At 41.5% G+C, this 144,179-nt stretch overlaps 1 protein-coding gene across 14 annotated transcripts; it reads right to left on the bottom strand.

The window, feature by feature from the left end:
- Positions 1-44,332: 44,332 nt before the first annotated feature.
- Positions 44,333-126,132, bottom strand: DPY19L3 (dpy-19 like C-mannosyltransferase 3). Of its 14 annotated transcripts, XR_012427405.1 has the most exons (21): positions 125,605-125,789; positions 123,517-123,656; positions 120,543-120,676; positions 98,724-98,814; positions 95,068-95,189; positions 94,316-94,461; positions 92,126-92,249; positions 91,449-91,583; positions 77,542-77,673; positions 75,756-75,857; positions 72,626-72,699; positions 72,290-72,448; positions 66,991-67,113; positions 66,499-66,610; positions 65,693-65,749; positions 62,850-63,001; positions 61,678-61,760; positions 52,572-52,704; positions 49,748-49,906; positions 47,913-48,149; positions 44,333-46,094 (listed from the first exon to the last, which is right to left on the bottom strand). XR_012427405.1 is itself a non-coding variant. In XM_005588733.4 (19 exons), the coding sequence occupies exons 2-19, from the start codon at positions 123,617-123,619 to the stop codon at positions 47,988-47,990; spliced, it is 2,151 nt and encodes a 716-aa protein (XP_005588790.2). In that variant the 5' UTR covers positions 123,620-123,656; positions 125,972-126,132; the 3' UTR covers positions 44,333-47,987. The 14 variants fall into 14 exon arrangements, 8 of the variants coding, with proteins under 8 accessions (XP_005588790.2, XP_073879151.1, XP_005588789.2 ...); XR_012427401.1 differs by lacking the exons at positions 62,850-63,001; positions 125,605-125,789 and adding an exon at positions 125,972-126,132; XR_012427404.1 differs by having other exon boundaries at positions 44,333-48,149.
- Between the last annotated feature and the right edge of the window lie 18,047 nt (positions 126,133-144,179).

Below are 144,179 nucleotides of genomic sequence, written 5' to 3'. Positions count from 1 at the left end.
TCTTAATTTTAAGTAGTCTTACCAAGTCAGTTTGTCTTTTTTTTTTTTTTTTTTTTTTGAAAAGAGGTCTTGCTCTGTGGCCCAGGCTGGAGTGCAGTGGTGCAATCATGACTCACTTTAACTTCAAACTCCTGTGTTCAAGCGATCCTCCCACCTCAGCCTCCCAAGTAGCTGAGACTACAGGCATGCGTCACCACACTCAGCTAGTTTTAAAAATTTTTAAATTTTATTTGAGACAGGGTATCACTCTGTGGCCCACACTGGAGGGCAGTGGCATAATCACAACTCACTGTGTCCTTGACCTCCCAGGCTCAAGCAGTCCTCCCATATCAGCTTCCTGAGTAGCTGGGACTACAGGTGCATGCCACCACACCCAGCTAATTCTTTTTTTTTTTTTAGAAATGTGGTCTCACTATGTTGCCCAGGCTGGTCTCAAACTCCTGGCCTCAAGTGATCCTCCCATCTCTCTAAGTGTTGGCATTACAGGTGTGAGCCACCATACCTGGCCCAGTTTTCATCTTAAAGTGTAGTTTTACCTATTTGGTGAATATGAAGTTATAAATCATTTTATAAACCAGGAATTCAATGTTGACACATAAAAGTAACCATCATGGTACTTTGCTTTGTTCTGCTTATGGTTTCATTGTCATATGTTTTGCTTCTTTTTTTTTTTTTTTTTTGAGGTAAAGTCTGGCTCTGTCACCCAGGCTGGAGTGCAGTGGCGTGATCTCGGCTCACTGCAACCTCCGCCTCCTGGTTCAAGGGATTCTCCTCCCTTAGCCTGGTGCTTGCCACCACACCCGGCTAATTTTTTTGTATTTTTAGTAGAGACGGGATTTCACCATGTTGGCTAGGCTGGTCTCGGATTCCTGAGCTCAAGTGATCCACCTGGCTTGGTCTCCAAAGTGCTGGGATTACAGGCATGAACCACTGCACCCAGCATGTTCTGGTTTTAAACATTTTGTTGTATGTTTTAAAAATCATGATTTGATAAAGAGAAAATGGTCCTGTGCCATTAAGTATCAGGAGAGAGCTTTGTGAAAGGCTCTTCAGGGTGCATGGGTATTTCTATATGCAATATTGGAGGTGGCTGAGGCAGGACAATGCTGAAGTTGACTCTCTGCTGAGTAAGAGGATTCTAGCACGAACCTGGTCCAGACAACACAGAAGGCATGGTACTAATAATAATTACCTTGAATAGCTTTGGATACAACAGAACTCACCTAAGTACAGGGATGTGCATGTGATATGGTTTGGCTGTGTCCCTACGCAAATCTCATCTTGAATCATAGTTCCCATAATCCCCATATGTTGTGGGAGGTACCCGGCAGAAGGTAATTGAATCATGGGGGCGGTTACCCCCATGCTGCTGTTCTTGTGATAGTGAATTCTCATGAGATCTAATGGTTTTATAAGGAGCATTTCCCCCCTTTGCTCTGCACTTCTCCTGGCTGCCGCCATGTGAAGAAGGACGTGTTTGCTTCCCCTTCTGCCATGGTTGTAAATTTTCTGAGGCTTTCCCAGCCCTGCAGAACTGTGAGTCTATTAAACCTCTTTCCTTTATAAATTACCCAGTCTCTGGTATGTCTTTACTGGCAGCATGAGAACAGACTAATACAGCATGCCTTTAGTTTAATTTTCAAAAGAAGGTTTTGTGCCATGTACAGTAGTTTCCTCTTATCTTCAAGGGAGATGTTCCAAGACCCCCAATGGATGCTTGAAATTGTGGATATTATAGAACCCTATAGATAGTATGCTTTTTCCTATACATACATGCGTATGGTAACGTTTAATTTATAAATTAGTTGCAGTAATATATTAATAACAATAACTCATAATAAAATAGAATAATTATAACAATATGCCAGCATCACCCCTCTTGCACTTTGGGGCCATTATTTAGTAAAATAAGGGCTACCTGAACACAAACACTGCAATACTGAGATAGCTGATTTGAGAACCCAGACAGCGCCTAGGTGAGTAACTGGCAGGTAGGGTAGGCAGTGTGGTTACACTGAACTAAGGGCTATTTTGTGTCCAGGCAAGATGAAGCAGGACAATGTGAGATTTTATCATGTTACTCAGAAGAGTACACATTTTAAAACTTATGAATTCTTTATTTCTGGAATTTTCCATGTAATTTTTTTTTTTTTTTTTTTTTTTTTTTTTTTTTTTGAGACGGAGTCTCGCTCTGCCGCGCAGGCTGGAGTGCAGTGGCCGGATCTCAGCTCACTGCAAGCTCCGCCTCCCGGGTTCACGCCATTCTCCTGCCTCAGCCTCCCGAGTACCTGGGACTACAGGCGCCCGCCACTGCGCCCGGCTAGTTTTTTGTATTTTTTGGTAGAGACGGGGCTTCACCGTGTTAGCCAGGATGGTCTCGATCTCCTGACCTCGTGATCCGCCCGTCTCGGCCTCCCAAAGTGCTGGGATTACAGGCTTGAGCCACCGCGCCCGGCCTATGTAATATTTTCAAACTGCAGTTGACTGTGGGTAACTGAAACCCCAGAGAGTGAAACTGTGGATAAGAGGAAACTGCTGTACTGGTTCCTCCATAACACTTTGAGTTTTCAGTGGTCTGGAAAGCACAACTGTTGAAGTCTCTTCAGCAGACTACATCACATCTGCATCTTACCTTTCCAGATGGGGCAGACAACCTCTTACTGCAGGGAGGAGAGTGGCCCAAGTAAATGGTGATCTGGGTTTCCTTGGGAGCAATGATTCAATTGAGTTGGACCAATCATCCAATAGAATGGTGAAATTCTCTGAGACTTAGAGTTCATCAATTTCCATGTTGCTCCCTCCTGCAAGGTAAAACCCTTAGCAGCAATTCCTTCCTCTCATGTCCCAGCTAAGGCCATTAGGGATATAATCTGTTTATTGAGACCAACGTACTGATACATGCATTGGTGTCTTTCTTCACTAATGCAGTGTATTTACTGACTCCTTGAAATATACTGCGTCTGTCATCCCGCCCTTAATTTTGAAAGATAATCAGACTGGGAATAGTATTCCAGGTGAAGAATCATTTTCTACTAAAACCTTAAAAGACATTGCTCTGTAGTCATCATTATCTCCTTCTTCTTTTTCTTTCTTTCTTTCTTTCTTTTTTTTTTTTTTGAGACAGGGTCTCGCTCTGTTGCCCAGGCTGGAGTGCAGTGGCATGATCATAGCTTATTGCAGCCTCAACCTCCTGGGCTCAAGTGATCCTCCTACCTCAGCCTCCCAAGTAGCTGGGACCACAGTCATGCACCACCATGCCTTGCTAATTTTTTGTTGTTGTTTTTTTGAGATGGAGTCTCTCACTGTTGCCTAGGCTGGAGTGCAGTGGCTAAAACCCGGCTCACTGCAAGCTCTGCCTCCCGGGTTCACGCCGTTCTCCTGCCTCAGCCTCCCAAGTAGCTGGGACTACAGGCGCCCACCATCATGCCTGGCTAATTTTTTTTGTATTTTGTAGTAGAGACGGGGTTTCACCATGTTAGCCAGGATTGTCTCGATCTCCCGACCTCATGATCTGCCCGCCTTAGCCTCCCAAAGTGCTGGGATTACAGGTGTGAGCCACCATGCCTGGCTGCTAATTTTTACTTTTTTTGCAGAAACCGGGGTCTCACTATGTTGCCCAGGCTGGTCTCGAACTCCTGGGCTCAAGCGATCCTCCTGCCCAAATCTCTCAGATTACAGGCGTGAGCCACTGCACTCAGCCACCTGACCTGTTTTCTAACTGCTCCCCACGAGAACACTCAACTCTATTAACAAAAATCATCTTGTTTTATCCAATTCACCATTGCAAAGATATGGAACCAACCTAAGTGCCCATCAACCAATGAGTGGATAAAGAAAATGTGGTATACATACACTATGGAATACTATTCAGCCATAAAAAGGAATAAAATAATGTCTTTTATAGCAACTTAGATGGAGCTGGCAGCCATTATCCTACCTGTAGTAACTCAGGAACAGAAAACTGAATATCATATGTTCTCACTTATAAGTGGGAGCTAAGGCCTGGCACGGTGGCTCATGCCTGTAAACCCAGCACGCTGGGAGGCTGAGATGGGTGGATCACTTGAGGTCAGGAGTTCGAGACCAGCCTGGCCAACATGGTGAAACCCCTTCTCTGCTAAAAAAAAAAAAAAAAAAAAAAAAAATTAGTTGGGTGTGGTGGCACACGCCTGTAATCCCAGCTACTTGGGAGGCTGAGGCCAGAGAACTGCTTGAACCTGGGAGGCAGAGGTTTCAGTAAGCCAGAATTGCGCTGCTGCACTCCAGTCTGGGCAACAGAGCAAGACTTCGTCTCAAAAAAAAAAAAAAAAGAAAAAGAAAAAGGAGGAGCTAAGCTATAGATATGAAACAGCATACACAGGGGTAAAATGTACTTTGGAGGCTAAGAATGGGGAGGATAGGAGGGGGTGGGAGACTAAAAACTACATATTGGGTACAACGTACACTACTTGTGTGAGGAGTGGACTAAAATCTCACAATTCACCACTATACAATTCATCCATGTAACCAAAAACTACTTGTACCTCCAAAGTTTATTGAAATAAAAAACACTGAAAAAGAAAGAAATCATCTTGCTTTAAACACACAAACTTTTTTGATTTTTCTAAAGATTTAATCTATCCATTACTGACTATTGGAAGAAATTCAACAGAAAAATCGCTTGAGTAAAGCCAATTTTTTTTTTCTTTCAATTCACAGTTTTGTTTGCCTAGAGTTAAACTTGAGCTTTTGTGACTTTAGGATAAAAGAAAGCGATGACTCTAAACTTGTCCAACGATATATTTGTCCACCATTATTCACATATTATGTCTGTTTAAACAAATTGGATGTGACATCCATTTGATAGCCCTAGTGCTTTGAATAAGATGCTTTTGGTATGTAAACTGTCTGGAGCTTAAGGGTTTATTTCTGTTTAGTTTTCAGATTTGTCTTCATTGAATGTGCAGGCAGAGTAAGGAATTACAGCTGACAGAAGGGGCTCTGAGGGGTGCTTCAATCTCTCTCTCTTTTTTTTTTTTTTTAGATGGAGTCTCACTCTTGTCGCCCAGGCTGGAGTACAATGGTGCAATCTTAGCTCACTGCAACCTCCGTGTCCCAGGTTCAAGCGATTTTCCTGCCTCAGCCTCCCCAGTAGCTGGGATTACAGGCATCCACCACTGTGCCTGGCTAATTTTTGTATTTTTTGTAGAGACGGGTTTCGTCATGTTGGCCAGGCTGGTCTCGAACTCCTGACCTGAGGTGATCCACCCACCTCTGCCACCCAAAGTGCTGGAATTACAGGCATGAGCCACCATGCCCGGCCTCAATCTCTTGTTTCTTGCCTCTCTGGACAACAGCCGTGTGCACATATGTATCAATGACATGAATTTGGTGTGTAACAAAAAATTCATCACCAGATTCTAGGTCAAAGATATTTTCTTCCATGTCTTCTTCTAGAAGTTTTATTGTTTTACATTTAGGGCTATGATCCATTTAATTTTTGTGGGCCCGGTGAAGTGGCTCATGCCTGTAATCCCAGCACTTTGGGAAGCTGAGGCTGAAGAATCACTTGAACCCAGGAATTTGAGACCAGCCAGGGCAACATAGTGACACCCTCTACAAATAATTTAAAAATTAGCCAGGTATATGACACGTTGCTGTGGTCCCACATACTTGGGAGGCTAAGGTGGAAGGATTGCTTCAGCCCCGCAGCAGAGACTGCAGTGAGCCGTGATCAGGGTAATGTACTCCAGCCTGGGCAACAGAGCGAGACTCCATCTCAAAAACAATTAAATTAAAAGACGTTTTGTGAAAGGTATAAGATCTATTTCTAGGCCGGGCGCGGTGGCTCACGCCTGTAATCCCAGCACTTTGGGAGGCCGAGATGGGCGGATCACGAGGTCAGGAGATCGAGACCATCCTGGCTAACACGGTGAAACCCCGTCTCTACTAAAAAGAAGTACAAAAAACTAGCCGGGCGAGGTGGCGGGCACCTGTAGTCCCAGCTACTCGGGAGGCTGAGGCGGGAGAATGGCGTAAACCCGGGAGGCGGAGCTTGCAGTGAGCGGAGATCCGGCCACTGCACTCCAGCCTGGGCGACAGAGCGAGACTCCGTCTCAAAAAAAAAAAAAAAAAAAAAAAAAAGATCTATTTCTAGGTACATTTTTGTGCATGTGGATGTCCAGGAAAGACACAATCTACCAAAACTCACACAAGGAGAAAGAGATAACGTAATTAGCCCTATATATATAAATGAAATTGAATCAACAATAACCTTCAAGTAAAAAAGAAAAGAAAGCACCACACATAGATGATCTAAAATCTCACTGATGACTTCCACCAAACATTTAAGGAAAAAGTAATACCAGTTCCTCGCAATCTCTTCCAGAAAATAGAAGTGGAGGAAACACTTCACAATTTGTTCTTTGGGGCCAGCATTAATCTAATATCAACACCAAAGGCGCAATTCAAGTGATCCACCTACCTCAGCCTCCAAAAGTGCTAGGATTACAGGCGATCAAAAACATTTTTATAAGCCCGGGCTTGGTGGTTCACATCTGTAATCCCAGCACTTTGGGAGGCTGAGGTGGGCGGATCACTTGAGGTCAGGAGTTCAAGACCAGCCTGGCCAACATGGTGAAACCCTGTCTCTACTAAAAATACAAAAATTAGCTAGGTCTGGTGACGTTGCCCCTAATCCAGCTACTCAACAGGCTGAGGCAGGAGAATCACTTGAACCAGGGAAGCAGAGATCTCACCATTGCACTCCAGCCTGGGCGACAGAGTGAGACTCCATCTCAAAAAAAAAAAAAAAAAAAAAAAACCAACCAACCAACCAAACAAACAAAAACAACCATTTTTTTTTTTAATCAATAACCAATAACTAAAAAAAAAAAAAAAAAGAATATATACCTGAACAAGAATTGACTCGTATAATTGAAGAAACCTTTAGCTATGAATTGTATAATCCCTCAAAGAAATTAAAGAAGACATCTTTATGAAACATGAGTTCAAACAAGAGACTCAAGAGGCCAAAGACAAGAGCATTAAACAACAGAAAGGGGGGAAAAGTAGATCTTGGAGAATTCATTGAGGGAAAAATCTTTGTAAAATGAAAACCACCTGAGAAGCCTATTGGAATCAAATCTGTACCACTGCCATGGAGATGAGGTAGGGGGGGAAACGCATTAAGTACAAGGGGCAGAGGTTGGGGGGCGGCCGTGATCCGGTGCTGGAGATGGAAACCGACAGTAGTGATACCACATGCAGTGGGCTTTCCTGAGAAAAACAAAACAAACGTAACAAAACCAAGTTTGTAGATAAAAATGGAAGGACGACTGGAAATCATATACTAAAAGGATTCTCTTGCTATAATAAAACAAATCAGAAGAAAGCAATCAGGGCCAAGACAAATTCTATAAGGTCCGCTTACTATGGGAAATTTCAGGTTGTCTGTTTCTTTGCTTGAAAACTAAAGGTGATGGCCGGGCGTGGTGGCTCATGCCTGTTATCTCAGCATTTTGAGAGGCTGAGGTGGGTAGATCACTTGAGACCAGGAGTTTGAGACCAGCCTGGACAACAACATAGTGAGATGCCCATCCCTACCAAAAAAAAAAAAAAAAAAAATTGCCAGGTGTGGTGGCATGCACCTGTAGTCCCAGCTACTTACGAGGCTGAGGTGGGAGGATTGCTTGGGCCTGGGAGGTGGAGGCTACAGTGAGTTGCGTGATTCAGCCGCTGCACTCCAGTCTGGGTGACAGAGCGAGACCCTGTCTCAAAAATAATTAATTAATTAATTAAAACTAAACTAAAGATGTTAAAGATAGTGAAATGATTATTTGCAGATTGTTGCAGGAAAAACCTCAGAGTCGGGAACTCATGAGTGTGTCTTAAAATGCATGCTTGATGGAACACATATCCAAAGAAGAAAAAAATAAATTATGAATATAAGAAATAGGGTTTGTGGTGATCCTTGGGTCTAAATAGACAAAATTATTAGGTCTAAGTGGTGGGAAATTATGGCCATAAAATCAAAATGACTTATGAGGCAGTCTTCAAAACACAGCCTGTGTTGGATTCAGAAAGTCCATTTCCCTTTCCACCTCCCATGAGTGTGTACTTGTTCACAGGTGGTTTCCTTGGCTGGCAGTAGAGCAAAGCTGCAGTCTTTTCTACTTGGAAACTTTCTGACACAGCCACCTGGGAGCGTCCCACTTTTGAGTGGGACCCCAACTCCGAGAGGTGTGCCTGTCCCACAGGGTCCTCCTGAGTGCCCACAGCAACCCACTGGGGAGTTTGCAAATGCACACTGAGAGATGGGTGCTGGCAACTCCAGGAACCAATCTGTTCCCTTCAAGATTCAAATGTACTTCTCATAAGAAACATTTTTTTTCCACTTTGAAGTTGCAAGTCTAATTTGGAATTTTACTTGTAAATGAATCTCTAAAGACGAAGACATTCTGCAGAGGTAGTGTGGTGTAATGGTTAGCAGCAGACTCTGGAGCTTGGCTGCTTCAGGCAGAAGCCCAGCTGTAGCATGAACTAGCTGGGGGCCTTGCACAAATAAGTTGTTGGAGTTTTCTCATCTGAAAATGGGGTTTACAAGAGTATCTTTCCCATAGCGCTGTACGGCGAGGGTTAAATCAACTAATATATGTACTATGCTTACGGGCATTCTTGGCAGATAAATGACACTATGTAAATGTTCAATGCAATGAAAAGACAGAGAAGGGAAAATAGAGTCAGTGTCTGAGTGCCTTCCATCCTTCTCCTCTCTGAAGGTGTGTTGATGGCGGTAAGCCGACAACTGTTCCATTTTTATATATTGGGAGTGGGGCAATAGCTTGGGAGGTGGGGCAGATAACTTGACTTTTAGTTCTTAGGTCTCTGGATGGAGAGTGCCTTCTTGGACCTGCTGTAGAGTTGCTCATGCCCCACCCAGCACTCTGGGACTTCAAGTCTGATGCCCTCATTGGGTGGAACTTTTGGATTATTTCTCTTGGAGAGGGTGGTGAGTACATTTTGCTTGCTGGGAAGAAGGGTAGTCCAAATATTTAGTGACCAGAGGGCAGACTGTGGTCATCTTTAATGCTGTTTGCAAATATTTCCAGTGCTCTTTCTGAGAAGATCATAGAATGCATTGTTTGGGCCTCTTGTGGTTAAGTGGGGCCATATTCTGGCCAATGAGCTGACAGAGGAAGAGACGCATCTCACTTCCTGGTCAGGGCATTTAATTACGGGTGCAAGTCCTTCAAGAGCCATTTCTCTCTCCGCCATAGTGACGAGGCATGTCCCAACAGTGGCTGCTTCATCAGCTGGTCTAGGAGGGAAGACAGAATGATGGAAAGTCCCAACCAACCTGCTGGATAAGTAGCAAGAGTGGAAATAACCTTTTATTGTTTTAAGCTACCAAGGTTTTAGGACTGTTTATTACGGCAACAGAATCAAGCCTATCCTAAGAACAGAAATTGTGGAGGGAATATTTTACTCATGAAAATTATCTTGTGCTCCATCTCCCTGTTTCGGGTCCAAAACTCTTGCTAAAGGATAGTGCAATTGGCACAGTGCTGAATACATCATAGGTTCCCAGAGGGTGGTTTATGATTGATTGGTGAACATTCTATTTTTTATGCTAGAGATTTGCTTTCATCAGACCTATAAGGTCTCCACTTAGTTATTTTTAGAACGTAAATTGGAGGGGACTGCTTTGTAGTGACAGTAATATAAAAGTAGGTAACTTGGAGGCAGTTCATTTTAAAACCAATTGGACAGCTCACATTCAGGTACCACAGCAGAAGAGTTATAAGAAAAGATGAGGATGGGGAAAGCAGGCTTGTCAAGTTTGAATGCTGTTGGCAGAAATACTCTGAGGGGATCCCAGCCATCTCAAAATTCACTGCATGATGAGTGTTGAAGGGAGACAGATGCTTTTTAGCATCAATTCTCGGTGGCTTTGTTTTCTTATAGAGTAGAGAAGGAGCCTAGGAAGGTCACTATATTAAATTGTTGCAGGTCAAGTTCAAAGTCATCCATTCTTGTAGGGATTCTTCTTAACTTATTTTACCAAGTATGTCCCTGCCTGCTATATATTATCCATCCCCAAAGCCTCTCAGTTTCAAGCTTATCCTCATTTCATTTTGATTTTAATATAGACTGTTATACTTGTCTGTTTCCTAAGAACAGTGAACACGTGGAGATAAGGTGGAATGGGGCAGCATGATTAGATTTGTATTTTGAAACAAGTCTACAGAGCACAGAATGGACGGTAGGATGCAGGAGTGGCTGTGGCTAGACAGGAAGCTGTTACAGACTCTAGGTGAGAGGTGATGATAGCTTGAATAAGGTAGTGGTAACGAGGGAGAAGTGGACAGATACCTGAGATGTTGAGGAATTAAAATAACTTGTGGATGCTTTGGATACTGGAAACAAGTGAAAAGATAGCACGAACACAGTTATGAGGTTCCTGTGTTCGTGCTGTCTTTTCACTTGTTTCCAGTATTGAGCCTGAACAACTCGATAAAGGTGCCATTCATGGAGCTGGGTTGAATGGTGGCCTCCCAAGAGATATGTCCGTCCAGAACCTGTGAGTATGGCTTTATTTTAGAAAGGGGTCTTTGCAGATGTAATTAAGGATTTTGAGGTGAGCTCATCCTGGGTTATTCTGGGTCCTTCTAAGAGAAACACAAAGGGAGATTTGGAACACACGAGAAGAGAAAACCACATGAAGATGGAGAAAGAGATTGAAGTTATGTGGCTGCCAGACAAGAACCAGTGGAGCCACCAGAAGCTGGAAGAACCAAGGAAGGATTCTCCCTTCGATCTGGCCTTTGGAAGGAGGTCAACTCTTGAAACTTTGTTTCAGACTTCTTGTCTCTAGAACTGTGAGAGAATATATTTCTGTGGTTTTAAGCACCGATTTTGTGGTAATTTGTTACAGTAAGCCCTAGGAAACAAACATACTAGAGAACACAAGAAAAAAAAAAACCGGTTTTGGGTGAAAATAATGAGTTCAGTTTTGAACATATTGAGTTTGAAGTATCTTTGAGACATCAAGAAGAAATGTCAAATGGGTCAATATGTACACAAGTCTGGGCTAGAGAAGTCAGTTGGTGAGTCATATGCATTGAGATGGTAGTTGAAAGGTAAAGTCACCAAAAAAGAGGAAATCAGAGTGAGAAGGGAAATCTTAGGACCAAGCCCCCAGGAGCTCCAACATCAAAGGGATGAGTAGGAGAAGGTAATCCCGCACAAGCAGTAGAGAAGGGGAAGCTACAGAAACAGGAATTGAACCAGGAGAGCATTGTCTTAGAAAGTAAGGGAAGAGGGGGTTTCTGGAAGGATGCAGTGGTCACCAGCATTCAAAATTAAGAGAACACAGGGACTAAAAAATATTCATTGAGTTTCAGAAAGTCACTGGTAACACCAGCAACAGTCAGTCAAGTAATTCTGCCAAAAGCGATCTTGGAGTGGACTGACAAGTGACAACAGACAGCTTTTTTTTCTTTTGAGGAGGGAGAGTATTTGGAAAAACAAAGGAGAGAAATAAAATTATATATATCGGAAAGAGAAGGGAAGTGGAGGTTTTGTTTTGTTTTGTTTTGTTTGTGTTTTTGTTGGTTTGCTTCTGTGGGAAGAGTCTTGAGTCCACTGAAAAGCTGTTGGGAATGATGTAGTTGAGTTGAGAGGTTGACTGTGCAACAAAGGGGTAACAATCAATTTACCCCTCTCACACTGGCTCTCAATAATCTGAGAAAAAGGATCGAAATGGGAACCAAAGCACAGGTGGAAATATCGCATCTCCACTGCTACAGCAGAAAAGGAAGACAGGGTGGTGCAGATGAATGAGTAGAAGATGAGAACGTTCTAATGCCATGGCCTCTATTTTCTCCATGAAATTGGAAATGGGGTGCACTAGGCAGACTCTAAGATATCACAAGACTCCCTGTCTCCTGGTGTTCATTCCCTGTGGAATCCTCTCCTTTAAGTGTGGTCTGGCCTTAGTGACTGGCTTCTAACAAATACAACATGGTGGAGTGATGAGATGCCACTTCTGTTATTAGAGAACCTAAGGACAGTGGCCTCTGGCTTGGACTTTCTTGTGTGCATGTGCACCTGGAGGAAAGCCAGCTTTCAAGTGATGTGCAATCCTACATAAAGGCTCACAAGGCAAGAAACTGAGGGAAGCCTCTAACTGACCACTTACAAGGAACTGAACACTACCAACAACCATGTGAGTAAGCTTGGAAGAGGATCCTACCCCGGTTGAGCCTTCAGATGAGACCACAGACTTCACTGACAGCTTGACTGAAACCTGATGAGAAATCTTGAGCCAAAGGCATCCAGCTAATTTATGCCTGGATTCCTGAGCAATAGAAACTATGAGATAATAAATGCTTTTAATGTTTTAAGTCAGTAAGTTTTGGAGTACTTTGTTATACAGAAATAGACTACTGATACATGGATTTATCTACTGGGAGTGTAGGAAGAGGAGGGGCTGGATGAAGAGGAGAGATTTGGAATAATTGTCATGAAAAATGAAAACATAAGTTGACAGCTCAGTAGAATTTCTGAGCTGTTGAGGACCTATATAAACTTAGCAATCATGGCTTTATAATAGAACTAATTTGCCTTGTGTAAGATATAATGGAATTTTTTAAAATAAAAATTTTATTATGTTTTGATTGACCATGGGAAATATAGCCTTCCTTTAGTCTTTCTATTACATCTTCTGGAAAATGTATTCACTTGGGATATTTGCTGAGGGCCTATTTATACCAGATACTCTTTATTCATTAAAATATTTATTAATACAAGGAAATGACAAATGCTTGAGGTGACGGATGCTCTACTTACTCTGATGTGATTATTATACACTGCATGCCTGTATCAAAATATCTCATGTACCCCCATAAATATACACACCTACTATGTACACATAAAAATAAAAAATAAAAAAATTAATAATATAAAAATAGACAAAAAATAAAATATTTATTAAGTGTCTAATTGATGCCAGGTCTTTTAGGTACTGGAGACATGAGGTTTATGTTTTAGGGACATGAAAAACAAATAATTAAACAAAATGCATACTGTAAAGAAAATCAAAGCAAACTAAGGGAGACCAAGAAGGGGGTGCTCTTTTCCATAGGGAGGCCAAGGAAGTCTAGTTACAGTAGGTTCTGGAAGCAGAAGAGAGAGAGTGAATGAGATACAGTCCTTGCCCTTTGGAAACTTACATTCTAGTGAAGAAACTAGAACAAGCAAAAATATAATCATAGGTGCTGATTGATAGTATAAAAGAGAATTGGGGGATTAGGACAGGTCACTCTTAGAAGACAATATTTGAGCAGAGAGTTGAGTGGAGGGAGGGAGGAAGTTGTGTGGAAAGAAGAGGCAAGAGACTGGGCGTGGTGGCTCAATCCAGTAATCCCAGCATTTTGGGAGGCCGAGGCAGGTGGATCACATGAGGTCAGGAGTTTGAGACCAACCTGGCCAACGTGGTGAAACCCTGCCTCTACTAAAAATGCAAAAATTAGCCAGGCATGGTGGCGGGTGCCTGTAATCTCAGCTCCTCGGGAGGCTGAGGCAGGAGAATTGCTTGAACCCAGGAGGTGGAGGTTGCAGTGAAACAAGATCGTGCCACTGTACTCCAGCCTGGGTGACAGAGTGAGGTTCTGCCTGAAAAAAACAAAACAAAACAAAAAACACAAAAGAAAAGAAAGGGGAGGGAAGGGAATCCTGGGCTGGGGGACCACATGTGCCAGTGCTTTCAGCTGGGACCACGCCTGGAATGTTCAAGTAGCTGCTAATGCTCTGTGAAGTTATTTCCTTTATTGCTGATGGCACAATGTGTTTCAAAATAGGCAGAGAGTAGACAAAGAGAAGGTGAGGTATCTATTCACATAGGGGTCAGCCACATTGGGGTAAACATTTTATACCAGAGGGTAAAAAGAATTATTACACAAGCCAAACTCGCTTTTAAGAAGTGTCAAAATTGTGTTAATAACATCAATAAATATTAATAGGTGTTTACTCTGTGCCCAACACTGTTCTAAGGGCTTTGAATTATTAATTAATTTAATCATTTTTCAAAAACCCTATGGGATAAGACTGTTGATTTAATCTATTTACAGTTCAGGAAACTGAGACAGAAAAAGTGCCCAAGGTCACGCTGCTGGCAAGTGGGTGCCGGGGCAGAACCCTTGGTCACTCTGATACCTTCCTCCAGATCTCTTGGACCTTCCTCCAGATCTCTTGGAAGGGTATTAGAAAATATTGTGCCTCACAGCTTAGGTTTCATGAAGTAGATTATACATGTGAAGGGAGAATTAATTACAAATATCTTACTGCAAAAAGTACCAGAGTAGATTTTTGGTAGTCACATAGAAAGCAGCTTAGATTTACAGATGGCTCACTAATTATTTTGCATTAGAATTCTTAAAATATTACACACCGAGTTTGCATATTAACCTAAAATAGCATAGAAATATTAATAAGCTAAAGATTTATGTTGAACTATTTCCTTTAAAACATTGTCATTTTGAAAAAACCCAAACATTCTCATGGATAGTAGTAATTCTTTCCTTTTCATAGTGTTTCTGTTAGACGTCAGACTCAAATACTCTGCATTGCAGTTTCTTTCTTGGTTTTGAAGTCATTCTGTTACTGACTGATTTTGCATTCAATTAATTTGAAAAAAAGTAACTCAATTAACTTAAAAAAAACTACTTCATTTTTTACAGTAGTTTTAGGTTTACACACAGCAAAATTAAGAGGAAGGCACAGAGGCCGGGAGCGGTGGCTCACGCCTGTAATCCCAGCACTTTGGGAGGCTGAGGCCGCCCGAGGTCAGGAGTTTGAAACCAGCCTGGCCAACATGGCGAAACCCAGTCTCTGCTACAAATGCAAAAATTAGCCAGGCATGGTGGCAGAATCCCGTAATCCCAGCGACTCTGGAAGCTGAGGCAGGAGAATCACTTGAACCTGGGAGACGGAGGTTGCAGTGAGCCGAGATAGCGCCATTGCACTCCAGCCTGGGCAACAAGAGCAAAACTCTGTCTCAAAAAAAAAAAAAAAAAGAACGAAAGAAAAAAGAGGAAGGCACCGAGATTTCCCATGTACCCTGTGCTACCCTCACACTTGCATGGCCCCCCCTATTATTCACATCCCCCACTGGAGTGGTAAAATTAATACCATTGATTAACCTACACATCTTAATCAACCAGAATTTACAGTTTGCATTAGGGTTCACTCTCAGCATTACATGTTCTACAGGTTTAGACAAGTGTATATTGACGTGGATCCATCATTACAGGATGCTACAGAGCAGTTTCACTGCCCTAAAAATCCTCTGTTCTCTGCCTATTCATCCCTCCCTCCCCACTAATCTTTGGCAACCCCTAATCTTTTTACTATCTCCATAGTTTTGCCTTTTCCAGAACGTCACAGAGTTGAAAACATACAGTACGTAGCCGTTACAAACTGGTTTCTTCCACTTAGTGATAGGCATTTGAGATTCTTCCATGCCTCTTCATGGCCCAATAGCACATTTCTTTTTAGGACTGAATAATATTCCATTGTCTGAATGTACCACTGTTTATTTGCCCATCGACCTACTGAAGGACATCTTGGTTGCTTCCAAGGTTTAACACTTACTTATGAATAAAGCAGCTGCAAACATCTGTGTACAGCTCTTAGTGTGGACATAAGTTTTCAACTACTTTGTGTAAATCCCAAGACACCTGATTGCTGGGCGATGTGGTAAGAATATAGCTTATAAGAAACTGCCAAATTGTCTTCCAGAGTGGCTGTACCATTTTGCATCACCACCAGCCATGAATGAGAGTTTCTGTTGTTCCACATCCTTTACAGACGTAATGTTATCGGTGTTTTGAATGTTTGCCTAATAGGTATGTAGTGATATCTCTTTGTTGTTTTAATTTGCAATTTCTGTAATTGTTGTTTTAATTTGCAAATAATGACACACAATTAAGTATTTTTGAAGTTTATGATCACCCACTTGAGTCGAAGGATAAGAGTGTCTGACACTAGTTCTTTATTAGGAACTTCTCATTTATTTGTAAATTCTATGACTTCCTAGATTCAATAGGGCAGGGATGTGGTTTAAGGATATGGGGACAAACAAACTTCAGTGGAGACAAACATATGTACTATGGTCTGTCTCCTTGATCTTAACATACTAATGCATCCAGGGACGGCTCAACTTGCCTCTATGACAGAAAGCATTCTGGCTATCTTATCAGTTTAACAAGAGATATAAATCACCAATTTGATCTAGTTACCAATATCCTTCATTTATGTATTCTTCAGTTTGGTCTCAGGAAGTTATCTTTCATGATAAAAAATGTCCAACAAACTAGGAACAGAAGAAAACTTCCTCAACCTGGTACCAGACATTTATGAAAAACCCACAGCTAACATCCTACTTAATATGAAAGACTGAATGTTTTCCCTCCCAAGATCAGGAAAAGAGAACGATGTCTGCTTTCGCCACTTCTGTTTAACACCATACTGGCGGTTCTGGCCAGAGAAATTAGAGAAGAAGAATTATAAGACATCCAGATTGGAAAGGAAGAAGTAAAACTATCTGTATTTACAAATGACATAAGCTTGTATGTATAAAGCACTAAGGAATCCACTAAAAAGCTATCAGAAGGAATACAAGAGTTCTTTAAGGTTGCAGGAGACAAATTCAATGTAAAAAATCATTTGCATGTCTATATACTAGCAATGAACACTCTGAAAATAAAATTAAGAAAAAATTCTTAAAAGTCGGGAAACAGATGCTGGAGAGGTTGTGGAAAAATAGGAATGCTTTTACAGTGTTGGTGGGAGTGTAAATTAGTTCAACCATTGTGGAAGACAGTGTGGCGATTCCTCAAGGATCTAGAACTAGACATAACATTTGACCCAGCAATCCCATTACTGGGCATATACCCACAGGATTATAAATCATTCTACTATAAAGACACATGTACATGTATGTTTACTGCGGCACTATTCACAATAGCAAAAACTTGGAGCCAACCTGAATGTCCATCAATGATAGACTGGATTAAGAAAATGCGAGCCGGGCACGGTGGCTCAAGCCTGTAATCCCAGCACTTTGGGAGGCTGAGACGGGCGGATCACAAGGTCAGGAGATCGAGACCATCCTGGCTAACACGGTGAAACCCCGTCTCTACTAAAAAATACAAAAAACTAGCCGGGCGAGGTGGCGGGCGCCTGTGGTCCCAGCTACTCCGGAGGCTGAGGCAGGAGAATGGCGTAAACCCGGGAGGCGGAGCTTGCAGTGAGCTGAGATCCAGCCACTGCACTCCAGCCTGGGCGACAGAGCCAGACTCAGTCTCAAAAAAAAAAAAAAAGAAAAAAAGAAAATGTGGCACATATACACCAGGGAATACTACGCAGCCACAAAAAAAGGATGAGTTCATGTCCTTTGCAGGGACATGGATGAAGCTGGAAACCATCATTCTCAGGAAACTATCACAAGATCAGGCAACCGAACACTGCATGTTCTCACTCATAAGTGGGAGTCAAACAATGAGAACACATGGACACAGGGATGGGAACATCCCACACTGGGGCCTGTTGGGGGGTGGGGAGCTAGGGGAGGGATAACATTAGGAGAAATACCTAATGTAGATGATGGGTTGATGGGTGCAGCAAACCATCATGGCACGTGTATACCTATGTAACAAAACTGCACATTCTGAACATGTAACTCAGAACTTAAAGTATAATTTAAAAAAAGAAAGAAAAAATGCATTTACAATAGTATTAAAAGGGATAAAACACATAGGTTTTAAATTATTCATTAATACAGTTGTCTTTTAAGTCAGGAGAAAAATGAGCAGCAAAGAATACTTTATACTGTATATATATCCATGTAATTATATTTTCCAGTGGTCTTTATTTCTTCAGGTGGATTTAAGTTATCTAGTGTCCATTCATTTCAGTCTGAATGACTCTCTTTAGTATTTCTTGTAGGGCATATCTGCTAGCAGTGAATTCTCTCAGTTTTTGCCTGGAAAAGTGTTAATTTATTTTTCATGTTTTGAAGGGTAGTTTTGCTGGATATAGAATTCCTGGTTGACTTGACCAGGCTTGGTGGCTCATGCCTATAATTCCAGCACTTTGGGAGGCCAAGGCAGGAGGATCGCTTGAGTCCAGGAGTTTGAGATGAGCCTGGGTAACATAACAAGACTCTGTCTCAGAAAAAAAAAAAAAAGTTAGCCAGGCATGATGGTGTGCTGGTAGTCTCAGCTACTTGGGAAGCTGGGGTGGGAGAAGGATCCCATGAGCCCAGGAGTTCAAGACTATAGTGAGCTATGATCATGCTACTCTACTCCAGCCTGGGCAGCAAAGTGAAACCCTGTCTCAAAAAAAAAAAAAAAAAGAAAAAAAAAAAAAGAGAGAAAAAAAAAGAAAAAGAATTCTTGGTTTCAGCACTTTGAATCTTTGAATATGTTGCCCCACTGACTTTGGCTACCACTGTTCCACTGTTTCTCAGGAGAAGTCAGTGGTAAATCCTGCTGTGGTTCCCTTATTCATGTCAAATTGTTGTTTTCTTGTTGTTTTTAAGATTTTTTTCTATATCTTCAGCATGTTTACTACAATGCATCTTTGTGTGTATCTCTTTGTGTTGATCCTCCTTTTTATTTGTTAAGCTCCTGAATGTGCAGATGAGTGTTTTTCATCAAATTTGGGATGATTTCAGCCATTATTTCTTAGAATTTTTTTCTCCTCTCTCTCTCTGTGTGTGTGTCCTTCTGATTCTACAGTATGCATATGTTTGTGTGCTTGATGACATCCCACAGGTCTCTAAGGCTCTATTCATTTTTCTTCTTTTCTCTCTGTTCTGCTGGTTGTATCATTTCTATTGATCTACTGTCACATTTGTTATTTTTTCTTCTGCCAGTCCAAATCTACTGTTTAAGCTCATTTAATTTTTTATTTCAGTTTTTGTACTTTTCAGCTCCAGATGGACATATTTGGTTTTTTAAAATAATTTTTATCTCTCCACTGATATTTTTGATAGAATGACGTATTTTCATCATACTTCAATCACCATGATTTCCATTCTTTGAATGTATTTAACATGGCTGTCTTGGAATCTTTGTGTATTAAATCTGACATCTGAGCTATCTCACAGATGGTTTTTGTTGCCTTTGTTGTTTTTTTCCTATGAGTTACGTTTTCCTGTTTCTTTTCATGTGTTGTAATTTTTTAAAAAACTGGACATTTTTAGGAATAGTTCGATAATATACACACTGACTCCCTCCCCCTGGGCTGATTTGTTTAGTATCAGATGAACTATTTTAGTGGAGTTGTTGCCCCTTGAAATGTGCAACCTTGGGCCTGTGCACAGCCACTCTGTCATGACAGTGGGTCCAGCGGGGCTTTCTTAGTCTCTTTCCCTGATCACACCCATCTTTAAGCTCTAATTATTGCTAGCTGACTGCTCCAATGTTTTCAACAATGCTCTGAGACAGAAATCGCTTCATAGTCTCATCCTGTTATACTGGGGCCCTTTTGTGAAAGTAGTTTATGTAGTTTATGAGTCTAGTGTTTAAGGTTAGTTTTTTTTAATCCCAGGAAGACTTCTTTTTTTTTTTTTTTTTGGTAGAGACGGAGTCTCACTCTGTAGCCCAGGCTGGAGTGCAGTGGTGTGATCTCGAATCTCTGCAACCTCTGCCTCCTGGGTTCAAGCAATTCTCCTGACTCAGGTTCCCAAGTAGGTGGGACCATAGGTACACGCTGCCACACCTGGCTAATTTCTTTTGTATTTTAGTAGAGATGGGTTTTCACCGTGTTGCCCAGGCTGGTCTCGAACTCCTGAGCTCAGGCAAACCACCCACCTCGGCCTCCCAAAGTGCTACGATTACAGGCGTGAGCACGAAGGCTCCTTTTAACATCTTTTTTCTTCGGTTCTGTCTGGTAAACTAGCTGATCTATAGTTTAGCTTGCGGTTCACATGAAGCTACTAATATCCTTAATTGCTTACCACCAAAACCTCCATGGTTTGTGACTTAGTCATGGACTTCCCTATAGTTTGTTTAAAATAAAGTCAGTTCCTTTGGGGAGGGCTTCAGAGATCTGTGTTCTCATGGTTTGCCTATTACCCTGGCAAAATATCGGCCTGGGGGTAGAGACAGTAGCGCACTTCTGAGTGACCCCTCTGCTTTAGGAGCGGGATAGGGGATGAGATCAGTAGCCTCTGGTCTTCCCAGCTTGCTTCCCCTGACATTGAAACTGTGAACTGGCTGGAGCGAGGGTGATCAGGGCCTAGTCTTCGCAGTGTTTCATGCCTTAAGTTAAGCCTCTACTCTATTGTAGGGATCTGGGTGGAAGAATGGAGCCCCAAACCTCTTGACCACACTTGCCTGGAATTTAGCCTCTGCAATGTGTAGCTGGGCAATAAATGCTGTGGCCTGCCAGTCTGAAAGGTTCTGTAGCCATTGACTGTCAGCTGGAGGAGAAGGAGCCCTGCGCTCTTGGCTGCTCATGCCTGGAGTGGAGTTTCCATCATGCTGAGCTGGGAGGGTTGAGGGTAGGAAAAAGTTGTGGTTCAAATGCCACAGACTTTTACTGTTCTTACAAAGTTTTCATTGACTTTCCTGAACAAATATTTCTTCATTTGCCACAGCCTCTTAGAACAATTTCCAGAAACTTTAAATGGTTGATTTTTAAAAATAATTTTCCCAGTTGCATTTCTTTCTTTGGGGAACAGGCATACAGAGAGGAAACCCTTGTACACTGTCGGTGGGACTGAAAATTGGTACAGCCATTATGAGCAACAGGCCGGGTGTGGTGGCTCACACCTGTAATCCCAGCACTTTGAGAGGCCAGGGCGGGTGGATTACCTGAGGTCGGGAGTTCGAGACCAGCCTGGCCAACGTGGTGAAATCCTGTCTCTACGAAAAAAGCAAAAATTAGCTGGGCGTGGTGGTGGGTGCCTGTAATCCCAGCTACTTGGGAGGCTGAGACAGGAGAATCACTTGAACTTGGGAGGCAGAGGTTGCAGTGAGCCGAGATCGTGCCATACTGCATTCCAGCCTGGGCAACAGAGTGAGATTCCGTCAAACAAACAAACACACACACACACACCAAATGTATTATGAACAACAGTATGGAGGTTCTTCAAAAAATTAAAAGTAGAACTGCCATATGATACAGCAATTCTACTACTATCCTCACTTCTGTATTTATTGCAGCACTATTCAGAATAGCCAACATGTAGAATAAACCTAATTGTCCATTGATTGGTGAATGGATAATGAAGATGTGGTATGTAGACAACATTTCCATGTATTCCATGCATACACAATGGCATATATTATTCAGCCTTTAAAAAGTAGGATATCTTGTTATTTGTGACAACATGAATGAACTTGGAGGACATTACGCTAGGTTAAATAAGAAAGGCACAGAAATACAGACACTGCATGATTTCCCTTATATGAAAAATCTAAAAAAGTCAAACTCATGGAAGCATAGAGTAGAATGGTGGTTGCCAGGGGCTAACAGAGATGTTGCTCAAAAAGTAATAAGTTTCAGTTATATAGGATGAACAAGTTTTGGTGACCTAATGTATGGCGTGTTGACTAAAGTTAATACTACTATATTATATGCTTGAAATTTGTTAAGAGAGTAAACTTTAAATGTTCTCACCATATACACACCATGGCATCTATGTGTGAAGTGATAGATATGATGATTAGCTTGATTGTAGCAATTATTTCACAATGTGTACATATGTCAAGACATCATGTTGTATGTATCGTCTTAAATATATACAATTTTTATTTGCCAATTATACCTCAACAAAGCTGGAAAAAAAAACCCTCAGAAACAATAAAAGTAAAAATACAAACATTAAATGAATAGGAAAAAAAGACACTAATTCACAAAATGTGGCAAATAAGCCAGCAGCATTAATATCATCTGGGAACTTATTAAAAACTTTTTTTTTCTTTTTTAAGACAAAGTCTCACGCTGTCGCCCAGGCTGGAGTGCATTGGCATGATCTTGGCTTACGGCAATCTATGCCTCCTGAGTACAAGTGATTCTCCTGCCTCAGCCTCCCAAGTAGCTGGGATTACAGGCAAGCCCCACTACGCCTGGCTAATTTTTGTACTTTTTTGTAGAGATAGGGTTTCACTATGTTGGCCAGGCTGGTCTCAAACTCCTGACTTCAGGTGATTCACCCACTTCGGCCTTCCAAAGTGCTAGGATTACAGGCGTGAGCCAAGGCATGCATCCAAAAACTTTTATGCCCTACCCTAGACTAACAAAATCAAACTCTGGAGCTGGGCAAACTCCAGATGATTCTGATACATACTAAAGAACCATTGCTTTAAGATGTATAAAGCTATTTAAATGTTATAATTTTTCTTAAGCCAGTTTGGCAATTTGTATTTTTCAAGAAACAACGTCTATTTAATCTAAGTTATTGGCATAAGGCTGTTCATAATATTGGCATAAGGCTGTTCATAATATTCTCTTTTTATTTTAGTGTCTATAGGATCAGTAGTGATGTCCTTCATACTGATAACTTGTGTCTTCTCTTTTTATTAATCAGTCAAGTTAGAATGTTGCCTGTAATTTGAGAATGACACCATCTAATTGAAAATCTTTTTCCCCCTCATCTTATTTGTACCAGTAGAGGATGATATCCTCGGGTAAAAAAGAAAAAAAAAAAAAAGGAAAATAATTTTATCAGTATTATTGATTTTTTCATAACTCTGGTTTAAATTTTATTGATTTTTCTCTATTGTTTTCCTGTCTTCTATTTTATTGATTTCTTCTTGGATCTTTATCATGTCCTTTTGTTACTTTGTTCTTTTTATCAAGTTTTTTAGGGTGTATGCTTAGGTCACTGATTTCTAACTTTTTTTCTTTTCTAAATAAGCCCTTAAAGCTATGCATTTTCCTCTGTATACTGCTTTAGCTTCATCTCACCTATTTTGATACGTTGTGTGCTCTTTTTTATTCAGCTCAAAATATGTTTTAATTTCTCTTTTGCTTTCTGTTTTTGGTCCATGGATTATCTGAAAGTGTGTTGTTTAATTTCCAAATATTTGAAGGGCTTTCCCGGTACCTGTCTGTTATTGATTTCCAATGTAATTCCACTGTTGTTAGAGGACATACTTTGCATGACTTCAATCCCTGTAAATTTACTGAAACATTTTATGGCTTCTTCTGAGGTGTATGCTGCTGAATGTTCTTCTGTAGTGTATGCTGTTGAATGTTGAATGTATGCACCTAAAAAAATTTGATTTCTGCACTTGTTGGGTAGAATAGTCTTAAATATTGTACATGTTTAATCAGTTAATGAGAATGGTATTGTCATCTTTACCTGTATTTGTGGGTTAATCTATCCTTTCAATTATGTTAAATTAGAACCAAAGTATTAAAGCTTTAATATAAATGAAACAAAAATTTGTTGGGGTCAACCAAATGTGGATTGTTGTTCTGATAAACTGACTCATTTATTATCGTGAAATATCCCTCTTTATCCCTGGTAATAATTATTATTGCTAAATCCACTCTGCTGACATTCATATAGCCACCACAGATTTTTGTGATTAGTGTTAGTGGGAGAGATTATGTTAGTGTTAGATGGGGAATGGATTAGTGTCTGTTTTCATCTATTTTCCCCCAATTTTTAAATTTTGGTAAAATACACATAACATTTGCCATTTTAACCATTTTTAAGTGTACAGGTCAGTGTAAATACACTCATAATGTTGTGCAACCATCACCAACATCCATCTCCATAACACTTTTCATCTTGCAGAACTGAAACTATATACCAAGTAAACAATCACTCCTGATCCCTCCACCCCCAACCCCTGCCAGCCCCTGGCAACCACCACTCTACTTCCTGTCTCTATGATTTACACTATTCTATGTTCTTCATATAAGTTGAATTATACAATATTTGTCTGAATGGTTTATTTCACTTAGCATAACGTCCTTAAGGTTCATCCATGTTGCAGTATACTGAGGAATTTCCTTCCTTCTTAAGCCTGAGTAATATTCCATTGTATCAATATATCACATTTTGCTTTTCCATTCATATGTTGATGGATACTATTGCTTCCACATTGGAGCTGCTATAAACAATACTGCTACAAACATGGGTGTATAAATATCTCTTTGCAATCTTGCTTTCTATTTTGGCGGGTGTTACCCAGAAGTACCCATTCATTGCTGAAATTAATTGCTTAATTTTTTTGAGGAACTGTCATACTGTTGTCTGTAGTAGTTGCACCATTTTACATTCCCACCAACATTGCAAAAGAGTTCCAATTTCTCCACAACCTCACCAACATTTGCTACTTTCTGTGTGTGTGTGTGTGTGTGTGTTTTGGAAGGAGCCATCCTAATGGGTGTAAGGCAGTATCTTATTGTAGTTTTGATTTGCATTTCCCTAAAGATTAGTGATGTAGAGTATCTTTTTACATGCTTGTAGGTCATTTGTAGATCTTTTTTGGAGAAATGTCTATTCAAGTCCTTTGCTCATTTTTGAATTTTTTTTCTTTGTTTTAGTTTTCTATATATTCTGGATATTAATCCCTTATCAGAAGTATGATTTGAAAACATTTCCTTCCATTCTGTGGGCTGCTTTTTTACTGTTGATGGTGTCTTTCAAAATTTTCTGTACAAAATTTTAAATTTCTGTGCAGTCCAATTTGTCGTTTTTTATTTTGTTGCCTGTGCTGTTAGTGTCATCACTTATTTATTTATTTATTTATTTATTTATTTATTTATTTATTTATTTTATTTAAGATGGAGTCTTGCTCTGTCGCCCAGCCTGGAGTGCAGTGGTGTGATCTTAGCTCACTGCAACCTCTCCCTCCCAGGTTCAAGCGATTCTCCTGCCTCAGCCTCCTGAGTAGCTGGGACTACATGCACGTGCTACCAGGCCCAGCTGATTTTTGTATTTTTAGTAGACATGGGATTTCACCATGTTGGTCAGGCTGGTCTCAAACTCCTACCTCAGGTCATCCACCCACCTTGGCCTCCCAAAGTGCTGGGATTACAGGCGTGAGCCACCGTGTCCAGCACCTACTTATTTTAAACCTGCCCATGCCTTCTTATTCAAAGTTTGCTTCTTTAAAGTTTTGCTTTGTATCCAGTGTGACAATATCTGCCTTTTAATTGTAGTTTTGACCACTGCATTTAATATAATTACTGATAAGGTAAATTTTAGATGTTCTATGTTCCTCTTTCTTTTCTATTTATTCCATATGTTTCTTTTTTCTTTCTTTTTAATTGTGCAGCTGTACTTTAATATATATTTCATGCACAAATATACCGAGAGAAAAAGGGAAAGGCCAGGAGAGGGACAGGGAGAGGCTGCGAGGGTGTAATAAAGATCCATCTTTAATACAAAGCACCTAGAAATAACACTCTATCACTTCAGGTAATTATGAGACCCTTACAACAGGTGGAGCCATGGTGGAGAAATAGTAATGCAAACAGAATATGCTCTGACGAAGTGGAAAGAATGCCACTAAAAACTGGAGCAGAATGGAGAAGGAGAAAAGTAGCCTATGACAATGACTGTTGAATAGATAACAGATGAGAATCAACAGATACCTTGAAAACGGAGACACCGGAGAGTAGAAGTTAAATGAGCTTTCTTGTTTATGCCGAATGAAGAACATCAAAGGTATGAATAAGGTAACCAGTGAAACAAAATACGAGGCTTCCAAAATATAAAAAATAATTGTAGAATGTGAGATACTGATACATCATAGAGAGAAACAGGGTAAATATTATACACGCTGTAATTAGAACAACGTGAGAGCATTGAGATCATATCAATGTTAATTGTTAACGGGCTTAACATCTGTAGAACAATGAAGATATTTATGGACCCACATGGAATGATTTCTAAGATATATTATAATAATTTAACTATACTATATTATATTACATATATGATAATATATAATGGTATATTATGACTATAATTATAGTATAATATATAATTATGTATAACATATATTATATATACATATATAACTTATATGTTATATATACTATATATAATATAGTATACATAATTATATGTTATATATAATATAGTATATATAATTATATGTTATATATAATATAGTATATATAATTATATGTTATATATAATATAGTATATATAATTATATGTTATATATAACGTATAATATAATTACATATATTATATATCATATATAATTATATATCATATATAATTATATGTTATGTTATAATTATGTTATATATTATATATTAATTATGTTATATGTTATATATTATATTATATAAGTTATATATTACATATGATATATGATAATCATAAATTATATATGACGTGATACATATTATATAAGTCATATATAATATATACTATATATTATGATATATAACATATATCCTAAATATTATGTATAATTTATATATAATATAATATATAATTTGAGACCAATGTGGCCAAGATGGTGAAACCCCGTCACTACTAAAAATACAAAAATTAGCCAGGCGTAATGGCAGGTGCCTGTAGTCCCAGCTTATTCAGGAGACTTGAGGCAGGAGAATCCTGGATCCAGGGGGCAGAGGTGGCAGTGAGCCAAGATCTCACCACTGCACTCTAGCCTGGGCAACAGAGTGAGACTCCGTCTCAAAAAAAAAAAAAAAAAAAAGGATTCTGTACAAGAGGAGCAGGACGAGATAGCAGGAATGAGGAAGGAGCAACATTTCTTTGAGTCTATCTTTCTGTTTTGTTTTGTTTTCACTGTTAGATGATGTTAATGTTCTAAATAGTAAAAATAAATAAATGAAATTAGATCAGTATACATGGGGGAAAACTCTAAATGCCAACTGAAACCAATAAACTCAACTCTCTCTTTTTTTTTTTTTCTTTTGAGACGGAGTCTCGCTCTGTGGCCCAGGCTGGAGTGCAGTGGCCGGATCTCAGCTCACTGCAAGCTCCGCCTCCCGGGTTTAAGGGCCATTCTCCTGCCTCAGCCTCCCGAGTAGCTGGGACTACAGGCGCCCGCCACCTCGCCCGGCTAGTTTTTTGTATTTTTTAGTAGAGACGGGGTTTCACCGGGTTAGCCAGGATGGTCTCGATCTGCTGACCTCGTGATCCGCCCATCTTGGCCTCCCAAAGTGCTGGGATTACAGGCTTGAGCCACCGCGCCCGGCCAACTCAACTCTCTTTCACAAGCGCAAAAACTACAGTGAAATGGAAGGGCAAAGAATTAGTTCAAATAACATTTGAGGCTGGGCTTGGTGGCTCATGCCTATAATCCCAGCACTTTGGGAGGCTGAGATGCATGGATCACTTGAGGCCAGGAGTTCAAGACCAGCCTGGCTAACATAGTGAAACCCAGTCTCTACTAAAAATAGAAAAATTAGCCAGGCGTGGTGGTGCATGCCTGCAATCCCAGCTACTTGGGAGGCTGAAGCAGGAGAATCGCTTGAACCCAGGAGGTGGAGGTTGCAGTGAGCTGAGATTGTGCCACTGCACTCCAGCCTGGGCGACAACAGCGAAACTCAGTCTCAAAAAAAAAAAAAAAAAAAAAAGAAAAAGAAAAAAAGAAAAAGAAAAAAGAAAAAAAATAGTATCATTGAATAAAGGAAAAAGAATATGATGGGCCTCCAGGTGTGATAACCTGAGGACACAATATCGTTTATGTAGCAATCCAGCCAGGAACATAGGAGATTCTATACCATAACTGGCCTGTATTCTTCAAATATATCAATTTCATGAAAGACAAAGAAAGGTTGAGGAACTGTTCCAGATTAAGGGAGACTTAAAAGACTTGTATTTTTAGTAGAGACCGGATTTCACCATGTTGGCCAGGCTGGTCTTGAACTCCTGACCTCAAGTGGTCAGCCTGCCTTGGCCTCCCAAAATGCTGGAATTACAGGTGTGAGCGGTGGTGCATGCCTGTTATCCCAGTTACTCAGGAGGCTAAGGCAGGAGAATTGCTTGAACTTGGGAAGAGGTTGTAGTTAGCCAAGATCGTGCCACTGCACTCCAGCCTGGGCGACAGAAGACACTGTCAAAAAAAAAACAAAAAACAAAACAAAAAAAAAAAGAGAGAGAGATTTGACAACCAAATGCAACGTATGATTCTGAAATGGATTCTCTACTGGAAAATAATTGCTATATTAAACATTTTGTGGGCAATTAACTACATCAGAACATATAAGTTAGATGTATATCATTACATTATATCATTAGATCTGTAGATTATCACATGTTGATGTTAAATTTCCTAAATTTGGTAATACAATTGTGGTTATATAAAGGAATACCCTTATTAGGAAATAATCACTGAAAAATTAAGGGGCATAATGGTATGATATATGCAGCATACACCTAAAGAATTCAGAAGGTAGGCCGGGCGTGGTGGCTCACGCCTGTAATCCCAGCACTTTGGGAGGCCGAGGCGGGCAGATCACAAGGTCAGGAGATCGAGACCACAGTGAAACCCCGTCTCTACTAAAAAAAAAAAAATACAAAAAATTAGCCGGGAGCGGTGGCGGGCGCCTGTAGTCCCAGCTACTCAGGAGGCTGAGGCAGGAGAATGGCGTGAACCCGGCAGGTGGAGCTTGCAGTGAGCCGAGATCACACCACTGCACTCCAGCCTGGACGACAGAGTGAGACTCTGTCTCAAAAAAAAAAAAAAAAAAAAAAAGAATTCAGAAGAAATAATAGTAAACATTTTCCTATAACTATCAATCTGCTGAGAGAATGATAAAGCCAATATGGTCATATGTTAAAAATCAGTGAATCTGGGTTTTTATAATTTGTGTAACTTTTCTATAGATTCGACGCAATTTCAACATAAAATCAGAAAAAATTATTTTCTTACAGGGGGTGAACTGAATATAAAACAGGTCAAATAGAAAACTAATAGTGAGATAGTGTACGTAGACTCCAATGTATCTCTCAGTGCTTACATTAAATTCTAAACAGACTAAAAACTTTTTTGTTGCTGTTAGAGACAGGATCTCTCTCTGTCACTCAGGCTGGAGTGCAGTGGTGGGATCATAGCTCACTGTAGCCTCGAACTCCTGGGTTCAAGTGATCCTCCCACCCCAGCCTCCCTAGTAGCTGGGACCATGGGCATGTGTGTGCCACCATGCCCAGCTAATTTTTTAATTTTTTTTTTTTTTGGTAGAGATGAGTCTCACTACATTGCTTAGCGGGGGGTCTCAAACTCCTGGTCTCAAGTGATCCTCTGGCCTTGGCCTCCCAAAGTGCTGGGATTATAGACATGAGCCACTGTGCCTGGCCTAAAGACTTTTATTAAAAAGAAAAATGGGCCGGGCACAGTGGCTTACTTTGGGAGGCCAATGTGGGCAGATCACCTGAGGTCAGGAGTTTGAGACCAGCCTGGCCAACATGGTGAAACCCTGTCTCTACTAAAAACACAAAAATTTGCCAGCCATGGTGATGCACACCTGTAATCCCAGCTACTTGGGAGGCTGAGGCATGAGAATTGCTTGAACCCAGGAGGCAGAGGTTGCAGTGAGCCAAGATCGTGCCACTGCACTCCAGCCTGGGCGCCAGAGTAAGACTGTCTCCAAAAAAAAAAAGAGTAAAAATGGAGGCAAAACCTCCCTAACTATATAAATATAGGAATACAGAAAGGTTCAAGGAAGAAGGTCACAAATATGTATACCAACTGGTAGACTACATTGGTACTGAACAAAATTAGCTCAGAATTACTGCTTAGAAATTAAGTGGGCATTTCATAGATGTTAAAGAGACCAGCCCACCTGCAAATGTTAACAATTCTAAATACTGATGCACTCAATTGCACAGTTTCAAAACATATAAAGCAAATTAACAGGACTAAACTGAGGCTGGGTGTAGTGGTTCACGCCTGTAGTCCCAGAACTTTGGGAGACCGAGGTGGGCAGATCACCGGAGGTCAGGAGTTCGAGATCAGCCTGGTCAACATGGCAAAACCCCATCTCTACTACAAATACAAAAAGATTAGCTGGGCATGGTGGTGTGTGCCTGTAATCCCAGCTACTCGGGAGGCTGAGGCAAGAGAATCGCTTGAACCCGAGAGGCGGAGGTTGCAGTAAGCCGAGATCGCGCCACTGCACTCCAGCCTGGGCGACAGAGTGGGACGCCATCTTGAAATAAAATAAACTGAGAAAGAGACAAATCCACAGTCACAGCGAGAGAGTCTAACGCCTCTCAACCCCTGACAGAAGAAAGAAACACAGAAATAATTCCATACCTATTGAAGATCTGAACAGCAAAATTAGATTTGATCTAACAATAAATATCAGCACTGCACCCAACACTGACATGGCAGACATTGTTTTGTAAGTGGGCACATATCCCCTACATTGTATTCTGTCACTACTTCCCCCTGCCTTGCTGTTGACTTGAATGCCTGGATATTTTTAGTGGAGTTTTCATATTCATACATTCTTTTGGGGATGTATAGGTAGGTCAGTTTCTTTGAAAGGCAGTAGGGAGGGAAGTTATCTTGCCAGGCATCACGGTCCACACTCTCATTCTGTTTCTCTCCTTGGAAGGAAGACACTAATTATAGTTCACTGAGTACCATGTCATCTGACCCTGACCTCACCTGCAGAATCCAAGGCAACAAACCCTTGATACACACTCACTCCAAGAATCCACTGGGGATTTAAAGATGGAAAAAAAAAAAAAAGTTTCTGCCTTCAAGAATTTCAAAGCACTGTGAGAAGGGCAGAAGCATATGTAATTAACCAGAATTCAGGATGAGAAGTACCATTTTTAACTGTTTGGAAATGGTGTTATGAAAGAGCATTACAGAAAAGGTGTCTGCCTCAAGAAAAACAGACTCATGAGAACTCTTTAGGGTCTTCATCAGGGATGACTTAGTTATAAGGAAGGTGTTCTTGCCCTAGCCCAAGTCAGAGAAGTCATTCGGCTGAAAGGTAACCAGAAGCTTCATGAAACCTGGGAAGAATGAGTGAGGCTGAGCCTTGGGAGGGACTTACACGTGGGCAATGGGAGTCCATAGACCAGGTTTTCTCTGCCCGCCTCCTTGGGGCCACCTGGCCGCTCGTGGCTGCTGTTCGTGTTTGCTTCGTGGCGGGCTGCAGGCTGGCTTTGTCTTCTTGGTGTGCACATAGCTGCTCTAGCCTCATGTCTTCACGATTCAAGTTGCCACTGGAGACCAATTAGAATCTCTGAATCCCATTTCCAAATACACAGAGAAGAATGATGGTTCACCCTGGGTAAGACAGCCGTGGGCAGCCGGCTGTGGGCAGGGGTCATGAATGTGGTCTCAGCCAGCTCTCTAATAACAGGATGTGGGCAAGGAAGGTGTCACCAAGCAGAAGGGCTGGCTGCTCCAAGCACTAGAAGCCAATATGATGACACCACTATTTCTGAGTGAAGAAAAGCTTTCTGTTATGGGTTGACCAACAAGGAGACAGGCGTTCAGCTCAAATCTGATTCTGTGCTGGCTTTTAGGCCGTACTTTTATTAGCAAACGTTTAGTGGCTGGGTTCTAGGATTAGCAGGAGATTGGTGGAAAGAAAGGGGAGGTCTGGAAAGTCCTTGCACATGTGCAGTTCCCTCTCCATGCCCCCTCATGGGTCCCACGTACGAGTTTGCGGCAAAGTAGTATGAAATCTACAGTGGAAATTTGAGCTGTGATGTCCACAAGCTCCTTCAGTGCAGACTCCAGTTGGCAATATTGGTTCAACTGGTTTCTGCCAGTTTTGTTATCTTACAAGTGGAGGGAGTTTCAGTGTTTCAGCAAATTGTTTCTCTTCTTATCCGCCATCTTGCAAGCTCAAGAATTTCTGTCAGTCATTGGCTTTAGTTAACTCTTTGGGGCATAGTTTCAAAGATAACATACCTGACACAAACGAGCTGACTGTTGGGTCTTCAGGCACCTCTCTACATGGCTAATTACTGCAGTTGAGGCAACTGGCAAAAAAAAAAAAAGTTACTTATTATTTTCATTGCTTATTTGGGAAAAATGTTTGTCAGAATAAATCTAACGGTGGCTAAAGGTTACATGGGAGACATTCGTGTCAATTCTAGCCAACATTATCAGTGTTTGCAATGGTTCCCTGAAGGATGGGAATATTGGTAAGTGTGTAGGTGCTGAGGCAAGAGACTGAAGGCACAAACTGTTTCAGTATAATAAATAAAATAGTTAGAATAAGAATAGTTATAATACAAATTAGATATAGAGATGATCATGGACATTATCAATCATTAGTATAAACATTATCAATCATTAGCTTTTAATATTACTCTTCGTTGTATTACTAATATAACCAAGGAATAACCAGCGGGTATAGGGTCAGGTGCTGAAGGGACATTGTGAGAAGTGACCTGGAAGGCAAGAGGTGAGCCCTCTGTCACGCCTGCGTAAGGGCCGCTTGAGGGCTCCTTGGTCAAGCGGTAACGCCAGTGCCTGGGAAGGCACCCGTTACTTAGCAGACAGTGAAAGAGAGTCTCCTTTCCTTGGAGGAGTCAGGGAACACTCTGCTCCACCAGCTTCTTGTGGGAGGCTGGATATTTTCCAGGCCTGCCTGCAGTCATCCGGAGGCCTAAACCCCTCCCTGTGGTGCTGTGCTTCAATGGTCATGCTCCTTGTTCGCTTTCATGTTCTTCCTGTACTCCTGGCTCCTCTTTGAAGTTCTTAGTAGACAGGGGTAGAAGAAATAGTGAAAGTCTTTCTTTCCCTTTTAGGCAGCCGAAGCAGACAGCATTTTCTGCTGATGTATGCTGCCTTCCCTCTCTGCTTCGGCTGCCTAAAAGGGAAGGGCCCCCTGTCCCAAGATCACGTGACTTGCTTGACCTTATCAATCACTTGGATGATTCACCCTTCTTACCCTGACCCCTTGTCTTGTATGCAATAAATATCAGCAAGCCCAGCCATTCAGGGCCACTACCGGTCTCTGCGTCTTGGTGGTAGTGGTCCCCAGGGCCCAGCTGTTTTCTCTTTAACCCTTTGTCTTGTGTCTTTATTTTTCTACAATCTCTTGTCTCCGCACATGGGGAGAACACCTGCTAAGCCCCACAGGGCTGGACCCTACAGGTAAGACCACACACAGTGCCAAGGACAGTGCCAGATCTACTGCAGGAACTTGAAGATGTCTTTTTCCTTGTACTGGACATGTATTCCCAGCATCTCTTCCCATCTTCTCCCTTCCCAATAGTACTCTGGCTTTCCTAGCCAGGTGATTTATGTGTGATTATTTCCACATTCCAACTCCAGAGATAGAAACTGACTGGTCCAAGTCATCTACTGAACCCATGCCCCTGGTCACAGTGGTTGGCTCTACGACGGGCACATGAACCAAGCCAGGTCCAAAAGGCTCCAGTACTGGCCCTTTGAGCTATATTGGAGGTACACTTTCCCCACTCTGAACTTGGACCAGGAAACATACAGACCTTGAGAGCAGTGGGCAGCTATTCTAGAACCAGGAGTGGGTCTGCAAGAATGGAGTGGAATATGTTTACACTCCTCACAGCACAGCAGTGGAGTGGGCAGAAAGGCCTGGGACCTGGACCACCACTGAAAAAGCACCTTAAACTCCACATGGCCAATTCACAATACTTTTTTCCTGCTCCTCCCCCAGTATGTCAGGTCAGAATGGGTGAGACTGTGGGGCAATAACAACCCACCCCCAAATCTCAGTGACTTAAAACAATACAGGTTTATTTCTTACAGTACAAGTTGAATGCCAGTTGGCAAGAAATCTCTGCTCCTCACCATCCTTATTCCAGGACCCAGGTGGACAGAGCAGCAGCCACCACTGGGGAGAGAGAGTTCTGGACGATTTTGCAAGGGGAGTTGAATGCTCTGACCCAGAAATGACGTATCTCATTGTGAAGAACAAGTCATAAGGACCCACATAGGTGAAAAGGGGTCAAGAAGAGGGGAGAACCAGAATATTTGTTGAACACCAATCATGACTAACACATAATCTTCTCCATCTCAAGAAAAGGCACCCTTTTATGTTCATAATATTAGGTTCATTTTTTAAAAAAAAGAGAAATCAAGAAGAGGCACCATTATACACCCAGTTATGCAAGCCAAGAAAAAAATTGGTTCCTCATAGTCTTTCCCCTATTCCTAATGTCTCATCTGCCAGCAAGTCTTTTTTTTTATTTTTAATTTTTGTGGGTATGTAGTAGATATATATATTTATGGGTTACATGAGATCTTTTGATTCAGCCATGCAATGCATAATAATTATATCAGAGTAAATGGCATATCTATCACCTCAAGAATTTATCCTTTTGATATGGTATAGCTGTGTCCCCACCCAAATCTTACCTTGAATTATAATAATCTCTATGTGCCAAAGGTGGGGCCAGGTGGAGATAACTGAATCCTGGGGGTGGTTCCTCCCATACTGTTCTTGTGGTAGTTAAGTCTCACGAGATCTGATGGTTTCATAAATGGAAATTCCCCTGCACAAGCTCTCTTCTCTGCTGCCATGGCAGACGTGCCTTTGCTCTTCTTTAATGTTCCGCCACGATTGTGAAGCCTCCCCAGCCACGTGGAACCATGAGCCCATTGAACCTTTTTCTTTATAAATTTCCCAGTCTCACGTATGTCTTTATTAGCAGCGTGAGAACAGAATAATACACCTTTGTCTTACAACATTCCAATTATACTCTTTTAGTATATACAATTAAATGCACAGTTAAAATGTACAATTATTTTTGACTACAGGTGCACTGTTGTGCTAGTAAACACTAGGTGTTACTCATACTTTTTGGTACTCGTTAACCATCCACTTCCCCTCCACTCCCCCACTACCCTTCCCAGCCTTGGGTAACCACCCTTCTACTCTCTATCTCCATGAGTTCAATTATTTTAATTTTTAGTTCTCACAAGTAAGTGAGAACATGTGATGTTTGTCTTTCTGTGCCTGGCTTATTTCACTTAACATAATGACCTCCGGTTCCATTTATGTTGTTATAATACCAGCAAGTCCTATCAGCCCTACTTCCTCTCTCTACCCCACCTACCATTCTGTTCCCAAACACCATAACGTTGCACTTGGACTACCGAAGTATCCTGATCACTGGTCTCCCTGCTTCCGATCGCACACCTCACCCACACATCTGATTTCCACCCAGCATCTGTGGTCGGCTGATCAATGCCGCCCCCCTGTGAAATATCCACTTCCTAATCTCTAGGACCCGTGAATATGTCATGCTCCTTGGCCAAAGGGCCTCTGCAGATGTGATGACAATTACGAACTTTGAGATGAGGGAGATTATCTTCTATTATCTGGTGGTTCCAATCTAACACACACCAGTCCTAAGAAGTGGAGACTCTTTCCCAGCTGAAGTCAAGAAGATGCAGCAAAGAGACAGAAGGAATGTGAAGCTTGACACCCTGCTGGTGGTCTTGAGATGTAGGAGGCTATGCAGCAAGAACCAAAGAGAGGCCTTGAGGAGCGAAGGGTGGTCCCTAGCTGAGAGCCAGCCAAGAAATGAGAACCCTGGTTCTTCAACTGAATGAGCCTGGAAACGGACTCATCCTTGGAGCTTCCAGAAGGGAGCCTAGGTTTCATCTTCCTGGACTCTATGTAGAGGAAACAGTCATGCCCTGCTCTACCTGGACTTCTGATTACAAAACTGGAGACCACATGTTTGTGATGTTTTAAGCCTGTACGTTTTTGATCACTTGATATGGCAGCAATAGAAAAATACAGTATCACAGAGATGCTGTTTGAAACACAAATGAGATAATGTCACTACCCTGCTCAAAATCTTCCACTATTTTTCAATCACATCTGGGAACAAATTCAACTTCCTTATGGTGGCATGTGTGGTCTGCCTTCTGCATCCTTCTACTCTCATCTCCCATGTGCTGCATCTGACAGGCGCACCAAGCTCCTTTCTGCCCGGGGCTTTGTGATACTGGCTTAGCGGCCTGGAGGCTTCTTCCCTCCAATCTTAGTATAGAGTGATTCTTCTGGGTGTAGTCATTGAAACCTTGGCCTAAATATCTCCTCCAAGAAGGCTTTCTGAGCGCCCAGACCCAAGGAGCCACCCACTCATCTCTACCACAGCACTTTCATTTCTCTTAAAACATTTGGAGTTTTCTGTAATTTTTCTTATCTGTTGTCGGTATCCTCTACTAAAATGTAAGCTCTATGAGAATATGGAATGTCTTAGACACTAATGTATTCCCAAGGCCTTTTAGGTATCAACAAATATTAACTGAATAAATCTAATTACTAGGATATCAGATTAAGCCTTACCTAAAGGCCTAAAAAAGTTAAATGTGCTAAAACAGTCCCTTTATGTAAGACAACCTGGGTTAGGTTTTCTGAAACTTGTGTAAATCAAACATAAAATTCTAAGGCCCCCCAACCACCTGAATGGACCCCTCCTTTCAGCCAAGGGCATTCTGAAGTTAACCTGAAAAACTAGTTCAGGCCATGATGGGAAGGGGGAACTGGACATGCTTCATTATACCCTCCTTACTTTGGGAATTATGGATAGAACAGACTCTTTAAGTCTGATAAGAAACATTTACAATCTACTGTCTCTGAAGCCTGCTACCTAGAGGCTTCATCTGCATAATAAAACCTGGGACTTCAGAGTCCCTTACCGTAACTCGGACATTCCTTTCTATTAACAATAACTCTTTCAACCAACCGCCAATCAGAAAAATCTTTTTTTTTTTTTTTTTTTTTTTTGAGACGGAGTCTCGCTCTGCAGGCTGGAGTGCAGTGGCCGGATCTCAGCTCACTGCAAGCTCCACCTCCCGGGTTCACGCCATTCTCCGGCCTCAGCCTCCCAAGTAGCTGGGACTACAGGCGCCCGCCACCTCGCCCAGCTAGTTTTTTGTATTTCTTAGTAGAGACGGGGTTTCACCGTGTTATCCAGGATGGTCTCGATCTCCTGACCTCGTGATCCACCCGTCTCGGCCTCCCAAAGTGCTGGGATTACAGGCTTGAGCCACCGTGCCCGGCCCCAGAAAAATCTTTAAATCTACCTATGACCTGGGAGCCCCCCACTTTGAGTTGCCCACCTTTCTGGACTCAACCAGGGTACATTTTACATGCATTGATTGGTATCTCATGTCTCCATAAAGTGTATAAACCTAAGCTGCACCCCGACCACCTTGGGTACATGTCATCAGGACCTTCTGAGACTGTGTGTCATGATGTGTCCTTAACCTTGGCAAAATAAACTTTCTAAATTAAGACTTGTCTCAGATACTTTTGGTTTACACTTGCAATTTTAAATTTCGTAAATGATACACCCTTGGTTTTCCCTTAAGAGGTCATCATAACCATTTCAATTTAGTGCAATAATAGGATCTTTTGAATTAATGTTTATATCATAAACCTATCCTCATGCCCTTTTCTCACCTCTTCCTCTGGCATAGAGTAGGTACTCAATAAGTTCTCACTGAAGAAACCATTGAGCTACATGATGGCCTAGGAAAAACTGTGTTCATAATTTTCATAATCTACCAGGCTCTTACAGATATTCAAAGATTCTGAAACATTTTCTATTAAACAAAAAGGCTGCCCACAAAAATACCACAGTAACAGTACAGCAGGTCCCCTAACAATGGTTTTGTCTATTTGTGCTGAACTATTAATTATCAGTAACCCCCAAAGCACCTTCTTAGCTACAGAGTGAATCTAGTGAGATCAAGTGTTGTAAAAAAATAATAATAATAATTAACAGCAGTGAGTGCCAAATGAGCAAAACTTATGTAAATAATCTCAATAGAAATGAGAGATAATTGTTCACAGGTGTCATTTCCTGAGAAAAAACATACACCTTTTCTTGCAAGAGAAAATGCTAATAGTTTCATTAAATTTATGAGCCTTAATTAGCTCACTGCGGTTCTAATTACCCGGCTAGTCCTGAAATCATGTTCCTTCACTCCTTTCCCTTTCTTAAGCAGATTCATGCACAATCAGCCCCTTCTACTTCTTTATGAATATGTGCACCTTGGCAGGGCTTTGGCATTTATCTTCAGCAATGATAATGTCTCCTCTAAGAACATTCAATCAGTGTCTCTTCGTCTTTGTCCATGGCTCTATTTTTCTGTCTCTCTTCCGCACCCATACACAGACACAAACACAAATCCATTTCCTTGTGTTGCAAAGACACACCTCGGGACTTACTAAGAAATTGATTTCTCTGTAAAACTGTTCTCTTTATCTCCTCCTCAGTCCCTGAAGTTTTTTTTTTTTTTTTTTGCTTTTAAAGATATTTTCTACAGCAAGAATAGTTAACATAAAATTACTAAGGGCTCTTCAGTATCTGTCAGACTCACCTGTAACTTTGTTCTTCAGGCTTTTCTCTTTCATATTCTAATTTTGAAGATGACTGTAATAATAATCCTGCAGCTTTCATCTAATGTACTTACCATGTGCTAGATATTGGGCCTACTACTTGAAATGTTATCTCATTTAATCCACCCCACAACCCAATAGGTAGATTATGATTACACCTCCATTTACAAAAGAAGACATGAAGCTAAGAATATGAGTAGCATGCTCAAAGTGATACAGGTTCATTCTCTTTCCTCTTCTTGTGGGACTCCAGTACCACTTACAGAATGGCATAAATGTACCAAAATACATTCCATGCTCTCCTTTTTCTTTTTAAATAAAAATAGGGGCTGCACATGGTGGCTCATGCCTGTAATTCCAGCACTTTGGGAGGCCAAGTCTGGCGGATCACGAGGTCCAGAGATCGAGACCATCTTGGCCAATATGGTGAAACCCCGTCTCTACTAAAACTACAAAAATTAGCTGGGCATGGTGGGCGGCGGTAGTCTCAGCTACTTGGGAGGCTGAGGCAGGAGAATCACTTGAACCTGGGAGGCGGAGGTTGCAGTGAGCCCAGATCTTGCCACTGCACTCCAGCCTGGCAACAGAGTGAGACTCCATCACAAAACAAAACAAAACAAAACAAAACGGGTCTCACTATGTTGCCCAGGCTGGTCTCAAACTCCTGAGGCCCAACCTATCCTGCTTTGGCCTCTCAAAGTGCTGGGATTATAGGTGTGAGTCACCACACACAGCCTTTCCTTTGTTTTTCACGTTCTCCCCAACCCACAATGTTTTAGTCTGGATATTTTCTTTTCTTTTTTTTTTTTTTTTTGAGACAGAGTCTCGCTCTGTTGCCCGGGCTGGAGTGCAGTGGCTGGATCTCAACTCACTGCAAGCTCCGCCTCCCGGGTTTACGCCATTCTCCTGCCTCAGCCTCCCAAGTAGCTGGGACTACAGGCGCCTGCCACCTTGCCCGGTTAGTTTTTTGTATTTTTTAGTAGAAACGGGGTTTCACCGTGTTAGCCAGGATGGTCTCGATCTGCTGACCTCGTGATCCGCCCATCTCGGCCTCCCAAAGTGCTGGGATTACAGGCTTGAGCCACCATGCCCGGCCTGGATATTTTCTTCTAACCTATTGTCCAGTTGATCAATTCTCTCTTCAGCTGTGTCTAAGCCAACAGTGAACACTTAATTCATTGCACTTTTTCAGTTCTAGTATTTCCATTTTGCTTTTATAAAGTTTTCAGTTACTCACCTAAATTCTCCATCTTGTCATTTAAAGTCTTAAATATGATAAGCATAGTTATTTTAAAGTCTATGCTTCAGGCTGCAATATTTGATTTGCCTGTGGCTCTGTTTCTACTTCAATTCTGTTTCAGTCATGTTTTTTGTTTTTGTTTTTTTTTGAGACAGGACTCTGTCACCAGGCTGGAGTACAGAGTGACATGATCACGGCTCACTGCAGCCTCGATATCCCAGGCTCAGGTGATTCTCACACCTCAGCCTCCTGAGTAGCTGGGATTACAGGCATATGCTACCACACCTAAGTTTTTGTATATTTTGTAGACACAGAATTTTGCTTTGTTGTCCAGGTGTCAAATTTCTGGGCTCAAGTGATCCTCCCTTCTTGACCCCCCCCAAAATGCTGGGATGGCAGGTGTGAGCCACCACACCTGGTCTCAGTTTTTAAAAATTATTCCTGATTATTTTTTATTGAGTGCTACACTGTGTATATAAAAAGTATAAAGATAATTTGAAGCCATGAATAAGGTTATCATCCTTCATAGCAGATTTACATTTGTTTCTGGCAGGTAATTTGGATAACAGCCTCTACTCCCAGAATAAGGTATAGCCTCTCTAGAGTCTCAGCTGAATGCCTGGGAGATTCACCATGGTCTCTCAGTCCCAGCTGCACCCAAATTCCAAAGTCTCCTCAGGATTGTGTAACCTCTGAAATTTCTGTTCAGTTCTGCCACTGACCAGAATGTTCCCTGCTAAGCCTCTGCAGGCTAGGAACTGACCGAGGACCCAATGGGAAATTCTTAGGTTTTCATTATTGTAATTCCCTCCTCTCTGGTGCTCTGCCCCTCCAACCCCCTGCCAAATCCCAGCCACCTTAGCAGCTATCAACTCAAATCTGCTTCCTCCAGGAAGCCTGCCATACTCTGCTTGGGCTCCATTTTCCTGTGCCACAGTTTGGAAAAGCCTCTAAGGGAGAAAGCCTAGGTGACCCTGGGATTCACCTTGTGTGCCTCCTTTCTGTCAAAGTTTACAAAAGCCGTATGTTAACCATTATCACCAGGCCCTATTCTTTTAAACTTTTTTTTAAGAGACAGGGTTTTGCTCTGTTGCCAAGCTGGAGTGCAGTGATGCAATCATAGCTCACCACTGCCTCAAATGCCTAGGATCAAGGGATCCTCCCACCTCAGACTCCTGAGTAACTGGGACTACAGGTGTGTGCCATCACTCATGGCTAATTTACAAAACATGTATTTTGTAGAGATGGGGTCTTGTTATGTTGCCCAGGCTAATCTTGAACTCCTGACCTCAAGTGATCATTCTGCCCTGGCCTCCCAAAGCACCTCCCAAGCACTCCCAAAGCCCACACTTACAGGTGTGAGCCACCATGCCTGGCCCAGATCCTGTCCTTTTAAACTGTGGTAGGAAGAATTCTAAGATGGCCCCCAAGATTCCCACTGCCTGAGGAACATGCCCTGCAGAGCCCCTCCCCTTGAGTGTGGATGAGCCTATGAATATAAACGCCACTCCTACTTATGTAATTAGGCAAGGCTATATGGCAAAAGCAAAAGGATTCTGCAGATGTAATTCAGGTCACAAATAAGCTGATTTTGAGCTAACAAAAATGGAGATTATATCGAGTGGGTCTGACTTAAACCAGGTGAAACCCCCCCTTTTTATTTTTGAGACAGTCTTGCTCTGTCGCCCAAGCTGGAGTGCAGTGGCGCGATCTCAGCTCACTACAATGCCCAGGCTGGAGTGCAGTGGCGCAATCTTGGCTCACTGCAAGCTCCACCTCCCGAGTTCACACCATTCTCCTGAGTGAGCCTCCTGAGTAGCTGGGACTACAGGCGCCTATCACCACCCCCAGCTAATTTTTTGTATATTTAGTATACACGGGGTTTCACTGTGTTAGCCAGGATGGTCTCAATCTCCTGACCTCATGATCCGCCTGCCTTGGCCTCCCAAAGTGCTGGGATTACAGGCGTGAGCCACCGTGCCCGGCCAAAAAACTCTTGAAAGAGGAACAGGAGAGATGATTTCTGATGGCCTTGAAGAGGCTAACAGTCATGCTGTGAATCACCTAGAGAGGGGTGGCCTCTACGAGTTAATGGCCTCAGTCCCAGGCATAAGGAGTTTAATTTTGCCACCAGCTTGCGTGAACTTGGAAGAGGTCTCCTAACTCCAGATGAGAAAGCAGCCTGGCTGATACCTTGATTGCAGCCTTGTGAGACAGGAGAGGACCCAGCTAACCTGTGCTTTGGCTCCTGATCCACAAAACCTTGAGATAATAGACGTGTGTTGTTTCAAGCTGCAAAATTTGTGGTAATTTGTTATGTAGTAATAGAAAACGGATACATTCTCTGTGTTATTTTGGTGTGACAGTTGGACTAGCTTTCCTAAAACTTGGGGCTCTCCCTATTCTATGGCTGAGACTAAGTGAACTTGGGAGTCATCCCCTCTTTAAAAGTGAGAAAGAATCTGGCTGTGTACCCTTCTTGTCCAAATGTCCTTTGTGACCTTTGAACCCCATGCCAGAACTTTCATGGGTCTTGTCTATTCAAGTTTTTAACTTCTTTTTTCAGGCCACATTGACATTTTCTATTTTGTTAGAAAGTCACCCATTTCCTATAGGTTATTTATTTTTGTTACAGAATTGTATATGTTATCCTCATATAATTATTATTCCTGACTCTGGAATTACATTTTTTACATTTCTACTGTTTTATATTTTTGTTGTTTTGTCTTAATCAGGTTGGCCCAGTGTTTATCTGCTTCATTTTAAAAGAACTGAATTTTGAATTTATTTATCCTTTTTACTATTTGTTGCATTGATTGATTTCAGCTATCTCATAAATTTTATCTTCCTAGTTTCCTGGTCTGTTTCGTTGGGTTTAATTTCTCTCTTTTCATTATAAAAAAATTCCAAACTAGCTTAAACCATATGTTTTCATTGTTAATTTGTTTCATCTAGATGCCCCACAAAATTCTGACACAAATCCTAGACATACACTTGCCTGTAAATATTTCAGTACATATTTTAAAATATAATGACTTTAAAGAAACTTAAGAAAATGTCCATATCACATATAAGAATTATTGAGATGGGACTGTTCCCTTGAGCAAGGGAACCTCTTCGTGAGTGAGAACTGGAGTGGCTGTTTCACTCAGCCTGCTGCTGGCCACTCCTCGCGAGAGGGAGTATGCGAGCAAGTGAGTGCAGGAACTGGAGGGAAGGAAGGCTGGAACTGGCCAGTTGCTCCTCTCTGGCAGAAGGCAGGCTGTGTATGGGCCCCACAGCAGCATCCAAGCCCCCGCCCTCCTGGCACCTGGGTTCTTGTCCGGCATCCAGGAAGAATCAGGTCACACGAATGGACTGAAGGGTATTAATATGTGGATGATTTTATTGGGTGATGGAAATGGCTCTCAGTGGGATGGGAGTTGGAAAGGGGATGGTGTGGGAAGGTGATCTTTCCCTGAAGCCACGTCTGAAGTTAGCTGGGTCTATCCATAGTCTCTGCTGCTCAGCTGCTTGTATTCCCGCCAGTTGGCGGCTTGTATCCCTGTTGTTCAGCTGCTTGAGTTGCTCTGCCACTTGAAGTATTTTTACGGGCACAGGATAGGGGTGTGGCAGCCACAAAAGGCAACATTTGGGCAGAAAAACAGGGTCAGCTGTTTTCACTTAGGGTCAGGGTTCCAGGCTTAAGGGTGGGGTTTAGCTGGGAGCCCAGCCATTCTGTATCATTATGCTAGTTCTTTAATATCACCAATGTTCATTCAGACCGTTCTGCTAGCACAGAGGGCAAGGGCACAGACAAGTTCAAGCTGCCATCCTCCCAGAATCCCCCAGCTAATAAAGGCCTGGCTTTCAGCCTGACTGTAACTCAGAAGAAATATATTTTATACTGTACCCCCCAAACATGAATACCTACATGTATAACTGGAACAGATCTTCCACAAAACAGCACTTACATTTAACATTGGGCTGTCCTCCTCCTTCCCTCCCTCCCTCCATTCCTTTTAAATGTTGGTTGTAACCCATGAAATTGACTTCACATTATACTATAGGTCTATTATGTGCATGCTGAAAAACAATCTTACAAAGCAAACTTCTAAATAATAATGAAAAGGTTTATGAAATGAGTTTCAGACACCTTATCTGAAAGGAGGGGCAGAAAAAAAAAAAGCATTTCATCTGTCAAGTGCCTGGTGTCCATGTCAGCCCATTCCATGTTCAGTTCATTCATATCCCACATCTCTTGCTTATCTATACTATTATTCTTATTTTGCTAGGCACCACCTGTCAGTACAGAATATTTGAGATCTCACTGCCGGTTTTTTTCCATTTTGTCTTTCTGACCATTTTTGCTTGAAATTTCAACTTCCGCTTTGAACGTAACAGTCCAACACATTTGTTATCTATATACTCTAACCAAGCAGGTGCACTACCACCCATCTTCCTGAACTACTAAAGACTCAGAATTTAATTAAGTAGAAACTGTTCTTGAGGTCAAAATAAATAGCATTTAGCCCTTCAAGGATAAATTCTGCTGATAGTAGTCTTCTCTTTATAAATCTAAACTATAACCTTGGAATTCAAGTGAAACAAATAAGCAGATGTCAAACCAAAATCCATGTGAAAAAATAAACACCCTCAACAATAACAGTTACAATTAAGATCCTGACACACCCATCTTTAGTGATTTACTCTATTTAGCAAATATTTAATGCACTTCAACAAGCAGGTTCCTTGGGCTTTGACCTTCAAAGAAATGCAAGACACTCACGCAATTTAAAAGAGCTTTACTTAGTATACAATCTCCATACAATTCAGTAAAACAAATTATAAAAGCTCTTTGTAAGATTTTACCCAAAGGGTGTTAAAAACAGAAAACCAATTGCCACAAGAAAGTAAGACATTCTCTCATCTCAAAAGCTTTTTTCTACGAACAGACAAACACTCTCTTAGGCCAAAAGGCTGCCATGTTTAAAGTATTTGGGAGCATATTAACCAAGATACAGGATCTGATAACACTTCATTGATTTTGAGATTTGAGTTAAATTTTAAAAACCAAATATCTGTACATTAATTTAGGTAGGTTTTGGCCAAAGAGGAACTAAAATTTTTATATCTTAGACAAAATTAATATAGAATCAGAATAGACATTTTTACTTTTAATCGTGGAATAAAGATGCAGATCGGATGATGTATTTATATATGCCTTTGCCACCTGGCAGCATCCAACCAAAAACACACACCCACACCAACACAAACACACACACTCCTGTCACGCTGATCTCACAAGGGTCAGGAAAATCACCATTAACACGATGACAAACGGCCTGGGTAACATCTAACTATGCTCCTGGCTAATATACTTGAAATGAATCCCTATTTTTCAAATGCCTGTAATAAAGTGATTAGAACCTTCCAACTGAATTAGAATCTCTAATAACTACTGTGATCAGTATCAGTAGTTGGTCATTTAATAAAGTAAGTAAGTTAAAGTAGGGAATCATAACCTCAACTGTGTAACTGTACATTCGTTTGCTGATCTTCTGATACAAAGACATGAGTTTTTCCTTTGCCTAAGGGTCCAATGACTATAGTTCTACTTCTCACATAAATCACACCGATAACATGATTTGGGTCCCTTCTTCTCAGTTTAGAGTTTTAAAAGGTGGGATGAGTACTTAAATAAATCTATGAAGCAATCTAATCTCAGAAATTTTCTTGATTTGTATATTTTCCCCAATATCTTATAATTTTCCCAGCCACACCTAATTTAAAAGCGACTTTTATTGGCAACTAGCCTTTATCACTTCTTACCAAAGCATTCAACTTAATTTTTGCAGAAAGCTCTTTCTTTTCACACCCGTATTTTCTACGTGTACGTAAATACTTAACTGAGTTGTGTACTTACAAGAGGAAGCAGAGCTTGCATGTAGTAGTTTGGGACGGGCGCACAACTCAAGGGAGGGAGCCGGAGCACTGAGAACACTAGAGAGCAGCCTCCAGCTGTGCTGGGGCAGGTGGCTTACGAGAGAGATGGAGACTCCGGGGCCTGGGAGTCACATAGGCAGAGTCCGTTAAGAGCACTTCTATTGTACTTAGAGGGTCTTCTGATTGCTAACTCAGAAGCAAAATCAAGTGGGTTTTCTATCAACAGAAAACAGAGCCATTCTTTGAGGCTATCACCACCCAGGTCTGAGTGGCAGGGAGCTGCCGCCATGGGTCTCTTGCTTCGTTCGGCCTGGTGGAGAGGCTGTAAGCCAGAGCCAGAAGTCAATGCTCTTCTTTGCTTTCCTTCTGTGTACTCCAGTGAGAAGGTCACATTGGAGAATACTGACGAGTGCTAAAAATATTTATTAATAACATGATTCGTTGATAGATTTGGTCATCAGGAAATAAAAACTTCTACTGTACATGGTCACAGTGTCTTGGAAAGAGTGTTAAGTACGGATTCTGTCTTGCAAGATTTTTTTGGCACTTTATATTTTTCACTGAAGACTGAGCACTAAAGGTGCTGGCAACAATGACACCTAAACTATGAAAAAGAAAAAAAATCACTGTTTGCCATCATTGCGGTGATAAGCATACAAATTTAAGTGCATGTTTCTTGTATATTAAGACTCCAAATGCCCAAATGCTTAGATGAATACATACAGGAATACTTAAAACAAATTTAAATATAGCCGTAACAGAGGATTTTGAAAACAAAACCACAGAGTCTAACATATTGTACCTTACGTGTGCTTGGTTTCAATTAGAGTAAGGCACTCGCTGAAGGATGTACTGACCCATGCTATCAGCTACAACAGGCATGCATCATTATTGGCTTAATTATTAAGTTTCAGTACTGATTAAAACGTTTTATTACTGTATTATCCTAAACTGCAGTGGTCTCCAATCTTATTAAGGGATACAAAAAAGGTATAATTCAGGAGTTTCAGTTGCATAATTTAATAACCCAGCTACTGTCAATTTTTTATTTAAACAAGTTTTGATAAAAGCTGAGTCTGCTTGTGTCCAACATGACAGTGTAAAAGACTTTTTGAATGCTGCTTAATAAGTAGCAATTGAATATAAAATCATTTGAAAATGTGATGTAGCCATCTTGATGTCTATGGTAATTTACTTCAACACAACTGCAAGCAGAAATGCTTAAATCATTTCCACCTGGCAAGAACAGGGGAGAAAGTTAATTCCATTAGCCATCTTGATTTAATTAAATGCATAATATGTTCTTACTAGCAACTTTTACATATCCTCTTCATTAGAAATTAATTATATAAGCAATTATCAAAAAAATTTTGAGCAAGTACATATATTCTTCTTTGTTGTTTACAAATAAGCATGACTTAGAGGCACTTGGTTACCTTTTAGTAAGGAAAAGAATTACACTACCAGGGCCCTCTCAGTAAGATTGGAGACCACAAGTCAAACTTGGTATGAAAATGCTGTCTGAAAATGCTGTCTGCTAAAAATACTGTATTAGTGAACTAGTTAAGATAGAACATTTAAAAAATATTCAGACTTTGCAAGATTCTAGGCTGTAAAAAATACAAAGGCTAAAAACACAAAAAGTTTACAAAATTTTGCAAACCCAATAAATTGAAATGAGTAAGAAATAAAGCAAAACTATTACTTGCAGGAGAGGTTAGAGTATCAGTAAGTTTTAAAATAATAACACTAAAATGTAATAAATTCTACTTGGCTACATACATTTCTGCCCCTTTAAGGATTTACAATATGGAACTTGTAACACTTTTCTGTGCCCAGCATTCAAACACATGCGTGCACACGCACACACACACACAAATACATGACACATAGTGCTGAAGTACTCCACATTACATTTCAGACAGAGTATAACAAAATGTTTGATACAAAGCCCTAACATGATTTTTTTTGTTAATGTTAAAAGCATGACAATTGGAAAATATTATAACATTTTAAGATAAAACAGGACACTAAAGAGCTTTTTAGAAAGCTACCAATTAGTCTTCACCAGTGAAATCATATTAAATAAGCCGATCATCATTTCTAGTTGATTCAATCATAGCTGTTTTAAGCCACCTGAAAATTAAAAGTATTTCAAATCCTGAGCAGGTGCTCATCTTCCAACATGGTATGTGCCTATCCAGGTATCCATGGAACACACATCATTCTCTCCAACAACATAATTTTAGGTCACTCTTAGAAAGTTGTCAACATTTAGGCTAAAGAACATTAATGAGAAAGATAGACACACAACAAAAAAGACTTCTGCTTGTAGAAGATGCTTTCAAAGATGGCAATGTTTGTGTAAACAACTGTAGAACTTACTCATATCACAGCTTGAAGGTTTGGGCTACCTACTTACATAGGAAACGTCTACCGAGTTTCATCATGATGCAGTTTCACTGTATCAAAAATAGACACTGGGCAGAAATCTGTGCTACTTGTTTCTGGACAGCTTGTAAACGTGGAAGGTTTTGTTCTGGAACACTCTGGTGAAGTGGGCCACGTAGGGAGGCAGGTTTCTTTTGATCTCTTCACAGAAGCGAGGGTGGTCTGCAGGTTTCAAATCAGGATCATTCTCTCCTGGGCCATCCATCATCTAAAACCAAAACAAACCCAAATACAATTTTGGGGGAAAATCCTACTTACGAAAGATAGTAGGAGCAGGAATGGGTATTGGGTTTAAGAATGGTATGTGAGTGAAATTAAATTATATTATTTCAATGTCCATGGGCACTTGGAGATCATCTGGCCCATCCTTTTCCCCCTTCAGAAGTGCAGACCACGGCTGAGAAGGAGAGTGCAGCGCCACACGATGATCCCATTAATGGGAAAGCCAGAACTAGAACTCAGGTCTGCTTGCTCTTAGGAACATACTATACTGTCTCTCTCACAGAAATGAAGTACAGAGAACTACTGTGATCAGAGAAAGCTCTCTAATTCATCAGAAAAAGTCACACTTCGGCCAGGTGCGGTGGCTCATGCCTGAAATCCCAGCACTTTGGGAGGCTGAGGCAGGAGGATCGCTTGGATCAGGAGTCTGAGACCCATCTGGGCAACACAGCCAGACCCCATCCCATCTTTACAAAAGATAAACAAAATTAGCTGGATATGGTGATGTATGCCTGTGGTTCCAGCCACTTGGGAGGCTGAAGTAGGAGGATCCCTTGAGCCTGGAAGGTTGAGGCTGCAGTAAGCCAAGATCGTGCCACTGCACTCCAGTCTGAGTGACAGAGTGAGACCCTGTCTCCAAAAATAAATAAACAACCTGAAAAAGTCACACTCAAATCAAAACTTAAATGGATGTCTTTGGTCTGCACCACCTCTGAACTCAAGACAATTATGAACTATGATTCTCCTCGGGCAAAAATCTGAATTTCAAATTTTGTACAGTTAAGAATTTTTTTTTTTTTTCAAATTTAGGCTAGGTTTGTCACTTTGTACAACTTGTTTACAAATATCTATTGGCTTTCATACCATTAATTACAGCACACCTCACACCTCTAAAGGGTAAAAATGTTTGCTCTACTGAGACCTGGCATAGCTCCAAGAACACTTTCCTCAGAAGGGAGAGGGGATAAGCGGCTGACTGCTTTTCTGCCCTGGAGTGCAACTTAGCCTCTGAAAGCCGGCCTGTGGAAACGCACCAGAGGACACAGGACACTCAGTGGGAGACAGCAGGAGGGGCAGGGGGAATCCACCACCTAGACCGGAGGGCAGGAGGGCCCCACCACCCCTGCCATGCAATGGCTAGCCAATACGAAGCATTGGAGCAGTGGGTTTAAAGGCTGAGGTTTTGTTTATAGCAGCAAAATCCTTAACAGATACATTTTATGCAGAGCCCTATCACACAAATGAGCTGAAGGCAGAGCTGCTCTGTTTGGTGTGACACGGGGGACCCAGGGCTCCCCTCTCACCTCTTCCTTGCCCAGCCCCAGTGGCAGTCACTAAAGTGCCAAGAGAGGCGTTCTGCAGGAAGCAAGAGAAAAAGTGAATACTTGATTTGTAGCGTAATTCACCTGGACATAAAAGATAAAAAGATGCACATTCTTATGATTCAAATCAGAGTCCTGCCCTGGATTGCAACTTAGCCTCTGAAAGCCGGCCTGTGGAAATGCACCAGTGGACACAGGACACTCAGTGGGAGAGAGCAGGAGGGGCAGGGGAACCCCACACAGGGAGAGGCAGTAGGCTCACGTGGCCGTTGGCAATGTCCAGCAGGTCCCGGAGTCGGCAGCCCCGGTGGTGCCTCCGCTCGTAGCAGATGCTGTCTTCCAGGATTACGTAGTCGGTGCCAAAGGACCTTAGGAGGGCATGCACTTCCTCTGGTGCCCTCTTGGCATATATCTGATAAACCTTCAAAAAGAGATAAAAATGCAATGTGGCAAATGCTACTCAATTGCCAGGGAGTTCACTACGTGATGTAGCCTTTCACAGGGCTGAGTCTAAGACCTAACACCCAAGGTGCTCTCTCCAGCCGAGGCCATGCTGCACGCGCTCATCTGCAGGCCTGGAGCGTGTGCATGGAAGTTCCCAAACCACTGTGAGTGCTCGGCCTTGGGAAGAGAGTGAGCCAGGAAGAACATATCTGGATTCAGAATGTATTACTTCAAGTTAGGACTATATTCATTAGTAGGCGCTGTTCCAAGGTAAATGACAGGGCTGAGTAAATAAGATATAGTCTCTACTTTTAAAAAGGGGACCCCTGGACTAAAATGGCCCATTAAGAGCGATGGGACAGTCTAGGGGACACACGTCCCAGTAAGGCAGAGCCCCAGCTTCTGATACGGGTAGGTGGGGAGAAGGACCCCTGTAAGGTCCCTGCTCCTAGGCTGGGGCAGCACAGGCTGCTTTACTTGCTACACCGCATCTCGGCTAACTGAGAGACCCCCCTGCTCCTCTCCCTCTCGTCCATCCTGGGGGTGAGAGCCACTTGCAGCACACCACGGGCAATGCCACAGGAGGCCCCCTTCACGTTCATACCAGTGCCACACACCCTTAGTGGATGGATGCAAACTGAGCGTCCTAGATTCTGGGGCTGGAATGGAAACAGACTTTGTGAGGTGTTGAATGTGGGGGTTCATGAAGAGAGGCACTGCCTCCTTTTTTGCACCCTGATTTCGATGCTAGATTTCTGATTTGGGCTTAAGGGTCTAACTTGATGTGTCCACACGGATGGGTGAAATGGTAGGGAGGTAGGATGCTATTACTGCAACAACTGTGTTGTCCTACAATCCAGCACAAGGTCTCGGACTGAAGGCATTCCAAGGATTCCAGGGTCATGATGAAGAGCCGTAGGGCCTTCAGGATTTCAGCGTGTGGGGCCTAACCCTAGTACCGAGACAGGAAAGGAGATGCCCAGAAGGACGCCCTTGGCACTTGACCTGTCTTTTCTGCAGTCTCCAGTTCAAGCAGTAGAGGCCACCCCGGATGAACTTGGTGTCTGGAAAACCAGGGAGCCCCTTTCCTGCATCCTCCTAGTTAATTTGGAACTATCCGGAACACTTGAGCCCATCAAAAAATTCCTATTTTAGCAGGAGTCTAAATTCAAATGATTCTTACACAAAACAGGAGATTTAGTAAAAATCATCTGCTTTCAGGCTAGTCAAATAGCACCTCAAAACAAGACTTTTTCAACAACTTTCCAAATGCCAACATGAAAAAGTGACATTAGGAAACATTTATGAGTTTGAAACCTGATTGGTGGGGATGAAGGGACACAGGCACCTCCTGCACTGCTGACTTGAATGTAAACAAATATGACCTGTATAGAGAGGACTTGATAAATCTTTCGATCTACATTACAGATGCCAACAACCCTGACCCACCACTTCCACATCCAAGAATCTGCTGTACAGACAGACACTGTGTCTGGAAAGAGTGATGTGCAGACAAATTTATCTGCAGCATTGTTCATATAATCACAAAAGACAGGGAAACAGCAGAAATGGCTAAATAAAATATGCCATAGCCATATAAAATATTAAGCAGCTTTAAAAATAACAAGGAAGCTGTTAATATACTGAATATAGAATGATTTCCAAAACACATTAAGTGCCGAAGAAGCAGAATGTAGAATGCCACTTCTTTTGTTAAAATGGAGAAAGGAGCACCACCCTCCCCCACCATATTTGTATATGCACGAAATACCTGTGGAAGGAGACACAAGAAACTGCTAACATTATCTGCCTCCTAGGAGGGGAACTAAGAACTGCAATAATGGGAGAGGCACTTTTCACTATATTTCCTTTTGTATGTTCTGAATTTTGAACTATGAGACTATTATTATCTATTAAAAAACAAAAACCCCAGACTTCAGAATGGTCCGTAAGAAATGTGACCAGTATGCCTCAACTCCTTTTCCTTCCCCTCCCTAATCCAAAAGCTTTGCTCCCAAATGCTCTTTTCTGCACATCTCAAGGCGTGTGTCTTCTTGGTTCTTCCCTGGGGAGGACCTGTGGCCTAACAGCACGTCCTTAGTGGATGTGGGCAGGCAGAGGTCCCGAACCGGGAGATGTGAGCCCTGTGCACTTATGCTCTGATTTCCCCTCTGATATGGTTTGGCTGTGTCCCCACCCAAATCACATCTTGAATTCCCACATGTTGTGGGAGGGACCCGGTGGGAGGTAACTGAATCATGGGGGCAAGCCTTTCCCGTGCTGTTCTCGTGGTAGTGAATAAATCTCACAAGATCTGATGGTTTTATAAGGGGGAGTTTCCCTACACAAGCTCTCTCTTTGCCTGCTGCCATCCATGTATGACATGACTTGCTCTTCCTTGCCTTCTGCCGTGATTGTGAGGCCTCCCCAGCCATGTGGAACTGTAAGTCCATTAAACCTCTCTTTCTTCTGTAAATTGCCCAGTGTTGGGTATGCCTTTATCAGTAGCGTGAAAACAGACTAACACACCCTCCTAACCTAATGCTGGAGGGTGCAGCATTCAGCCCCATCTTTACCACACATAGGGACATGCAGCCCATGGCTGGCCACAAGAAGCGAGGGGAGGCACAGGGAACCCTCACCGCTCTGGTCCGCTCTCTCAGGCTGCTGTCTTCGTAGTGCGGGTGGTTGGTTAGGGTCCTTCCCGTGCACAGCTTGACTCCGGCCAGCAACTGCATGCTTCCCGCAAACACAGCCTTTCTTGGAGTGTTAGAGCTGAAAGATTTTAGAGTCTGAATTAACCCCACTGTTAAGAGGTCCTTAAAGACAACAAAGACAATATCAAACTCTTTCAAAAGAATCCAGCTATGTTACAAAGAGTTACGAATCAGGGAAAAACAAAAACAAAAACGGGAGTTTGCTTGGGTTTTGACTTCCACTCAAACCAGTGAGTGCAAAAGTAATTGCGGTTTTTGCCATTACTTTCAATGGTAGAAACCTCAATTACTTTTGCACCAGTCCCATATTTTTTACAACAACGTTTTGTATCTGTTTTTGACTGTTCACCAGAATAGCAGTGGGGAAGCCTCTTACTGTTTTGCTAGGTTTACTTTCATAAGGAATTGTCTTAGAAGGCAGGCAGTGTAGCTTTTGAGCTCAGACTTCTAGGCCAAGACCCACAATCCTCTCTTGCTGTTGTTCCAGAGGGGCAGAGTCTAACAAAAATAACCTAAAAGACTGCCACTGCTTGTGTATCGAACCTAACAAAAGGGCTACCTAAAGCAACATATAACAAATCAAGCCAGAAACTGCAGGTGATAATGTCAATTCCAAGGGTTTTTGTTTAAAAAAGCAATAAGGAAAAAAATCACAGATACTACCAAAAATAAAAACAGAATTAGCAGCAATAACAAAAAACATGGGGCCGGGCGCGGTGGCTCAAGCCTGTAATCCCAGCACTTTGGGAGGTCGAGACGGGTGGATCACGAGGTCAGGAGATCGAGACCATCCTGGCTAACCCGGTGAAACCCGTTTCTACTAAAAAAAATAAAAAAACTAGCCGGGCGTGGTGGCAGGCGCCTGTGGTCCCAGCTACTTGAGAGGCTGAGGCAGGAGAATGGCATAAACTCGGGAGGTGGAGCTTGCAGTGAGCTGAGATCCAGCCACTGCACTCCAGCCTGGGCGACAGAGCGAGACTCCATCTCAAAACAAACAAACGAACAAACAAACAAAAAAAACCCATGGAAACAAGATTCTGAAATAGCCAATATCTTCTTACTCAATATGGGGAATACACAATACTTCCGATGTGAAAACGCAAATATTTTACACATAACTTTTCTTTAGTCCTGATTATGAGAAACTATATGCAGTTTAAGGAACACAGGGCACCCTAGTATTACGGCACAAACTCGCTTTCTAGCTCCCACCACACTACGATTCTCCGCCTCCCATGGGTGTGAAGGGCAGGGACTAAGGACCAAGAAAAGACTCCCAGAATACCGGGAAAGCATTTTTCCTTTTTCCTCCCTGGAAAAAAGGAATCATAGTAGCTGATTTAATTCCTTTCCTTTTTTTTTTTTTTTCCTGAAATCTGAGGGTCGCTTGCAAGCGGTCAAGGAGTTAATTTCTCAGGAGGCCCTAAGAGCTCTCTTCCAGGGATTCTCCTGAGTGCAGAATTTCCCACAGAGGCCCACTGAGGACACTGCGGGATGCGTTTATCCTTCTTGTGTTGAGAGGAGTCTGCGCCTGCTGGACTGAACTAAAATGAGGAAGACGGTTGTGAGGAGTTTATTTAAAATCATTAAAATTCAACATCCTTTGCAGAAAAAGCCACGGCAGGCTGTTCTCCATGGTTTTGGAGCAGGGCACGCAACTAGCTCTGGTGCTGCGGTTTCTAAGAGAAGCCTCATCACATTCATACATCCCACCAGGATGTTTTATTTATTCCAACTCAGTGCTAAGACTCCAGCGTGAACGCCATCCAACAGAGGCCTTGGATGTCTACAAGCAAGACATCCTACAATTCAAGTTGTGACATTTACAAATAGTTTACTTTTGAAAAATTCAAGATTTTCTTTCTAACAATGACACTCTCATTCACTCGCATTCCAATAAGCGTTCTTAAGTGAGGAAAAAAAGTGGCTGGAATGACAATGAGCATACATAATGACACATAATATGCATCCCCTCTCCCATGCCAGAGTCTAGAATGCGGATTCCAGCAGGAAAAAAGTTTCATGTGAGCTTGGCTGCACTTGAGAGCTTGTCATTCTGACAGACCCAGGAACACAAGAACAAATAGATGTTAGCTCTGTCCTCCGTACCAACAAATTACAGGGACTGTCTCACATTTTGTCCCACGTGGTCAGAGGAATAAGAGGGTTTCAATGAAAATGCAATGAAGGTGCACAGAATTCCTTAGTGAAAGGTTTTACTGAAATTCAGTTTAATTCAACTGACACTTACTAAACACTCTGGGCCTTGTGTACTGTGCTACCCTCACCCAGAGTGTAATGCTAAAGGAAACAAGTACGAACAAATACTAATTTTTAAAAGTGCCACCATTTTTCCAAGCCAGGCTTCTTTCCTTTGAATACTCTCAACTGGCACGAGCCATTCCACAGCAATCAATGATACGATAACTTGACACATCCGTGCCAAAAAGTGGCTGTCTTTGGTCCTCTGAACTAGACAGATTTAAGATGCAGAAAGAACATGAGTCTGGTTTCCACGCCTGGCAGAGCAGGAGGTGGAGGCGAGAGCTATCAGGGGTGAGTGATCCTGGTTTGTAGTCTTACTGCCTGAACAGTGCCAAGCTGGCCTTCTACACAAAAGACAAACCCGGCAGCTGAGCTTACAACATCCATTCCAATCACAAGACTGTCTCACCATCACCGTTTTGAATGTATAATAGGAATCTCTGTGTAGCTTCAGCACCAAGAAGATGCACAAAGCTATGTGTAGCATGCATTTTATAATTACAGCAGAGATAAGATGACAGGCCTTGTTATCCAGCCACAGCTAACGAACAAGGTTTCAGCCTGCCTCCTGGACTATAATCATAGCCCTTGGATGAATTAGAGTTCACAAAGGCTTAAATGCCCAAAGTCCTAAACTGCCCTCTAGGGAGTTATAAAGTTCGTTCTTTATTCAAACAATATTGCCGAGGGTCTACTATGTGCTGGGCTGGCAAACACGGTATGACAAACTGCCTTCAAGAAGCTTACTTAGGCCAGGTGTGGTGGCTCATATCTGTAATCCCAGCACTTTCGGAGGCCAAGATGGGGAGATCACTTGAGGTCAGTAGTCTGAGACCAGCCTGGCCAATATGGTGGTGGTGGGTGCCTGTAATGCCAGCTACTCAGGAGCCTGAGGAGGGAGAATCACTTGAACCTGGGAGGCAGAAGTTGCAGTGAACCAAGATCATGCCACTGCACTCCAGCCTGAGCAACAGAGCGAAACTCCATCTCATAAAAAGAAAAAAGCTTACTTAACAGGTCCCATTACAGAGAGACACTTCAAAATAACCCAGTGCTGTAGTGAGCCTAGTCTATCACATATTTACTAATGCTTACTGCAGGCCTTCAGCTAAGCTGGAAATGAAACAGCAGTCACTGAAGATGCTCTCTCCTGGGCAGGCTCTAAGAGCTCTTGAGTGGCTCCCACCCCTGGCCCCTGGCAGGTGCAGCCCCAAGGCAACAGCAGGGCCATCACCAGCAGAGCGAGTGACACATGGCTGCTCAGGGGAAATGAGATAAAAAGTGGAATAAAGCTCATTAAGTTGTGACTTTCTTAATGTCTGGCCTTATTAGCAAAAGTCAGAAAGTTTAAAAGAAGTATCTCTGTTTAATGTGTTAGTGCCACAATCCTCTGGATTGTTAACATACTCTTTCACTGAGGAAGTGGCTTTATTTTAAAGCAGTAAAATACACATATCCTCATGCCTATAAGATGAATTAAAAATAATACTTCTGGCTGGGTGTAGCAGCTCACGCCTGTAATCCTAACACTTTGGGAGGCTGAGATGGGTAGACTGCTTGAGGTCAGGAGTTCGAGACCAGCCTAGCCAACATGGTGAAACCCCATCTCTACCCAAAATACACAAATAAGCCAAGTGTGGTGGCGCCTGCCTGTAGTCCCAGCTGCATGGGAGGCTGAGGCAGGAGAATCGCTTGAACCTGCAAGGTGAAGGTTGCAGTGAGCCGAGATCACGCCATTGCACTACAGCCTGGGTGACAGAGATTCAGCCTAAAAAATAAAATAGAATAAAATAAAACAAAAAATAACACTTATTTGAAAATGACTGACTTCTGAGGACAGTAGGGATGATGCTTCTTTCCTCTGTGCCATGTGGCCTTGTCTGATATGCCAGCTCCGTGGTAAACCTGGGAAATAGCACTGCTACTTCCAATACTTCACTCTACCCGTAAGGCAAATGCCAAAGGAAAAGCTACAAGCAAAGTGGAACAAAATGAGAAACAATCACACATTTCTAAACTTAAAAAGATACTTATATTCACTGTCCTTTCTATTTTGTGGTAAATTTAGCAGGCAAAGGGAGAAGGGATTCGTTGTCCTTAGCTGAAAGCACGCGCAGTGATGGACATAATGCTGGGTGCTCTTCCTTCACACACACTCTTGCCTGATACAGTCTGTGGTCTGTATCTAAAATAGCTAATGTGCTTTTAACCATTGAATGACATTTCTCTATTATAGAAAAACAAAGCAATTTTTACAAATGTTTGAACAAATGATGTATAAAATGAAAGGATAATTTGTTTTTATAGCTCTCTGCCAAGCTCCATAGCAGGCTGCCCAACCTGCACACAATTTGTTCTGTAAGAAATGTCACTAAATAATGACAAGGACTCACAGGTCAAATGGATTTACATTATATAATTTAAATGTCATTCCAGGAAGACCTGATGGCATTTTGAACAAATAATCTCATTTATTTTTGAAGCTCTAAGCTTCAACAAGTTAATTGCTGTTGAACTAATGGGGAAACTGAGCATTATAATATAATGTGTGAACATTTGCTTTATCTACACTTCAAAAATGTATAGAATTACGCAAATACTATAAAATGATTCATTAAATAGAAAAGAGGCTTATAGGCATTTAAGGTCTGAACTTAGCCTACATCATATTTAAAATATACACTCACTTTCTGCTTTGCTTAAATGTGAAAGAAAGTTGGTCCATTTTTTCAGACCCATCGAGAAAATACTGCACACACAGGTTTCATTACTGGAAAGAGACTATTTCCAGTGAAAATCTCCTAAAGCGAAGTAGCTAAAATGTCATCCCTCAAAATATGCACATCTATAGATCTGTCTATCTTATTTGCAAAATGTCAGAAGAAAATTTTCAGGAACGAAAAATGAAACATTCAAGGACACAAAAAAACAAGATGGAAACCACAGATTGTGGTTGCATTCGGCCTTGCTGCGGTAAACGTGCTTTCCAATCACACAGAAAACCTTTAAAACTACCGCCTGACTTTTGCTGAAAGAGATACCAGAAGGAAAAAAAAAAAAATTCCAAGTTTTTAATTTTGTATCCAGGAAACCTTATCAGGAGAGAAGGGTAAATATGAATATATGCATTTAAATCTGCTTGAAAACAAGGCATGCAATGCATCGGTGTAGTGTGGAGAGCAGCAGACAGGTGAATGCACAAAAGCTGGGGTGTGGAAGGCTGGACATGCCTCCCAGCTCTTAGGGAAGGCCGCTGGGGCTACTGCAGTCTGCGGCCCTGACTTTAACAACATGTCAAATGTCACAACATCCTTGTAATAAAGAGCAACTTAATCCCTAAACACTCTTGGTTTCATTCTGAAACTTCAATCTCTACTCCTTTTAGGAGCTAAAGATAGGAAAGCATAAAACATTTTCTATTATTAAAATTAGAAATCTAAAAAAAACCTTTCCCACTGAACTTGCTAAGCCACTGAAGATCTTAAAATGGAGTAGAGTAAGAATCCGGGAGAGAAGAATGAGGGCAACTGTGCTGAGGTGAAGCCCAGCAGTTACTCCAGTGAGAGGCAGCTGCAGTGGAGTGCCACCTGCATCCACACACTTCACGCGGTGCCCATACACAGCTGGTGCTCAATGAACATCTGCTGAACTCTATTAACAAGTGCACAACTTCAGATGTGGAGTAACTTTATAAATTAGTTAAGGCTTTAAGACTCTTCACAGGAATCCAATTCCTTGGGTATGAACCTTCTCATTTTAAGTGTTCCCCTAGAGTAATGCCCTTTGTTTTCCCTTGAGGATATCTCTTCAGCCTCTGAAAAAGAAAGAACCAACTCCCACTGAGGCAACCACATCTTTCAATTTACCCTCAAAGCAGAGAAGCCCTCCGAGAATACTTGGAAAGCCTGAATCTCCGAGCTGAAGCCCTGTGTCCAGGAGCACAATAGTGACACCTCGTGTGGGGTGTGGCTTTCCCCAGCAGCAAGGACACGCGGCGGGACACTTCCAGGTATGTGAGTGATGAAGAGGACGGATAAGCTTCTTTTCAACACTTCACATAAGGGGTGCTGTGTGCCAAAATGGAGGGTCACTTGAGGTGTCCCCAGGGTTTCTGCAGGCCACTATTTCTCCAGTTGTGATTCATCCCAAGGGCAGCCATCCCTCCCATAATGGAGGCTGTGCCCCTGTCCGACAGATGCCGTGATGACTGCATGGGCAGAAGACAGACATTTGAGTGTGTCTGCTTTGACTGTCTGGGAACAGGGCAGACAGGAAGACAGGCAGGGGAGGACAGAGGCAGCCCTCAGGGACAGCGCTGGTTCTCTGCCAGGCATCTTAGGACTCTTTCAGACGCAGCCCATGCATTTGAAAGAGTCCTTAGGCCGCAGCCTTTTCTCCAGCACAATTCATACTTGCTAATAACATGGATACCGTGTGACTAATCAAAGCAGTGAGGTGAAACTTGAAGGTCATATTTTATGTCTCAAAAACAGAAGAAATCAGGGCAGGTTAAAAGAATATTAAGGCGGTCACTTGCGTTTGGAATCCACGCCTTACAGGCCAGTGTGGATTTGAGTGTTGATTTAAACAAACATATCTGATGTCTACATAGACCCTATTTTGGCATACATTCATCACCACTTACGCTTACTTTGCAAACATGCCAAGCAGCTGGTTTTACAAAAATAATATTTAGATTTGAAGAATTTTAGGGGAAAAAGCCGAGACTAGATCACAATAGAACAAATTTTTTGGAACAATGCAAATCCTTCAGTTGCTGAGAAAAAAAAAAAAAAGCTAAAAGAGTATGTCTACTACAAAGGCACTACAGGGAGAGGAGCTGTTAAGAAAAGGAGGGTCTGAAGAGTGAACATCACCTCCCAAACAAGGGAAATAGGACACTTGTATTCTCTTCTTTACACCTGGAATCATCTCTCATCCACAATTTTTCACAGCCAGAAATGTTACTTTAATTTTCTGTGGGGAAAAATATAAAAATAAAGGCACTACAAATAAATATATCTAGTCTAAGACTGCCAAAGATAAACCGGGGCTCTGCTAGAATACATTTTTAATGACTTTATAATTAATTCCTGAAAGACTGGGGTGTTTATGGTGCTCATCTAAGGAGATCTGGAAGACCCAACACCTTCAGGATGCTACCAGAAAGCAGGGGTCCTCCAGCATTAATTTCAACAGTAGAGTCCTGAAAATAGAAAATATCAGCCTCAACTTCAGATGTACGCCATAAATTTCCAGCCGACTATAGTTAATGCAAAATTAGCTTTCCTTTACATGAATAACTCTCTTTTCCTGTACATAATAAATACTGAAGGAATTATTTACTCTGTAATTGTCTGGCATGATTTAAAATTAAATAAATAAAGACAAAGCATGGCTTACTGCTCTCAGCACTAGAAATATGTGAAAAATTATATTGACTGAATCTAGTCACACCCAGCCCGATATTAGGGCCAAAGCCACGGGTGTGTTTTAGACATAAATCTCTATGAGATCCACGCGTTGCCCTAGAAGGCCTCAGCTATCAAGCACTGACCATCTCTGCAGACACTCAGGGCTGATGTTAGCCATGGGCAGGTGCTGAAATGGCCACTAACATCCCAAGTGATGCAGCCAATCCAGCCAATGTTTTCAGAAGGCACCACATGTGATGCGCAGCCTCTACTTACGTGTGAATACGGCTTTCTGGTTAAAAGTAGGGAACCAGGGCATAGGAATGGTGCTCCAGGTAGAAAAGTTTATTTTTGCTGGTGAGAGGCAGGTTTTGTTAATAAAGCTTTGAAATACACAAATTTCATTCAGATGCTGAATGCTGAGGCAAAACAACAAAGTGCCAGAAGAAATAAGAGCCAACAGGACACTAAAGCATTATATTCAAGACGGAAGGTGCCAGGTTTTGTATCTAAAACTTTCTCTGGTCCTAAGCTTTGGCAATATGATGAGTTAACATAAAATCTGCACTGAGCTGGCATGAGCCTCTACTTAACTGGAGTTTACAGTATAATTTAAAAATAATTAACGAGGGAAGAATATTTCCTTTCCTTTCTTTTTTTTTTTTTTTGACAGAGTGTCTCGCTCTGTTGCCCAGGATGAAGTGTGGTAGCGCAATCTCGGCTCACTGCAACCTCCCCCTCCCGAGTTCAAGTGATTTTCCTGCCTCAGCCTCCTGAGTAGCTAGGACTATAGGCGCCTGCCTGGCTAATTTTTGTATTTTTGGTAGAGACAGAAGGGGTTTCATCATGTTGGCCAGGCTAGTCTTGAACTACTGACCTCGGGTGATAAGCCCACCTCAGCCCCCCAAAGTGCTGGGATTTCAGGCGTGAGCCATTGTGACTGGCCAGAAAGAATACTTTGAAGTGTCACCATTAGTAGAAAATCAGAATGGTATTAAAATGAAAATAATAGAGATAAAATTGGCAGAGACATAAAGTTTTAAGTTTCAACAGATACTATAAGTAAACTTTTATTGCCATTTCTGTCAGTGGTTTGAAATGTCTTTATTGAAATTGTTTTCCTCTCCAAATGGGTATTTTCCCTTTCTTCATGAGATACAGTTGGAGAGAATATTTCTTGAATAGAAAGACGTTATTTTCAATTATGGAGTTTTAAAGAAAAATTTAGTAAGGACGAATGTTTCTTCATAATTAGATTCAGAAACAAACAAAAACCCCCCAAAACCAAATGTGGTCTATAGTGACTCTTAAAAGGCACTTACAATTTTAAAAGTTAAATAAAATCCTCTTACTTAATCCAGTTCATCAGCTCCACTGTATCTGGATCATAGAATTCTCTCAACTCGGAGAGTTCATCCATCATTCCTGGCCAGAACTGAAATTAAAAACAAAACAAAAACAAAATCCACCCCTATACCCACAACTATCACTAAGATTAAATGAAAAAAAGATAAACTGTATATAATGTGTGAACTAAACAAACATGGCAACTGGAATATACAACTATTTCACCTCTGCAGCAACCCTCCTAATGCAAGGGAACTGGCGTCTGGGAAGTGTCTGAAATTATCTTCATCTGAAGCTAATCAGGATGAGAGGTATCGCCAACTTTAAAAAATGAGCCTTTTAGCTTGCTCCAATAAAAATGCTATTGTATGTGATGTTAATACCTGACAAAACATTATCTTGACATGACAAAAATGCCAACCATGAGAAAGCTCAGAGTCCGTTAGGAATATGTAATTAACTAATACCACGCAATTTACCCCCAAAAGTAGAATGTATCCTGTAGAAGACAGAGCCGTTTTATGGCTGCAAAAATGTTTTAGAATATGGCATTGTTTTATCCTCACAATAACCCATGACATGGATGATGCAATAGGCAGCATCACCCACTGGGATTTATTTTTCATTTAGAAGTGTGGAAACTGCGGCTCAGAGAGGTATCTGACTTGACCAAGTCACAAGTGGCAGAGCTACAACCTGGACCCTGGCTCCAAATCCAGCCCCCTTTTCATTTCATAATAGCATGACTATTTTTGTACTAGAAATCTGGTCAAATGGTTTGACATATATTAATATAATTGCTGGTACAATGAGAGAGAAGAATCTTTAAATGTAGGGCTCTCCAGGACAATCTGCTACATCTGGTTCTATTTATACCACTTGGTGCCTCCTGGTCAACTTAAGATTTTGTAAATAAAATATAAAAACTACTCTCTGAATAACCCACTTATCTAATACCTTAAGTCCATTTAATTCAACAATTAACTAAATCTTAATTGTTTTTATCAAATGACAGTTGACTAAAAAGACTTGATCATATCTATATACATCCTAAGGTTAAAGGCAGAATTCATTTCACATATTAGCACAGACCACCAGTGACAACGTATGTATGCTCCACTGACATAGAAAATAGAATACTTTTATTTAAGAACCACTAGTAGAATTAAAGCAGCACCTGATTGATCTCTGGCTGTGTTTGAGACCTATCACTTTTTTTTTGGTCATCTCATCTTTGGCCATTTTTACTGCTCATTCAAATCTTGTCTCCTGGGTGGGTGAATCAGGAAAATTGCTAGTGATGGGATATCAGGTTCAGGACTTCTGGTTCTAGTTTTTGGAAGAGATGTAGTAAAAATTACTGATTAAATGATACCTTTGTAATATTTCAATGATCTATTTTTCCTTATTAATTTGATAACCAATAGAATATCAACTTTTTAATGAAATGCTCTAATTCTTACAGCATAAACATATTTGAAATCTGTGAACTCAATGAATATTAGGTATTTTTCTAGTTTGAAAGTTACTAATTCTGAAAATGTTAAAAGCTAGTGAGAATTTTGTGGCAAACTCCTTTAACCATATGAAAGTGCTGAATTAACTAACTGCTGTTTTTACCAATCAATAGTAGGGATTTCAGCAATCCAAGTAAGTTAATCAAGACCAATGTACTAATTTTACTAAAGTCTTGACTTCAGAGTGGAGGCTAGTACATGCTTTTTTCCTTTTAATAGGCTTATCCTAAAGAGAGATACAGTAAAATTGGTAGTATAAACAAGAAATTTTGAAACCCTAATTACAATTGCAATGTAAAACTGAAATCAGGCTTTGAAACATGAATTCACGTTACTTACAGGTAAGTCTGTAAGAGTTGGAATAGTTGGAAAACAGATTCAGTTTCAGGGTAACCCCTCATACCCATAACATCATTATTTTCTCTGTGATTTTATATATGTTTTGTGGAGATGAAATATCTGAACTATTTTACACAGTGAAAGTGGAATGCATTAGGATTTCTCCTGAAGTCCTGTATCAAGAGGCTAGGCCAACAGTCTTTTGGAGGATTCCTTAGGATACTAACTCCCTCATTCAGGGAAAACCTGGAAGGATTTCCTGGAGATGATGGCTTCTTTAGCCGTCCTGGTTCTTCTATATCAGTAGTTTTCAAGAGGAGTGAGAGGAGAGATTGTGCCCCCAGCCCTAGTCCCAGGGTGTTTGGCAACGTCTGGTGACATTTCTGGTTGTTGCAGCCAGGGGAGAGGTGCTTCAATGAGCGGGCAGAGGGTGAAGGTGCCGCAGAGCAGCCTACAGCACACAGGACCGCCCCCGCCCCAGGCGGCAAAGAATTCTCTGGCCCAAGTGTCAACGTGCCACTGCTAAGAAACCCTGTAAACGCTACAGCAGGGGGTTCTTAAACTTGGGGGGCTGGTTAAGTGCCTATTTCTGTACTGGACTCCCACGCTTCTGACTCAGTAGGTCTGGAGTGGGAGCCAAACACATGCATGTTTACAGGATCCCAAGAGATGCTGATGCTATTTATCTGAGGACCATGCTTCAAGAGACAGCACTCCCTACGACAGTTTACTTCTTACACAATGTCCTTCTTCAATTTTATTACAAACAAACAACTTCAGTCCTCAAACAGCAAAAAAAAAAAAAAAAAAAAAAATCCGTAAAATTTCAATAGATAGCTGAGACATAAAAGAACTGAACCTACATGCACACGGGCAGTGTGAAAGATGATTATTGTCTGGTACAGCTTCAGTGGTGAGAAAAACATGCATGGGCTTTATCTTTTCTGTGAGGAGTGTGCTTTAATCCTCAGCATCATTGTGTAAAGAAAGGTAAACTGACTGGACTCCTCAGTAACATATACTGTTTAATCCTTAATTGTTGGTGTCTAGATGTTTTTAATGAGTTTCAGTTATTTACATTAGAGCAATAAAATTCCCAGAGGCGGGGAGGCATAAATCTATTTGTGTTTTTTTTAATATCCAGGAGTTAGCACAGAGTTTTGCTAATGGTAAATGTTTTGATAGGCTCATGACAGAACACATTTCTTTGAAATATTTACAATATAGTATTTAGCAATATTTTCTTTAGCCTGAAACCTTTGGTTCACAAAATCCTACATGAAAATATAAGCAAATAAACCCCAAAGCTGCGCTGTTCTAGCTGATCCTCTCTGTGGGAGGCCCCATCAGCCCTGCTTTTAGCCACCCTCCCGAATCAGAGAACAGCTCTACACGGTAGAGTCTGAAATCCGTCATTCTAACTCAAAGTAAAACTTAAAGGAAAAAAAATCTAAACTTACTATGTTAAGTTTTTTAAAAAGAGAGGTCAGAAGCTCAATTGGGTAAAACAGTCTGTGCTATCTGCCCTGGGAATGATTCAACACTGTCAGTGTCAAAGATGTGACAAAAAGCCACAGTCAACCTGACCAATGATCATTGTCTCTGATAATATCTGAATTAAAGGGCAGTTCATGCTGTTTCAGAAACTAGTCAAATGAGAATATGAAAAATTCAAATACTTCCTATTGATACTGAAGAACAGATTTAAAAAAGCCTAGCCTTAGACACTATTTATTTATGTGTCTAATTCTCTTATGAAGATAAGCATCTAACAAAATATGGAGCTTAAAGTAAGATACATTTAAAAATCTCTTAGTCTATATAAATCAGGTAACGGGAAAATAATTTTTCTACTTTCATTTCAAAATAGCCTGAAAACACCTTATTTTCAGAATTTGCATCAGCTGAATATTAATAGTCTAAACCAAAATTAATTAGAATTATTAAATGCTATAGTAGTTTTTGCTATCATGTTTTTACTTGTTAAAACTATTTGGGAAAAAGATCCGTTTTCCAATCAATGTCACCTGCAGTAAGAAGCTAAGGAGGTATTTATAACCTCCACAAACCACTCTATTTGCCAAATAATACAAAAAATACACTGAATCAAAGCAATTATTTTGCTAAATAAATGAATGACAAGAATGAGGAAAATCAGTCTTACCTTATAGCATAGATACAGCAGTATTAATATCGGTACTGAATATCGCATTATACATATCTATATAAGAAAGACATTATTTAGATTACAAGTATTTTGAACTTTTTCTTTTTTGAGAGACAGGATTGTGCTATGTTGCCTAGCCTGGCCTGGAATTCTTGGGCTCAAGTGATCTTCCTGTTTCAGCCTCCTGAGCAGCTAGGATTATAGGAGTGAGCCACTGTGCCCAGCTTTTAAAACACTTTTGACTTACAGTTTTGCTTTGTAAATATATGACTTAAAAAAATACCAGAAATATAATTTAATGGAGCACAAGTCTCCAATATGCAGAATAACTGAGTCGATATGAGGATTCTAATCATTTGTAAGATATCTGCAGCTTCTACCATATTGCCACCTAGTGAATTTATGGAGTAGAACAATTGAAAACTGCATTTATAGGCTATTGAGAAATGGTCATACATGTATTAATAATTATCTTTATGAAAATACATTATAATAATAACAGTTATAATTCCGGACAAGGGGTGTATTGGTAATTTTAATTCCCCTTTTGTGCTTTTTTTGTATTTCCAAATTCTGTATAATGAATATATCTAACTTACAGTCTGAGAAAAAAGAAGTAATTTTTTAAAATAAAATTATTTTAAAATAATTCCCTATAAAATCTTAATATATCAATTATGTATTTTTAGCTTCAATTTCAGTATCCATTTTATCTCACTGCTACTGAAAAACAAACAAAAAAAAGTGGTATGAAAGAAATACTACAAGTCACAAAAGGAGATGGAAAAAGGGATGACACTGACCCTCTTTGGGTTATAAAGATGGACTGACTTCAGAAGTAACTCCCATATTTCGGGGCTACATAGGCCGAATGATGCGAACACGCACATGTGTGACGTCCAGAGGTACTTCATTCTGCAAGAATAGACACAGGCGCAAGTCAGGAAGTACTAGTTGTATATAAACCTGGATTCTGAGATACCTACAAAGGCAGCTTTACAGTCTATGACGGCAAAATCTTACTTAAAACTATGCAGATGCCATTTGCCGAAGGGTTCATTGTTTAACTCCACTGCCTTTTGAGGACTATGTTTTGAGTAAAACGTAGAGGCATGTTTGTAATTAATTGTAAAAACTGATGATGAATATTTTATACTGAGAGAAGATAGTATATAAGGATGATTTTATGGGAACCATGATTATTAATGAAGATGACTGTCACTTTCCACATTATATTGCTAAGTAACATCAAGAGTGGTCAAATTAAAAAGTAAACAAACAGGTAAGAAAAATACCTCATTGTACTCAATGCCAAGAATCCAAACAGAATGGTATGTATTAAGTTGTAGGCAGTTTCTGGTTTCAGGTTAACTGTGCCTTTTTCCATTTTACCCACGGATTGTTGACTTGTAGAATCACTGAGTAAAACAGCAACATACAAAATTTGAGCTGGAAACATAATTTTAGTTAGATCTTTTTAAAAGAAGAAGACACAAGAAATGTATGCCTCTATATATTCAGATTTGATTATTTCCATAAGATGAAATGAATTTGCAATGATCAATTTTGAATTTATGAGGCTAAAAGTATAACAATATAAATGCATTAATAATGAGAAAAACTGAAATTTCACAGCATCTTTGAAGTAAAAATTTAAAGTGCTTCAATTCTTTAAAAAAGAGAATGCAAAAAAAAAACCAAATTTTTTTGGAATCTCTGAAACTGAAAGAGATCTTTAAAAGATGTTTTACCAGTTATGAGTATTTTTCAAATTTTTACAAATAAAAGCAAAAAACACATCCATTAACTTGGAATTCAGTTTTTTATGAACCCTCAAAAATCACATTTTTAACCTACCAATACCTCCTGATATCCAAAAGATGACTTTTATCAAACACAGCTACATTAAAATTATTACACCCAATAAAAGTAACATTAATTCCTTATCATCATCTAATACCCAGTTCATGTTCTATTTTCCCTGTTTGCATCAACTGCTTTTTTCAGGTTTCTCTGAATCAGGAACTAAGAACTGCACATTGCATTTCACTAACACATCTCTTTAAATATCTTTTGATCTATAAAAGTATCTCCTTTTTTTAAAAAGCAGGCCATTTGTTTGGGGAAGAACACGGAACACACGTCCTGACGCTGTTCCCGTCTCCCAGGTGTGCCTCACAGGGGTGGTTATACACTTCATGCTTTTTGTAAACTCGTAATTAGATCTAGAGGTTTATTAGACACAAGTTCAGTGTTTTGGCAAGAACACTTCACGGGGTTATGATGCACAGTAGTCCCCTCTCATCTGTGGATTCACTTTCAGTGGTTTGTTACTGAGGAAACTGCTGTCCGAAAATATTAAATGGAAAATTCCAGAAATAAACTATTCAGTGCTGAATTACACGTTATTCTATGTTGCATGATGAAATCTCTCCACCCTTGTCTGTCCCACCTGAGACACAGATCATCATCCCTTGCTCCTGTGTTTCCACGCTGTATACTCTACCCACTCACCTGAGACAGACAAGCAGATACATTCAGCTACTAAACTACTAATAAAGTAAGATACATTTAAATGTCCCTGTATTGTTTGTGTTCAAGCAGCCCTTATTTTACTTAATTAAGACCCCAAAGTGCAAGAGAAGTGATGCTGGCATGTTGCTATTGATTGTTGTATTTTATGATTATTGTTAATCCCTTACCATGGTTAATTTATAAATGAAACTTTATCACAGGGATGTATGTATGGGAAAAAAACATAGTATACAGAGGGTCTGAAACCATCCAAAGTTTCAGGCATCCACTGAGGGACTTGAAACATATTCCCACAGAAAGCGGGACAGCTCTACTCCACATCGCATTACACTGGGAAGCACACATTGCCTGGCTGTCTCCACTTCAGTGATGTTAAGACTGATCAGTGTTTAGATGTTGCACAATTTGTTGTCGAGGGAAAAAGAAAACAACAGTAAAGGCTACTAGTTAAAGATGAAACTTTCATGAAGGTCTACTGATCCCTTCATACATACCCAATAGAAATGGGCACCTGTGATGCTTCTCTATGTAACTAAAGACCTGACCTTTTTTATTTCCCAGAAATCCTTTTTTTCCTACCATAGATACACAGGAAAATTAAAACGATATTCTAAGGCTGTTCTCACCATTTGGTAATTCATCACTGGAATCTTAAAGGAAATATTACAACCCAAACACTGGTTTCTCTATTGGTACAAAAAGGATGCTCCAAACAAGGAGAATATCCATAAACAGGGCAAGGTGTGAAAAGTAAATAAAAATAAAACAGACAAGGAGAGTATGTGCTCTTATCCTCTCTAGATACCTAAGAGAAGTCCTCAGCACCTCCCCAATAACCCAGCCAAACTGGAAACCTCTGATTAATTCCATGAACACAGAATGCTGTGCCCCTTTCAGATGTGCCTCTCACACTAATGCAGACGTACCTCTCACACTAATGCAGACGTGCCTCTCACACTAATGCAGACGTGCCTCTCACACTAATGCAGACGTGCCTCTCACACTAATGCAGATGTGCCTCTCACACTAATGCAGATGTGCCTCTCACACTAATGCAGATGTGCCTCTCACACTAATGCAGATGTACCTCTCACACTAATGCAGATGTGCTGCATAAAAGTTACAGTATCTGGCAGGGTGCAGTGGCTCATGCCTGTCACCCCAACACTTTGGGAGGCTGAGGCAGGCAGATCACTTGAGGTCAGGAGTTCAACACCAGCCTGGCTAACATGGTGAAATCCCGTTTCTTTTTTTTTTTTTTTTTTTTGAGACGGAGTCTCGCTCTGTCGCCCAGGCTGGAGTGCAGTGGCGCGATCTCGGCTCACTGCAAGCTCCGCCTCCCGGGTTCACGCCATTCTCCTGCCTCAGCCTCCCGAGTAGCTGGGACTACAGGCGCCCACAACCGCGCCCGGCTAATTTTTTGTATTTTTAGTAGAGACGGGGTTTCACCGTGGTCTCGATCTCCTGACCTTGTGATCCGCCCGCCTCGGCCTCCCAAAGTGCTGGGATTACAGGCGTGAGCCACCGCGCCCGGCGTGAAATCCCGTTTCTATTAAAAATGCAAAAATTAGCTAGAGGTGGTTGTGCGTGCCTATAATCCCAGCTACTTAGGAGGCTGAGGCAGGAGAATTGCCTGAACCCAGAAGGCAGAGGTTGCAGTGAGATGAGATTGCACCACTGCACTCCAGCCCAGGCAAGAGTGAGAGCATCTCAAACACAAACAAAACAAAGCAAGTCATAGTATCATCCTTCCTAGTACTAAAAAGGTAGCAATACTTTAAAAACTTGGCACTGACAAAAGGCCCTTATTTAAAAGTTAATTCACATTTGGACGTAGTCACGTGCCACATAACAACATTTCGGCCAGCAACAGATGACACGTACCACAGTGGACTCGTAAAATGATAATGGAGCTGAAAAATTCCTATTGCCTAGTGACATCATAGCCATCATAATGTCATAGCATAGTCACTTTGTTTCTTAAATAGATTTACTATAGCCTAAGTGCACAATGTTTATAAAGTCTACAATAGTGTATGGTAACGTCCTAGGCCTTCACATTCACTCACAGGCTCACACAAAGAAACTTCCAGTCCTGCAAGCTCCATTTATGAAAGATGCCTTATATAAGTATATAATTTTTAATCTTTTATACAGTATTTTTTAAATAGAGATAGGGTCTCCCTCTATTATCCAGGCTAGAGGGCAATGGTGCAATTATAGTTCACTGAAACCTTAAATGCCTGGGCTCAAGTGATCCTCCCACAGTTTGCACACATCATGCCTGGCTAATTTTTCTTTTCTTTTTTTTTTTTTGTAGAGATGGGGTCTTGCTATGTTGCCCAGGCTGGTCTAGAACTCCTGGCCTTAAGCAATCCTTCTCAGTCTCCCAAAGCACTGGGATTATAGGCGTGAGCCACCATACCTGGCCTTTGTATTTTTACTGTACCTGTTCTATGTTTAGATATATTTAGTTACACAAATACTTACCATTGTGTTACAACTGCCTACAGTATTTAACATAGTAACTTGCTGTCCAGGTTTGTAGCCTAGATGCAGTAGGTTATAACATATAGCCTAGGTGTGCAGTAGGCCATACTATCTATGTTTGTGTAAGTACACTCTATGATATTCGCACAATGATAAAATCACCTAATATGCATTTCTCAGAACATATCCCCCTTGTTAAGTGACACGTGACTGTACTATGATTCTTTAATTACTTTAATGTAGTGCTTTTCCTCTAATAAAATCCTAATACCCCTATCTGGTAGATGAAGATGCTCTAAAATCTTTTATCTATGATCATATACCAAATCAGCCTCCAGAGATGGCTCACAGATTCACACAGGGCATGGCAGATATTTTCACCAAGATACTACAGGCCCACTGAACTTCCTGCTTTGTGTGCAGTCTAGAGTCCTGTCGACACTTGGTATGTCTGGAATAATATTAAATCACACTGTCCAGAATAACTTCCATCTATTTTCACAGGGCTCAATTTTATCTTGGGTTAGGTATAAAAAAGAACACTTCTGAAAGATAGTAAAATAGTTTATGGTCAATGAAATATTTTCATGGTTCAATGTTGCTTCATTCTTAATAATCATAAAACCTCTCAACTGCTCTGGACTCATTTTAATGACAGTTCTCTCGTGGCTGTGAATCACAGTTCACCAGCATCTTAATTGGCAAGGTAACTACAGAAAAAGGGCTTCCTCCTGAGCTTCATTAAGTTTTCACAAATGACAGTAGCTTCAACTTCTTACACTTAATTTTCTTTGTTTAACACGAACAGTCAATGCAAATCCCCCAGCAGCTTGATGGGTAGATATTCTTACAAGTTTTTAAAAAGCCTTTATACTCTTGATTTTTTTCTTTCAGTAGATTAGTAGACATGCTAAGTTTTTTAAAACTAGCAGTTATTACTCAAAACTTTCAGTAGATACTAATAATTATGGTCCACTCCAATATTATCAGCCCTGAAGCAAGATGCAAGAAAACAAATGAGCAATAATTAATCAACTCTTACATTTCAAGAGGAATACAAAAAAGCAGCTACAGGTGGAAGGGAGAAAAACACAGGATGCTAATGATGGCAACACAACAGAGGCTTATGAGTCAACAGTGATAATGAAACCAGTTCATGATGGCTTGTACCTGCCAAAGTCTAGGCACCAGACACTATTTTAAGTGCTTTATGTTGTTCTGACTTACTTATTTCTCAAATACCCTGTAGAGTAAGTACTCTTAGTCTTCCCATTCTAAAGATAAGGAAATGGACATATCGAAAGGTTATGTAACTGACTCAAGGATCACTTTGTCCCCAAGTGTGCAGGCCAAGACTTAGGCCCAGACCGTATGCAATCTGATCGTTACTCTGTTGTCTCTTAACTACTGGGAGTGTAGTCCACTGTAAAAGAGGTATGTTCCCCCTTTAAGATGAATACTATTACTCTGTTCCGTGTCTGATATTCTGACTTTCAACTGTGCAATTTTTCTGCAACATGGAACAAGTTCATTAATAGGAGAGCATTAGATTTCTGAAATATACCATACCTGAGATTATGAAAGGCAACAACGAATGCTACAGTCACTGTGATGGACAGAACAAATACGTAAGCATAAAAAAGCAGAGTGTCTGAAAGCCTTCCAAATGTATTAAAAGGCAGGAGGCCAAAAGCTTCTTCACACAGATAGAGATTTGCATCAAAATCCCTAGGGAACAAATGGAAAGCAAAGTATTAAATTCAATACAAGACAAAGAAATGACATTACATCTTTCCTCAAAGGGAGTCTGTAATTAATAGGTGAAGGCATAATGACAACTTAAGTTTTAAAGTCCCTGCTGATTCAACAGAAAATAGCAAACATAGATTTTCAATTCAGTTATACCTTGTTGCTCCAAGCCCAAATTTTGCCTTCAGAAATTTAAATATGTGTTCATCTGACTTCAGGTTAAGAATTTTCTATCGAGGAAAGAGAAAACAAAAATTGCTATTAGTCCTTTAGGCATAGTTTCCTGATAATTTCCCATTGAATTTATATATTCAGTGTCCAATTTCAAAGGAGCGTGTGGGTGTATAAAATCAGTAAATGCTCACAGTAGTTCTCAGAACTGAGGAATTCCAAACCAGGGACTTCCAAACTCCTTCCAATCCCCACTCCCCATTTTAGTATAATCCTTTATTCAAAAAACATCTTATACATAAGTTAAATATGCAAAATAGGTAAAAGATGAGATTTTTTGGTTTCAGGGAGAGGGAGAAGGCTGAGGCATAGTGAGCGTAAGTTTTCAGACCAGAAAACTGACAAGACGATGATCTGAAACCTCAAATAGATACACCACCCACAAGGCCTGTCTGGCTTTGGGGCTTTTGGTCTGCAGATATAATCGATCCAAGACTTATTCACTCAAAGACAATTCAAGACAGTTGTAACCCTCAAGGGGTGGACAGACAAATATGAGTGTTCATCATTAGTGATTACAATTTTAACTCATATAATTCTATTTTAAATTTGTGGCTTAAAAATCCATATATAATAACACAAATGGTGAAGAAATTCTATTCGAAGAAAAATGAAGATAGGGAAAAAACATGAAGCCACAACTGAGTTCAGTACACACAATATATTCATTAGAGATGAGCCACAAATCTGGTCTTTTGCATTCCAGCACCAAATGCAAAGAGGTAGGTCAATATATTTATGTTACTCACAGGTTTATAAGAGTAAAACAAAACAGTTGCTCAGAAGAGATCCTAACAGTCCTAGAACTGAGACTCAAAATAAATTTTTCCCATGGGTACAGCAAAAACAGCAAGGACTTTCAAGGAAAAGTTTCTCTACTTCCTCTTGTTGTAGGTCACTGACAAGACATCAAGTGCAATTCAACAGATGTTATTCTTTGGGGATTCAAAAAATGGTGGTTCAGGGATGCAGCTCTTTACTGATTTAATCCAAGAACAGGTCACTGAATATGTATAGTGGGTCAATGGAAGAATTGTGTATCTTTTGGCCACTTTTCCAGAAATGCTAGCAGTTCCACTCAAATAAGCTTTTTTTGAAAAAAAATTTTTTAGTAGAGTTTAGGTTTTGCTATGTTTCCCAGGATGGTTTTGAACTCTTAGCTAGCCTTAGGCGATCCTCCCACCTTAGCCTCCTAAAATGTTGGAATTACAGGCATAAGCCACCATACCTGGCTTTGAATAAGCTTTTTAATTTTTGTGGGCACATAGTAGATGTATGCATTTATGGAGTATATGAATATTTTTTTACAAGCATATAGTGTGTAATAATCCCACCAGGAGAAATGGGGTATTCATCAACTCAAAAAAAAGCTTTTGGCTGAGTGCAGCGGCTCGTGTCTGTAATCCTAGCACTGTGGGAGGCTGAAGTTGGGGGATACCTTGAGCCCAGGTGTTTGAGACCGGCCTGGGAAACATGACAAGATCCCATCTGTACAAAAATTGTGAAAATTAGCCAGGTGTGGTGGCACACACCTGTAGTCCCCGCTACTCAGGCTGAAGTGGAATGACTGCTTGAGCCCAGGAGGTCAAGACTGCCATGAACCAAGATCGTGCCACTGTACTCCAGTCTGGGTGGCACAGTGAGATCCCGTCTCAAAAAAACAAAAACAGAAACAAAAGTAGAAATTTAAAAATAAATTATTGACAAGTACTGGACTGTATGGAGTTTAAGAACATACTGACAGCCGAGCGTGGTGGCTCACGCCTATAATCCTTTGGGAGGCCAAGGCAGGTGGACTGCTTGAGCCTAGGAGTTTAAGACCAGCCTGGACAACACAACAAAACCTTGTCTCTACAAAAAATACAAAAATTAGCGTGGTGATATGCATCTATAGTCCCAGCTACTCAGGAAGCTGAGGTGGGAGGACACCTAAGCTCAGGAGATCGAGGGTGCAGTGAGCCGTAACCACACCAGTGCATTCCAGTCTGGGTGAGAGATCCTGTCCAGAAAAACAAAACAAAACAAAAAAAAGAACACAGTGACGTAGTGACTGGCTGAGTGAAGACATTTTTTCTTTGATAGTCAACAGATGTGAACAAGGACCACAGTTCTCTTGTGGAAAAAGAGCTTGTTTTGCAGATGCCTCCTATCCTGCGACCAACCTTCTAGGACAGGCAAAATTATCTGAAGAAATCAATGTAGTTTTGCTCTAGCATAAAAACAAATGGGACATCAAGGTCCAAGAACTATACCTTTAATAAAGCCTACCCTGAAAAAAAATTAAAAAGCCAATAAAAACATTTAAAAAGTATGTTAAACTAAGCAGAGCCCCTGGGGCGATGTAAAAATCTTAGCAAAGCACCTACTGGACATAAAACCAATGGATGCCTACGTTACTAAATGAGTTGTTCCGTTAGGCATGTTACATATAAGTCAGTTAAATGTTGGGAAAAATGAGCTTAACTCTTCTTTCTAGCAGAAAGTAGATAGTAAGGCCAGTTTACTTATTAACTGAACTCAATAAAAATCATGTCTTTTTTCTTTAAGTACCACAGTACAGAAAGCTATGTGTATATTATGGTACTAAAAATAAAAAAATTTAAATTTAGGGAAATATTTGTTTAATGCTTTTTAAGCTTTTAAAAGTTTCATAACAAAAGGTGAGTAAGTTCAAGGTGGAACATAAGAGTACATAGAAATGAATGACTAAAATCAATAAAATAATCGTTGTTACTAAGACGAAGTTAAAATTGAGCCTGTTTGAAGTAAAACCGGCAACTCTCCAGTCACGGTAATACACTTTATAAAGCAAGAATTTATTTAAAATTGAAAGTTTCAAAGAAGCCAGGTGTGGTGGCACCTGTAGTCCTAGCAACCTGGGAGGCTAAGGTGGGAGGGCCATTTGAGACCAAGGGTTCAAGGACAGCCTGGGAAATGGCAAGGCCCAGTCTCTAAAAAAATTAGTTTATTAAAAATGAAAAAGAAAGTTTCAAAAATTATCCCAATGCCATAAGTTAATTAAAAATACATTAAATATATCATTTTATTAACTTACCTTAATTATGTTGTTGAGAAAAAGTGTCAAACATAAAACCATAAATAAATGTAACAAAAGTTTCCCAAGCCTATTAAGGAAGCTTCCAGTTTTCAGATTTTTCTAGAAATTAAAAGAGTTATGTTTTAATTCTTAAGTTTTAAAATAACTTCATAAACACTGAAGATAAGCTTACTTAAGGATTTAAAAATACTGGCTCATATAACATAAAGGGAAAATACACGTGGAAAATACAACCTACTCATTTTCATGGGATTACACTGTCTTAATATCTATGATTTTCTAGTAGTAAATGAGTCACTTAATAATGAGTTTCGTAAGATGAGGAAATGTGTCCTAGTCTTTTTTTTTTTTTTTCCTAATTATTTTTTAAGACCTTAGCAACTGGACGATTGGGGTCTGCCATTTGGAAGGTATTCAGGATATGCTGACCGAACAAACTGTTACATTTTTTTTTTTTTTCTCTTTTTCTTTTGAGACGGGGTCTCACTCTGTTGCCCAGGCTGGAGGGCAGCAGAGCGATCTCAGCTCACTGCAAGCTCCCCTTCCCGGGTTCACGCCATTCTCCTGCCTCAGCCTCCCGAGTAGCTGGGACTACAGGCGCCCGCCACAACGTCCAGCTAATGTTTTGTATTTTTAGTAGAGATGGGGTTTCACCATGTTAGCCAGGATGGTCTTGATCTCCTGACCTCGTGATCTGCCCTCTTCGGCCTCCCAAAGTGCTGGGATTACAGGCATGAGCCACCTTGCCCGGCCCTGTTACATCTTTTATCCATTAATTCCCACATCACAGACATAGTTACAACTCAGTTACATAAAAGACCTATAGGTGTAAAAAGAAGTACATTGTGCCTTTTGACATGTAATAGTTTTCTTATAATCATCAGATAATTTTATACATTGTTAAATATAATAATATCTTAACAGTTCAAATACGAGTAATATTTATTTATAATTAAGGTTAAAAGGATGACTGTGAACTGCTGTTTTTGATAGTCAACTAAAAGCCTTTGTCCATAACAATTCTCACTCAAAAGACTAATAAGAAAAATGATTTCTTTTTCTCAAAGTGGAAAACAATGGCTTCTTCACACAGAAATGTTTCTAGTATATGTGAAACAGGATGTTATAATTTTAAGCAAAAACAAATGACTCATGTCTTATGTAAATACAAGAAATTTAATTATATAAATAAAGCTAAAAGAGCAAGTCATTGTTTTCAAACATGATTTGACAATACCCTAGGAAATGTTTCACTGTTTCTAAAGCTATTTATTTGGATTTTCAAAATTCTCAAAACAGAGTTAATTGTGGTTCACCTAAAAGTAACTAGTATGGTATGGAAGGATGGGGAAAAGAGTAGCTTTACTACATCAAATGACAACAGGGTATCCACCAACGTGAAAGACTGTGATGAACACGCTCCCAACATAAGCAGGAGACTCTTCTCGCTCCTGAGTTCACACTCATGAAAATTAAAAACTTTTCTCTTTTTACTTTAACTTTAAATCAGTGGCATTCAACCAAGCACCTTTAGCCGATCCCCACATTGAAGGTAAGGTTCCATTTCTCTAAGAAATAACTGTCAAAACAAAAAGATGACCTCAGAAAGCTTGAAACAGAAATGCTACCACACGCATATGAAAAAGCACACAATGCCACTTGCGCTTTTTAGTGCGAAGTCAGGTCGTAAATTTCCCTTTGTATGCTGTATGAAAATAAGGTTCAATAAGCCACGCAATTAAAAAAAGGTTACTTCAATAAACGACAAAAAAAAAAGTCCTACCTGAAGTTTTCTTGCAACGAATACTGAAAGGTTAAAACTGATGAGCAGTGATCCAAGAATCATGGAATTAAAAAACTGAAGAATGCAGACCAGGAGTAAACTTGTTATCTGTATTCCATACAGCCACGTCGCCTGCAAGAACCAAAGATTAGATGAGTACAAATATTTTACCAAGAGATCACCACATGCCGACATGTTGGTCATGAGTTGGATACAATCTCAGCTTACAAATAATGCAGAAAACACACATAGCTTTAAGAAACACAATCTAGGCTGGGCGTGGTGGCTCACACCTGTAATCCCAGCACTCTGGGAAGCCGAGGTGGGTGGGATCACTGGAGGCCAGGAGTTCAAGACCAGTCTGGCCAACATGGTGAAACCCCATCTCTATTAAAAATCCAAAAAAAAAAAAAAGGCCTAGTGCGGTGGCTCATGCTTGTAATCCCAGCACTTTGGGGAGGCCAAGGCGGGCAGATCACAAGGTCAGGAGATCGAGACTATCCTGACTAAGAAGTGAAACCCCGTCTCTACTAAAAAATACAAAAAATCAGTCAGGCGTGGCGGCAGGTGCCTATAGTCCCAGCTACTCGGGAAGCTGAGGCAGGAGAATGGCATGAACCCGGGAGGCAGAGCTTGCAGTGAGCTGAGATCACGCCACTGCACTCCACACTGGGGGACCGAGCGAGACTCCGTCTCAAAAAAAAAAACCGGGTGTGGTGGCTCGTGCCTGTGATCCCAGCTACTTGGGAGGCCGAGATAGAAGAATCGCTTGAACCCATGAGACAGAGGTTGCAATGAGCCCGAGAATGCGCCACTACACTCCAGCCTGGGCAACAGAGCGAGACTCCATCACAAGAAAAAAAAAAAAAAAAAGAAACACAATCTAAAAAAGGAAACTAAATCATATACATACCAACTGTTTATTTACCTTTTAATAACAAATCTTCTAACATTAATTAAAAGGGAAGTAAAGAGGGATGATATGAAGTAGAGGATATAAACAACAACATAAATGTATTTATTTCTGGGAATTGGCAAAGGCCATTTGTAATCTTCAGTTTTCTTTTCAACTATTTCAGTTTCTGTTTATGGTCAACAATAAGTACTTTATTGTGTGCTCTGTTATTTCCTAGCTTTCCATACTCTATACTTTAGGACTGTTTCATTCCTTGCTTTGTCTGTGTGAGTGTGTGCCCAGATACCCTGATCAGACTGCAAACCCCTCCTGCTGCATGACCTTGTTTTCTTTGACCTCACAGCTTCACAGCAGGCAGCACAGTACAGTGGGCAATGACATCAGCTCCGGCACCAACAGCACGGCACTGCAGTTCCGATTCTGCTGCACACCAGCTATGTGACCTAAATGGTTCATCCGTGAACCAGAGACGATGACACCTTCCTCACAGAGTTGATGTAGGGTCTGACAAGAACCAGATGTGGTAATGTATGAAAATGCCTGGTGGCCAAGCACGGTGGCTAATGCCTGTAATCCCAACATCTTGGGAAGCTGAGACAGGAGGATCGCTTGAGCCCGGGAGTTCAAGACCAGCCTGGGAAACACAGCGAGACTGTGTCTCTACAAAAATAAAAAAAACTAACCAGGTATGGTAGTGCAAAAGCCTGTAGTCCCAGCTGGTCACGAAGCTGAGGCAGGAGGATCACTTGAGTCCAGGAGGTTGAGGCTGCAGTAAGCTATGATTGCTCCACTGCACTCCAGCCGGGGTAACAGAGCAAGACCTGGTCTCTAAAAAAAAGAGGGGGATGGGCGGGTGGGGAGGAAATGCCTGGCACATAATGAGCGCTAAGGATTAACTCTCGATGTAGTGAAAATTGTTGACAGGTTGATACTAAAAGCAGCAAAACACAACTAACTTGAATACACAAAACATGCCACAAAGGAAAAAAAGGCAGTTCCTAACAAAGAGTGGACACTTATTCTGTTAGTTTTCTTCTTCTCTTTCAAATCAGACAATGCCATACTCATACTGACATGTGAAAAATACCAGTTTTATTCAGCAGCAAATCTGATTTTCTCCATGGTTTTGTTCTCTTAACCTCAAGGGAAACAAACCTATTGATAGAAGCATTGAAAAGTGAGGCTTGCAGCAGTTCAGCGCTTTGCTTAGTGTCAGTGGGAACCCAGGGAAATGGATGCGGATGATCTTTAGGATCATGAAGATAATGTATCTTACTCTAGGAGAGTTAGACACTTCAGAAAAACACAAACAAGAAATAGCAATCGATAGGTAGGCTCTTGAGTCAAAACCCAGCACCATTACCTAAAGAAATAATATTGATTTCATAGCAGTATATAGTATTTCATGTACAGGATTTTACATCTTTCACATCCTACCATATCCTTTTCTCACATCAGTGACTATTCTGTGAAAACTTAAATTTTAAATGGTTATGTAACATTCCACCATATGCCATAATTTGTTTGCCACTGGACCATTTAGGTGTTTCTGGCTTTTTATTAACATTGTGAACATCCTTTTAAAATTTTTTTCAGATCTGATTCTCAGAATTTCTAATCGAATTCTGATTAGTTATGTATTTTGTTCACTGCTGTATCCCCAGCACCTTAAAGAATACCCACCAGAAGAGTGGCACTTAATAAACATTGGAGGAATGGATGAATAAAAACATTTCCTTAGGGATAGATTCCTGAGTACAATTACTGGTTAGAGAAGGAAGAGTTTTTCCTTCTTAGCAGTTTTATTAGTTGATATAATTCATACACCATCAAATTCACCCATTTAAAGTGTACACTTCATGATTTTTGGTATATTCACAGAATTGTGCAACTATCACCTCAGTCTAATTTTATGACATTCTCATCACTCCAAAAGAAACCCGTATCCACTAGCCATCACTCGCCATCATCCCCTACCCCCAGCCCCAGCAACCACTGATGCACTGTTCTCTACAGATTTGTAAATTCTGGACATTTCACAGAAATGGAATAAAGTGCAATCTTTTTTGGCTATCTTCTCTTACTTAGCACGGTGTTCTCAAGTTTCATCCATGTTGCACCATGTATCAACATTCTTTTTTATTGCTGAACACTATTTATTGCACGGCCAGACTACATTGTTTATGGAAGGGATATGGGCATTCGGGTGGTTTCCACTTTGTAGCTATGAATCACACTGCTATGAACATTCATATACAAATATTTTTGCATGGTTATGTTTTCATTTCTCTTGGTATGTATCTAGGAGTGGGACTGCTAAATCATATGGTAGCTCTATATTTAAAATCAGGAAACGCTGAGGAAATGCTGGTTTTCAAAGTGACTACATCATTTTATAATCCCATCATCATCAACGTATGAGAGTTCTAATTTCTCCACATCCGTGACATTTATCTCTGTTTTTTAATTTTAGCCATCCAAGTGGGTGTAAATTGGTATCTGCTTGTGGTTTTGATTTGCATTTCCCTGATAGCTAATGATGTTGAGCATCTTTTCATGTGTTTATTGGACATTTATGTATCTTACTTAGAGAAATATCTACCCAAATCCTTTGCTATTTTATCACTGAAAGAGTTATAAGAGTTCTTCATACATTCTGGAATTCCTGATCAGATATATGATTACAAATATTCTCTCTCGTTCTATGGGCTGTCTTTTCACTTTCTCAATACTACACTTTTGAGTACAACAGTTTTAATTTTGATGAAGTCCAACTAATCTGCTTTTGTAAAAGTCACCTGTGCTTTTGGTGTTGTATCTAAGAAAGTCTGTGCTACTCCAAGTCATGGAGAGTTATTACTATGTTTTCTTCTAAAAGTTTTGGTTTTAGCTCTTACACTTAGGTCTGTGATTCGCTTTGAGTTAGTGTGTACAGTGAGAGGAAGGGGCTCAACTTCATGCTTTTGCATGTCGATATGTTATTCCTGCATCATTTGTTGAAAAGACCATTAATTCTCCATTTACTTATCTTCAAACCCTTGTTGAAAATCAACTGACCATTTCTAGTGAGGGTTTATCTCTCTCAATTCTATTCCTTGGGTTTACGTCAACCCTTCTGCCAGTATCACACTGTCCTGATTACTATAGCTTTCTAGTAAGTTTTGTAATTGGAAAGTGTGAGTTTTCCAACTTTACTCTTCTTTTTGAAGATTGTTTTAGCTATTCTGGGTCCCCTGAGTTTCCATATGAATTTCAGGATCAGCTTGTCAATTTCTGCAAAAACTCCTCCTGGGATTCTGAGAGGGAATGTGTTGAATTTGTAGATCAATTTGGGGAGCACTGCCATCTTAACAAAGTTAAGTCTTCCAACCCAAGAACATGCATTATCTTTCCAATCTAGGTGTTTAAAACTTTCAGCAATGCTTTGTGGTGTTTTGTAAAGCACAAGTTATCACTTTGGGTTAAATCTGTACCTATGCATTTGACTCTTTTTGATGCTCTTCTTTCTAGGCAGTGTTTGTGTCCTTTGTTCCCTTTTCTCATCGGTTTATAAATGGTTTTCTCATGGATGTGTAGGAACTCTTTAAGGATACTAACTCATTTACAAATGCTTTTTTTCCAAAAACATCTTTCTGCTTGCCTTTATTTGTGGGTGTTTTTTGATGTTTACAGTTCTTTTTATATCAAGTGAGCCTATTTCCAGAAAAAGGGGCAGTTTGTGTAACAACAAGATTGTATAGTTTTATATACATTCAAATGAAACATTGCTGATGAACAGCCAAAAATGTAAAATTGAGCAGTACTGTGTATTAGGAAGTCCTGGATTATCAGTGGTATACTGGATATTCTTTCCCGGTTCTATTAGTACAGTACAGTATAGAAACAAGGCAGCAAGAATATAGTTGACCCCTGAACAACACAAGTCCAATTATACATAAGATTTTATTCTTCCTCTGCTACTCCTGAGACAGCAAGACCAACCCCTCCTGTACCTCCTCCTCCTCGGCCTACTCAATGTAAAGACGATGAGGATGAAGACCTTTGTGATGATCCACTTCCACTTAATAAACAGTAAGTACATTTACTCTTCCTTTGGATTTAACATTTCCCTTTCTCTAGCTTACTTTAAGAACATAGTACATAATGCATCACATACAAAATACGTGTTAATCAACTATGTTATTGATAAGGCTTCTGGTCAACAGTAGGCTACTAGTGGTTGAGTTTTTGGGGAGTCAAAAATTGTGTGCAGATTTTCAACTGCTGGGGGGAGACACTGGCACCCGCAGCTCCTGTGTTGTTCAAGGGACAACTGTATATCCTTTCTGTGTATAATAACTGCAGTTGTCTTCAATGGATCGTGTTCAGGCTCCTTATCACCATTCATAATAACCACAGTTAACATCTATAAAATACCAAAATTTTTCCATATGACCCACGTATGACTCATTCAAACTTAGGCAGCCTGGTTGCAGACCCTGTGTGCTTGACCACTATGCTATACTGGCTACCACATAAATAGTACCACAGAGGCTCAAAACTTTGCTTTATACATTTGTGTACATTTAAGGGGTACAAGTACAGTTTTGTTACATGTATATAACATATACTGATGAAGTCTGGGCTTTTCCTGTATCTATCACTCAAGTAATGTGAATTGTATCCATTAAGCACTCAACACCCACCCACCTCCCACTCTTTCTGAGACTCAGAACTTTGGAAGTCTGTTAAGATTGAAAAGTTTTAATGTTCCAAGGCAATTATGGAGGAGGTTCACAATTTTACTAATCTTTCAAAGAGCCAGCTCCGTCCGTCCGTCCGTCCGTCCGTCCGTCCGTCCGTCCATCCGTCCGTCCGTCCATCCGTCCATCCATCCAATCCATCCATCCATCCATCCAGGATGGAGTGCAATTTCACGGTCTCGGCTCACTGCAGCCTTCGCCTACTGGATTCAAGTGATCCTCCCGCTCAGCCTCCCAAGTAGCTGGGATTACAGGTACCCACCACCACGCTGAGCTAATTTTTGTATTTTTAGTAGAGATGGGGTTTCACCATGTTGGCCAGGCTGGTCTTGAACTCCTGACCTCAGGTGATCCACCCGCCTCAGCCTCCCAAAGTGCTGGGATTATAGGTGTGAGCCACCGTGCCCGACCAAGCTAGCTCTTTTTAATTAATTCTATTATTCATACGTTTTCAATAGCATTGATTTCTGCTCTTTACTATTTTCTTCTCCTGGCTTGAATTTATTTCGTTCCCTTTTTTAAGGTGAAAGCTTGGATGACTGATTTCAGACTTTCTGTCTTTTCTAATGTAAGTATTTTAGTGCTACACATTTTCCTCTTAATACTGCTTTGGATGTGTCCCACAAATTTAAATATGCTTCACTTTCATTTTCATTGAGTTCAATGCTCTCCAAGGGTTCCTCTTTGACTCTTTTTTAGTGTATATCTTTATATTTTTTTAAAGTGGTTATTCTGGCTATTACTACTATACATGTAATAGTGAGTTTAACTCCCAAGTATTGAAACATTTCCTGTTATCTTTCTGTACTGATTTCAAATTTGAATCCATTGTAGTCAGAGATTATATTCTCTATAATCTTAATTCATTTATGTTTGTTGTTTTATGGCTCAGGAGATAGTCTATGTTGGTAAGTATTCTGTGACTGCTTGAAAAGAATGAGTATTCTGCTGTTGTTGGGTGGAGTTTCTGTAAATGATTATTAGATTCTGTTGGTTGAAGGTGTTGTTGGGTTCTATATCTCTGACGATTTTCTGTCTGGTGTTCTTTCAATTGTCCAGAGAGAGGTGTTGAAGTCTCAAACTACAATTGTGAATTTGTTTATTTCTCCTTTCAGTTCGGTCAGTTTTTGCTTCACCCATGTCGCAGTACTGTTGTTTGGTGCAGGTACACTTAGGATTGCTATGCCTTCTTGGTACACTAAACCTTTTATCATTATATAATGTTCTGTTCTGTCCCTAGTAATTTTCTTTGCTCTGATATCTACTTTCTCTGATATTAACATAGCTACTCCTTTCTTTTGATTAATACTTGCATGTTATATCTTTCTCCACCCTTCTACTTTCAACTTATCTATACTGTTGTATTTGAAGTGTGTTTTAGACAACAGTTGGGTCATGCTTTTTAAATCCACCCTGCCATCTCTTTAATTAGTATATTTAGATCATTTACCTTTAATGTAATTATTGCTATTTTAGGTATTAAATCTGCTCTTTTATTCTTTTTTGTTTGCTTGTTTCTAATTCCTGCTTTCTTCTTCCTGCCTTCCTATGGGTTATCTGAACATTTTTAGAATTTCATTTTTATTTATCTATACTGTTTTTTCACGTACCGCCTCGTATAGTTTTTTAAAGTGGTTATTCTGGCTATTACATTATGCATTAATAACTTATTACAGACTAGTGGTATGGACATTTTAACTGTTTGAGTGAGGCATAGAACCCTAACCTCCATTAAAGTCTCATTACCCTTCCCATTTTATATTGTTTTAAGTATTTCTTTTACATACAGAGAACCGCATAAGACAGTGCTATAATTTTTGCTTCAACCATCAAATATAATATATATATTCTTTTGAGACGAAGTTTCCCTCGTCTCCCAGGCTGGAGTGCAATGGCACAATCTTGGCTCACTGTAACCTCCGCTTCCTGGGTTCAAGCAATTCTCCAGCCTCAGCCTCCTGAGTAGCTGGGATTACAGGCACCCATCACCACGCCCGACTAATTTTAGTATTTTTAGTAGAGATGGGGTTTTGCCATGTTGGCCAGGCTGGTCTCGAACTCCTGACCTTGGGTGATCTGCCCACCTCGTCCTCCCAAAGTGCTGGGATTACAGGCATAAGCTACCACGCCGAGCCTCATAATTTAGAAACTCAAGAGAATAAGAAAAGTCTGTTATATTTATTCACATTTTTACTTTTTTCATTGCCTTTTCTTCCTTTCTGATGCTCTTAAATTCCTTATTTCCTTTCTGTTTCAACAACTTCCTTTAGCCATTCTCTTAAGGTAGGACTGCTGGCAATATTAGTTTCCTTAATTGAGAATGTTTTGATTTCTCTTTCATTCCTGAAGGGCATTTTAACTAGGTATAGGAGTATAGGCTGACAGGTTTTTTTTTTTTTTTTTTTGAGACAGAGTCTCGCTCTGTCGACCAGGCTGGAGTGCAATGGCATGATCTAGACTCACTGCAAGCTCTACCTCCTGGGTTCATGCCATTCTCGTGCCTCAGCCTTCCGGGTAGCTGGGATTACAAGTGCCTGCCACCACGCCCAACTAATTTTTTGTATTTTTAGTAGAGACAGGGTTTCACCGTGTTAGCCAGGATGGTCCTGATCTCCTGACACTGTGATCCACCCACCTCGGCCTCTCAAAGTAGTAGGATTACAGGCATGAGCCACTGCACCCAGCCTTGACAGTTCTTTTTTTCTCCATCTGAAAACACTATGCCATTTCCTTTTGGCCTCCATGGTTTTTATTTTTATTTTTTTTGCTTTTATTTTTGAGACTGGGTTTTGCTCTGTTGCCCAAGTTAGAATGCAGTGGTGCAATTACAGTTCACTACAGCCTCAATTTCTCCCACTTCAGCCTCCCAAGTATCTGAGACCTCAGGCACGTGCTACCATGCCTGGCTAATCATATTATTATTATTATTTATAGAGATGGGGTTTCATCATGTTGCCCAGGCTGGTCTCAAACTCCTGGGCTCAAGCAATCCACCCGCCTCAGCCTCCCAAAGTGCTGGGATTATAGGCATGAGTCACTGGGCCCAGCCCCTCCATGGTTTTTGATGAGGAATTCACTGTCATTCTAATTGGTTTTCCCCTATAGGTACAGTATTTTTCTGACTACTTTAAACTTTTTAAAATTTATGTTTACTCTCCAGAAGTTTGATTATAACGTGTCTTAGTGTGGCTCTATTTGGATTTTTCCTGTTTGATACTAGCTCAGCTTGTCGATTCTGAAGGTTTATAGCTTTTGCCAAATTTGAGGAAATTTCAACATTTTTTCCAAAAGTATTTATTTGCATACTTTTTTCAGCTTCAGTACACTCTTTTCTTGTCGTCTTCTGGGATTCTGATTACCTGAATGTTAGACTTTTCATTATAGTCTCACAGGTCCTTGAGGCTCTGTTCATTTTTGTTTCATTCTATTTTTTCTTGTTCAGATTAGGTAATTTCTAAATTGTTCTATCTTCAAGTTCACTGATTCTTTCCTCTGACCACTTCATTTTGCTGTTGAGTCCATTCATTGAGTTTTAAGCTTTGATTATTGGAATTTTTCTGTTCTAAAATTTCCACTTGCTTATTCTTTGTGTCTTCTCCTTGTTTGCTTAGAGCTTGTATTTTCATTTGCTTCAAGTGTGTTTGTAACTGCTCAATGAAGCTTTTTTTTTTAATGATGGCTGCCTTAAATTCCTTATAAGATAATCCAATTTCTGTGTATCTCAGTGTTAGCATCTATTGACTGTCTCTTCTCACTCAAGAGATATTTTCCTGATTCTTAATATAATAAGTGATTATTTATTTATTTATTTATTTATTTTTTTTTTTTTGAGACGGAGTCTCGCTCTGTCGCTCAGGCTGGAGTGCAGTGGCCGGATCTCAGCTCACTGCAAGCTCCGCCTCCCGGGTTTACGCCATTCTCCTGCCTCAGCCTCCCGAGTAGCTGGGACTACAGGCGCCCGCCACCTCGCCCGGCTAGTTTTTTTTTTTTGTATTTTTTAGTAGAGACGGGGTTTCACCGTGTTAGCCAGGATGGTCTCAATCTCCTGACCTCGTGATCCGCCCGCCTCGGCCTCCCAAAGTGCTGGGATTACAGGCTTGAGCCACCGCGCCCAGCCAATAAGTGATTTTTTTTTGAGACAGAGTCTTGCTCCGTTGTCCAGGCTGGAATGCAGTTGCCCCATCCCAACTCACTACAACCTCTGCCTCCTGGGCTCAAGCTATTCTCCTGCCTCAACCTCCTGAACAGCTGCGTTATAGGCACATGCCACCACAGCCAGTTAATTTTTGCATTTTTAGTAGAGACAGGGTTTCACCATGTTGCCCGAGCTGATCTCAAACTGACCTCAAATATCTGCCTGCCTCGGCCTCCCAAAGTGCTGGGATTATAGGCATAAGCCACTGTGCCTGGCCTAAGAAGTGATTTTTAACTGTATCCTATTATATTATGGGACCCTGGATCTTATTTAAATCTGCCATGTTAGCAGGCCTCCTGTGACACCATGTGTCTTGGTCCATTTAGGCTGCTATGTAACAAAATACTGTAATCTAGGTAGCTTATAAACAACAAAAGAGTTACTTCTCATAGTTCTGGAGGCTGGGAAGTCCAAGATCAAGGAACTGGCAGATTCACTGGCTGGTGAGGGCTTGTTTCCTGGTTCACTCATGGCACTTTTTTGCTGTGTCCTCTTCACATGGTGAAACAGCTCCCTTGTGCCTGTTTTATAATGGCACTAAACACCTCCTAAAAGGCCCTACCTCCTAATACCATCACCTTGGGCGTTTGGGTTTCAACATATAAATTTGGTGGGGGACCACAAAAACATTCGAACTATGCCAACGCTACACTAACGGGGAAAGAAGGGTGCTGCCTCGTTACTTCCAGACGGAAATGGAAGTCCAAGATGCCCACTTGCCCTCCATTGACATCTGGGGGTCAGCAGAAGGTGTGCTTCCTTATTGCTGGGTGAAGGTGAAAGTTCAGGCTCTCTACAGGTCCCTGCTGACACATCCTGGCTGGGAGAGATAGAAGTGCGTCACCACTGCTCCTTACATGGTCCACTGACAGCATGGGGTAGGGCAGTAGATAGAGAAAGGCTTATTCCATCTGGGTGGTGGTTAGAGTCTCCACCTCCCTGTTGGCCTCCTCTGACACCATCCTGACAGAGAGGGGACAGGATGTCTCATTACCACTGAGCGAGAGTTGAAGTCCAGGTTTCCCAAGCGGCCTTCACAGATGTCTCTGGGAGATGGTGAAAGTTCTGGTTCCCCACTAGACTTCTCTGACACAGGTCTGGCAGGAAGCGAGGCATGCCTAGTGACAGCTGGGTAAGGGTAGGAGTCTAGGCTTCCCACTGAACTTTGCTGATGGAGGTGGGAGTGGGGCTGTGGTTTTTTCTGTAGCATTTGGCTAGAATAAGGCAGTTAATGTTTGAATGTTTTCTGTCTTCTTAGGCTTCCTCTCTGCTGGTCCTTTGGCTAGAGGGAGGAGGCTTTTTGTTTGTTTGAGTCCACTGGTATTCCCAGGTTTCTGACTTCTTCAGCACCCAGTCAAGGATATATGGGGCAAAAAGAAAACCCAAGAAACTCGCTGTCAAATTTTCCCTCTGGTCTCAAGGTCTCTAGGCAGTCTGATTTCTTCTCACTACCTCTGAAATTCCTCTGAGGTTTGTTATATACATATACTGTCTTAAGGTTTTTAAATGTACTTTGGGGAGGAACAGGGAGAAATGTCTCTACCTGCTCTTGTCTGGAACCATATAGGGTACTTAACATGATCTCTTAAGCATTTATCATGAATGTGTCTTGTTTCCACATAAATTAAGAACACTTTATTAACCTCCATATTTTAGCCTTTAATTAAGCTAAAGTATACACTTTATAATATGCTCGCTGTTCTGTTTTACTCTGTTCACATTTCTGACTGGAAACTTGAGTTTTTGCTGGTAAGAGTTTCATCATTCATGAAAAGATGACAAAATGGACTGAAGAAGGTACTGCTTCTTGTCACCGTCTTGAGCTCTGAATTTGTATTACCTTTTCTATACCAATTATTCCAACTCTTTCCCATTTGACATGGTTAGAGAGAAGTGATTCTAATTCATGAAGAAACTAAGTTAAATCACTTGCCTAAGCTAAAAGAGCCAGTTACTTTCAGAGCTGATAGCAGCAATTTAGTTTTATAACTCAGGATCCTTTCATTGTAATAATGTTCCTCCTTAAAGTCTGATACTTAAAACTACTTCTAATACCAACATAGCTTCAAATGCAAAAGTTGAACAAAGTTTAGAACTAAATATAAATTAGCTATATTATTTTAAAATGTTGTGTGAGCCAAAACAGTACCTTTGTTTTCTAATTTTAAAAGAGATACATATTCAGATGGGCACAGTGGCTCACGTCTGTAATCCCAGCACTTTGAGAGGCTGAGGCAGGTGGATCACTTGAGGTCAGGAGTTCAAGACCAGCCTGGGCAACATGGCAAAACCCTGTCTCTACTAAAAATACAAATATTAGCCAGGTGTGGTGGCATGTAACTGCATTCCCAGCTACTTGGGAGGCTGAGGCAGGAGAACTGCTTAAACTCGGGAGGTGGAGGTTGGAGTGAGCCAAGAACGCGCCGCTGCACTCCAGCATGGGAGACAGAGTGAGACTCACATCTCAAAGAAAAAAAAAAGATACATGTTCATTATCAGAAAAAATCAAAGATCTAAAGAACAAAAAGAATATGCAGAACATCAATCATGTAGCTGACTGTTAATACTTTACTGTGTGTTTTTCCAGAACCTTTACTCATTTTCTCTATGTTTTGCTTTTTCAAAAAAATACGGGGGGAAACTAATGGTTATGTAACACTTGATTGCACAGATATGCCATCATTTATTTAAGTATACCCTACTGCTATTGGCTCAAGTCATTTCCAGTTTTTTATTTCTTTTTATCTTTTCTGCCCAGCTTTTTCTTATTACAATACAGCTAAAATGAACATGGTAGATTATTTACTTAGGATAAATTTATAGGGGTAGAAATGTTGGTGAAAAGGCAAATACATTTTTAGGCTTTTGATACCTGCTGTGAACTACACTAAAGAAGGATTATAGGAGTGTATAGGTTACCAGCAGTGTAGGAGTGGCCACTGGCACACCTGCAGAAACACTGAACATTTTATATACATATATAAACTTTGTCCTATCTACTTGCTCTTGCTGTATTCTACCTTCCTATTCTGCCCCCACCCGACATCCCACCCAAATTTTACTCTCGTTTGTGATCTCGGTGGTCCAGTTCTAGCTTCTCACTTCTGTAAACACTTCTCTGCCTAAAAATAAGTTTTCTTCTTTTAGATATATCAGTGTTGCTAATTAGCAGCTATCATTTGTCTGCCTGTTCTTGATGTGTAACCTTTGTTTCCCAAGCTAAAAGGCAAACTGTGGCTACGACAATAAATTACACATATTAGCATTTCCTGTAGTGCCCATCCTATTACAGTGTCTCAGCAGACAGGCAATGTGTATTTGCTGGTTGGCTTTCATGTTTCTTAATTCAATCCGTTATGGAAGCTGGCTGCATCTCCTTTGATATGGAATAAATGAGAGCAAATCCTTGGGCTACACTGCTGCCTTAGATCTGGAGAAAGTATTTTATTATACTTGGGAAATATTTAAGTTATTACTACTTTAGAATAGTAACTATAAGCCATTTTAAAACTGTACACAATACATAAAATCATATTTTTGCACATGAAAAAATGTGATTAAATGACAGCAGCAGACACTAGGAGACAGAGATGGGTTTCATTATTTCACATGTGACTTTTTCAGCCAGTCAACAGGGATTCACATCCCGTATTAGTTAAATGTGACTATGAAAATTTTATGAAGCACTACAAAAAAACTGTTACATACCTATTGAGCTCTTTTTTAAAAGTGGCAGTACACAGTAAGAAATCTTAAAAGAGCTGTCTTACATTTTAAAATTTAAGTCATCTCTATAACTAACAATTGACCTAGGCACTTATGCTCCAAAATAAATCCATTCCATTTTTCAACTTAAAATAAACAGAATAAAAGTTAAGATGGTCAAACTAGGCTTCATAAATTACTCAGCTTCAACTGGCCACAGCAAATTTACAGCAGATCTAAGAAACAGCTTCAATTTTACCCATAAGTACTTGCATATTTTCATCTCATTCTATGATATAAAAACACTAAATGGCGAAAATCTCAAGTGAGAAAAGAAAGCAAAGCTCACCTTCACTGCTGGCAGCATGTCCAGGGAGTCCAGTGTGAACAGCACTAACGCTTGCATCAGCATCATAAATTGATTAAATTGCCATGTCAGACTAAAGAGAAAAGTTGATATGAAAATGGCAAGAAGTGTCAGCCTCTGTAAAAAGAAAACCTTTGTATAATTTACATGTCTCTAGTAATAAAAAACCTTGCAGACAAGTTTTCTCAAGAGCAGCCAGTATCTCTATAAACCAAACAGAAAAACCATAAACTGTTGCTCTGAAAACCCTTGCATTTGTTATTTAAGCTCTAACTATCATAAAGTGACACTTTGCATATAAATATTCACATACGGTGTGTGTATTCCACACTATTATGGAGGCGATAATGCACCAAATCACATCTCAAGAGCAAGGGCTTAAAAATTCTGACAGTTTTGCAGAAATTGTGTGTGGGTTTGCTGCAACTATTTAAGGGTAGATTATGTAGAGTACATTTTTAACATCAAAAATGAAAACATTTTCTTTGCAAAGTAGGAAAAAGCTCAGGAAAAGAAAACTTAATTTAACTCAAGTTTAAAAATTGGTCATGGAATAAGAACTATTCACATGCATTGGGATACTAAGCACATCACATTTTTTGAAGCTTCATATATAAAATTGGGGGATTAAAAATATATGAAATTTTATAAACACTTACTTCAGAAAGAGGCTGTAAGTTTGGTCTCAGGAAATATGTAATTGCTGCTATCTGAATTGCAAAGAATGGCAGCGCCCAGTTCTCCCTCAGTGGGATGGTAAACTCAACTCTTGTGGTATCTATTCTGCACAAAAGAAAACACAAATGGCCAAAGTGATAGCTTTTACAATAATTTCTTCGAAGACTTCCTCAGTGAAAGATATATTATATTAAGGACAAGTATACTTAAGATCTGATTCTGGCCACTGGTTCTCAATAACTGTCCTTATCATCATCATCATCATCATCCCTGTAACATAAAATTGGCATAGAGACATTTAAGTGCTCTGTCCATGGGTATGCCCTTAGCACCTGGGATTCAAACCCAGGTCAGACCTACTCACAAATGTATCATGCCAAACCCTTACTTTTATTTCTCCCTAACTTCATTAGTGTCAAGAGGCAATAAACATTTTCCCTCTCTGTATTTCTTTGGTGTTTTTTATACTTGAGTCTTAAATATGTCATTGACAGTATTTTTAAAAAACTTCCTGCCTCTCTAGAATGTGAACCCCGAGAGGGCAAGTATGGGTAAGATTTTTCATCTTTGTATACCATCCCCACACATACTAGGCATTCAATAAATGATACACATATATAACACATACATACATGTGTGTGTCTATATATCAAACAAGGTATCTATATCTACATATATCTCTATATAAAAGAGATATATAAATGAAACAATGTATCAATGTATACATATATCTCATATAAAAGAAATATAGATATACAGATATCTATATCTATATACAAAATGTAACCTTTTAAGCCTCGATTTTATCGTTTCTAAAATGGGGATAATAATGGTATCTGGCCGGGCGCGGTGGCTCACGCCTGTAATCCCAGCACTTTGGGAGGCCGAGGCGGGCGGATCACGAGGTCAGGAGATCGAGACCATCCTGGCTAACACGGTGAAACCCCGTCTCTACTAAAAATGCAAAAAATTAGCCGGGCGAGGCGGCGGGCACCTGTAGTCCCAGCTACTCAGGAGGCTGAGGCAGGAGAATGGCGTGAACCCGGGAGGCGGAGCTTGCAGTGAGCCGAGATCGCGCCATTGCACTCCAGCCTGGGCGACTAAGCGAGACTCTGTCTCAAAAAAAAAAAAAAAAAAAAAATAATAATAATAATAATAATAATGGTATCTACTCTATAGGGTGCTTAGAAGAAGACATATAACGCATATTGTAAAGTGTTTGGCATATAGTAAACCCCAACAGGATTGTAATAACGAGTAATTTGCTTAGACTTACAAAATAAAACCTGTATTAGAACTCATGCTCAAGTTTTAAGACTCCTTTTGAATACTGGTATTGCCACTGTAGGTCAGGCAATAATTCAATGATCTTGAATATGTTTTTTTAAAATGTGATTTCATAAGGCTCTACTGCTTATAATAGTAGATATTAAATAAGGCAAAAATGCCCTTGCATTTGTACATCTTTAAGCTCTACTAATTGAGAGCCATACACAACCCTATTAAGGTTGACAGTGAAGATACAATTAAAACTTCTTAGGCAAGGTACAGTGGCTCATGCCTGTAATCCCAATACTTTGGGAGGTCAAAGTGGGAGGACTGCTTGAAGCCAGGAGTTCAAGACCAGCCTGGGCAACACAGGGAGATCCTGTCTCTACAAAAAACAAAAACAATCCCTAAATAAATAAAATTTTTAAAAATCTTCATTGGCTTTAAAAAAGAGCAAAAAGAACCCAAAAACTTTTTAATGACTGATATGCTAATTACCTTGATCTGATCACTATACACTCTATATGTATTGAAATATCACTATGTAGCCCATGAATATGTACAATTACTATTTGTCAATTTAAAAAAACCCTTTAAGAGATGAGATATGTGGCTGGAGAAATCTTGATCACACAGCAAACAGATAATAGGTTTGGGATTATTATGAATGATTTTCTTGATTTGCAATTCAATGCTCTCTGTTCCTCAGCTGGAATTATACGTAAGCAGCACTTTCTCCCTAACTAAACAAGAAAAATTGAGTAAACCACCAGGTAAAACCAAAGAGAAAATGCTCCCAACCAATCAAATGTGGCAGAAGAAATTTCTCTGAGCTGGAAATGAAGTCACTTCATTTTTACTTACATTTTGGAAAGAAAAGAAGCATACTGACTCCAACTCACCTATTTGTGACATACCAGAAAGCCGCCAACAGTCCTGACAGCCACGTACCACTGAGTAGCCAGCTGGTTATATAGAGAGCTGTGACATAGATCGCCTGGAGCCCAAATAAGGTGTAAATATAAAAATAAACCGGCTCTAAATATTTCTGTAAAAGCGAACAATAAAACAAGTTTGTCAGGTGAGCCCTAACCCTCCTCAGTGCCATTTCAAACATGACAGTAGGAACAGAATATGCAGGAGCTTGCCCCTAATTCCAAGCAGCAAGCCTACACACTTTCACCCATGTGGGCAGCCTTTCTTCCCACCACGAAGAGACAGGGGAAGGAAGTCCGTGAGAAGTCTGGCTTCACTCTTTACTCCAGAAAGTTTTATACCTAACTCAGTCCGAGGATACCTCATTCACATGAGAAGTGGTCATTGTGATTTGCTGACTTTACAAATTTTTTTTATCTCAAAGATCCATCAGGACTGATTACACATTTCCAAATGAAAGTATTTATTAGCTTCTAGGCTGCATACATATATAAGCCAGGAAGCATCTATGTACAAAAACTTTTTATCTTATGTAAACAAAAAGCAATATCTTACAAAATATAAAGTTCACAATATACATGGAAAAAATACGGTATTGCTGATTTTCTACTAAACCAGTTGAAGATCAGAAGGACAGACGTGACAACTTCCAGCTCAAAATGGCAGGCTTTGACTTTCATCTGATATTAACAATTCAATGTCACAAAACATAACATACCTGTATGGGTAGAACTCTATATAAAATACTGAGAAAAACCTCTTGGTAAATATTCATTCGCTGAAGGAGATTAATTGTCTTCATAGATTCAGTTTTATTATCATATATTAGGCCACGAAAACCTAAGATTGGTATGTGAAAAGTTAGGAAGAAAATAATTACACTCATAATTATTCATTCATTCAAAACTATCCACAGATTGTTTAGTATGTTGTAGAGTGTGGTAGGCATTGGGGATATAATAGTAAGCAAAAAAACCATACTCCTGCCCTCAAAGAGCTTACCACACATTTGATGGACATCATTTAAACATTTACACAAACATAGGCAAATTAAAACTTTTGTAACTGGAATGCAAATACCACCACCACCACCACCACAACGTCCTTCTCTAGAAATGTGGGCAAGAGGATTTCACATTTCTCCACCCTGCTCTCCTGCCATGCGACCTGCAGTATCTCCTTTGGGAGAATATACATGGCCTTCCTTCTCCACTCCCCAGAACAGCTTTGGTCATGTGCTCTAACCAGCGGCATGTGAGTGGATGTAAGTCACAGCTGAGCAGAGGCTTTAGGAGACAAGGCATGTTTCTACCAGCTCTTGCTCTTGCCCTCTGCCATGACACTGGCATGTTCCAAATAGGGCTTGAATGCATGGATGTTCGGGGCAGAGTAGAGCTGCAGCTCCCTCACAGCACACATTGTCATGAGAAGAACTCGACCTGCTGTTATAGAGATCCAAGCCATAGAGGTCCTTTGTCACTGTAACCAGGCTAATTAATCCAAGGCATGAATGGACAGTTCACAGAAGAAAACATGCACACAGTCCTTCCCCATAGGAGAAGATGCTCAACCTTGCTCCTATTAAAAGACTGCAAATTAAAACTACCCTGAGGGATGCTATTTCTCACCTATTGCCTTGGCAAAAAAAGTTTTACAATACACTGTGAGATTATAAAAACAGTAGACTCCTATATACTATAGTTGGGAATACAAAATGGTGTCATCTCTATGGAGAGGAATTTTGCAGTACCTAGCGAAATCACATAGGAATTTACCCTTTGACGCAGAAAGCCTGTGTCTAGGAATCAATCCCACACACAGGCTGGCAAAAAGACAAAATGACATCGGCACAAGGTCACTCATGCAGCACAATTTGTACCAGCAAAAAATTGATCCAAAACAACCCAGATGTCCCTCAATGGGAGGTGCTATGGACTGAAATGTGTCCCCCTCAAATCTGTATGCTGAAGCCCTAACCCCCAATATGACTGTTCTTGGAGACAGGGCCTACAGGAGGCAATAAAGGGTAAGTGAGGTCACACAGTTGGGGTCTTAATCTGATAGGACTGGTGTTCTTATAAGAGGAACAGACAAGAGCTTGCCCTTGTGCTCTCTCTGCATTTGCACAGAGGAAAGGCTATGTGAGGACACAGCAAGAAAAGGGCATCTACAAAGCCAGGAAGAGAGGCCTCAATAGAAACCAATCCTAACAGCATGAGGATCTTGGACTTCTAGCCTCCAGAAGGGAGAGAAAAATTTCTGTTGTTTAAGCCACGGAGTCTGTGGTATTTATTACATTATGGCAAGCCTGAAGTCTAACACAGGAGTTGTAGAGTTATGGGCCCTCATGATGGGATTAGTGGCCTTAAAAGAAGTGACACCAGAGAACTTGCTCTTCTCTTTCTGCCATGTAAGGACAGAGCAAGAAGGTGGCTGTCTGCAAGCCAGGAAGACAGGCCTCCCTAGAATCTGACCATGTGGCTCCCTAACCTCAGACTTCCAGCCTCCTAAACTGTGAGAAAAAAAATTCTGCCATTTAAGCCACCCTGTCTGTTGTGTTTTAATTCATTAATTTTTTTATTTTTAAAATTTTGATACGGAGTCTCGCTCTGACACCCAGGCTGGAGTGCAGTCGCATGATCTCGGCTCACCACAACCTCTGTTTAAGCGATTCTCCTGCCTCAGCCTCCCGAGTAGCTGGAATTATAGGCATGCGCCACTATGCCCGGCTAATTTTTTTGTATCTTTAGTAGAGACAGCGTTTCTCCAGGTTGGTCAGGCTGGTCTCAAACTCCCGACCTCAGGTGATCCGTCCGCCTCGGCCTCCCAAAGTGCTGGGATTACAGGCGTGAGCCACCGCACCTGGCCTTGGGGGATCATTTTAAACTGCAACAAAGAGCAAAACAATGCAAAGGCCATGGCATAAAAGAGATTTTCTGAAAAGGACACTGCAGTGTGAGAGCTGAGACAAGGAGGCAGAGTGTCACCTCATTCAGTCTCTGTGGGAAACACGTATGCCAGAGACTATGTTGCTCTGGACATGTCCATGAATGACTGTGAAAGCACTATTAATACTGATTTTAGGTTATAAGTACATTTTAGGAAGTAAATGATTTTGCAACTATGCGATCTGTGAATAACGAGGTTTGATTGTATGGGGAAAAAATGAATACTAAGCCTGCCTTTCTTGTATAAACTGTACCGCAAGGTAGCCAAACAATGAGAAGGTTCTCTATATAACAGAGTTCCAACTAATAAATACAGGAGGAATGACAGAATTAGAAGGTCACTAATTTGCATCCCTACTGAAATAAGAACTACAGACGATAATCATCAATGGCTGCTAAAACCAGTGAAGGGCTGGTGAGTAATTACCCTTATTATGGATGAATCTGGCTATCAACACAGGGACCAACTCATTAATTTTTATGGCACAAAACCAAAAATAACCAAAATGTCATGTCTCCTAGGTGATAAAACTACAAGTACAAAACATCACTTATGGGCTGGGTGCAGTGGCTCATGCCTATAATTCCAGCACTCTGGGAGGCTGAGGCAGGAGGATCACTTGAGCTCAGGAGTTTGAGACCAGCCTGGGCAACATAGTGAGACTTCGTCTCCACAGAGAAACAAAACAAAACAAAAAACGAATGTGGTAGTGCACACCCGTAGTCCCAGCTACTTGGGAGGCTGAGGCAGGAGGACTGCTTGAGCTTGGGAGATTGAGACTGCAGTGAGCTATGATCATACCACTGCAACTAATTTATGAATAACTGCCACCAAAAATGTCAAAGCCGACTCCAAATAAAGCCTATAAAAGAGCAGTTTTTCTGTCACAGGCACTCATGCTAAGCCTGTCAAGTATATATTAGGTAGAAGAGATGCATGTTGGGGCTTTCATTAGATAGAGTAAAGGCAGAGTGTGGGGTCTGACCCACTCAGGGTAAGTAAAAATGCAGGAAAATGGCGACTGTGAAATAAAGGAATGAATGGGGGCACTGGGGACAAGAGAGACAACTGTAATTTTTATTTGTGTTACCAAAATGCCTTCTGTTCTCAGACAATACTCCTTTCACCTGCAAAGACCTCTTCCAAAATGATCATGAGAAAATTCAGCAACAAAACCATGAAATTGTAAAGGTATTACTTTTGGGATGGAACAGAGCTGGAAGGCAAAGAGAGGAGGGTTATATAAAGTATTACATAACTTCTTCCAGAGCAAAAAAGACATTTTCATGGAATGATTAGACATTAACAAGGAAAAGCTACACATGTTCTAGAGAGCATTTAAGTAGTTTTTACTACACAGTACTTCTGACTAAAATATTGAAAAAAATGCAGAAGACCCCAAACGAAACTATCAGTTGTAATTACCTTGCACGAGGGTTGGAGCCTGCAGCATCTGCTTGTAGTAGGAGTAATACAAGCCACACTCCGTTCTGAATGAGATTTCTCGCTCCACTTCCTGAAACAGAGTTAGATCCTATGGGTTTACATGACCTAGTTTTGGTTTAAATACATATTATTCCTGTAGAAAGGATATATAACTGCAACTTGAAAGAGAAAAAACTCTGAAAATATATCTCAAAAAATTTTGGCAAACAAGAATGGAAGGCTGATCATTGGTAAAGTTGAGTGCGGGATACATGGGAGTCTGTCCTACTATTCTCTACTTTAGTGAATGTTTAATCTTAAAAAAATTTTTAAAGAATACATCATCATTCCTATGCAATATCAGTGACACACAAAACAGGGATGGCAGAAACAAAAATCTCCCACATGAAAAGAAATATAATTGCATTATACAACTACCTAAAAGCTACCAGTATTACATAAGATCCATCATTTTCTTTTTATTCTAAGATTAAAAGGCATTCGTAGTCAAATAAGGCAGACACATGAATTTTACTCTGACAAGTGTAACCCTGGTGGGAAGAGGTTCATGCAGGTAAATGGATATATGAAATATTTAAACTGCTTTTAGATAAGTATTCAACCCTAGAAGAACTGAAAACCTAAAGTAATAGCTATTAGCCAATTTAGTTACAAGATACTTTTATTAAATTTAAATTATTACTATAAAACATAGAAGCAATAGACAATAATGACACTGAAGACTTTCTGGAATAACGCAATTAATACTGTTGGATGATACACTTTATCTATAGGTTAAGCTGCCCTAACCTGAAAAGCTGAAATCCAAATGAAATACTTTAAAATCAGATACTTTTTGAGAGCCAAAATGATGCCACAAGTTACCCTGAAAGTGTTATTTTTTTCACTGTACTGATGGTATGTCATATTTTTTATTGTTAAGTACTTATGTGTGAATAAGTATAAGAAAATGATTACTTATAAAGGTAGCATGTAAATTCAGAGTCAGGAACAATGGTGATGCCAAATAATCATAGATTGCCCACTAGGATGGTTGAGATAGTGACACCTTTGTTTTCTGATGGTTCAGCATCTACAAACTTTGTTTCATGCACAAACTTACGAACTACATTGTATAAAATCACCTTCGGGCTATGTGCATAAGGTATACATGAAACATAAACGAATTTCATGTTTATACCTGAATCCTATCCCCAAGATTTCTCATTAGGTACATGCAAATAACCCAAAATCTGAAATCCAAGACACTTCCGGTCCCAAGCATTTCAGATGAGGGATACTTAACCTGTACCTGTAAAAGCATAAATAAATAAAAAGTTATTATCTATGTCATTAGAGATTCTTTTACACCAGTGTTAAAAACGAAACAAAACAAAACAAACCATGTCCTAGAATCTGTAACACATTGTCTAAAACATAATTCGATCTGTCTTTTTTTTTTTGAGATGGAGTTTCACCCTTATTGCCCAGGCTGGAGTGCAATGGTGTGATTTTGGCTCACCGCAACCTGCAACTTCCAGGTTCAAGCGATTCTCCTGCCTCAGCCTCCCTAGTAACTGCGATTATAGGCATGTGCCACCACTCCCGGCTAATTTGGTATTTTTAGTAGAGACAGGGGTTTCTCCATATTGGTCAGGCTGGTCTTGAACTCCTGACCTCAGGTGATCCGTCCGCCTCGGCCTCCCAAAGTGCTGGGATTACAGGTGTAAGGCACCGCACCCGGCCATGTTTTTCCATATTATAGCAGATCCACATTCCACAAACCCAGTGGGAGAAAGTGATAAATACTGAACATCTCATTTTCCAGCTGATGAATTTCTTTTAGCTCATTTTGCTTTCCCCTAACTCCAACTAATTTTCATATGGTAATAAACATTTCATTAAAAGAACTACTCAGGCTGGGTGCGGTGGCTCACGCCTACAGCCTTGCACTTTGGGAAGCCAAAGTGGGTGGATTGCCTGAGCTCAGGAATTCAAGACCAGCCTGGGAAACATGGCAAAACCCTGTCTCTACCAAAAAAAAAAAAAAAAAAAAAATTAGCCAGGCATAGTGGCATGTACCTGAATTCCCAGGTACTGGGGAGGTTAAGGAAGGAGGATTGATTGAGACTCAGCCTACTGGGAGGCTAAGGCTGCAGTAGCCATGATCAAGCCACTCCAGCCTGGATGATAGAGCAAGACCCTGCCTCAATAAATAAATAAATAAATAAGAATCATTCATGCTATTATCTTCAGACTTAGAAATTATTTATTTAATATATTTCTGCTACCCTCTAAATCTTTTTATCATTGTTTGCTAACTCCTTTTAGAAAAATGAGAGGTATGGTAGCAAACCTTACATATTGAACTTCCTTTCACAGAAAACAAATTTTGTTTTAAATGCTTGAGGAAATCAAACATTTAAAAAAAGGCCCATCAGGTTCTGAAATTTATTTATTTTTTGGAGACAGGGTCTCACTCTGTCACCCAGGCTGGAGTACAGTGGCCTGATCACGGCTCATCGTAGCCTTCGCCTGCCAGGCTCAAGTGATCCTCTCGCCTTAGCTTCCAAGTAGCTGGGACTACAGGCACATGCCACTATGTCTGCCTAATTTTTGTATTTTTTGTAGAGGTACAGTTTTACCATGTTGCCCAAGCTGGTCTTGAACTCCTGAGCTTAAGTGATCCTCCTGCCATGGCCTCCCAAAGTGCTGGGATTACAGGCAGGAGCCACAGTGCCTGGGCCTAAAATTTAATTTCAATAACACACTTGCTTTATAAAAAGGCTAATACATAATGATACAACTTTTCTAACTTTCATTGCGAGTGATTTGTGTTGTATCTTTCATAGCAGTAAAGGCAATTCTTCTGGGTAGTTATGTTAACCCACTCATTTTTTATATTTGAGAAAAAGTGCTCTATTGCTTTTAAGAACATAAACCCAACCCGGTATCACTCGTTTCTAGAATGTACTCAGTAAAATAGCCACAGAGGCTATGAATTGATGTTAACTGAGCAAATACTAGCTTTTGTCCATGCAAATAAGAAAAACAACATTAATTACATTATTTTCTTTAGCTTCCTTAAAGTGTTCAAAGGCACTCGAGGAGTATGAAAATCCTCATGTCACACCTACATCCCAAATCAAACTGGAGAGCCAATAAAGAATGAAAGAGTGAATTATATGGTTCTAAGAATAAAAGACTAGGGAATAAGAAAAAACGTTGCTCAACGTACTAAAGGTAGAAAGCTTTTGTGTCCCATCCCTCCCTTTAATATAGCCAGAATGCATAAAGAACAGAGGGGGACCTAATTAGTAAAAATGCATTCAAACATGATTAATTGGTAATCTGGCACCAGCTGTATAGAACCAAATGCTATACTTTATTAGACAGACACTTGCAAGTTTTACATCTGCTTCATGCTAACAGAACATCTGCTTCACTCATTCAAACACTTTTCCAGTTTTATGGCAATTTATACTTCGCTTGGTAGATCACACCCGTGAAAATATACACCAATAGTAGTTATCCTCTAAAGAATGCAAAACGAACAAATACTTCATATTTCAATTTGCACAGGTTCCATGGGGAATGCAATGTTGACAGAACGAAAACATCTTCAAAGATAATGACAGAAAGTAGTAGAAAGACAAAAGATTTGTATTTATAAAGAACTGTACAGCTGGCCGGGCACGGTGGCTCATGCCTGTAATCCCAGTACTTTGGGAGGCCAAAGCAGGTGGATCATGAGGTCAGGAGTTCAAGACCAGCCTGGCCAAGATGGTGAAACCCCGTCTCTACTAAAAATACAAAAAATCAGCTGGGCGTGGTGGCAGGCACCTGCAATCCCAGCTACTCGGGAGGCTGAGGCAAGAGAATCACTTGAACTCGGAGGGCAGAGGTTGCAGTGAGCCGAGATCACGCCACAGCACTCCAGCCTGGGAGACAGAGTGAGACTCTGTCTCAAAAACAAAACAAAACAAACAAAAAACCACATGGTTTAAGTACCACAATGGTACTTAAAACCACTGAAGTAACAGTGTATATAGTAACTTAACAGAAGTACAAAAGGAAAATAAAATGACTGCTCACAATGACTCATCACATTCCCCACAGGCACTCAGATAAGTTGCTGGCAATGCCCAAAGGCTAAAGAGTCCTTTGAGACAAACGACACCCAATGTGGAAAGGAAACATCAAATTAGCTTTTAAAAAATCTCACGTAAATAGATCCCCCACATAATGTCTGGTCACCCTGGCCTGCCTTTAGCAAGAATCCTCTAAGCCTGGTTGAGCCAGAATCTCCCGCACCCCAGTGGTTCCTCTTACTCATTTCCCAGCCACTGACCCCACCCCGCTCCTTGGCTGCCCATTCCTACTCACCCATGCTATACTAGGAGTTGAGTACAATCTCTCTCCACCACTGCAAGACCTTGTTGCAGCGGTCCCTACAGCTATCACGATGGTCCTGAATAAAGTCTTCCTCACTCTGCTTTAAAAAAAACAAAAACAACTCATGTAAAAAAGTTCTGTTTACAGGCCGGGCGCAGTGGCTCACACCTGCAATCCCATCACTTGGGGAAGTCAAGGTGGGCAGATCACTTGAGGTCAGGAGTTTGAGATGAGCCTGGCCAACATGGCAAAACCCTGCCTTTACTAAAAATACAAAAATTATCCGGGCATTGTGGCGCATGTCTGTAATTCCAGCTACTTGGGAGGCTGAGGCATGAGAATTGCTTGAACCTGGGAGGTGGAAGGTGCAGTCAGCTGAGATCCCGGCACTGCACTGCAGCCTGGGTGATGGAGTGAGACTCTTGTCTCAGGAAAAAAAAAAAAAAAGTTTTGTTTACAAAAATTGTCCCCCAAAATAATTAGACTGTTAGTAGTGGGGAAGCCACCGAAAAATTAACTTTATAAATGTAATCTGTTTCAGAATGAGGTTAACAAATCATCTCACCAAGAAATAGTAGCCCATAAGACAGCTGTTCTTAAAGTTCTGTACTGGGAATCATGCCCTCAGCAAACATATTTATGGCACATACATGGTTTATTGTCTGGTTAAATTCATGTCCATCTGTTAGAGGGGAATGATTCTTGCCCTAGAGTTGATTAAAGCCGTGGCATGTGAGAAGTGCCAAGCAGGGCTTGTGAGGAGGGCAGTCTGCTGCTGAAGCGACAGTTCTTCCACTGGGCCCACACTCAGGCAATCAGCAGTCTTAGCACTACTGTGCTAGTATTGTGTGGATTAACCCTATCTATTCTAAAGTCTCCTTGCTTTGCAGGAGTATTCAATGGGAAATCATGCAAATTCGGCGATATCAAGTAAATAGGTGGAAAATGTCAGCAAACGGAAAAAAGACTAAAAAGAAGAGTGACCTTGGTGCTCACAGCCAAAGGAGAACTGCCTTCCTTATCACTGCACATTTATTTGCTGGGGAAACAAAAAGGTGCAGGAATTTAGTACTTGACCAAAAGATGTGTATGTTCCAACAAGAAAGAAGAATGCGGCTGTGTGTGATGGCTCACGCCTATAACCCCAGCACTTTGGGAGGCTGAGGCAGGTGAATTACTTGAGCCTAGGACTTTAAGACCAGCCTAGGGAACATGGCAAAACCCAATCTGTACCAAAAATATAAAAAATTAGCTGGGCACGATGGCATGCACCTGTAGTTCCAGCTACTCGTGGGGTTGCAGTGGGAGAATCACCTGAGCTCAGGAGGTCGAGGCTACAGTGAGCCAAGATCGCACCACCGCACTCCAGACTGGGAGACAGAGGGAGATCCTGTCTCAAAAACAAACAAACAAACAACAACAACAAAAAAAACACCAAAGAAAGAACACATTGTAAATAAAGGGAAATGACTTCAGGCACGCCTCATCTCACTGTGTCTCGCTTTCCTGCCCTTTGCAGATAACATGTTTTTACAAACTGAAACTTACTGGCAACTATGCATCAAACAACTATCAAGGCCATTTCCCCAATAGCTATTGCTCATTTTTTGTCTCCGTCACATTTTAGTAATTCTTCCAATATTTCACATTTTTCTTTATTATTATACTTGTCATGGGATCTAGGATCAGTGATCTTTGATGTCATCAGTACTACTGTAATTGTTTTGGGGCACAATAAACCACACCCATGTAAGATGGTGAACTGAATGTGTGTTCTGATACCTCTGTCATTCTTCTGTCTCATTTCCTCTCCCCAGGCCTCTCTGCTCCCTGAGACACAATCATATCAAAATTACTAACTTTACAATAGCCTCTAAGCGTTGAAAGGAAGTGTGGCACATCTCTCACTTTAAATGGAAAGCTAGAGATGGTAAGTTAGTGAGGAAAGCATGTCGAAAGTTGAGAGAGACCAAAAGCTAGGCCTCCTGTGCCAAACAGCCAAGCTGTTAACACAAAGGAAAAGTTATGGAAGGAAATTAAAAGTGCTACTCCAGTGAACGCACCAATGATAAGGATGAAAAACAGCCTCGTTGCTGATACGGAGAAAGTCTAATGCTCTGATAGAAAATCAACCCATCTAAAACATTCTCTTAAGCCAACGCCTAATCCAGAGCAAGGCCCTAACTCCCTTCAATTCTGTGAAGGCTAGAGAGGTGAGGAAGCTACAGAAGGAAAGCTGGAAGCTAGCAGAGGTTGGTGCATGAGGTTGAGGGGAAGCAGCCATCTCCCTAACATACAAATGCAAGGTGAAGCTGAAAGTGCTGATGGAAAAGCTGTAGCAAGTCATCCAGAAGATCCAGCTAAGATGGCTGATGAAGGCGCCTACATTAAACAACAGATATTCAATGTAGATGAAACAGCCTTCTATTGAAAGATGTCGTCTCGGACTCTTACAGCTCAAGAGGAGAAGTCAATGCCCGGCTTCAAAGCTTCAGAGCACAGGCCGACTCTCTTGTTAGGGGCTAATGCAGCTGGCGGCTTTAAGTTGAAGCCAATGTTCATTTACCATTCTGAAAATCCTAGGGCCCTTATTAAGAATGATGTGAAATCTACCCTGCTTGTGCTCTAGAGATGGACAACAAAACCTGGATGACAGTAGATGTTTTGATAGCATGATTTACTGAATATTTTAGGCCCACTGTTGAGACCTACTACTCAGGAAGAAAAAAAAATTCTTTTCAAAATACTACTGCTGATTGATAATGCATCTGGTGATTTGTATTATTTTCACACCTGCTAACACAAAATCCATTCTACAGCCCACGGATCAAGGAATAATTTTGACTTTCAAGTTTTAATTTTTAATTTTTTTTTGAGTCGGAGTCTTGCTCTTTCACCCAGGATGGAGCACAGTGGCGCCATCTCAGCTCACTGCAACCTCTGCCTCCCAGGTTCAAGTGATCCTCCTGCCTCAGCCTCCCTAGTAGCTGGGACTACAGATGTGTGCCATCACACCTGGCTAATTTTTGTACTTTTAGTAGATACAGGGTTTTACCATTTTGGCCCAGCTGGTCTTGAACTCCTGACCTCAAGTGATCTGCCCACCTTGGCCTCCAAAGTGCTGAGATTACAGGCATGAGCCACTGCGCCTGGCCTGATGGTGTACTTTGGAGTATGAAAATGTCTAATTTTGATGAAGACAAATTTATTTATTTATTTTTAATCATGTGTTTTTAGTGTTGTCTCTATGAAGTTTTGGCCTACTCCACGGTTATAAAGATTCATTTGTATGTTTTCTTCTAAATGTTTTACAGTTTTAGACATTCAGGCCTATGATCCATTTTGAGTTAATTTTTGTGTGTGGTGTGAGGCAGTGGTCTAACTTCATTCTTTTGCATGTGAATATCCATTTGTTTATAGACCATTTATTGAAGACTATTCTTTCTCTACTTAACCGTCCTTCCTGGTGCCCTGCTGAAAATCACTTGATCATCTAAGGATTTATGTCTGTATTTCTTCTTTTTTTTTTTTTTTTTGAGACAGAGTCTCGCTCTGCCGCCCAGGCTGGAGTGCAGTGGCCGGATCTCAGCTCACTGCAAGCTCCACCTCCCGGGTTCACGCCATTCTCCTGCCTCAGCCTCCCGAGTAGCTGGGACTACAGGCGCCCGCCACCTCGCCCGGCTAGTTTTTTGTATTTTTTAGTAGAGACGGGGTTTCACCGTGTTAGCCAGGATGGTCTCGATCTCCTGAACTCGTGATCCGCCCGTCTCAGCCTCCCAAAGTGCTGGGATTACAGGCTTGAGCCACCGCGCCCGGCCCCTTATGTCTGTATTTCTAATTTTATTCCACTGATCTATACATCTACCTTATGCCAGCACAAGAGTCTGATTACTGTGGCTGTGTAGTAAGTTTTGAAATCAGAAAGTTTGAGTCTTACAACTTCGTTTTTCTTTTTCAAAACTGTTTTAGCTATTCTGAGTCCCATGAGTTTCCGTATACATTTTCGGACTAGCTTGTCAATTTCTGTGAAAAGTCTACCTGGGATTCTCAGAGGGATCATGTTGAATCTGTAGATCAACTTGAAGAGTACTGCCATCTTTTTTTGTTTTTGAGACAGGGTCTTGCTCTGTTGCCCAGGCTGGAGTGCAATGGTATGATCTTGGCTCACTTAAGACTTGGCCTCCTGTGCTCAGGTGATCATCCCATCGCACCCTCTCAAGTAGCTGGGGGTAAGTTGTGTGCCACCAAGCCTGACTAATTTTTTTTTTTGTATTTTTAGTACAGACAGGTTTTTGCCATGTTGCCCAGGCTGGTGTTTCTTACCAGTTTTAAATCAAAATTTTGACTTCCAGATATAAAAGAGAAAGAAATCAGGATACTCCCACCCATTTTTTTTTAAATTTTTTTCTTTTCTTTTTTTTTTGTTTTTAGAGACAGGGTCTCACTCTGTCACCCAGGCCGGAGTGCAGTGGTGTGATCATAGCTCACTGCAGCCTTGACCTCCCCAGCTCAGATGACCCTCCTGTCTCAGCTTCCCAAGTAACTGGGACTGCAGGTGCACACCACCACACCCAGCTAATTTAAAAAAAATTTTTGTAGAGATGGGATCTCACTATGTTGCCCAGGCTGGTCTTGAACTTCTGGGCTCAAGCAATCTTCCCACCTTCTGCCCTCCAGAGTGCTGAGATGACAGCTGTGAGCCACTGTGCCGGCTGGCCTCCCCCATCCTTTTTTTTTTGAGACAGGGTCTCATTCTGTCAAACAGGCTGGAGGACAATGGCACAATCTTAGCTAATGACAACCTCTGCCTCCTAAGCTCAAGTAATCCTCCTACCTCAGTCTCCCAAGTAGATGGAACTATGGGCACGTGCCACCATGCCCGGCAAATTTTTTTATTTTTTTAGAGATGGGGTTTCACCATATTGCCCAGGCTTGTCTTGAACTACTGAACTCAAGTGATCCTTGGCCTCCCAAAGTGCTGCGATGACAGGTATGAGCCACTGTGCCCAGTCAGCCTCCACCATCTTTTACCCTCTCTTCTCCTTCCTCTTTTATCTTGTGTTATACATATTACATTGCTATATTATTATACTATTATGTATTATAACATTATCACTTATGTTGGCATTCTTATGTACTAGGTTGGTGCAAAAGTGATTGTGGTTTTTGCCATTTAAAAGTAATGGCGGCCGGGCATGGTGGCACACGCCTGTAATCCTAACTTTGGGAGGCAGAGGTGGGTGGACTGCCTGAGCTCAGGAGTTCGAGACCAGCCTGGGCAACATGGCAAAATCCCGTCTCTACTAAAAATACCAAAAAAAAAAAAAAAAAAAAAAAAAAAAATTAGCTAGGCATGGTGGTGCAGGCTTGTAATCCCAACTACTGGAGAGGCTGAGGCACAATTGCTTGAACCCAGAAGGCAGAGGTTGCAGTGAGCCAAGATCATTCCAGTTCATTCCAGCCTGGGTGACAGAGCAAGCTCTGTCTCATAAATAAATAGATAAATAAATAAATAAAAAATTAATGACAAGACCTGCATTACTCTTGCACCTAATATGACAGTATCTGTATCATATACATTTTGTTCTATCACTAATTTTTAGTTTTAGTCCTATAGTTAAACAAATTTGAGCCCCACTGAGCATCTTTCTGTCATTGTTTTTCCATGTATCTCATGGATGGATCAAGTTTTTCCTCTTCCAATTTTTTCAGGTATTCTTAAAAATATATTATTTCTAGGGGGAAAAAAAGGTTGTATGCTGTCTTTATATGCAATGGAATGACTGGGTTAAAACGTGTAAATCACTTTCTCTTACTTGAGCATTTTCTTTTTTTGTTGTTGTTTTTTTTTTTTTTTTGAGACGGAGTCTTGCTCTGTTGCCCAGGCTGGAGTGCAGTGGCATGATCTGGGCTCACTCCAAGCTCCGCCTCCCGGGTTTACGCCATTCTCCTGCCTCAGCCTCCCGAGTAGCTGGGACTACAGGCGCCCGCCACCACACCCGGCTAGTTTTTTGTATTTTTAGTAGAGACGGGGTTTCACTGTGTGAGCCAGGATGGGATGGTCTCAATCTCCTGACCTTGTGATCCGCCCACCTCAGCCTCCCAAAGTGCTGGGATTACAGGCGTGAGCCACCACACCCGGCCCTACTTTCTAGGCATCATTCATGGTCTCTGACCATTAGACGTTACTGTGGAGAACCTGAATACCAGGTTGACCTTTGTTTCTCCTTATTGGTAACTTGATCTTTTTGTCTAGAATGTCCAAAGGTTTCTTTATATATTTAAGTCCAGCAACTTCAGAGAACTCTATCCTGCTAATGATTTTTCTAGGCCAATTTATCCCGGAACCTGCTCTGCCCCTTCAATTACTAGATTCAAATTTCCTTTTATTTTTTGAAAGTTTCCTTGAATTACATCTTTAAACACGTGCTTTTTGTTTTGTTTTGTTTTCCTGATTTATTGTTCTGGTTCTCTTTTTTTGGGACACAAATGATGCATGCTTGCTGCTCTTTGTCCTCAATTGTCACTTGCTTTCTCATACTGTCACTTTATTCAATCTTCCTTTCATTTTGTTGACCTCTCTCAGTCCTGTCCAACATTGCTCTTTCTGTACATTCTGCAGATTCTAGTCTCCTGTATGGTGCATCCGAGATGGTCATAATTTCTACAATGATTCTACCTTGTAATTCTATTTCTTGTCTAAAGTCTGCCAGTTCATGTTTCACTTCCTTTTGTTCTCTTCCTGTTCCCCCTTGAAGAAGGTACACAGCTTCTTACGCTTCTCCTTTGTATGCATCTTCCACAGTGGCAAATGATTACCTTTTAATGTGACATGTGTGGTTACAACCTCCACATCTCCACCGTAAAATTCTTCTGAGGACTGTTCTTCATCAATGATGTCTACTTGTTGTTCTCTTCCCTTTTTTGTTGCAGTATCACTGGACAATCTTGTCCCAGTTCCTTCCTTATCAGTTATGTCTGAATGTGGCAAGTTCTTACCACACAAGCTACTTGCAGGAAGTTCATGTGGGGGCGAGGCTGGGCACAAAGCTCAGGTCAGCAAGATTTTTCATTATATAGGGTGTTTTACAAGGGTGAGTTATTTAGTCTTTTCCTCATTTTAGTCAACAGAACTTGATAGCTTTGGGGATCTTCAAAATGCAGGTTGCCTCCCTTCATTACTGTCCTCTTAAATCCCATCTCTTACAAATATGGCTTGTCTCTGTGATCACTCCTTCTGGCCGGCCTGTGTAGCATGCTGTTCTTCATAGCAGAGTGGATCCAAGAGAGCTGCTGCCACTATAGCCTGCACACTCATCCCATGTTCCTACTCAAGGCACTGTTGGTTTTACCCCTAAGGAGATGCCACTAACTTTGGAGGACGATGCTTTACTCACTTTATCTGACCCCTGCAGCTTGCAGACTCCTCTTTCTTTTTTTTTTTTGAGATGAAGTCTCGCTTTGTCACCCAGGCTGCAGTGCAGTGGCGCAATCTTGGTTCACTGCAACCTTTCCCGCCCAGGTTCAAGCGATTCTCCTGCTTCAGCTGGGATTACAGGAGTGCACCACCACGCCTGGCTAATTTTTGTATTTTTAGCAGAGACAGGGTTTTGCCATGTTGGCCAGGCTGGTCTTGAACTCCTGGGCTCAAGTGATGTGCCCGCCTTGGCCTCCCAAAGTGCTGGGATTACAGGCATGAGCCACCATGCCTGGCCGCAGACTCTTCTCTCAGCATCTTTCTGAGTGCCACTGGATTTAGCAGCCCCCTTGATCAAAGTTGGAACTTGATTATCTATTTTTCACATTCCTTAATTGCTCTGAGGGAATTCCAAGAAAGAAGGAACTGATAACCACTACATTGCCACTTTAAAGTGAGAATAAGTAAGCCATGTTAGGAATTTAACTGTAGTATTATAAACAATCTAACTATCCAAAGTTGGGAGCATGAAAATAGTGGAATAATCAAGAGTATAAAAACTTCAAAAATATTAAATTATAAAACCATAACTACTTACGTAATTACAAAAGTTTTGTGAAAATGTATACATGGAAAAAGCATAGGATGCAACAGCAGATAAGGTAGATTATAAAAACTAGCTATACTCGGGTCATAAATAAGTAAAATATTTAGGCACTTAGGAGGAAGAATAGAAGGGAAAAATGAAAACAGCTTTTTGTTAAGGGTAATGAATATTAAGTAATTTTTTCATTTAAAATTTTGTCATTATTGTTACAACATAGTTTCAATAATTTAAAAAAAATACACACTCAGAAAATAAAAAGGAAGGCTATACAGATCTATCAAATACATGGCAGGGCGTGGTGGCTCACGCTTGTAATCCCAGCACTCTGAGAGGCCAAGATGGGCGGAACACCTGAGGTCAGGAGTTCGAGACCAGCCTGACCAACATGGCAAAACTTCGTCTCTACTAAAAAATACAAAAATTAGCTGGGCGTGGTGGTGCGCACCTGTAATCCCAGCTACTCTACTCAGGAGGCTGAGGCAGGAGAATCACTTGAATTCGGGAGGCGAAGGTTGCAGTGAGTCAAGACTACACTACTGTACTCCAGCCTGGGCGACAGAGTGAGACTCCATCTCAACAACCACCACAATAAAAAACAAAACTACTAAACAAAAATCACTTAAAATGCATCCACTGGCTCCTGTAACTGCCAGGACTAACAATATCGTATCCTCGAAGGCAAGCTCTGGAAGTCATATCCTTTGGTTCTAGTTCCCATCCAGATCCTTCACAGCAGCCAGTGCCCCCCCTTTTCCTCTGCCTACCCCATACCCTCAGCCCCAGCAGTGGACTCTACTGCAGAATACTGAAAGCTACTTAGCACTGATGACGTGCCAGGCACCATAAGGGCAGAACACCAAGTAAGAAAATGGGCTTTCACGGCCGGGCACGGTGGCTCAAGCCTGTAATCCCAGCACTTTGGGAGGCCGAGACGGGCGGATCACGAGGTCGGGAGATCGAGACCATCCTGGCTAACATGGTGAAATCCCGTCTCTACTAAAAAATACAAAAAACTAGCCGGGCGAGGTGGCGGGCGCCTGTAGTCCTAGCTACTCGGGAGGCTGAGGCAGGAGAATGGCGTAAACCCGGGAGGCGGAGCTTGCAGTGAGCTGAGATCCGGCCACTGCACTCCAGCCTGGGCGGCAGAGCGAGACTCTGTCTCAAAAAAAAAAAAAAAAAAAAAAAAAAAAAAAAAAGAAAATGGGCTTTCACTAGCTGCGCATGGTGGCTCATGCCTGTAATCCCAGCACTTTGGGAATTTGAGGTGGGCGGATCACGAGGTCAAGAGATCGAGACCATCCTGGCCAACATGGTGAAACCCCGTCTCCACTAAAAATACAAAAATTAGCCGGGCACGGTGGCGCCTGCCTGTAATCCCAGCTACTTGGGAGGCTGAGGCAGGAGAACCGCTTGAACCCAGGAGGCGGAGGATGCAGTGAGCCAAAATCGTGCCACTGCACTCCAGCCTGGGTGACAGAGCAAGACTGTCTCAAAAAAAAAAAAAAAAAAAAAGGCAGGGGGTGGTTTACTTTTTGTTTCTGTTTACAATAAAGGGCAGTAAAAAAGCTGGTTGCACTGAAAGGACAATTTAGAGTTAGTGTTTGGGCTCTAAAGATAGGCAGATTACACAAATATGTAGGTCGGGCATTGTGCCTCACACCTATAATCCCAGCACTTTGGGAGGCCCAGGTGGGAGGCTTGCTTGAGGTGAAGAGTTCAAGAACAGCCTGGGCAACAAAGTGAGACTCTGTCTCTACAAAAAATGAAAAAATTAGCCGGTGCCACTTGGGAGGCTGAGGTGGGTGGATTGCTTGAGCCCAGGAGTTCAAGGTTGCAGTGACCTTGATTGTGCCACTGCCTGAGTGATAGAGTGAGAACCTGTCTCAAAAAATAGGTACAAATAAATACAGTATGTATTAAAATGCCCCCAAATAGTTCCAAGCATGTAACAGACATTCAATAAACGGTATTTTAAAAAATCTTGAATACTTTCAATTTCCCAGCATTAAGACAACAGAAAAATAACTTAAAATTTCAAAAATATGCTGAGAAAGGATACTAGATATGTATTTTCTAAGACCATGTAAAACTAGTATCTTTTCCTTTAACTTTCCAGTTGCTATTTCAGGGTTTCCACTTTTCACATACAAACAATACAACAAGCATTTAAAAATAATTTTGAATGCATAAATTCAATGTATGACTTGTCTATTATATAAGCAACACTTTTACTCTCTGAATAATTACAACTACTTCAAAATGTTAAAAAATAACATCAAAGTATTTTCATTAAACACTACCTAATTTTGATGAGGTAGGAACACGAAAGGAAAACAGATTTACTCTTCTCAAATAATTCCCCAATATAGAAATGGTATAAATTAGAGGAGATTTATAAAGGAATATACACCCTAAAAATGAGTTTTTCTTTGGTCAATAAGGTCTTTGTTCAGTGATATTTATAATTTCTAATTGTTTATTGACAGAAAATATGTACATATTTAAAAATTAAATCAGATTAATTAAAAAAAATTGAGTTCCTGAGTTGTACTACCCCATTTCAAGTGTTCAGCAGCCACATGTGCCCGCTGTACTAGACAGTGCATAGACTGAACATTTCCTTCACTATAGTCCTATTGGACAATGCTGATCTAGAGAATCTAAACAAAACACTAAACCAAATGCCTACGCAGAGGTATTAACAGGTTTGAGAAATGGTTCTAACATTGGAGGATTCTTCTTGTGATATAGGAAACAAACCAAAATGTGTGCCATGGACTACTGCTTCAACACAAAGGAAAAAAATTGAATAAGACTCTGAGCTCAATTGTAAGTTTCAGAGGACAAGCGTGGTGGGTGGGGAAAAGTGCCTGTTTTATAGCTTCCCAGATGGTATCTGAGGCACAGACAGAAACTGGCCCAGGTTCTCTTTCCTTTCTCATTTTACACACTCCTGAAACAATCTCACCCACACATCTACAAGATGGTAATATGAAAATGCCCATTTCCAACACAGACGGAACTCCTGCCTTCAGCCCCGTAAGTCTAGCTCCCTTTACTCCATATTTCTGTGTGGACTGCTTTAAAAGTGCCTCACAACATAGTCAAACCTCAGCTCGTTGTTCCCTGCCTTGCCTCCTGTGCAAGAAAAAAATTGGCTGGCCTCTGTCCCTGGTTACGGGGAGGTAACCTTGTATTAGTCCATTCCTCACTCTGCTAATAGACATAACTGAGACTGGGTAATTTACAAAGGAAAGAGGTTTACTGGAGTCACAGTTCCACGTGGCTGGAGAGGTCTCACAATCATGGAAGAATGTGAATGAGGAGCAAAGTCAAGTCTTACACGGTGGCAGGCAGATCTGGCCAGGCGTGGTGGCTCACACCTGTAATTCCAGCCCTTTGGGAGGCCAAAGTGGGCAGATCACGAGGTCAGGAGTTCAAGATTAGCCTGACCAACATAGTGAAACCCATCTCTACTAAAAATACAAAAATTAGCCAGGCGTGGTAGCACGCACCTGTAATCTCAGCTACTCAGGAGGCTGAGGCAGGAGAATCAATCGCTTAAACCCAGGAGGTGGAGGTTGCAGTGATCCGAGATTGTGCCACCGCACTCCAGTCTGGACGACAGAGCGAGACTCTGTCTCAAAAAAAAAAATTAAAATAAATAAATAAAACCAACAGATCTCGTGAGACTTATTCACTATCACGAGAGCAGCACAGGAAAGGCCCGCCCCCATAATTCAATTACCTCCCACTGGGTCCCTCCCACGACATGTGGGAATTATGGGAACCACAATTAAAGATGAGATTTGGGTGGGGACACAGCCAAACCATATCAAAACTCTACGCTCCAGGAATAAAGAATCTGGCTGCTGTTTGTCCCCAGTTCCTGGAAGATACGCTCTAAATCCTTGGAACTTTAAGTGATGAGAGTGTCTTTGTTATTCATGGTAGGTTCTTCAGACCTCATCTGAGAGCCTGTGCTAGCAGGTGACAGGGTGAGCTCCTAATTTGTGTTAAGGAGATGACTCAGGATTGGGGTTGGCCATGCCAGAACACTCAACCATGTGGCCTGAGAGTCAGGGCTTTGAGCCATGTGCTAGCAGCCCAACCTCTAAGGAGAAGAAAAGGGCTGGAGATTGTGTCCAGCCTTGTGGGCAATAATTCAATCAATCGTGCCCACATAATGAAACCTCAATAAAAACTAGACACCGGAACTCAGGGGAGCTTCTTTGGTTGGCTCCACATAGTGTAACACACTGATGTGCCAGGAGGGTAATGGGCCTGACTCCACGGGGAAAAGATAATGAAAGCTTCCAAAGGGACCCTCGAAGACTTGGCTGCATGTGTCACTCCCTTTGGCTGGTTCTGATTTGTAATCTTTTGCTGTAACAAATCTGTAGTCATAATACAGCACTTTCCTGAATTCTGTGAGTTGTTCTAGTGAACTGTTGAACCTGAGCGGGTGGTGGGAACCTCAGAATTTGTAGCCAGCTGGTCAGAAGTGAGGGTTGTCTGGGGGTGGGGGGGCCCAAACTTGCACTGGTGTGTGAAACGAAGGCATTTTTGTAGAGAGCTGTACTCTCATCCTGTGAAGTTTGGCCTAATGGTGGGTAGCTGGTATCAGAACTCCAACCCTCCAGCTCTGCTCCTCCCGGTGCTCACTGTCACAGTAAATGGCATGTCCATCCATCCACCCCACTGCTAAGCACACCAGGCAGCTTGGACCGAGGTTCCCTCTCAACTGTTCCCTCTCAACGAACTTCTACACAGTGAATCAAGACATCCCTCCAAGTCCACTTCCTAAAAAGCTCTGACTTCGGTTCACGTCTCTGCAACTCTTCTGCAGCCTCAAAGCCCTATGTGATCTGTTCTTCTCCTCTCTTGTACCTTCTCCTCATTGCTCATAAAATTCTGGCCACATGCACCTTCTCTCTGATCCTGGATTTGCCAAGTTCATTCCTACCTTACAGACTTTTGGCTTGCTGTTTCCTCTGCCTAGAACGTTCTCGCAGATCTTAGCTTGGCTGGTTCCTTCTATAATATCATGTAGGTTTTGGTTTACATGTCCTCAAAGTGGTCTGCTTTACTTTCCTATTCCAAGTAGCCTTCTAGTGACTATCTCATCATCCCGTGTGACTTTCACCACAGGATTCATTTTCATTTTCTTTCTGATTTTTCCCCTTTTCATCCTAATCGAGTTCTATGTCGTATTCAATGTTTTATTCCCAAAGCCTAGAAAAGTGTCTGGCACACAGAAGATATTCACTTACTGAATATGTGAATGCGATAAATATTACTGAATCCACTGAATTGGATTATCTTAGCAGTTTCCTGACTTTAGTTTTGCTCTCCCCAAATCCATTTTCCACATCATAGCCTGAGGCAACTTTCTGAAACACCAATACGATGACATCGCTGCCTCACTAAAAATATGGCTCACTACTATAATACATTCAGAGAGAGTTCTATCTTCGAGACAGAGAAGACAGACCCTTTATTATCTGGCCTCTGTTTACCATTCCCAGTACATCCCTTCTCCCCTTCTACTCTCTAGCCAGGCTAAACTACTGGCAATGCTTCACATACCAGGCTCTCTTGCCTCTTCAATTTCCTGCACGTGTCCCTCTTCTAGGACACTCATCTTTCCTCCCCAGCTTGCCTGGTTAACTCTTACTCCTCCTTCAGGTCTATTTAACCATCATTTCCTCTAGAAAAGCTTCCCTGATCTTCCAAAATGAGGTTAGGCTCCCCCTCCTATGTGCTCCCACAGTGCTCTCTATCTCATCCCATCCTAGCACTGAGTGTGGATGTCCTGTAATTGTCTGGATACTCACCTGTTTCCTTCTCAAGAGTGTAAGTTCCTTGGGGGCACGGCCTTGTCTTATTCAGTGATACTGCTACCACTAAGCACAGTGCCTGCTGGCATACTGTAGGTGCTTAACATATACTTACTCAATTCATTTACTATACTGGAAAATCTGCTGGCAAATTCAGAAATCTGTGTTATTCCTTCCATGTTCTCCAGAGTGTTTAACTCAATGTTACCCACGGAACAGGAGCTCAGTAAATACTAGGTGAAACCAGAACTTCCTTAACCCAGTGAAAGTAAAGAGAGAAAAACCAAGGGTGTTCAAATTTCTCGATGATGGGGTATATTTATTTAAGGAAACCAGCAAGGCTAGTTACAAGTTTTACATTAAAGAGCTACACTTAATAGTTTATAATTAAGTTATATGATCTCTTTCAACATGTCTCCTTGCTACACTGTTGTTAGCATTTAATTTGAGCTATCTGCTCACACGGGGATATTTCAGTCTTTTTTCAAAATACTTATGTTAATATATAAGCACTACATGGTTTAATTCGAGGTAATCGCTTTATAAGCACTTTTTTTTTGAGATGAAGTCTTGCTCTGTCACACAGGCTGGAGTGCAGTGGCACGATCTCAGTTCACTGCAACCTCTGCCTCCTGGGTTCAAGCAATTCTCCTGCCTCAGCCTCCTGGGTAGCTGGAAATACAGGCATGCGCCACCATGCCTGGCTAATTTCTTTTGTATTTTTAGTAGAGACAGTGTTTCACCATGTTGGCCAGGCTGGTCTCAAACTCCTGACCTCAAGTGATCCACCACGCCCTGCCAGCATTCCATTTTAAAGAGATAGGCAGGGCATAGTGGCTCACACCTGCAATCCCAACACGTTGGGAGGCCAACGCAGGAGGATTGCTTGAGTCCAGGAGTTTGAGAACAGCCTGGGCAACACAGTAGGCCCATCTCTACAAAAAATTAAATAATTAGCTGGGAATAGTGACATGCACCAGTTACTTGGGAGGCTGAGGTCAGAGTAATGCTTCAGCCCAGGAGGCTGGGGCCGCAGCGAGCTGTGATTGCGCCACTGCACTCCAGCCTGGGTGACAAAGAAAGACCCTGTCCGCCCCAGCTCCTCCCAAAAAAAGATAGATAAACGGGTAAAATTCTTCTGACAAGAAGAACTACCTACTGTCACTGAAGGATAAGAATTATTCTTCTTTGGTACTATGATAATTTATATAAAGATATATATACTGTTCCCATAAAGTAACACAGCAGGTTTAAAAATAAACACACTAGAAGTTATTCTTATGAACTAGATTTCTCATCAAAGCAATCTCCTTTGGAGGCTCATTCCAGTAAGAGAACCAAAGCTCAAAATGTTTTGGAAAACTTTCTTTGGAAAATGTCTTTAGATCCTACATCAGTCACTTCTTTTGAACTTTCTTACAGATATACATCTTTGGCTTTGACGGTGTTTGTTTACCTTTACAAGCAACTAATCATCAGACACCACAGTTTAAGAGCATGACATATTAGATTTAAAAATAAGGTATATTTGGATGTAAATTTCCACATGTAAGTTATATACGAGTTCTGAAAACAATGCCAAGAGGAGTTCTAGAAATGCTGAAAAAGAGAGAGAGAAAGAAAACAAGGAAACGTGGCTGGGCGCGGTGGCTCACGCCTGTAATCCCAGCACTTTGGGAGGCCGAGACGGGTGGATCACGAAGTCAGGAGATCGAGACCATCCTGGCTAATACGGTGAAACCCCGTCTCTACTAAAAAATACAAAAAACTAGCCGGGTGAGTTGGCGGGCGCCTGTAGTCCCAGCTACTCGGGAGGCTGAGGCAGGAGAATGGCATAAACCCGGAGGCGGAGCTTGCAGTGAGCTGAGATCCGGCCACTGCACTCCAGCCCGGGCGACAGAGTGAGACTCCGTCTCAAAAAAAAAAAAAAAAAAAAAAAAAAGAAAGAAAACAAGGAAACGTGTTTAAAGAGTCACAGACCACCCTCCCAACTTTTTTTTTTTTTTTGAGACGGAGTCTCACTCTGTTACCCAGGCTGGAGTGCAGTGGTGTGATCTCGGCTCACCACAACCTCTTCCTCCCGAGTTCAAGTGATTCTTGTGCCTCAGCCTCCTGAGCAGCTGAGATTACAGGTGTATGTCATCGTGCCTGGCTCATTTTTGTGTTTTTAGTAGAGATGGGGTTTCACCATGTTGGCCAGGCTGGTCTTGAACTCCTGACTTCAAGTGATCCACCCACCTCGACCTCCCAAAGTGCTGATATTACAGGCGTGATGCCCGGCTGACCCTCTTGCAAATCGGATTAAAATTACTGCTCCTTTCCCTGGAAATATCATAGGTTCCACATCGCCCTATGCCCTGCAAAACCACTTGCACAGAGTATTAGATAGGCATGAACATGCTGAGGACCCTCTGTGGAGCTCATGATTTAAAGCAGTGGCTTTTTTATTTCTTTTTCGGTTTTTTGTTTGTTGGTTGGTTGGTTGGTTTTTTTTCCTGTTGTAGCCAACAAGAAAAAAAAGAGAAGTACCTTGTATACTGTGACCCAGTTTGTGCACACATATATATATAATTAAAAGTTTCACAAAACAATCCTCAACTCTACTAGATGTGATAGTATTCTCTTCTTTTTGATTTCATTAAGAAAAATGTTACTCATGACCTACTGCACTAATTTCACAATCTATAACTTGAATAATACTAATTTAGAGTAACTGCTAAATAAATAGAATAATTTAATGAAAAAGAAAAAACTCATTTGATTAGAAAAATCCTGGGCTGGGTGCTGTGGCTCATTCTCATATTTTGGAATACCGAGGCAGTAGGATCACTTGAGCCCAGGAGTTTGAGACCAGCATGGGCAACAAAGTGAGACCCTGTCTACAAAAAAATCAAAAAATTAGCTTGGCGAGGTGGTGCATGCCTGTGGTCCCAGCGACACAGGAAGCAATGGCAGGATACTCGCTTGAGCCCAGGAGGCTGAGGCTGCAGTGAGCCATGTTTGCACCACTGCATCCTAGCCTGGGTGACAAAGCAATAACCTATCTCAAAAAATTAAAAATAAAGATTCTGGCTGGGCGTGGTGGCTCATGCCTGTAATCCCAGCACGCTGGGAAGCAGAGGCAGGCGGATCACAAGGTCAGGAGTTCGAGACCAGCCTGGCCAACATGGTGAAACCCCGTCTCTAGTAAAAATACAAAAATTAGCTGGATGTGGTGACACGCACCTATAGTCCCAGCTACTCGGGAGGCTAAGCCAAAAGAATCACCTGAACCTGGGAGGCAGAGGTTGCAGTGAGCCAAGATTGTGTCACTGCACTCCAGCCTGGGTGACAGAGTGAGACTCCACCTCAAAAATAAATAAATAAATAAATATTTTTAAAAAGATTCTGATATGTTATTTTAAAATAATAAACACAAAAATCTTTTCACTCTATAGTTCAACCTTTCTAGAGATTGGATTCTTTATGGTAAAACTGTGTTGCCTTGGTCATTCATCCACATGGCTTACTACTGGAGACCCCACTGAGTGAATCATACAATGGTCAAAGAAACTCCATACCTTAATATTAGAAAACCATAAATCATTTTCATGTAACGTGGCAAGGTAGACAGACGTAAGAAGTCCAATGCAAAGGGCAATGGTTCCACCAATTGTCAATGACAAAATCTTCCATAATCTTCTACTGGTACAACCTTTTGGAAAAATGGAACAGATAAATAACTAAGTTAGCAAAAAAATTAGAATGTAATAGTTCTACTTCAGATTACCAAGTAAGCTAAGTCTAGCTGCCTGTCACTGGGAAAGCTTTTCCTGTCTCCAACAGAGGGTCCTTTCTGATTCCACAGACCTGTTTTATTCTATTACAACTTTTGCCCCATATCCAACTGTTCATGTGTGCGTTCTGCCAACTACAATGTGAGCTTCTTGAAGACAAATATATTATCTTATTCATCTTTAATACTGAGGACCTCTGTCTGGCACACTTTAACAACCATAATTTAACTATGAAGTCTGTTAAACGGATGACTAAATGTGTTACATGCCTAGGACGCAATCGATCTTTTAGATGATCTAGGTACAACCGGTGGTTTATTCTTTAAAAGCTATTTTAAAAACTTAATTACCTAAAAAAAAAATTTTTTTTTTTTTGAGACAGGATCTTGCTCTGTTGCCCAAGATGGAATGCAGCGGAGCAATCTCGGTTCACTAAAACCTCTGCCTCCTAGGTTCAAGCAATTCTCCCACCTCAGTCTCCTGAGTAGCTGGGACAACAGGCACACACCACTATGCCTGGCTAATTTTTGTATTTTTAGTAGATACAGGGTTTCACCATGTTGGCCAGGCTGGTCTTGAACTCCTGACCTCAAGTGATCCACCCGCCTCGGGCTCCCAAAGTGCTGGGATTATAGGCATGAGCCACTGCACTTGGCCGATTACCTAAAACTTTTTTTTAAAACCCACAGGTTTTGCAGGAATGCTCTGGCGGGAAAAAACTTACAGAATAAATAATCCAACATAACTCCAGTTAAAGGACGTATAAACTAGGAAAAATATGGATAGCACATATAAGAAAGCTTAAATACTCTTAATATAAGATGAATACTTTCAGGACAATTTATTTTATTTCAGGACAATTTATTGTCCTGTCAAGATGAATACTGCAGTAGGAAAAAGATAAAGGACATGAACAGGCAATGTACAATAGAAAAAAGTGGCCAATAATAATAGATTGAAGATGTTCAAATTCATTAATGTTAAAGAAATGCAAATCAAAACTGTGAGTTATACTTCTAAAAATCTTGGCCAATTTGACAGCTTTCAAAATGCGAATACTCTGTTTTGGTAAGGGTATAAAAAATAGACATCTTCAAACATTGCTGCTAGAAGAATAAATTGGTGCCTCTCTGGAATGTAACATGGCAGCAGTGAGTAAAAGCCACCAAAATGAGCATCCCATTTGGCCAGTAATTCCAAATCTAGGCAAGTACCCTGCTATGGTTTGACTATTTGGCCCTCCAAATCTCATGATGAAATATGATTCCCAATGTTGGAGGTGGGGCCTAATGGCAGGTGGTGTGGTGATGGAACCAGATCCCTCATAAACGGCTTGGTGAGATTCTAGCAGTACTGAGTTCTCGAGTTCTCATTCTGTTAGTCCTAGGGGAGCTGGTTGGTTAAAAAAGAGCCTGACACCCTGTATTCCTCGGAAATTACTTCTACTCTGGTCATGTGATCTCTACACACTGGCTCCCCTAGGCATTCCACCATGATTGGAAGCTTCCTGAGGTCTCACTAGAGGCCAATGCTGGTGCCATGCTTCCCGTACCGTCTGCAGAACGCTGAGGCAAATAAACCTCTTTTCTTTATAAATCACCCAGCCTCAAGTATTCTTTTATGGCAACAGAAATGGACTAAGACATGCCCCAAGGAAATAAAGTTTTAAACAAACATACGGCCACAAGGAAACTGATCACGGTTCTGTCTGTATTAGCAAATGGTAAGAAAACCTTTCACTTCTACAGTGGCAGCTATAAAAATACTTTACTTCGATATTTCAAAAATACGTTAACTGGCTTATGACATGTTCATAACATAGTAAGAGAAAAACAGCAAGCTACAAAATAGCACGTAGATCCCAATTTTGCAAAACTGTATATGAATGCTTATGGGTATACATACGCAGAATAAGACAGTGTCATTGGTGTTAGTTTCAGGATGGGAGTGTATTTTTCTTTCTTTGCAGTGTTTAAGGTGTTCAGAAAGTACTATTATCCAAAATGCATTGATTACTTGCTAATGGCTGAGCCACGTGGCATGACCTCCCATTACAGATCGCTTTACTAGCCTGGCTGGTAAGAATTAACATGGCTGTAAATAATGTAAATTCTGTCAGATATCCAAAATGGTTAATGGGTATGAAGATTTTCATGTTAACTTTTAAAATCCTGACCATGCTTTAGTTATAAAACCTACTCAGGAAGACAGAAGTTAATGCTATTTGATGCATCACTTAGCAAGCTTTACCATTATACAAACAACTGACCAAGTTCTGATTACTTTTCCCATCAATAAAAGAAAAAAAAAAAAAAAGCAAAAGAAAACTTCACGTATTTGACTAAATTATAAGGAATTTAAAAAAATGTTGATCCACCGTTCACTATTTTAATGAAATGAGAAACTCACCCAAGGTAAGGCTGCCTGGTGTGAACAGTATACACGACCACAAAAATTAGAGATAGACTAAACTCTGGGGTGTGGATGGGGGACCATTACTCTAGAGTCAATGGATGAGATTGGAAGAACCATAAGTTAATGAACAGACAGCTGACAAATGCTTCTAATCAACGTTCTTTCATCTTTTGTCAAATCATAACTGTAAAATCAATCCAATCAAATTGCAATTAGAACATCAGCGTACTAGAACAAGTTTTAATTGTCAGGTCCCAACAAATTTTTATCCTATTGGAGAGTGACATTTTAATATGCAGAAATAAAAGCAATCCAAATCGCTGCTTTAGTTTAAATCACCTACCAGATGGCAATTTATTTTCCAACTTCACATTTTCTTCTTGGGCTGGAAAGTCTTCAGAAACTTCTGTGGCTCTTATTTCTCTTCTTTGCCGAATGGACATCATGATGTCAGCCTTTCATGCATTGTTCTCCCAATCACTCCTACACAGAAATAAACAGGCCATCAATGTCAGTACCTTCTCCCCAACACACCCCGTGCTCATCCATGCTGAAATGCCTTTACTAATGCCATTTTCCCTCGATTCGCATGCCCTCCCATCTTTTTTTTTCTTCCCCCTAAGACAGGGTCTCACTGTCACCAAGGCTGGAGTGCAGTGGCATCATCATGGCTCACTGGAGCCTCTACTTCCCCAGGCTCAGGTGATCCTCCCATCTCAGCCTCCCGAGTATCTGGGCTACAGGAATGTGCTACCACACCAGGCTAATTATTTTTTGTAAAGATGGGGTCTTCCTATCTTGCCCAGGCTGGTAGTGAACTCCTGGCCTCATGCGATCCTCCCCGCCTTGGCCTCCCAAAGTGCTAGGATTACATGCATGAGCCATTCTGCCCAGCCTGCCCTTGATCTTGCCATCTAAATCGTTGCTGGCCTTCAAAGCTACACTCAAAACATAAATATTTATTTGACTCAATCATATTTATTCATGAAGCATGTGCTCTACAGCAGGCCCTGCCAGGAGTCACGAAACCAGGTGAGCAACACACACAAGACGCTGTTCTTCCAGAACATCTTGGGACATTCCAGTTCTGGCTGATCTTCTCCCTCCCTGAGCCATAGCAGTTACCATGCAATGCGTCACGTAATTACACAGTTGTGTATTATTTTCTACTTCCATAGGCGGTAGTAGGTCTTCAGTACCTCCCACAGAAGTGGCCACGTGGGAGATACTCCATAGTAAATGTGTTGACAACCGGATTTTGAAGAACTAAAATATTGTTTTGTCTCAGGTACCTGAATTTTAACACCAGTGTTCTATAAAACAATTCACACTGGCAGCTTCAGGAATATGCCTCAGTGGTGATGACTGCGGGGGTGTGCCAATCAGGGCAGCTGCTATCCCAGGGAGCGTCGGTGGGAGTAACTGCGGGGAGCAGGAGCCTGGTTTGGCAGCAGTAAGTGGGAGGCGGGGGAGTGGTGGCAGTGAGTAAGCAGGTTCTAGTCCTCCAGAACATCTTGCTTCACTCCTCTGAATAATGAACAGCCTCTTACTAATTATTTCTCAAATGTGACTAGTAGCCTGACATGATTGTTTCCACAGTTTATTAATTCCTAAGGGGAACTTGCTCTACAGAACAAACCAACTAACATTATACAATTCATGTATTCATTCATACCAAAAATAAAAAATAAAAAAGCAGGAAGCCAGATTTAAGTACTGCGCTTTCAAGCACTGGAAATGGAGAACCTGGAACAGAGAGCGTGTTTAACAAAGTCCTACAGCCACAGATGGGCTTATCCCCCATGTGACCTCATCCTAGAGTCCTCCCTAAGTGGGAAAGGACTTTTTAAAACAATTCATATATTCTAATATGGTAAGGCAGAAAACCAACACATATTTAAGTACCAATTATGTGTCAGGCACTGCAATAGTCCCATGAACTATGAAACAAAAAGTTCCTCCATCAGATCAAAAGGAATGCCATTGTAAGCGACTGAAAAGGGACCAGACTCGATTCTTTATTAATAAGGACGACTAGTGCTGGCCGAGCAAGGCGGCTCATGTTAATTCCAGCGCTTTGGGAGGTTGAGGCAGGAGGATCACTTCTGACCAAGAGTTTGAGACCAGCCTGGGCAACAGGGCGAGACCCTATCTATACAATAAATAAAATAAAAATAAAAATAAAATAAAATAAAATAAAATAATTAGGCGGGTGCGGTGGTGCACGCTTGTGGTCCCAGCTATTCCAGAGGCTGAGGTGGGAGAATCGCTTGAGCCCAGGAATTCGATGTTGCAGTGAGCCGTGATCGCGCCACTGCACTCCAGCCTGGGCCAGAGAGCGAGACCCCCGTCTCTAAAAAAAAAAAAAAATTAAAAAGCCTAGCGCTCTAGTGAGCATCCCCTGGGTGAGGCAGGCACCGGGTCCGCTTACCTACGCGCCACGCCCCTGCACACCTGGCGTCCCCATCAGGTAGGTCTCCCAGGACAGGGGCAGCCGGGAAGTTCGGGCGAGCGGCCCTGGGGGTCGCAGCCCAGGCCCTGCCTCGCCGCACTGCCGTCGCGCAGAAGCCGCTCCGCAAACTTGGTCCCTCCCGAGTCCAGCCCGGCCCGCGTCCCGGCTGACACTTCCGCGCTCCGCCCCTCCCGACGCCCCGACGCCGCGGCCGCGCCCCCCGAATGCGCCACGCGGCGGGGCGGGGCGGCCTGAGGGGCTCAAAGCTGTAGCCGTGTGTTCCGCCGGCGGCCGCCCGCCCTCTCGGGGGACCCTCCCCCGCGCGTCCCCGCGCGCCGCCACAGACCTGCGGTCTCAGCGGTCCTCACGCGCGGCTCCGGGAGGGGAAGGAGGCCGACTGGGCTAGGCGGGAGCGGGGCAGCGCCACGGGCCGCAGCGCGCCGCGGGGACAAGGAGGGCAGAGCCGCTGCGGAGCTTTGTGGAAATGAGGGGCTGGGGGGCGTCGACAGCCCCGGGGAGGGGGCGCGCCGGAGAGGCCTGGCGGCTGCGGCCGCGCCCATAGGCCCCAGGAGCTGTTCGTCAACAGGAGTCTCCGCCTCCTTCCGCGGATCCCCGCCCCGTCTCGTGCGGCGCTGGCCGGAAGGAAGCGGCACACTTCCGCTTGCCTGGCCTTCCTTGAGTCCGGTCTGTTCCGGAGACTCTGAGCGGCGCCGCGGAGCCGCTGTCGTGGGGAGCGGGGTGCGAATCTTGTGTTTGCTCTCGCCGGCGCCGGTCACCTCAGGCCAGAGCTAGAGATTCGGCTCGGGAGAGGAGGGCCTGGCGACTCCGAGGAAGGGTCGCCTCGAGCCACACGGCCCGGAGCAGCGGCTCTGCGGTGGCCCCCGGGGTTTGAGAATGGTGCGGGCCTGGGAGCCCCTGAGGGCCTGATTTACGGGACTTCCCCTCCTTCCTCCTTCCTGCCGTCCCCTGCTGTGTGGCGGATGCGCAGGGATCGGTAGGGACGCCAGCAGTAGGGCCACTCGGGCCTGCCCCGCTTCCCGCGTTGCCCGGCCTGGCGCGCCGCCTCCAAGCCTTGGCAAAGCCCCAGTGCCCGATTGCCGCTGAAGTCCTTTAACGACTGCCCGTCAGCGTCCCGCAGAGAGGGATTTTCGTCTCCAAAGACGCCCCTTTTCACAAAATAGACTCCTCTGTGTTCTCACTTGGGTATATTTTTCTGTCTCCAAACTAGATTGGCAGCCGCTTTTTGAGAGCAGGTAGTGACTGTGCTATATTTCTAGATACCTTTCTTAGTCACACCACGAAAAACACTAAATGGAACCTTTTTTGAAATTATTTTTTAGAGATGAGGCTCTCTGTCGCCCAGGCTGGAGTGCAATGGTGCTATCACGGCTCACTGCAACCTCGACCTCCTGGGCTCAAGCAATCCTCCCGCTTCAGCCTCCCGAGTAGCTGGGACCAGAGGCTCGCACTGCTATGCCCGGCTAATTTTTAAATTTTTCGTAGAGACGAGGGTCTTGCTTTGTCGTCCAGGCTGGAGTGCAGTGGTGTGATCATAGCTCACTGCAACCTTAGTCCCGTGCACCCAAGTGACCCTGCTTCCTCAGCCTCCTGAGTAGCTGAGATTCATTTTAATTTTTGTAGAGATGGGGTCTCATTGTGTTGCCCAGTCTGGTCTAAAACTCCTGAGTTGAGGCAGGCCTGCCTCAGCCTCTCAAAATGTTGGGATTACAGGCTTGAGCCACTGCACTGGGCCCATCAAACGTTTTATTTGTCAGCATATACTTTACATGTTAATTGATTTTTGTTAAAGGAATGGCCATCTGGGACCTCCACCCTTGAAAAGGCGCTCATTGGTCTGACTCCAAACTAAATTACTCCATCCAGGAAGCCTTTCCTAGTCACCTCTGCTGGAGATCGTCCTCCTTTGTGTGTCGGTTGTTAGTAAAGAGCACACATTCTGTGCGAAGATATTAAGGTATCTGCTGGAAGACTTCGATAGAAACAAATGCAGCTGTTTTTTCGGATGACATTTGTCTTGTTTCAACCTGGTGGTTGGTAGCTTTTCTGTCGCCTGGCTTGAGGGCAAGGACTGTATGTTTATTATCTTTCATGTTAAGATGACTTTATGTACATTTGTCTGCTTCATCAATACATAGGTGAATTGAGTCCCCCTTAAATAGGATTTCCCTCTTACTGTATAGGTTTTTTTTTTTTTTTCTCTTCACTCTGGGGGAAATGTGACCATTGTGAAACATCATCGCTTAAAAAGAAAGTAGAATTCAGCAGCAGCTGCTTGTTTTAATACTATGAAAGGACATTCCTAAGCAAGATAAAGCTTTGAGACTTTTCCTAAGTAGGACCTACTGCTGAGAGTAAGTCTTGGGGAGAATAAGCCAATTAAGAATTAGTCTTTGGTTCTGATAAAGTAACGATGGAGGTGATGGGTAATGAGTGTAGGTCCTCGCTCACACTTCTGGCCATATGAGCCAGGAGCCAGAGAGGAAATGTAAAAGGAATGGGCTCCAGTAATGGACTGTGACTGCAGTGGTGGTGTAGAGGAAGACTTCTGGTGTGCAGTAGGTTTAGAAGCCTAAATGGTCTCCCTGGTTGTCTCTGCCAGGGCCAGCAATACTTGTGCTGTGCATCTCAAAAGTGTGGTCTGGGGATCTGCAGCGTCACTGTCACCATCACTTGGGAGGTTAAATGCACATTATCGGAAACCATCATTCTTAGCAAACTATCGCAAGAACAGAAAACCAAACACTGCATTTTCTCACTCATGGTGGGAATTGAACAATGAGAACACTTGGACACAGGAAGGGGAACGTCACACACCAGGGCCTATTGTGGGGTGGGGGGAGGGGAGAGGGATAGCATTAGGAGATATACCTAATGTAAATGACGAGTTAATGGGTGCAGCACACCAACATGGCACATGTATACATATGTACCTAACCTGCACGTTGTGCACATGTACCCTAGAACTTAAAAGTATAATAATAAAAAAAAATGCACGTTGTCAGGTCCTACCCCACGCCTACTGAATTTAGAATCTGTAGGGCTAGGGGACCACTAATCTTTAAGAAGTTCATATGGTTAGGCTTTATGTCCCCACCCAAATCTCATCTTGAATTGTAATTCCCATAATCCCCACCGTTCAAGGGAGAGACCAGGTGGAGGTAATTGAATTATGGAGGCAGCTTCCCCCATGCTGTTCTCGTGATAGTGAGTTCTCACGAGATGTGATGGTTTTATAAGGGGCTCTTGCCTCTTCGCTCAGCACTTCTTCCGGCCTCCTTATGAAGAAAGTGCCTTGCTTCCCCCTTTGCCTTCTGCCATGATTGTAAGTTTCCTGAGGCCTCCTCAGCCACGCTGAACTGTGAGTCAGTTAAACAACTTTCCTTTAAATTACCCAGTCTTGGGCATTCTTTATAGCAGTATTCTTCAGAGCAGTATGTATAGCTGTATGGACCAATACAGAAGTTTTCCAGATAATTCTGTTCTCAGAAAAGTTAGGGAACCACAGCAGAACCTTGTTACTCAACATGCGGTCTGTGGGTTATGCAGCATGGGCATCACCTGGGGTCATCTGAGAAATGCCGGGTCTCAGGTCCTACCCAAGACCTGTGTAGCCAAAATCTGCATTTTAAGATGAGCCCCAGTTCATTTATATGTACATCACACTTTGAGAAGCACTGCACCAGAAGTCATTAACACCGTTCATTACATCCTTCCCATGGATCTTTTCTTGGGATCCCGAGGGTGTGAGTTCTTCTGTGTTACTGGCTTTTTCCTGTCTGAAATACAATGTTCATTTTATTTAATTTTTTGAGGTGGAGTCTAGCTTTGTCACCCAGGCTGGCATGCAGTGGCGCGATCTCGGCTCACTGCAACCTCCATCTCCCAGCTTCAAGTGATTCTCCTGCCTCAGCCTCCCAAGAAGCTGGGATTAGAGGAGCCCGCCACCACACCTGGCTAATTTTTGTCTTTTTAGTAGAGATGGGATTTTACCATGTTGGCTAGGCTGGTCTCAAACTCCTGACCTCAAGTGATCCACCAGCCTCAGCCTCCCAAAGTACTGGGATTACAGGCCTGAGCCATCACGCCCAGCCCTATAACTCATATTCTAAATTGTGATAAACATTGGCAAGCTACATTCCAAAAAGGTTAAAGATTCTGTTGTTTTTCTTTTCCACCAGTGGGTATTATGGCACTTATTTCTCCATGCCCTTGCCAACAATTAGCATTTTAAACCTTTGCCAATCTTAGGTGACAAATAATACATGATTATCTAGTGTGCATTCTTTATTAGTGAGGTGAAGACAATATATCAGGAGTTTATTGGCTATTTGCATTTAATTTGTGTAATTTGTCTTTTTGTGTTCTTTCACCATCTATTTAATCTTGCTATGAAGGGATTATTTATAGATTATCGGGTTTTTTTTATTTTTGTTTTTGTTTTTGAGATAGGGTCTTGCTCTGTTGCCCAGACTGGAGTGCAGTGGCACCATCTCAGCTCACTGCAGCTTCAACCTCCTGGGCTCACGAAATCCTCCCATCTCAACCTCCTGAGTAGCTGGGACCACAGGCATGTGCCACCACACCTGGCTAATTTAAAAAAAAATTTTTGTAGAGGTGGGGTCTTGCCATGTTGCCCAGGCTGGTCTTGAACCCCTGAGCTCAAGCAGTCTGCCCACTTTGGCCTCCCAAAGTGCTGGGATTATAGGCGTGAGCCACTGCACCTGGCTGATTATGGGTATTTATTAATCTGTTGTCATATATTCTGCAGATATTTTCTCATTATTGTGTATCTGGTATGATGTCTTTTGCTGTGCAGGGATTTTCCATTTTTATATTGTCAACTTTCTTTTATGCCTTCTGGGTTTTTCCATCATGCTTAGAAAAACCTTCCCCGTCTCAAGATCGTAAATGTTTTTTTAATTCTTTCTGCTAGTATTTAAAAATATTATATCTTTTTAATATGGTGTGAGAGAGACTTGACAATTTTTTTAAAATTAGATAGTTGCCGGGCGCAGTGGCTCACGCCTGTAACCCCAGCACTTTGGGAGGCCAAGGCGGGCGGATCACCTGAGGTCAGGAGTTTGAGACCAGCCTGATCAACATGGAGAAACCTCGTCTCTGCTAAAAATACAAAATTAGCCGGGCGTAGTGGCACAAGCCTGTAATCCCAGCTACTCTAGGGAGGCTGAGGCAGGAGAATCGCTTGAACCCGGGAGGCAGAGGTTGCGGTGAGCCGAGATCACTCCATTGCACTCCAGCCTGGGCAACAGCGGAACTCCGTCTCAATATGTATTTTGGCAATTTCTGCATATTTATTTGCTCAGATAAACTTTATAATCATTTAGCAAGTTCCAAAACAGAATCCATGGAAATTTTTACTAGAATTATATAAAATGTTTAGAAATGTTTGGGAGAAATGAGATATTTACAATGCTGAGTATTCCCTTACAGAAACATGTATGGGACAGTTTGGTACACTGCGTATATTTTTTTTTCCAACAGTGCTTTCATCCAATTTAGTTGACTTTTCAAGTGTCTTGGTGAACATCAAAGCAGTGGTCTCCAAACTTCTTCTTCTTTTTTTTTTTTTTTTTGAGACGGGGTTTCACTCTGTTTCCCAGACTGGAGTGCAGTGGTGCGATCTCGGCTCTCTACAGCCTTTACCTCCTGGGTTCAAGCGATTCTCGTGCCTCAGCCTCCTGAGTAGCTGGGATTACAGGCGTGTGCCACCACACCTGACTCATTTTTGTACTTCAAGTAGAGACGGGGCTTCACCATGTTGGCCAAGCTGGTCTTGAGCTCCTAGCTTCAAGTGATGTGCCTGCCTTGGTCTCCCCAAAGTGCTGGGATTACAGGTGTGAGCCATCGCACCCAGCCTCCAAACTTTTATCAGAAAAAAATTTTGTATTCTCTTTCTGTATATGTATAAACGTATTTTTTTAAAAAATGAGGCAAGGTCTCACCATGTTGCCCAGGCTGGTCTTGAACTTTTGAGCTCAAGTGATCTTCCAGCCTTGGGCTACCGTGTTGGGATTACAGACATGAGGCACCACACCCAGCCCATATAAACATATTTTTAAACAAAGTGATTACACGTGGAAATCCTAGTGTCTTCTGCATACATCCCATTGAATTGTTTTACACACACTGTATGACTCATGTCTGAGACCACAGAGGTGGGGCGTGTCTATGGCAGTCCTCTGAGATTGGCTCGGCCTGTGTAGGTCTTAGGGAACCCAGGCCGAGTGCCAGGGATGAGCTTCCTCTACGCCTGCATCATTCCAGAGTCCCACAGTGACTGACATCACACTGGATTCCTCTTTCCCTCCTTTAAAGTGTTTGTCAATAGATGGCTTCTTCTCTTGGAGTCTTCATGTGGCAGGCCAGGTCTCACTAACGCAGGCCTCCGTAACAACCATTTCATTACTGACTGAGTGGTGAAGTTAAATAGTAAAAACCGATAGAGCCAGTACCCTATACAAAGGCTAGAATGTAGCAAATGCCCATCAGGAGTTTCGCCCTGGCCTTTCCTGGGTCTTGAAGCGTGACAAGATAACGAGGAATTCTCAACAGGACCCGTTTAGGATTATACTAGTTTTATTGGGGTCCGAAGGAACTCCCCAAACCATGATTTAGCAGGAAACAAGATAAGGGTAATCACCCCAGCACCTGGACCCATTTAGATTAAATAAATTTACTGAGGCTCCAGAGGAAGGTCTTCAGGACTTAGATCTTAGTTATAGATTTGAAAAAGTCGATCACTTATGTGTTTAGGTGAATGCACACTTACACACAGACATATAGCTGAGAAGGTCTATAAGCTCTGAAACACTATGATTTTGAGTTGGTCTGGGGATAATTTCTAGGCCTTCTCCCTGTACCCGGTTACAGAAATAAACTCCCTCCTTTCCCAGTTCATCTGCATCTCGTTATTGGGCTGTAAGAATAAGCAGCCTGACCCTCGATTTGGTCCGGGAACATTCAGAAAAGCATTATGAAATGTTGTTTGTGTTTTCGCTCTTCCTTTGTTCAACTTTATATTAACTAAATTTGTAGTGCTTTAAAATAGTGACATTTTTAGACAGATTAGCATAGGTGCACAAATCCAAGGATTTCTATAAAATGTAAAGTTAGCGAAGTATTTACATATGGAATTTTTGTTTCATTTTCTTTTATTGCTATTATTTTTGAGACAGAGTTTCGCTCTTGTCACCCATTGCACTCTTGTCATCAGACCAAGTGCAATGGTGTGATCTCGGCTCACTGCAACCTCTGTCTCCTGAGTTCAAGTGATTCTCCTGCCTCGGCCTCCCAAGTAGCTGGGATTACAGGCATGCACCACCACACCTCACTAACTTTTTTGTATTTTTAGTAGAGACAGGGTTTCACCCTGTTGGCCAGGTTGGTCTCGAACTCCTGACCACAGGTGATCCACCCACCTTGGCCTACCAAAGTGTTGGGATTACAGGTGTGAGCCACTGCACCTGGTCAATTTTTAATAGAGGTGGGGTTCCAGTATGTTGCCCAGGTTGGTCTCAAACTCCTGGCCTCAGGCAATCCTCCTGCCCTGGCATCCCACAGCGCTGATATCACAGGGGTGAGTCACTGTGTCTGGCCTCATTTTCTTCTTTAACACCTGCTTCTCTGCTTACCTCTACTTGTCTGTACTTTTCTCATTTCCATGGTTACCACCTACACTTTTTTTCATTTCCATGGTTAGAATAACTTGTATATTTTTGAATGAGGACACGAATAGGTAAGGTATTCAATTAAAGCAGATGATGATGTTTTATTACATAAGCTTTTGCCACATGTGCTGATTCCCTAGATGTTAGTCCAAGAAACAGTGTCCTTGGCTGGTCCTTCTGGTTTGTTTCCTTGGACTGCTGTAATGTCATTTCCTGCAAAACAGGCATGTACACACGTGTCCACAAATCTCAGCAGCAGAATTTTCCCACTAATAGATGCCAAGGCGTATTGTTAGGCTTGGGACTTTTTTTTTTTCTTCTTGTTGTACGCAAGACTTTCAGCCAGAAAAGGATGTGTTTCTAACGCTCTCGAATTCAGAGATTTTATCATGCCTTAAATTATGGCTGGATTTTCACTAACACTTATCAAGTGCTCCCCACAAACCTTCCTGAGTCAACTGGTGGACAGAGATGAGATAACCCAAAGGACTCCTTATGCATAAAGTCCACAGGTTTGATTGCAACTGTCCAGGTCTGAAGACGGAAACTATCCCAACAGCTACATGGAGTCTAGCTGTATCGAGTCGATTTTGTTGTACTTTAGTGATTCTCCACGTGATGGAGGTAACAAATCCAGCCTCCTCTTACAGGTTTCTCCTCACAATCTCTTGACCTTTTTGGATGTTCAGTCAAGATACCAGGAAATGAGGTTTGAAATAAATAACTCTCCCTGTAACTGTCTTCATTCAACCAGTTCATTTAAATACAAGGATGAATTCCCTATGGCAATATAACCCCCTAGTGGGGAAAAACTGGTCCCTGGTTGTTGGAAAAAATTACTATTTTAATGTATAAAGCACAGATATACAGACTTAGCGCGGTGGCTCATGCCTGTAATCCAGCACTTTGGGAAGCCGAGGTGGGCAGATCACCTGTGGTCAGGAGTTAGAGACCACCCTGGCCAGCGTGGCAAAACCCCGTCTCTACTAAAAATGCAAAAGTTATCAAGGTGTGGTGGCACGTGCCTGTAGACTCAGCTACTCAGGAGGCTGAGGCAAGAGAGTCTCTTAAACCTGGACGGGGAGGTTGCGGTAACCTGAGATCACGCCACTGTACTCCCGCCTGGGTGACAGAGTGAGACTCCGTCCCCCCCCGCAACAAAAAAAGAAAAAGCACAGATACAGTACCTAGAAAGAGAAACAGTACAGTACTTCTGTGTCATGGGTGGGGAAATTAATTGGGAAAAATGCCTTGAAGGGCTTAGGAGGATGGTAATGAAATAAAGGTAGAAACACCAATATAGACTAGGTTTTGGTGGTTGGATCCTTACAGAATCCTGGTGGTTTACTTTTCCCTTTAATGTATTTCTCGATATGTAAATGGTGGGACAGACTGGAAATAAGAGCTGAGGGATCAGTATTGACCCAAAGACAGTCGCTGAAATGATGTTCATTTCTGTCATGTAAGCAGTCTGGTTCCACAATGTCAGGGACCCAGGGTCCTTTCAACAAAAATGTCACACTTGTGGTTTTTTAAAAAATTTTTCTTTTGTGGCAAAATACATAAAATTTACCTTCTTATCTTGCTCTGTCGCCCAGGCTGTGATCTCAGCTCACTGAAGCCTCCACCTGCTGGGTTCAAGCCATTCTTGTGCCTGAGCCTCCCAAGTATCTGGGATTACAGGCACCTGCTACCACAGCTGGCTAATTTTTGTATTTTAGGTAGAGACAGGGTTTCACCATGTTCAGGCTGGTCTCAAACTCCTGACCTCAAGTGATCTGCCCGCCTTGGCCTCCCAAAGTGCTGGGATTGCTGCTGTGCCTGGCTGATTTTAACTATTTCTATATGTACAGTTCCGTGGTATTCATAATGTTGTGCGACCATCATCACCATATACCTCCAAAACTCTTCATCTTATAAGACTGAAACTCTGTGCGCATTAGACCACCATACTGTTTCCACAGTGACTGTACCATTTTACATTCCCACCAATGGTGCACAAGGGTACCAGTGTCTCCACATCTTTACCAACACTTTATTATCTTCTGCTTTTTTATTTTTTGATAGTCATCCTGATAGACATAAGGTAGTATCTCATTGCAGTTTTGACTTCCATTTCCTTAATGATGAGTGATGTTGAGCATCTTTCCATGTACTCTTTGGCCATTTGTAGATCTTCTTTACAGAAATGTCTATTCAAGCCCTTTGCCCGTTTTTGAATTGGGTTTTGTTGTTGAGTTTTAGTTCTGTCCTGTGCTTGTTCTCATAGTTAGTGATCATAACATTTACATAACAGGCGGCAGCACAGAGAAAGAAGGGGAGGTGGAACTTCCCTTCATTTTAAGGGCACACCCAGAAGTTTCTTTCATTTCTTTTGGTGGTGAATTCAGCTGATGTATTCTATCGTTTTATGAAACAAAACAATTTTATATTTGCATTACAATATGTTTAGAGAAAAGACAGCCATCAAATACAGTGGATGTTTCAAGGACAACTGGTATATTTTCTCAGCCAGCTTTGAACTCTGTGATCCTAGATTCGTTTCATCTCTTTTTAAAAAAAATAGTTTTAATTTTTATTTTTAGAGATCGTATCTCACTCTGTTGCCAAGGCTGGAGTGCAGTGGTGCAATTATAGCTCATTGCAGCCTCGACCTTCTGGGCTTAAGCAATCCTCCCACCTCAGCCTCCTGAGTAGTTGGGGGTGTTACCTGGAAGGCAGAGTCCTCAGTTCTTAGTCTTCCTTGGGAGAAGGAATTCGGCCAAGAGACAGTTTAGCCAAAAAAGAGAGAATTGATTGAAGGAAAACAGAGAGCAGAGAGTTTATTTAGAGAGACAGAATACTTTGAAAGATGAGGCAGAGCCAGCTGTGGAGACAGAACGAGCCAGCAGCCGCTCCAAGGGTTCTGTGGTGGGTTTTAATGATGTCCGATTTTCTTCTGGAAGTTCCTGCCTCTGTCTTAAGTCCCTGCCCTTTTTCTTTGTCCAATTTTCCTGCTTCTGCCTTAAGTCCTTGCCTTTATCACTGCCTCGTTCCCTCCCAGGCTCATGGGACCCTCTCTTACTACTATTTGGTGGGCATGTGTGGCCGGTGTTGGGTGCAGACTCTACCAAATGGCTGCATTGCTCATTGCCGCCACCCCAGGAAGGTTGTATAGAGGTCAGGTCTGTATTTATTGCACCTGGTATCCTAGGAAGTTCTCCTTTGCCATCTTTCCCTCAACAGCACGCAGCTAGCAACATTCTGAGAGGTTTACTGAAGAGTGGGTGATTTACTAGGAGTCTTAAGGGGTGTTCCTTTCTGCATAGGTATTTCCCCACCTCCTTGCTCACATTGGACTCACTGCACACCCCCTCCAGCATTAGAGATGTTAATACTTTGCAAATTTTGGGTGGTCCCTGGGCATGAGGTTTCCCAGACCTTCCTTTTCTAGGGGCTTCCCCTCCTGCTCGTGTCTAGCTGTTTGCCTACTGTAACAGGACTACAGGCGTGTGTCACCACACCCGGCTGATTTTTGTATTTTTTTGTAGAGATGGGGTTTCACCATGTTGCCCAGGCTGGTCTGGAACTCCTGGCCTCAAGTGATTCTCCCTCCTTGGCCTCGCAAAGTACTGGGATTACAGGCATGAGACACTGTGCCTGGTGTGATCTCTTCAGAACTTTCATATATCACTAATCATATCCCATGAACCATAACTTGGTCACATGACTTCATGTAGTTACAAGGAAGCCTGGGAAATACAGCCTACCTGGGCAGCTTTGTGCCCAGCTAAAAATTCTGTGATCATGGAAGAATGGATGTTGAGGAACAACTGGCAGTACTTGCCGTTACCCATGTGAAAAGTACATTCTTTTGAAGGTTAAGGTGGATGTGTATTGTTTCAGGCACACCATTAGTCCCTCCCTCCCTCCCTCCCTTTCTCTCTCTCCTTCCTTCCTTTCCTCCCACCCTCCCTCCTATCCTCCCACCCTCCCTCCTATCCTCCCACCCTCCCTCCCCTTCCTCCTTCCTCCCCTCCTTCCTTCTCCCTCCCCTCCTTCCTTCTCTTTCTTGCTTTTTCTTTCTTCCTCCTTCCCTCCCTTTCCTTCTCTCTTTTTTCTTTTCCTTCCTTCCTTCCTTTCTTTTCCTTTTCTTTTTCTTTCCTTTCTCTTTCCCTTCCCCTTCCCTCCCTCCCTTCCGTCCTTTCTCTCCCTCCCTCCTTCCTCCTTTCCTTTCCTCTCTCTCTCTTTCTTTCTTTTTTTTTTTTTTTGAGACGGAGTCTCGCTGTGTCGCCCAGGCTGGAGTGCAGTGGCCGGATCTCAGCTCACTGCAAGTTCTGCCTCCCGGGTTTTTACGCCATTCTCCTGCCTCAGCCTCCCGAGTAGCCGGGACTACAGGCGCCCGCCACCTCGCCCGGCTATTTTTTTGTATTTTTTAGTAGAGACGGGGTTTCACCGTGTTAGCCAGGATGGTCTCGAACTCCTGACCTCGTGATCCGCCCGTCTCGGCCTCCCAAAGTGCTGGGATTACAGGCTTGAGCCACCGTGCCCGGCCCTCTCTCTCTTTCTTTTCTTTCATCTTGCTCTATCACCCAGGGTGTTGTGCAGTGGTGCAATCACAGTTTGCTACAGGCTCAAGTGATTCCTCCCACCTCAGCCTCCCGAGTAACTGGGACTACACCAGGCTAATTTTTTTATTTTTATTTTTGTAGAGATGGGGTTTCATCATGTTGCCCAGGCTGGTATCAAACTCCAGGCCTCAAGCAATCCTCCTGCCTTTGCCTCCCAAAATGCTGGGATTACAGTGAGCCACTGATGTCTTGAATTTCAAAAACTCTTAAGGTATTTAATACAATGTATAGGTGCAGCTGGCTTGCCTGTTTACAGTAGATAGGTGTTACTATTTTAGGATTTTAATTAGCGATCATGCCCTTTGTATCTCATGTCCATACTTATTCTTGTTAGTTTTGTAAGGAATAACCTAGTTAGGAATATGGCTGTGAAGCTCTTGTTCCACTTTTTTTTTTTTGTTGTTGAGACAGAATCACACTCACTCTGTCGCCCAGGCTGGAGTGCAGTGGTACAACCTCAGCTGACTGCAACCTCTGCCTCCTGAGTTTAAACAATTCTCCTGCCTCAGCCTCCCAAGTAGCTGGGATTACAGGTGCCCACCAACATGCCTGGCTAATTTTTGTATTTTTAGTAGGGATGGGGTTTCACCACGTCAGCCAGACTGGTCTCAAACTCCTGACCTCAAATGATCCACCCGCCTTGGCCTCCCAGAGTGCTGGGATTACAGGCATGAGCCACTGCACCGTGCCTTGTTCCACTTTATCTTTCAAGAGTAAGTTTCATCAGTGGATTATGGTTAAAGACAAGTGCTGATTTGGTTTTATTTTTGCCACTTTTGCTGTTTTCCTGTTTTCACAAGGCCACTTGATAGAACTAGTAAGCTATGCCCTGGGCCTGCAGGATGGCACCTGACGTGAAGAGGCTAGCATTTGGACTGGTTTGCAGGTATACTTTTAAATTTTTTATTTTTTGAGATGGAGTTTTGTTCTTGTTGCCCAGGCTGGAGTACAATGGCACGATCTTGGCTCACTGCAACCTCCGCCTCCCGGGTTCAAATGATTCTCCTGCCTCAGCCTTCCGAGTAGCTGGGATTAGAGGTGCATGCTACCACGCCTCAAAGATCTGGAACCAGAAATACCGTTTGATGCAGCAGTCCCATTACTGGGTATATACCCAATGGAATGTAAATCATTCTATTACAAAGATACATGCACGCATATGTTCACTGCAGAACGATTCACAATAGCAAAGACATGAAATCAACCCAAATGCCCATCAATGATAGACTGAATAAAGAAAATGTGGTACGTATACACCATGGAATACTATACAGACATAAAGAAGAATGAGATTATGTCCTTTGCAGGGACATGGATGAAACTGGAAGCCATAATCTTCAGCAAACTAGCGTGGGAACAGAAAACCAAACACCACATGTTCTCACTTATAAGTGGGGGCTGATCAGTGAGAACACATAGACACAGGGAGGGGAACAACACACACTGGGGCCTGTTGGGGGTGGGATGGGGGGAGGGAAAGCATGAGGATAAATAGCTAATGCATGCAGGGCTTAATACCTAGGTGATGGGTTGACAGGTGCAGCAAACCACCATGGCACATGTTTACCTATGTAACAAGCCTGCACATCCTGCACATGTACCCTGGAACTTAAAAAGACAACTGTCGGCCGGGCGCGGTGGCTCAAGCCTGTAATCCCAGCACTTTGGGAGGCCGAGACGGGCGAATCACGAGTTCAGGAGATCGAGACCATCCTGGCTAACACGGTGAAACCCCGTCTCTACTAAAATACAAAAAAAAAAAACTAGCCGGGCGAGGTGGCGGGCGCCTGTACTCCCAGCTACTCGGGAGGCTGAGGCAGGAGAATGGCGTGAACCCGGGAGGCGGGTCTTGCAGTGAGCTGAGATCCGGCCACTGCACTCCAGCCTGGGCAACAGAGCCAGACTCCGTCTCAAAAAAAAAACAAACAAACAAACAAACAAAAAAAAACTGTCAGACAGTACACTGGAGCTTTTGTCTGCGTTTGCAGGCTGAGCACAGGGTTGCTCCAGGGGGGCCCAAATGCCGAAGAGCCTCATGTTAGAGTTTTTCACCTCTGCGGTGGAACTGGTGGACTCTAGTATCACCATTCCAGGGAGGCACAGCTGCACCAACTGTGTTCTCAGGCTTCACATGGAGAAGGGTTTTAGAAAGTGCAGATAGCCTTGAAACCACTGGTTTCCTACCACTGTTTATTTCAGCATAACTATTTTTTGTGGAATGCTAGCTCTGGAAGAGCAGAAATACAGCTTAAGCTTTGAACCATATCCTGCTGTACTTTTTCTCATCAGCCCGAAATAGAATTTTCTAACACCGTTTGTGGTGGGAAATACTGAATTTAAATGGGACTGCAGATATAAACAAAAAGAACAAGATGTGGATTGACGTGCCTATTTCAGTAAAACACAGCCACATTATTTCTGAAATACGCATGAGATGACAAGTAGGAAAAAAAATTGGAGATGTGCACAGTTGTGACAATAAGCCTTTAAATATCAATAGTAGGTGCTAATAAAAATCCTGAAAAATGAATGTTTTATTTTGTTGAGGGTCTGTTCAGGTCCAGCTTTCCATTGTGTATATATTTCAGATAACACACTTTCATTTTAAAACTATACTTGATTATTACTGATCAATCCATGGTAATAACATGGGTAATTATAAATATTCTTTTTGTTTTTCCTTTTACCAAAGTACAAAGCTGATAAATCAGAAAGGTGAAACAGTTGGGTCTGAGCTCATGGCTAAGGATCCATGATTTTCTGATTTGTGCAAATATTTTCTTTTTTTCTTTTTTTTGAGACAGTTTCGCTTTGTTGCCCAGGCTGGAGTGCAGTAGCATGATCTTGGCTCACTGCAACCACCGCCTCCCGGGTTCAAGCAGTCCTCCAGGCTCAGCCTCCCAAGTAGCTGGGACTATAGGCATGTGCCACTACAACCGGCTAATTTTTGTATTTTTAGTAGAGAGATGGTTTCACCACGTTGGCCAGGCTGGTCTTGAACTCTTGACCTCAAGTCATCTGCCCGCCTCAGCCTCCCAAAGTGCTGGGATTACAGGTGTGAGCCACTGCATCTAGTGACAATTTTTTAAAAGATGTTTTTACATGTTTTTTCTACATTTACCTAATATGTAGAATCCTTTTAAAACAAACACCGCACTGTAGAAGTACCTGTCTTATATAGATCTGTACAAATGATTACAGAATGACACCTTTTCTATCTGGATTAAGTAACACGACTGGTGTAAATCTGGTTGACTTAGGGAGCAAAAAGCCACCCACATGTGACACAATTTTGTTATATGGCAGTAAGAATTTATATTAGATGCCTGACATTAAACTTTTTAATTCAAAAGAAAACCTTCTTACCTACATAATCTACTTTGGTAAGGCAAACAATTTCAACTGATTACCCATTATTGGAAAAAAAAAAATCAGGAGATTAAAGAAACCAAAGCTGTCATATTCTCGTAAACACTTAGTTCAAATAAAACTAGATACAGTATACTTATTAATGTACCACTAGAAAAATGAGGTCTGTAGTCCCCTAGCACAGCATGCAGACTGGACTGTGCTGTACACATAGGTCTCTGGAAATGGTTTCGGCATCTTATGCTCTGCTGATTTGGATTCTAAGATACACATCAAAACACACTACCTAAGTCAGTCTATCGTATGGCACCAATTAGTAACTTCTCTATGAATTTACAGGGCCAAAAATGTTCTCATTTTACATATTCACTGATTGACTTGGAAGAAATTTAGGTAGAAGAGTACGGACTTTTTCTTAGCTCTGCCAGTTTAATCAACAGCTCTAGACCAAAGCCAACTACCACCTCCTCCCTACCTTTGAAGCTGGCTTTGGAGTCACACATGCTATTCATTATGAAGAGGTGCATTTAAGACTCTTTTCTTTATATCCTGGATTATTCAATTCACTTGTCACCCCAGCCAAGTGGATTAGTCACTGGGGTTACGTTGCACCATGGTTACATGTGCAGGCGGTGTGCTGCAGTCCTACACCACTGGCAGGGTGAAGCCGTGGGGGCTGACATCAACACCATAAAGTTGTCAGGAGGCAAGTGAGACTTTTTATAGCTGCATTTTGATTTATTATTTAATTATGCATTGTTATTTCAAACAAACTGGCTTTAAATATCAGAGATGAAACAGGTTCAAGTCATCAAATATAGTTAAGACCTGAGATAGGTAGACTATAAAAATTACAAAGGAAGAAACAAACTAATTTAGTTATAAAGCACTACTATAAAAAGCTTTCTTTGTAAAAAGCCATTTTCTTTCTGGTAGCTCTAGAGCACAAATTATACCATTGTTCTAGTTCAGAGGTCTAGTCAGAAGGCTTTTTCTATCAAATAGGTTGTGAATTAGGCTTTGTGGGCCATATAGTCTCTGTCACAACTACTCAGTGCTGCTGTTGTATCTTGAAAATAGCCGTATATGATATGTACACACACAAGCATGGCTGTGTGCCAATAAAACTTTATTTGCCAAAACAGGAGGCATGCTGGCTTTGAAGAGAGGGCCCTAGTTTGCTAATCTCTCTTCTGTACCAGCACTGTCCAAAAGAAATACAATGTAAGCCACACATGTAATTTAAAATTGTCTAGTAGCTACATTAAAAAAAGGGTAAAACTAATTTTAATATTTTATTTAAACCAAAATATCATTTCAACATGTAATCAATATAAAATACTGTTAATACATTTCCTTTCTTTTTGTACTAAGTCTTTGCAACTGCTATGTATTTTACACTTAGATCATATTATAGTGGCTGCCACACTGGACCATATGTTCTAGAGCTTCCATGCTAGGATTCTCTAATTTGGAGGTTAGTGACACAGTTTCAGATTGGGTTCTTCAAAGACAGGGGATATGATTACGTTGTCCCTGGGAAGCATAGGATGAAATATTTGGTTTTGGTCACTTTCAACTGAGGTGGCTCAGGATTCTAGGGCACAAATGGATAACCAGACCCACAATACAGTCAGATGATATTAGCTTCATTTGTCAATGCAACAAATATGATGTCAACAGCTATCCGTATACATTACAAAATGATCAAGGTGTGAACATATCACTGTAGTTTTTGGCCTTCGCTAAGGAATGCTAATTGTCAATAGCAGAACTAGTCATTAGCACATTGACTATATCAGAATTGAAAGCATATAAGCGTGTCACATTTGGAAGAGAAACTGAACTGGGTAGCAAGGAAAAAAGCTTCAAAATTAGACTGAATTTTTAAAATGATTTTAAAAAGTAAATGCTTATTCAATTTATCGTGTAACAGTCTAATGCTAGTTAGCAACAGATTAACAAGTTATCAAGAGTCATCATAAACCTTCGTTTAACCCTTGGGAAGCTTTTAATTATTTAAATACAACTTTCTAAGCAATAAAGTCATCATTTCCAGGAAAAGAATGGACACAACCCGTGGTTAATAAAACTTGGAGGCAAGTTTTTTTAACAAAAAATTTATTACCAAAATACAATATTAAAGTCAATACATGACAAACTCCTGTAAAGCAAAATAAATTATTCTAACATTGTACAGTATTTCCAAAGGTAGTTAAAGAAGCACTACAGACCTTGCCTCACTGTTCTGAACAGATGAACTGTTCTCCCATGAACACAGTCCTAGAGTTTCAGCTTTAAGGCATGCAGCTCGATGTGCAGGATAATTTTACAAAATGCAAATCATCCTATTTTAATAAGATACAGTGTCAGAATTAACTGTAGTCTTTACATGTCAGTATTCCAGAAATTTTTATACTTTGGCTATAGAAGCAATGCCATAGTGTTACACAATACTTATTTCTTAAAAAAATACATGTATTCATGTTCATGAATATCAAACGCAAATTTCTATTAAATATATTTTATCGAATATTACTTAGAGCACCTTGCTGTACAATTTAAAAAGATTAAATAAGTGTCTATGAAAACTAAAAACACAATAAGTCTCAACAGAGAAGCCTGCTTGTCTTTGTCAAGCCAATTACAGCACAGGAAGGTGCAATGTAAACATGGATGCCCACCATTTACTTTGTGAGAAAAAAACAGAAAATAATTATGAAGCCACCAGCAGCCACCTTCAATAGAAGAAAGATCCAGAACAAAGGCTTCGGTTGGCGTCACAACATTGCACTATCTGGCCAAAGAACTTGGACTACCGATCAAATGGAATATTAGCATGATACTGTTGAACACTGGGACACCT

Source organism: Macaca fascicularis, chromosome 19 (assembly GCF_037993035.2).
Source record: "Macaca fascicularis isolate 582-1 chromosome 19, T2T-MFA8v1.1".
NCBI lineage: Eukaryota > Metazoa > Chordata > Mammalia > Primates > Cercopithecidae > Macaca > Macaca fascicularis.
This window is presented reverse-complemented; position numbering and strand designations above follow the sequence as displayed.

Excerpts from the sequence above, each read along its gene's own strand:
- DPY19L3 (XM_005588733.4), bottom strand. The coding sequence starts at position 123,619 with ATGATGTCCATTCGGCAAAGAAGAGAAATAAGAGCCACAGAAGTTTCT. Across the intron at positions 75,858-77,541 it reads TCGTTGCAAGAAAACTTCAG|AAAAATCTGAAAACTGGAAG; the intron begins GTAGGACTTTTT and ends TTTAATTTCTAG. Across the intron at positions 66,611-66,990 it reads TTGGCATTGAGTACAATGAG|AATGAAGTACCTCTGGACGT; the intron begins GTATTTTTCTTA and ends CTATTCTTGCAG.